General features: G+C 41.5%; 5 protein-coding genes across 12 annotated transcripts; all 5 read left to right on the top strand.

Moving 5' to 3' along the window:
• The first annotated feature begins 13,702 nt into the window (after positions 1–13,702).
• Positions 13,703–21,858, top strand: LOC102299238 (ras association domain-containing protein 8). Of its 4 annotated transcripts, none has more exons than XM_005944096.2 (5): positions 13,703–14,171; positions 18,453–18,581; positions 18,832–19,473; positions 19,566–19,822; positions 20,936–21,858. In XM_005944096.2, the coding sequence occupies exons 2-5, from the start codon at positions 18,479–18,481 to the stop codon at positions 21,086–21,088; spliced, it is 1,155 nt and encodes a 384-aa protein (XP_005944158.1). In that variant the 5' UTR covers positions 13,703–14,171; positions 18,453–18,478; the 3' UTR covers positions 21,089–21,858. The 4 variants fall into 4 exon arrangements, with proteins under 4 accessions (XP_005944158.1, XP_005944159.1, XP_005944160.1 ...); XM_005944097.3 differs by having other exon boundaries at positions 13,704–14,171; positions 19,566–19,828; positions 20,941–21,090; XM_005944098.3 differs by having other exon boundaries at positions 13,704–14,171; positions 20,941–21,090.
• A 1,681-nt stretch (positions 21,859–23,539) lies between these two features.
• On the top strand, positions 23,540–25,567 carry rdh14a (retinol dehydrogenase 14a). Its single transcript, XM_005944094.3, has 2 exons — positions 23,540–23,906; positions 24,817–25,567. Exons 1-2 carry the CDS (start codon positions 23,664–23,666, stop codon positions 25,432–25,434), a joined length of 861 nt encoding a protein of 286 aa, XP_005944156.1. The 5' UTR covers positions 23,540–23,663; the 3' UTR covers positions 25,435–25,567.
• Positions 25,568–28,709: 3,142 nt separating this feature from the next.
• Positions 28,710–30,817, top strand: LOC102300172 (retinal cone rhodopsin-sensitive cGMP 3',5'-cyclic phosphodiesterase subunit gamma). The gene is made up of 4 exons (XM_005944099.2): positions 28,710–28,843; positions 29,614–29,726; positions 29,805–29,842; positions 29,924–30,817. The coding sequence occupies exons 2-4, from the start codon at positions 29,614–29,616 to the stop codon at positions 29,998–30,000; spliced, it is 228 nt and encodes a 75-aa protein (XP_005944161.1). The 5' UTR covers positions 28,710–28,843; the 3' UTR covers positions 30,001–30,817.
• A 2,640-nt stretch (positions 30,818–33,457) lies between these two features.
• On the top strand, positions 33,458–37,192 carry guca1g (guanylate cyclase activator 1g). Its single transcript, XM_005944100.2, has 4 exons — positions 33,458–33,738; positions 33,821–33,970; positions 34,724–34,820; positions 36,059–37,192. The coding sequence occupies exons 1-4, from the start codon at positions 33,544–33,546 to the stop codon at positions 36,187–36,189; spliced, it is 573 nt and encodes a 190-aa protein (XP_005944162.1). The 5' UTR covers positions 33,458–33,543; the 3' UTR covers positions 36,190–37,192.
• Positions 37,193–40,574: 3,382 nt separating this feature from the next.
• si:ch211-220f16.2 (golgin subfamily B member 1) lies at positions 40,575–80,756 on the top strand. 5 transcript variants are annotated; one of them, XM_042212606.1, is made up of 30 exons: positions 40,575–40,725; positions 42,797–42,855; positions 43,545–43,700; positions 46,681–46,815; positions 47,007–47,120; positions 48,325–48,480; positions 48,682–48,858; positions 48,943–49,065; positions 49,172–49,285; positions 49,627–49,930; positions 50,100–50,215; positions 51,537–51,654; positions 51,742–51,833; positions 51,931–52,081; positions 56,552–56,703; positions 57,602–57,725; positions 59,654–59,787; positions 60,321–60,430; positions 62,673–62,841; positions 62,922–63,026; positions 63,129–74,531; positions 74,790–74,872; positions 75,087–75,120; positions 75,770–75,898; positions 76,192–76,308; positions 76,429–76,526; positions 76,654–76,746; positions 76,834–76,948; positions 77,923–78,120; positions 78,336–80,755. In XM_042212606.1, the coding sequence occupies exons 2-29, from the start codon at positions 42,811–42,813 to the stop codon at positions 78,079–78,081; spliced, it is 14,826 nt and encodes a 4,941-aa protein (XP_042068540.1). In that variant the 5' UTR covers positions 40,575–40,725; positions 42,797–42,810; the 3' UTR covers positions 78,082–78,120; positions 78,336–80,755. The 5 variants fall into 5 exon arrangements, with proteins under 5 accessions (XP_042068540.1, XP_042068541.1, XP_042068539.1 ...); XM_042212607.1 differs by having other exon boundaries at positions 75,773–75,898; positions 77,923–80,756; XM_042212605.1 differs by having other exon boundaries at positions 77,923–80,755.
• The last annotated feature ends 22,138 nt before the right edge of the window (positions 80,757–102,894 follow it).

The following is a 102,894-nucleotide window of genomic DNA, read 5'->3' on the forward strand; positions in this document are numbered from 1 at the left end:
CACACACACACACACACACACACACACACACACACACACACACACACACACACACACACACACTTAAAGAAAGAAGCCAAATGAGAGAACATCTCCTCTGACAGCAGACTGATAGAGTGGATTGCGAGGCTGAGAGGAGGACAGAAACTTCATCAGTTTTTGTTTTTAGTCAGGAACATCACCATGGTGATCCAGCTGTTTATGACATATTCATCAGGGGAATACAGTGAGCCCTATTAAGATTTCCTGAGCGTTAAAGTAATCCAGTGACAGTTTCTACATAGCAAACAACAGCTGATATTGTTTAAAACAGCGTATATGTTGCTGCTACAAAACACAGTAACCTGAGCCTGTCCAATGCCATGACTCCGAACTCCATCCTCCAAACTCAGCTGATTGGAGCCAGCAGAATTAAGCTGCGGGGAATAATTGCATGGAATGGTTTATTTGAAGAGTTTTCCTCAAGATTTAGAGTGCATCATACCTCAGAAACAGCACTAGTGAAGGTTACTAATGGTCTTCTTATGGCCGTTGACATTGGTCTCATTTCTGTGCTTGTCCTGCTGGACCTCAGTGGATCATTTGATACCGATGACCACAATGTTTTACTGCAGATATTAAAACACACTGCTGATATTAAAAGAATTGTACTGCGGTGAGTCTGAATCATATTTATCTGATAGATTCCAGCTTACAGGGTCTTTGTCACACACAAAAGTTAGACATGGAGTTCCACGGAGTTCTGTGCCGAGACCAATGCTTCCCTTCGACCAGGGATGTCCAACTCCAGGCCTCGAGTGCCGGCGTCCTGCAGGTTTTAGATCTCACCCTGGGTCAGCACACCTGAATCAAATGATTAGTTCATTACCAGGCCTCTGGAGAACTTCAAGACATGTTGAGGAGGTCATTTAGCCATTTAAATCAGCTGTGATGGATCAAGGACACATCTAAAATCTGCAGGACACCGGCCCTCGAGGCCTGGAGTTCAACACCCCTGCCTTAGACGGTATTATTAGAAAACAGAGCAGACATTTTCATTGCTATGCAGATGATACCCGGCTTTATTTATCTATTTATGAAGCCAGATCATACAAACCAAAATCCATGCATGTCTTAAAGGCATAAAAGCCTGGATGGTCTCGAATTTCCAACTTCTAAATTCAGGCAAAATTGAGGTTACTGTACTTGGTCCTAAAAATCTTAGCAATATGGTATCTAACCAGATACTTACTTTAGATGGCATTGCCTTGTCCTCCAGTAACACTGTGAAGAGTCTCAGAGTCGCCGTTGATCAGGACATGTCCTTCAAATATGCAGAGTGGCTTCATTCATTTGCATAATATTGTTAAAATGAGAAACAGTCTATTTTTAGATCGATGCTGAAAAGCTAATTCAAGCAATTATTGCCTCTAGACGGTACTGTTGTATTCATTATTGTCAGGTCACTCTAAAAGCTGTGTGACAAGCATCCAGAATGCTTTCTCCCATATCGGCTTCTTAATTGGCTCCTCGTTTAATTCTGAATTTAAAATCATTCTCCTCACATACAAAATCCTGAATCAGGCCTCATCGTATCTTAAAGATGTGATAGTGCCTCATTATTATCCTAACAGCTATCAGGCTCCTCTGATGTGGAACCAACTCCTGGTTGATAATCATGAGAGCAACACGGTCTCAGCTTTTAGGTTTCAAACTTTCCTTTTTTGGTGAAGCTCAGTGTTAGGCCTGATCAGGTGACCCGAACCCTCCTGTAATTACGCTGTAATAGGCCCAGACTACTGGGAGCTTCTCGTGAGTGCTTCTGCTCTTTTCACACTCGGTGTTTATTCACCACTACTGCATTTCATTCTTCTTATTGTTGTTATTACTAGTAATAATAGTAATGAAGTTGATACGTATTACAAAAAGGGAAACAACTATTAGTGTAATGGGTCAGTGCAATATCAGGACAATGAGGGCATGTGTAATATTTGTTCAATATAATTGAATATTGTCCTGTGTTGTCCACTCTTCTTGTCATTGTTTGTTCTAATATGATGTGATCACTGTTTTTGTCTCTATCTACATGGGCTGTAAATAGTGTCTCTGTATGTTTTTACTAACATACGCTGCATGTTAGTAAAAACATACAGCAACCTGCCAGAGGGTGTACAGATGGAAATTAGCCTAATGGCATATTTACATTTGTTACAAATATTCATTAATATGAATTGTCCCTCTTTCTAAATAAAAAAAAAAAACAAATTAAATTGAATTCATAGTTTTATTACTCGGTGTTATCACTCCAATTCTCTTGTTTTCCAGTTATTCCTGTGTTGAATGCTCCCTGCAGGACCCACGTCTGGCACAATACTCACCTCTCTGACTTACCTGCTTGTCCGTGGTGCTGACTTGCCAAAGAAACCTTAACCAGAGGCTCTCGCTGTTGTGTTCCTCTTGCGACCTCCTTACCAGTTTCCCAGTGGCTGCCCAGTTGACAGTTTTCCCTTGCCATTATCAAATCTGTGTCAATAAAACCTTTGAACTATAACCAGTTAAGTCTTGGCTCGTGCTTTTGCAGTCCTAAAACTGGTATTGTCTTTGCCAGTCCATGCATACAAACACTGTTAATCGCGATTTTGCACATTTGCATATTTGGAAGATAGACAAGCCGTTCCTGTCAGTTTAAACTGACTCGTTTGTAGTTCAGTGCAAATCAGCTTGTTTTTCTGAAGCATTTTTGATACCACCAAATTGGAAAACACATTTCCCCAGAAATCATAAAACAAAACTTCACAGAGAAAATTAGCAGGGAGTTACAGTTTATTGCTGTTGTCAGCACATTAAATATTCAGGCAGAAATCTCAGCCATTGTGTTGATTACAAGTGTAGACTGTGCTCCCCTCCATACATTTAAATGAGCTGTTTTATGTATTTAGTGTTCAGCTCTATAATAAACGAGTAATAAAAGTGCAGGAAGTGAAGGAAAACATGGCAATAATCAAAGAAAAAGTTCTGCTTCGTGCCTTCACCATGACTTCCTCCTTCATGGGTCCTCTGTAAGTGTGTGTGCTCTTCTGCATTTGCAGCATGTTGCATAGATTTGGGCACTCTTCCTTTTGTTAATGTCCTAATCTTAATTTCATTAGCAATGCCCCGTGATCCACCCCACACGCCAACACACTGCTTCCTCTACTGTTCCACTCTTTAACGGTGGTGCATATGCACAGTTTGCAGCACTGTTGTGTTTCATAGAGAAAGAAACAGGACGTCTCAGTGAGCACTCAGAGAGAATGAAAGCCAACTGAGAGCAGGCCAAACCAGTTCCTGGGTCTTCTGAGTCAGTGTATGGTCAGCTGGGTCAAACACTGCAGTCAGTCAGGAAAATGAAAACAGCGTTAAATTGAAATTGGATTAAAAAGGAGCAGTTGAACAGATTCCTATTTAAAATACTTAAAATAGTCTGAACAAGGCCAGATTTAAGAAACTCAAAAGGACTCTGAAAACAGCAAACTGAATGCAGGACATCTACAGAACATTTTATAACTTTGGATGGACCATAAAGTCTAGAACACATCCAGATCCCTGGGGATGATATAGGTAATGGATCTAACAATGTGATGGAGAGTAATTTATAACATATTTTCCATCTTTTCAACAAAATATTTCAGGAACTTCAAACATTCTTCAGGACAGGACGCAAAAACAGGTGCTGGCACATGGTTTGCTGTTGATGTTTTGAGCTCAGAAAGTGAGAGAGTCTCTCAGTTAAATAAAGACTCTTTAATATGGAGGCGACGAACTGTTCAGACTTTTTCAGCTCCTTTACATCCTGTTTTAAGCTGTTCGTGAACATCAGTGGTTTTAAGTTGCTAATTGCCAGCCTCAGCTTAGTTGCTTTGTTAGTTTTGCATGTTGCAGTTCATCAAGGACAGCTCCCACCCTGGGTTTGACCTGTTCAACCTGCTTCCCTCAGGGCAGCACTACAGGTGCATCAGCACAAAGACCAAGAGGCTCAAGAACAGTTTCTTCCCCAAAGCCAAGACCACCCTGAACTCACACATGCACTGATAACACAGTTCCTTCATCCCTCCAATCCAAGGATTTCCCTCTATAAACCACCACTGTGCAATACTTAATTCCATATGCAATGACCCAAACTGTAAATACATAACACTATTTATTTAAGTATTTATTTCCTTTTTTGACATTTGTACATTTTATATAAATATATTTTTTCTTGTTTTTCTAAATAGTGTTCATGTGTATATATTGTTGCAGAAACTGTGCAGTCCCCCCTTTCTTCTCCCACATGTTTGCACTGAGTTGGCAATGCTCTGCATCTCATTGTGCATCTGTATAGTGACAATGAAGGTATTCTATTCTATTCTATTCTATTCTATTCTATTCTATTCTATTCTATTCTATTTAGTTTCTTGTGTCTGTGTTTGGCTTGTCTTTGAATGGCACTTGATTCATGTAAAGTCATTTAATTAAGTTCCTCATTGAGGTAAAAACTTAGTGAATAGTGTAAACTCTGTTCATGTATCGATGATGATAATCCTCTTTCAGTTCACATTTAGCCTGATCAGCACAAGTGTTATTAATATCACCAAATGAATAAAATTATATAAATTAAAAAATGCAATGAAAACAGTGAAGTTTGAGATTAAATTAAAAAAAAATGTCTTTCTTTTTTTTTAAACCCCAATATTTCTAATTCATGTTTAAAAGTCCCATCTGTTGATTCAGAAACTTTAAAACCATTCAGGAGTGCACAAATACTCAGAGGTGATAACAACATGTTGCAGGTTAGCAGCAAAAATGCAACCAACTAGAAGATTCAAGTATGTTAAAAAAGAAACGAGGGAGATCTTAAGACCTTTTAATCATCCGGTGCTGACTCCACAGGTGACATGAACGGTAGCTTCCTGACAAACAGAACAGCTGGCAGTCTTTTCTTGGTGTCTCAGCTGAAAAATGAACCGACTTTAATTTTGTTGTTTTGTTTCCAAAACTATCTTTATGACCACACAGAAAACACTTCCACTGCCACTTCCCTCACAGTCTGCCGAGTGCCTTACAACCTCAGTGCCTGCTGTGATCACCAGTGACCACATGGAAAGAAGCTTCACAATGACGAAATCTTGACTCACCAATCTCTTGCTATGCTGCTGCAAGCCTCTGTCGTTTGGCTGCATTGTTTGGTGGAACGATAAGAAAGGCCATCTGAAACGCATGGAAAACAAAGGCTGTTGTTCTAATTACTTCTTGCTTAACAATAGCTTTTCCAGAGACAAATTGTTAGTAATTAAGTGGGGGATAGAGAGACATGCTCAGTAGTAATTATAAAACTGCTAATTTAGACCATTGCTCTGTAAACCCATTTAGATTACAGTGCTGCAATTAAATTGGCAAAAGACTATAATTACCAACAGCACTTACAATATGCAGGCTTACATATTATTTAGTTTTTCTGTTTATTTGTCAGGGCCAGTTTGTTCTACTCACAGATCTTTCAGATACTAAAAAGCTGTATATGTGCCATTGATTGACAGCTAACAGACTGACACGGGGCCAAATCTTCACTCACTAACACCTCTGAGCCTGTATAAGTCTATGTGTCTGTGTGTTCCTTCATCCGTGAGGCGGAACAAGTGTAATGCAGTATAAATACACTCTCAATAAACCTCGAACGCACAAACCAGTCTGGCTCGTTGCATGCTTGATCACAGCTTTAAGACTGGTTTTTATGTTACAGCTGCTAAGCTGAGATATGAGCACAGATAAATCTCCCCCCCGTAGAGGTATTGTTTTAGTGTCAAACAATACATAGTAATATAAAAAAAGGTACACCTCATGAAAATCATGAGATGTAGTAGACTGAACGAGCAAACATCTGATCCTTTTCTGTTCATGTTTCCTTTCACCGGCTTCTTATCCAAAACTCACTCGGGCGCTCATACACATCTCAACATCAGCTCCACTGTTCAAAAACAAATAGACAGAAAACCAAAACCATACAAGAGTTATTAAAAGTTCCTTTTCAGACTGAAATGAAATGTAGATTTAATAGTATCACTAAGTGGGATGAGAATTTTATGATTTATTTTCTGCATCTACAATGTTTTTTGCAGTAAATAGTTTTTACTGACAGCTGTTTTTGGCACAACTTAAGATGACATTTCAAAAATGAATAAAATATAATAGCCAAGATAAATGTTTCCTCTGTGTGAATCAGCTTGTTAGAGAGAAACACTGATGCACACTCTGTGTGCAGACACTGCCATCCAGTGGTGACTGGCTGACAGAGACCTCTTGTGGACATTTTGGAATTCCACTTTGTGGCGGGGCGTGGTTTGCGATGCCTGCAGGGGAGATGGACACACCTGCACGGCATCAGCAATTACACCTCGCCGACATAAGGCGCGGTGCTGTCTGGTTGTTGTTGGTGGAGTGAGTGGCTGTGGGCTGAAAAGCTGCAGCCAGTGTGTAAACAAGCAACTGTGAGAGAGTTGGAAAGCATGAACGTGGACGGGTCTGCCGTGCCCCACCCTGGGTTTCGGCGCCACTGTAATAACTCCACGGCAGACCCGTCCACGTTCATGCTTTCCAGCACTTTATTCAGCCCACAGCTACACACTCCAACAACAACAACAATAACCAGAGAGCACAGAGGTGTGTCCATCTCCCCTGCAGCTGCATCGCAAACCACTTAGACCTAAATAACTTCTAAGAGCCTGCGACATTCCTATGTCACACCATGAAGCAGACGCAGGACTCACTGCAGAGATTATATCTCTTGGCTGGTTTGGTAACACGTTGGTGTGCCTGTGGATAAGGTGACCATAGAGAGCGAGGTACCGTAGCGAGGCCTGGGCGGAGGCTTCACTGCTTAGACTGCCGGCACCACTGTGAGATCTGGGAGTGAAAATGGATGGATGGGTATAACTAAAGCTTTACATTTTATGACAGGAGGCAGTATATGTTCCTTTATTCCTGTGTGAATTGTGAATTAAACTGTTACATCACTGCAGTTATTTCAATTCAATTCAGTTCAATTTTATTTATATAGCGCCAAATCACAACAAAAGTCGCCTCAAGGCGCTTCATAGATACAGAGAAAAACCCAACAATCATATGACCCCCTATGAGCAAGCACTTTGGCGACAGTGGGAAGGAAAAACTCCCTTTTAACAGGAAGAAACCTCCGGCAGAACCAGGCTCAGGGAGGGGCGGGGCCATCTGCTGCGATTGGTTGGGGTGAGAGAAGGAAGACAGGATAAAGACATGCTGTGGAAGAGAGACAGAGGTTAATAACAGATATGATTCAATGCAGAGAGGTCTGTTAACACATAGTGAGTGAGAAAGGTGACTGGAAAGGAAAAACTCAATGCATCATGGGAATCCCCCGGCAGCCTACGTCTATTGCAGCATAACTAAGGGAGGATTCAGGGTCACCTGGTCCAGCCCTAACTATATGCTTTAGCAAAAAGGAAAGTTTGAAGCCTAATCTTAAAAGTAGAGATAGTGTCTGTCTCCTGAATCCAAACTGGAAGCTGGTTCCACAGAAGAGGGGCCTGAAAACTGAAGGCTCTGCCTCCCATTCTACTTTTAAATACTCTAGGAACAACAAGTAGGTCATGTCAACATCAGCATCACACCATAAAAAGTCAGTTAAATTTGATGATTTTGATCCATCACAGGAAAATACTGTGCTTCATTTTTAATGTTGAAGGCCAGCATATGAATTGAACTCAGGACCTTCTTGCTGTGCGGCAACAGTGCTAACCACCGTGCCACCGTGCTGACCATTTTTTCTTTGTTTTTTTGGTCTTTCCCGATACAATAAACATTAAAGAGTGACAGTTTAAGTTTAGCAGTTATGTATTTATTTTCAGTTGTTACACAAAGCTCTTGTTCATGATGCCACATTACTCAGTGTGTTTGCTTTAATCTTGTCACTTTGCCAACGTCAGCTACTGTGTTAAACACAGTGACTGTACATGTATGACCTGTAGTCCCTTCAACCCACGTGAACCATAATTTCCTGTTTGTGGGAGATGCTATCCTGCATTTTAGGCAGAGTCTGCACAATAATGGTTCGGGGTAAAGTTGCTGGATCAAACTCCTGACCACACACCCACTCAGAGTATCCTGCCTCCACCATGGCACGCACAAGCGCTGGACGCAGTACTAAATGTTTCAGGTTTCAGAGTGCAGATGGGATCTGATCAATTATAATCACGAATGCCATCATAAGACGGTTTTTATTCTTTCAGCTGCAGGTCCAATGATGTTTGATGGTCTGAGAACAAGTAAAGAATGAAAACAAAACCAGTTTAAATGACTTAGTCTGTGGGTAACTGAAATAAAGCCACAAATACTGATTTTGATGTATTTATTATTTAATGCTTATAGAAAAGGTTGTACAATAGTTTGAAGATTAAAAACAAAACAAAACATCTAATCATTCAACACAAAGACTTCCGACCCTCCTGCTATCAGGACACGGAGATCTGAGGAGTCTTCCAGGAATGGTGATATTCTGGAGACTTGTTTGGTCAGTGACTTCATGCTTGCTGATCTCTAAAATTGAACATAATCTCCTTCAGAACAGCTTAAATTCACAGCACAATTTATTGTGGCACTCTAACCAAGTAAGAAGTGACCCACCTTCACCTTCTTAATGACTAGTACTGTTTGTGTTGTTACTGGAAGTCAGTAACCTGCTGGCCTGGCCGTGCTGAACACCTGTTGGGACTACTTTAACTGGTTTCTGTCTAAAAAGCCCAGTGCCCTCAATGGGACATAAGCAAGGGCAAACATAGATGCATAAAAATGTTTTTTTAAAGAAAAAATAAAACACAAAGCAGGCGCTGCAGCGCTGTAGAAGGTGTTAATATGATTTACTGCTGTAAAGCTTTATTTCATATCAGTAACAACAGTAGTAAATATAATGTAATTGTTAACATCACTGAGTTACAAAGAAATTCTGATTCTTACTGTTTCAGAATTTGTGTTTTAATAATATTTTAATAATATTCTAATATTAAGTAATGATAGTAATGATCTAACAATATACCCAGTGTTTCTAAATCCAAATCCAAATTTTATTTGTCACACACACACAACCATACACAGTATGACATGGGGGTGAAATGCTTGTAGCTGTACAATGCCCGACCATTAAATGACAGAAAAAAGTTTTACAGTATTTACAATTTACAGGTTACTACAAAATTTACAAATTAACTTAGAAATTTACAGTAAAAAATGTACAAATAGCAGAAAGAAATTATAAGGATTATAAATTATAGGAAATGTGTGGTGGTGCGTGTGGTGATGTGTGTGAGTCCAGTGATGTGTGTGGGAGAGTCCAGTCCTACACCTAGTTCAGGCCCCGAATAGCCTGGGGGAAGAAGCTCCTCCTCATTCTCTCTGTTTTGGCCTTAAGGGAGCGGAAGCGCTTCCCAGACCTCAACAGTGAGAAGAGTCCATTGTTGGGATGGGAGAGGTCCATCATAATCTTCCTAGCTTTGGACTTGCACCGCTTGGTGTAGATGGACAGCAGGTCAGGGAGCTCTGATTGAATGATGCGTTCTGCCGAGCGCACCACCCTTTGCAGATCTCGTCTGTCCTGCTTGGTGCTGTTCCCAAACCAGGTGCAGATGTTTGCCGTCAGGACGCTCTCGATGGTGCAGGAGTAGAAGTTCTTGAGCACCTTCAGTGGCAGATGGAAGTCTCTAAGTCTTCTGAGGAAGAAGAGACGCTGACGGGCTTTCTTAACCAGGGTGTTCTATGGTCACGTATGCAATTATTAAATATTTGTTTGTCCATACATACACACATTATTATAAATCTGAACAAATACAGACAGACACATTCATATAGTATTAGTCTCATAGAATAAACGTGTAAATTTCTCTCTTGTCATTAGATAATCAAATTTAATGTTTTAAGTTTGTTTGAGCCAGTCTGACTTGTGGCCTTCTGCCATGCCCTCGCTCTCAGCCCACTTTCCTGTCTGTCCTCCAATAAAACAAAAAGGAATACTCTTTTAAAAAAAACTGCTGAAAGTTCATGAAAGTATTATCTTAATAGATGAAGTCGACAGTAATTCCTTTGTCTTTCCATTTTGTCAAACTGAATGTGCTCTTATTGATTATAAGGTTTGGCTTGTTCCAGAATGGAACAATGGGATGGTGAAACCGGAGCTGGTGGTTGGAAGTGTCTTTATTCAAGCTGTCAGAATCCCAGCTATTGATATGATTTTGAAATATTGAGAATATCTGATAAACTAGCAGGTAAAATTAGATTGAGAGCAGCTGAGCTAGAAACAGAATGAATAGTTTGGAGCTTTTAATCGTGTCATGTAGAACGCTGTGGCAGGCAGGATGAGCACCCAAACGCACGACTCGAAACAAAAGGGTAAACCGAAGGAGGCAGCTTTATCATGCTGTGACGCAACTCAAACACCAGAAATAAGAAAGCAGGGGCTGGGTCTGTGACCGTTTTAAGTTTATTACGTTACGTTTGTGATAGTAAGTTCTTGTGTTTTTGTTTCATCTCTCCTTGGTTATGTGTCATGTTTCCTGTCCAGCCCGTCATGTGCGTCATGTCTGCGTCTCTCCACGTTTCCTGTTTTACTTTGAAGACTCTGGTGTTTCCATGTTGTGTGTGTTTAGTTTTACTTCTCCTTATGGTGTCATGTTCATTGGTGTCAGCTGTGTCTCCCCGGGTGCTTACCCTCAATGCCCTCCTGTGGATTTAAGTCCTCTGTCAGGTCGTCTTTTGTCGTCATGTCGAGTCTCGTCAGGTTCATGCTCATGTTTCCCCTCATTGTTTCGCATGCTCCAGTCCAGGTTCTTGTTCATGTTTTTGTCACACTTTTCATATTTGATCTTAGTTTTTTATGATATTCAGCCACAATAAAAGCTCGCCTAGTGTTAAACCTTAGTTTTGTTCTCCCGTGTCGGCTTTTGGGTCCGTTCCATAAATACACTGGCGTTTCCCGCAGTGACAATGTAGCCTAAAACTGAAAACCAGGAAACTAGAAACCTGGAATCTAGAAGCTAGGAACTGGTGACCGCAAATGAAACCAAAGAATACACAACATATGGGACAACGCGACAACGAGCAGAGGAAAACACAGGGCTTAAATACACAAAGAAATAACGAGGGAATGAGAAACAAGAAGGAAACACAGCTGGGACTAATCTGACAAAATGAGACGGGGAGGAAACAAAACTGAAATCACGGCACGCGAGACTGTCAAAGTAAAACAGGAACCATGAGCTATTATCACTGAGACACGGGGATATGACTGACTGGGGAGGCAGAGGAGATGAACATAGAGACAAGGGTGACTCGACGTGAAACGAGGAACACTGAGTAACACGGGGCTGAGACTAAACACAGGCTAAGATAAACACTAAGATCAAGAACCAGAGAACCAAGAACCACAAATAACAATAATCAAAGAATATTAAATCAAAAACACAAACACCAGGACACCTGCTTGAGATTTAGGTTTTTCTACTGTGGATACATGATGGACTTTAGGTAAGCGTGACATTTTTATTACTGCAGTTTGTTTATAAAGGGAGGCAGGAAGGTTGGAGCAGTGACTGAAATCATCTTGTACTATTCGGCATGATGGAGTGAGATTGTAAGCTTGTAGGAAATGTTCATCCTGATATATTTAATATTAACCTCGTGAGAGAAACTAGAGCTGCAAAATCATGTTTGTCTAAATGGAGTCATAAAACAAATATGTGTTGTGTAATGATTGTTTGAACACGTTTGATATTTCCATCTTATCTCACTCCTGCTGCTGCTGCTAGTGAAAAAGGTCCCACTGTGAAGAATGAGATTGTATGAATGTTATCAACTAACTGATGGTGACAGTGGTCACTGAGGAAATACAAAGAGCCCTGATTCAGCTAATAAATGTTTCCCCAAATGTTTGTAGTGTTGCAAAAGGACATTTCCAGTGAACCCTGTTGAATGCTTTTTCTACATGATAACGTTACTGTGATTTACTAATGTGGGACAGCTGCATTAAAGTGTTGGGTTTGCAAGCACTGATAGATAGTCAGCCTTTAATAAAACCTGTCTGGTCAGGGTGAATGAGAGGGCAAATTTAATCACTTTATCTAATCTGGATGCTGAGCCCTTACTTGGAATTTTAATGTCTGTATTTATAGGAGACGGTGTCTAGTAATCAGCTGAGTGGAGCTACATTCTGAAGTTGTTCTTATAAATAGAAGGGAAAAGGTTATTAGAAATGTTTGCAGAGCTCAGCAGGGAAACCATCAGGTCCACGTGATTTCAAACTGACAAAATCATTCGTCTTGAGATGAAGTTTTTCAAAGATATTAAATTGATCATAAGAAAAATGGGGGAGGGTTATGGATTTAAGGAACTCATAGGTGTAGAATTATGAAAAGGCAGATGAATGATACTGGTGTATGATACAGTATCATGCACCAGTATCATAGAAGATCAAGTATCATTGATATTCTATGATACTGGTGTTTGATGAGTTCTGGACTTGGCAGGTTACTAAGGCATTTCTCAGTAACACAAACATCAAAAATGGGATTGGCCAAGAGATCTCGAGGCACAAAAAATGTAATTTGGGGAAATAAATAAATGGTTCATCAATTTCACACAACATTAGCAAGATTTCATTGTCCCGTATTTTTCTGCAACTGTGGATTAACCGGACCTTGAGTAAAATGAGCCACTGAACATCGACTGATTAACAAGGCTGTTTGTGGTACAGTGCTGCTTCACTGCTGAAGAGCAGCTCTGTCCATCCATAAAAAGGAATATTTCCAGTTCATCTTTCTACCAGTCGAGGGAGATGTCAAGATGTTAATTCACATGAATAACTGGCCTCTGTGTTTGAGCACAGTCTTCAATGGGACCTGACTACAAACCAGTTTGTGTTTGTCCTGATGAGAGATTGAAAGACTTTTACTTGGTTTCCTCCCATTGTCAACATTTCCAGTCTAACTGAATGAGATCTTTAGGCTTAATTCATAAAGTCAGTGTATAAATGGTATACAGTAGAGCCACACAAAATAATAACTTCAGTAAAAGAAACGCTACATGGAAACACGACTTCAGCTTCATTTATCTTCATCCTGATGCTGATGTTTGCTGTTGGTTTGGTGCTGTAACCAGCTGCATTGAAAGGACGCATACAAAACCATTTCAACCTGTAAATACTCCTGTACAAACTTGTAAATACCAACTGGTCTTAAATTCTCTAATATTTATTACTTTTTTTCTCTCCTTTTCTCATTTTCATTGTTATTATTATCATTATTATTACAACTGCTAAATTCTGTTATTTTCTTCGTAATATAACTGCACTCTCTATATGCTCATGTAAGGCTGAGGAGCACGAGAAAATGCATTATGGATGAATGTGGCTACACTGTTTATCTGTACATGACAATAAAACTTGAAACACACTGAAACACAGAGTAGGAAACAGAGCAAAGGAGAAAAGGAGAGACTAATACCTCGAAGTTGAATGTTGGAAATGTGCAGAAAGAACAAGTTGGTGGGAGGAGCCACTCCTCTCTGTTTTTATCTCCTATTTAGTTTGGGAGGAGCCCAGTTTCAGCGTCACAGTGACATCACTGCTTGGAGCCACAGGCTGGAGTAAAAGCACTGAAACTTTTTCTCTGCAACAGAGGATCACACCAGTGCAACTCAAAGCTGTGGGTTTAACATGACTTTGTTAAAATCAGGCAGATGCAGGCTGTAGAATTTAGGGAAAAAGTGAATAATGAGTAAGCACAGGTGGACCTGTCTGGTGGGAACTTGTAGTGGTGGTTTGAGGCATTTTCACGAAGGACTGAAAAGAAAAAGATAACAAGCTCAGAACAAAAGCCGGTGATTTCCTACAGGATGATTGTGGCACAAAAAAATCCGCTACAGTAAATGCACTTTACTTCTTCCGAGTACTTTCACAGTGACATCACATTACACGCAGCACACCCAGAAGAGCTGCATTCCACAGCTGCACTCCTCTTTCTCCTCCTCCTCCTCCTCCTCAGCTGAGTCCGTAGGTGTGTTTGAGTCACAGCCGTTCAGCTGCTCAGCAGGCCGACCACGAAACAGACTGACAGCCGCGGGACCTTCAGTGAAACAGAGAGAAACTGAAATAGAAGGTAAGTGTACAACATTTGTCTCTGCTTATCTCTCAGTTTTGAGTTATTAAAAAAAATTACACATAAAGTGTTTTAGATTACCCTTACAGAAATGACTAACAATGAAGTGAAACACAGATGAGAGACAAACTAACAGAAAAGCTCACTGAGCGGTTTGATGAGGAGAAAACTGCTGGGAATCATTTGGCATGTCCTTTATAGTGTGTAGCTCTCGACCCAAATTGAACACCTGTGGGAGATTTATAGTTAGACAGTGCTGTCCAGCACCACCATCAAAACAGCTAATGGGGTAATATCTGTGAAAGGACGATGTTCCATCATTTCAGCAGGATTACAGACTCGAGGAGAGTGCCAACAGGCTCTGAAATCATCACCTCACTCAGCTACTAAATGTTTTTCCTTTATTTAACTGTATCCGTGCATTAGAAATTGTTTTGCATAAAATGTCCTGTCATGTTTATCAAATCAAAGACAAAGCTGTGATTTGGTTAACTTAAGTAAAATAGCTTTGAAAAGACCCCCAAAATAATCCTATATCAAGAACAAAATCTTCGGATGTGGACTAAAATTTAATGTCAATCATTACACAAAAAGGTAAAAAGGTAACACAGAGGCTGATACTTTAGGCAAAAATTTATTTGTGACCCATCAAGAACCAACAGGTCTTATAAAAGTGAAAATCAGCATTTTCCACATAAAGAAAATCAGTTTCATGGTACTTTTAAGGGTGTTATAGCACCTACTGTTTTCTTAATGATGGTGACACTGAAACTGATGCTGGGCAGTGGAATTTAGTAAACAGAGACTGGAGTATGTGTGGGAGGAGTCTGACTCTTTCAGGAATGTCAACATGTTCTGCTTCATTCCTGCTCAGTGAGGCCGCGCGTCTTTCCCAGCAAACACATGACACAAACACAAACCTGCCCACACTTCAAACACCTGTTTGAAATGTAAGTACGCACATATGTTAAACTGCTCACTCTGAGGGTTCCCCTAAAATATGACAAGAATAGACTCGTTTAAAAAAAATCTCTCTCTGGCTCCAGTATGGATTACACTTTAGTTTATCACACTTGTCTTAAGTAAGGAACTCAATTTTGTATCAATCACCAGTCATGTATATTTGCAACGTTGCAGGAATCTTAGCCAGGAAAAACCCTCTAATGTTCACTGAATGTGCCGGGTAGCACCACTGTTGGCTGCAAGGCTGGTCTTTGTCTAATTAACTGACCTGTGACAGAATATCGGTGATGATGATGGATTAACAATCCTAAATCAGCCCATTTTCACAAAAAATATTTGTTGACACTCCAGAAACCCCCTGAAGATTTTTCGGTCTCATTACAATCCCAACACAAAAGGCTTTACTGACATTAACTTTTTATGGATTTCCTGGCTGAACTGACACTATTGGCATGTAATGTTACAGTAATATGCAGTTCGTCAAGAACTGATGGAAACTAGATATTCCCACATCAGTCAAACAACAGCTTCTGTTGAGGTACAGCAACACACTACTTTGACAAACCACCCGAAAACCACCCAGTACATCTTTTTACTCGGACCAGGAATGTCTAAGGAGCTTGGAAAGAAAAGCATCTGGACTTCTTTAAGTTTCCTTGAAGACGTTTCACCTCTCATCCAAGAAGCTTCTTCAGTTCTAAGAACAATTGGTGGAGAGTCCCAAAACCTTCGCTGATTGTGACCTACACCCGTTTTTTTTTTTCATATCTTGGCTCGTGTGATTGGGTAGAGGTTCAATAGGGGGTCCATGTCCCCCTTGGGGACACCCCAATAGGGCTTAAAATCTGGGACTCCTCACCAGTTGCTCTTAGACCTGAAGAAGCTTCTCGGATGAGAGGTGAAACGTCTTCAAAAAAGTCCAGACGTTTTTCTTTCTAAGCTTCTTAGACTTCTTAGACCTGGATGACTGAGAACCTTCACAGACATAGGAGCAGGAATACAGTATTAATCATTTGGTAGTTTGCCTGGATAGATCTCCAGTCCACTGCTGGGCTAACGCACAGAGACAGATGACCAGTCATAATTTAGATGTTTTTTTCTATACATAATTAAGAAACCATTGCACCTGTTTATACAAGGTCCCAGAATTTACATTGTGCATCAGATCAAAGACTGAGCTCTGAGTGTTTGCAGAGCAGTGTGGTAAACAAGTCTGGAACAGGCAGTCTTAAAAACATTGGCCGCCTAGACCAACTGGATAACCAAGCAAGAAGAATGGAGAGGTGAAAGAAAGGTTACAGAACAGTACGTCTTTGAGCAACCTGCATGGAGGAGGACTGACGCAAAAAGCTACGAGGCAAAAGATTCCCTGATCTGATTAGATAAAAACAAACAGTTGGAGTAGAATTCCATCAACTGTAACTGGGAGTAAGTTTACATACACACATCGTGGAGATAAATGTCATGGTAACTTTGGGCTTTTAATGATGTCTTTGAATTGTTCTCCAGGATTGTACAGCAAACAGAAAGCGCTGAGTGCACAAGTTTGATGTTTTTTTCTCCGATCTACAGAAGATTAGAGAAAATACAGTGTATACACTCAGCAGTGGGACAGCGTTGATCACCACTTGTATAATATCAACATGAAAGAGTGCATTTTTAACAATTACATTTCAAACGAGTTGCTTTCAGGAAAGAATCTGGGTGAGCTTACAGTGTCTGTGTAGATCTTATTGACGACGGCTTTTTAAATGAATGATTTAAAATGTTAATATTCAGGTGGGTTCGGGGGTGGCTAGAGCACAGAGCTGGTCATCTGCTAATCGAAAGGTGGTTGGTTGTTGGCTCCTGCATGGGTTAGGGCAAGATACTCAGGTCGAGTAGAAAAAGTGCTATATACGAACACATCCATTTACCAGGTGATAGGAAGTGAAAGCAACATGTGTTCTAATGGTCTGTATTTCCTACATTTGTCTTAGAGCATAAGAGGAATGTCTCATTAGGGTGTAAACTGGCCTTTTCAGTGTCAGTGGAAATACAGAGAATTATTTGCTATATAAGTCAGATACCTTTAAACAGGCTACTCTTCTTCTGGCTGCTCTTCTACAAAGCCTTTGTTGTTGTTATTGTTCTTGCAAAAAAATGGCAGAGTGTGTGAGAAAACCCGAGTGCTGGTATCAGTTTGTCCATGTGAAATTGGTTCCAGCTCCCAGCCAAGATTTCAGGAGGAACAGTCGTCCTGTTTCTCCTCCTGCAGCCCGCTGACACAAACCTGCCTGCCCACTCTCCACAGACTCCTGCACTCCAGAGTCTCAGACCCCTCTAGTTACCTCCAGTGCTGGCTTATAAAATTCAACATCATTTTTCTGAGAATTGTTGTTTGTGACTTGGGACTACCTAAAACTTCCAAACAGGACAAAATTGGTATCATTTCCAACAGTTTTGTAAGACTGGCAGCAAAGTTTTGCAATAGGAAAAGTCCATCAAGTTCAACTATTCATAGTGAAACGTACTGGTAATAATAAGTAATTTTACAACTTTAAATAAAACCATAAGAAAATAAATATGTAACAATGAATATTAATCTGTCTTAAGCCACTTGTATGTTATTTCATATACTTCAAAAAGTAGTGTTTTAATTGTCCATCAGAGAGAAAAATAGATCTTGCCTACAATTATTTTATTAAATCCCAACATTTCAGACAAACAGACCTTCAGCAGGTACAAAAACAAAGCACCAAACACATACAACATGTTGTATACATGAATAGATACATACAAATAAATTTGTGCTCTACAGATTATAGGAGAAGGCAGATTTGCTATTTTTATTGGTTACATATGTTCCTTATAAAATATAAATAGAACTACAATTAGATTAGTGTAACTGCAATTTAACAAATATATAGTGCAAAAATATATTTATACATAAAAATATAGAAAAATATTACAATATTTTGAATAGGCAGTTAAGCAGGTGGATGGATGGGAGCATGCCTGATGGATTAATCATTCTGCTGGAAGTATCTTTATGAACAGTTTTGAATGTAGAACACAATGTAGAAAATTGTTCTGTTGATATTTGTACTTATTAGACTCTAAGCACAATAAAAAACAAACTCAGTGTTTGCAACTTTGCCTTATGAGCAGATGTAGCAAATAAAGGTCAAAGCTACCGTATGTATTTCTGACAGCAGACTTATACATTTAATCTTTGTGGAAGCCTAACATTACTGCCAAACTGCAACTGTTTATTTTTATAGTGTATTGACTGTTTATTGGTGTAGTTTACAGATGTGTTTATGTGTCACCCTGTAGGTAAAAGTTGGTGTTGCGTGTGAACAATGGAGCTGAAGGTGTGGGTGGAGGGTGTGGTCAGAGTTGTTAGTGGCCTATCACTAAACACTTCCTGTCAGGATGTCGTCATAGCTCTCGCACAAGCAATCGGTAAGTCTCTCAGTCTGACTAACAATGAAAATTCTCATTTTACGCTCACTGAATTACTTTGTTATCAGAATGGTGTTAGTTTGGTGTTTGCAGTTGTGAACACCAAACTACAAACATTACATACAGACATTTTAGGAGGACTAAAAAATGTCAATTACACTCTGCACCACATTCAGCTGATATTTGCATTTCATGTTATTAGCAATATGTTGATCAGTTAAAAACTAAGCCTTTATGTATCCCTGCTCAGGTCAGACAGGTCGTTACATTCTCATTTTGAAGTTACGAGGGAATGAGAGACACTTGGTTGCTGATGATTGTCCACTGCAGCACCTGGCTCAGCTGGGACAGTTGGCCACAGAGGTCCAGTTCGTTCTGCGGAGGACCGGCCCGAGCCTCAGCGAGGGTCCAGACACCTCCGCCAACGAGAGACGTCTTCCACTTTCCAGACCCTCAGAACCAGAGCCCCTCAAACGCAGAGAGCCACAAAAGGCTCTGACATTTAGTCTGGGTCCCTCAACACTTCCCAAAAGGAATAAACCAAAGAAGGACTGGTCTCGATCTCCCAGATCCTCACCAGAACTGAGGGCCTCACCGGTATCTTTCCTAGACCCTGTGAACTCCATGAAGACAAATCCTTCTTACCCCAAAGACGAGGTGTTTAGGGATATTCTGCAGCAACAGAGAAGACTACAGGATCTGGAGATTCAGCTTCAAGATCTGGAAAGAGAGACTGAGTTATGGGAGCAGAAGTGGTCATCTCCTGAAGTAACTCTGGCTTTTGCTGAAGAACTGGAGGAACTGCAGTGGAGAGTGAGACAGAATGAGGTAGAGCTGATGCAGACGGAAGACTGGGAGAAAGCATTACAGGCAGAGATGGAAAGAGAACAAGGTATGTGCTCATATCTGTTTACATTCCCAACATTTTTGGTGCATTCCAGATTGCATTTCTAAAACAAAAACCATTAACACTGTTATCAACAGGTATGCACAGGCGCCTGGATCAGATTCATTCATCCATAAACGATCAAAGTTACGAAATCACTACACTCCAAACCCGTTCTGCACATCTAGAAGAGGACCTGCAAGTCAGAGTCCAAACGCAGAGTTCTCTGACAGCACAGCAAGATGAGTCCCTGAAGTCCCTGAAGCAGGAGCTCCACAACCGCCTGCAGCTAGGAGAAGAACTCGATGTAAGACTGGCTGAGTTACAGCAGGAGATGGAAACGGCTCAGGAAAGGGTAAAGGTATAATTCTTCAATCATTTCTACCTAAACTGAAGGGTTGATCTCACAAAAACTACTGTAAGACTTGTTTCAGCAGCACATCAGGGTTCATATTAGCTAGATCCATTATAGAGCTAATATGAGATGATGAAATGAAAGAAAAGTCTGATACATAATGCTGCGTAATATTATAGCTGACATGAGAAAAATTTGCCACTGCACACTTGAAACTTTCCAGACACGCCCAACTGGCAAAAGATGCTGTAAATGGGAAAGTGCAGGCTAAAGCTGACAGACAGGTTTTTGTTGGTCTTTGCATTAATCCTCCGTCCTCCTGCTTTTTTCTGAATGCATGAATAATAGCCTGAAAAGGATCACACTTTTCCAATAATCCTCACCACACCCGGTAACAAGGTGAGATCAGACACACACAGAAACTGAAACAGTGGAAATGAGAGCACTGAAATAATACTTTTAAGCAGTAATTAACACATTTGCAAAGTAGTTGGTGCTAACCAAAAAACAAAAGGGTTAATCTGCAAATTCAATGTGGGCATGTGTTTTTACACCACATTCCCTCTCTGACACAACTCTCCCAGGAATTTGTTTGTATGTTGGTCGAATGTATTAAGAAGTACTCTGTGGAGCCACTGATAACAAAAACTAAGGACTTTAATTAACTCAAATGAAGGAAAAGTCTTAATTGATCAGTATAATGTTAAGAAACTGACTGTTGAGCTGAAAGTTTTAGTTATTAAACCAGTGATGTTACTGCAGACTGTAAAAGTTGCATAAGAGCCATGTGGATTTTGGATGTTTGAGTTGATTCCAAACAGCGTTTTAGGAAAGAAGCTGGTGACGACTGTAGTGCCTGCTGAGGGCAGCAGGTCAAACAGGTCTTGGATAATACTTCTGGCTCTGGGATGGTACTGAGCATTTGCAATGCCTTCCAGGGAGGGAGGAGGACAGGTCATCACTCCATTCTTTTGAAATGTGTCTCATTTGGTGCAAAGGTGTGACTAAAGATGCACTGCTGTATTTTTAGTATGCAGCCCTGAAGAACAGTAAGATATATCAGCTCGTGGATACAATGTTCTCCGGTAATATAATACCTGTTGTGTCTTCTAGGACAGACTGGAGATTATTGAGGAGCTGAACAAAGAGCTGAGGCAATGTAACTTGCAGCAGTTCATCCAGCAGACCGGTGTGACCTCACAGACGGAGCAGACAAACCTACCAGTCAACGATGTTTACCTTAATAACGCTGGCATTAGGGAGTAGAAACAGAGGGGGAGCTGTTCGCTCCAGCGACTGCAACAAAATGAAGAAGAAGACGAGACATTACATCTTTTGTCTACAATACCATTTTATGTTTGTGCCATATTTAATGTAAATTTATTGCCACGATGTTGGATTTTATTAGGACTTTTATATGTTATTTATTTCCTGTTTTATTTTAAAAGTATTTCCTTCCACACCTGGTACCTCATCTCACTCCTTTCGATCTGCAGCTCGTTCCCACCCTGAGTGTATTTTCAGTCAGTCTGTCACACATCATCACATTTCTCCCTTTGACTGTGTTCATCACATCTCTCCAGCCAGGCCTTTGTTCCTGTCTTTGAGATTTGACTTTTATTAAAGCTCATTCTAATCAAAAATGTAACACTTAAGCTGTCACATGACTGCTGGAGTCAAATGTACCACATTTCCTCTAAAATGTGGTAGAAAAACACCTTATATATCCACCAATATAGCTGATATCTGACCCTGGTATTTCACTTTCGTCTGCAGGACATAGACTGTAAGAAATACATGACCTCAAAAATGTCACTCGTATGCCTCTGTATGTGTAACTGCCAATATTTACACTCGTGGCTCCACAGTGTAAATATGTGGAGGAGACACAAATCCCTCGGGCGTCCTGTCAGAAAGGCATAAAAGTCTGCCAAGTCAAATATGTGGCGTGATTACTTGTGTATAAGGAAGGAGACACAAGTAGCTTTCTTTCTGACTGCCAGTGTCTGAAATAAAGCTGATGCCACTGACTATAACTACTGTTTGTATTCAATCAAATGACTCTAATTATGTTATTAATACGTGTTTCTTCATCATCTCGTGTCACTGTTTGCCTTTGCTCCACCAGAGGGCCCCAAAGGCTCATCCATGAACAGATCTTCAACCCCAACAGCCAAGGCTGCGCTCACTCGGAAAGCAAAGCACATGCATTTGTAATTAGTGTTCATACAGGAATGGATCATCACAGACTGTAGGAACTGCCACAGGCTATTACACAACTGTGCTCAGCCGAGCCTATAAATAAAAAGTATCCCCTTTCTTAAAGATTGCAGGGGTAGACCCTGAACAGGCCGTCAGTTAGATATAATATGGGCAGTGATGAACTGAATGGCTCTTGCTGAGTATATAGTAGTTTACAAAATACTGGAAAGCACAAAAAATGTAACATTGACATCATTAGAAATATAAGATATTGCAACACTGATAACGACCCTTACCTTATATTAAGGTTAAATTAATGTAGGTATAGAAATTCAGGAAGAAATGTTGCACAGAGCACAAATTGAATTTTGGTGGAGCAGTTTAAGCAAGACTTGGTGTGAAGAACTTCTTAGGGAGAATATAAGTGTGGAGGTTTTTAACATAAAGCTTGAAAAGGATACAGGCTGCAGAAAAAACAATTACAAGGAGGGGGGCAGGGTTCAAAGGAGTGCTTGGTGGAATGAGCAGTGTAGCAAGGTAAGAGCAGACATAGTAAAAGCACCGCTGAATAGAAACAATTATTAATTACAAAAGAGCACAAGCTAGGCTTAAGAGGTATACTGTTCAAGTGGGGTTAGATTTTCTGCTTGGAGAACAATAGGAATCATCAGCCAAATAGTACACAGACAGGGGAGCACTTGGGATCTCCATAAGACCAATTTTATAAAAAAGAAAATGCAGACAACAAAAAACCCATTAAGCAAAGGAGGAAGTTTGCAACGCTCACGTTCAAAGAATTATAAGCAGCCAGATCCAACAAATGTGGCAGAAGAAGGGACGTCAACAACACAAGAAGGGATCTATACAATATTCAAAAGCATGTTTGTGATGGAACGCACAAATACAAGAAATAACATCTTTCATCTCAGAAAAAGCACACAAACAAACGGCTGTCCAACATGTAGTGTTGGGCCTGTGATCAGGAAAGAAGGCATTAATAGGAACTTTACAATAATAATAATAATAATAATAATAATAATAATAATATTGGATTGTATTTATATAGCGGTTTTCTAGACACTCAAAGCGCTTTACAATTCCACTATTCATTCACACACTGGTGCTGGTGGAGGCAAACCACAGTTGCAGCCACAGCTGCCCTGGGGCAGACTGAGAGAAGCGAGGCAGTCATATTGCACCATCGGCCCCTCTGGCCAACACCAGTAAGCGGTGGGGTGAAATGTCTTGCCCAAGGACACAACGACCAGGACAGACAGAGCTGGGGATTGAACCGGCGACCTTCCTTGTTACTAGATAAATTAGCTTAAGACTCCTTTTACTTTCGTAGCCTTTCTTAGAAAGCTAATGTCACAGGATTATGAACAACTGATGATATCTGTGAGCACGACAGGTTTAATAAAGAAAGAATTAAAATGCTTGTTTTTCTTTCCTTCCTGTAGGCGCACGCCACACTCCGGTCCAGTAGGTGGTGCTGATGCACCTTTTAGCTGGTTTGCCAACCGCAACCCCCCCCCCAAAAGAAGCCGTCATGTTGTTAGTTTGAGGCTTCTGCTGGTTTGGGGGATGCATTGGTTGGTTAGTTGAACTCTGGAGTCCTGTACCAACGTAAATCCGCAGAATGATGAAGGGAAAGACGGTTATTGTGACCGGTGCTAACAGCGGGATAGGAAAGGCCACAGCAGCCGGCATTGTGAAGCTCCAGGGTCGTGTAATAATGGCCTGCCGAGACTTGGACAAGGCTGAGGAGGCAGCTCGGGACATCCAGCAAGGCACCGGTGCAGAAAGTACACAGCTGGTGGTCAAACAGCTCGACCTCGCTTCACTGACATCTGTACGCGCATTCTGTGAAGACATAATCAAGGTAGCGATAAAGTTGTTTTTGTTACTTGTGTCATCGCCAGAGCCCCAAACCTGGGATTACACGCCACCCGCGTTTTATTTGACATGTACTAAATGGACAAAAGTGTTGGGCCATGTACACATAACACATAAACGAGCCTTTCTGACTTTCCATATAAAATCCCAAGACGTTAATATGGAGCTGCTCTACCCTTTGCAGCTCAAACAGCTTCCACTCTTCTGGAAAAGGCTTTCTTTAGGCTTTATCAAGGTTCTGTGTGGACCAGTCACGTTCATCCACACCAGTCATGCCTTTATAGACCTTGGGCGCTGGTGCAGACTCATGCTGGAACAGAAAGAGGCTACCAGCCAGTGGCCCTGAGAGGTCAAACCCACTGCAACTCAAGAAAACTCAACAGCAAAAACCCACAAAACACAACAGAAGTTGAATTAAAGAAATCTTATGGAACACAGTGGACCAGCTGTGGAAGCGAAAGAGTCCAAAACATGCAAAGGACTGAACTGAGACACGCTGAAAAGACTCAGATGGAGAAAACCTTTTAGCATTGCTGAATATCCATACAGTGTGTCACGCGACTGGCTGGACTCCACAGTACTGGGTTACATACCACTGAATGCTTGTAGTTAATTAACAATATTTATATTTCTTCCTGGTGGAAAAATATTTGGCAGGTGGCGGCATCCTAAAATTGGGAGCAGCTCTGCAGTGTGGGAATAAGTCACTGGTTTTCTAAGTATGTAGCGGCTGTCGTCTGAGCTGGTCCTGAATGAGCTCACCCACTCTTTGGAGGAAGCTCATTTATGCTGCAGTGTGGACATGCACCACAGACCTGTTTTATATCTAGTGTGTTTCTAGTAGTAAAAGTAAACCGTGTACAAAATAATCTGTTCTCCTCTTTGCTGTTAAACAGGAGGAACCTCGGCTAGATGTGCTGATCAACAATGCCGGTATCTACCAGTGTCCTTACACCAGGACAGAGGATGGCTTTGAGATGCAGTTTGGAGTCAACCATCTGGGACATTTCCTGCTCACCCATTTGTTGCTGGACCTTCTGAAACAATCAGCTCCTAGCCGCATAGTGGTGGTCTCTTCCAAGCTCTATAAACACGGTTACATAAATTTCGAGGACCTAAGCAGCGAGAAGTCGTATGACAAAGCTTTTGCCTACAGTCGCAGCAAACTAGCCAACCTTTTGTTCACCTGTGAGCTTGCCCGTCGCCTGGAGGGCAGCGGAGTGACAGCGAATGCTGTAACTCCGGGCATAGTGAGGACTAATCTGGGAAGGCACGTTCACATCGCTGTGTTTGTTAGGCCGCTTTTTGACCTGCTGTCCCAAAGCTTGTTTAGGAGCCCCGAAGAAGGAGCTCAGACATCCGTCTATGTAGCTTCTAGCCCGGATGTTGACAATGTGCAAGGAAAGTGCTTTGCAGATTGTCAGCCTCAGGTTCTTTTGGACAAAGCCACAGATCAGGAACTGGCCACTAAATTGTGGGACATTAGTGAAGTCATGGTGGGGATAATCACATGAGATCAGCGTGAATTTTGAGACTTAAAAATCAATTATCTAATAACCATTTATTAACCAAAGTCTTTCTAGAGAGCACAAAGTTAAACAGGGCAGAGCAAATCCAAAGCCATGTTTTTCCAGAATTAAGACTTTTGTTTTTTATTTGTCATGCTTTTTATTTGTTCTTGTTTCTAATGTCTCTGTAAAGCACTTTGAATCACCTTGTTGTTGAATTGTGCTATACAAATAAACTTGCCTTGCCTTGCCTAAGTGTCATATGTTCAAGTCTCATGGTACCATACTTTGCCAGTAGAGCACGTTGCTCTCAGACTGCTTTACTTGTGTTTCTTAGAAATGTCAAAAGTAGAACGGGAGCAGAGCATTCGTGTCTGTGGAACCTGCTCCCAGTCTCGGAGCGGTTAAATTCAAATGTTCCTTTTAGTTAATGCTTGTAATGAGGGCTGCGGCAGAACCGTCCCTCAGTTTTGCTGATGTAAAGCTGAAAGTGAAACTGTGGGTTCAGGCTTCTTTGGAACTTCCCATGAACTCAACATTTCTCATTTACGCTCCTCATTTTGCTCCTGATGTAAATGAATGTGGAACACATGCAGTAAACGTGCAGTAAAAATGTCATTAACCTGTTCAGGGATGTAAAGTCATTGTCATAATGTGATGCGGTTGTCTTCTCTCATAAAATTGAAGTGAATCGATATTGTTTCCTCTTGAAAATCATACTCTGGCACATGAAGTGGAGTATTACAGTAAGTTTTGTATTTAACTAGGAGTGAAAGTCTTGGGCTGTTTTGCGACAGTCGGCCCTGCTGTAGCGTGTTTTTGATGGCAGGAGAAATGGGATTGGCTGGAGAAACCTGAGAAAGCACGAGGAGAACATCTAAACCACACACAGAGGAGCCCTGCTGCTTAAACCCAGGATGCTTTTGCTGTGAGGCAGTGCTGACTACTGAGGCACAAGTCTTTTTGAACTGAATGCACTAATACTTGTTGCAGTGGAATTATACCACAGACAGTCGTCCAAAATAAGAGAGTTTGTTATACTTACACTATAATTTATAGCTGGTTCTTTAGCTGAGGCCTGTGTGTTTGTGTAAGTCGGCTCAAGCATGCACAGTGTGTTGCATTGTGGCCCTTTTCAACGTCAGTGTTTTATGGACTCAAACTTGAATAATATTGAGTCGTCCATGTGTATAAATGCAGTACAAAATGAAAATGATCTAGATTCTCCTTGTTTTATTCAAACAAATCTCTGAAAAGTTTTCCTTGTAACTCTTGTCAATAAACATCCACAAAACCTCTCAAGAAATGGTCCCAGTTTCTGCTGTCAGCAGGAAAGCCTGCCACTCGTATCCTCCTGAACACAGACTCTCCTTACAGCTTTTATACGTTTCCATCCACGGTCCGCTGTGGAATGATCGTTTCAGAGTCCAGCTCAGCTCAGTTCATGAATTCATTTTCCATTTGACCTGAATTTCACTCAATGTTGGATGCAGTGGTGCAGAGCATGTCACCACTGGACTGTAGAGCAGTGGAGGCGTGTTCTCTGGAGTGACGAATCACGCGTCTCTATCTGGCAGTCCATTGGAGGAGTTTGAAGGTTTCCAGGAGAGCGGTACTAGTCTGACCGAGTGTAAAGGTTGGTGGAGGGGGGATTATGGTGTGCGGGTGTTTTTCAGGACTCGGTTCCTTGGTTCTACTGAAAGGAACTCAATGCTTCTGCATACTGAGACATTTTGGACAATTTCAGCTCCCAGCTTTGTGGGAGTAGTTTGGGGATGGCCCCTTCCTGTACCGACATGACTGCACGAGGCAACGTCCATAAAGACATCATATTAAACCCTGCAGACTGTGAAAGCAATGTCAAGTTCATATCCGTGTGAAGGCAGATGAGTGAATACATTTGGCAGTGTAGGTATGATCCTTCATATCACGAGTCTAAAGGTAAAAATAGGTAAGAGTCCAGCTTCAAAAATTCATTTTATTCTGTCTACAATCTTTAAACTGACTGACACACGTTTATTTTCTCAGCCTCCTGGATTAAAATGGAGCTTCTGCTCTTTATTTACCTGTTGCTGAGGTGAATGTAGTTGATGGCTGAGAGCTTGGTGACAGTATAATGTATAATCAACATGTATAATGATTACTCAGACTTTTGGTGTAACAACCTGCTGTCAGGCCTGTAAATGCAGCTATTTTACTTCACTTCCTAATTAGACCTCATTACATGGATCATAGCGTTGTGTTATTTCTCCGGCCTGTTTTTAAGCTCATTATGTAAAGAAAGGAAACAAATAATGCTTTGTTGCTGTGGATAATTTTAAAAATTCTATTCAAATTATTTATAAAGCACCAAATCACAACAAAACAAATCAATCAAAGCAACGAGAGTCATCTCCATCAATTCAATTATTATGCAAATTATTTGACCACAGCATCCATTTGTATTTATTAAAAAACTACAAACTACATTTGTTTAGTGTTCAGCTCTTAACCAGCGGATTGATCTGGTTCGCATTTCTGGCTGATTTCAGATTTGACTGAATTTGTAAATTAATTTCTTTTTGATCATGAAGTATTTGTTGCTGGCTAGTTAACATGTTGTGTAAGTGTACAGTATGTGGATTTAGTTCAGGGGATTAAGAGTAATCCACTTTAACACTTACCAGCTCCCTCCATATGCTGCGAGTGTCCCTGCAGTCCTCACATGGCCCTGCTGCCTGAGGACCCTCGATGGGCTTCTGAAAAAACAAACAACACAAAAGAAATTGGAGGTTTTTGGTTGAAAATAACGAGTGAGCTAAACGGCTCTGAAATATCTCATTTGTGTTACGTAATGTTCAAGTATTTAGGGTTATGATGATGCATCCTAGTGTGATTTCAGTTTTCAATGAGGTTTGCAGAACAGAGTCGGACTCGCTTCATTAACAGAATAATTGATCGTCACAGACCCTCTGGGAATGGAGGCTAACCTGATTTTGTTTTCAGGTGTTAGCTCAGTGTATTCTCACATTTTTGCTTTCTCTGAGCATTTCAGTCTAATGATGATAAGCAGCACACTGATTAAGAGTGAATGTTTTGCCCTGTGGCCCCATGCCTTAAACAGATGTGTTGTTCTTTGGGTTTATTTATCCAGCATCCTGTGCAGATTTGTCCTCCTTCCACAAACACAACTGATGAGCCCTTAGTTCATGATGACCCGAAATGCTTCCTGTTTAGTGAACACCCACAGAAGGTTTTGGCATGGACAGTGGGCATTGCAGCACAGGTACACACGGCTCAGGATTATGAGATTATCCTTCAAAAAAACCATCGCAGCTCTATTTACAGCTTTGTTATGACCACAGCCAGTATATAAATGCTGTGAGGAGAGTGGCTGCATGACTGAGACCGCACTTCTTTCTTCTTCTGAAACAGGGTAAGAGCTGGCAGCAAACATGAGCACGCACTGTAGCAAAAACCTTTCTGTGAAAGTACTTTTTAACATCTTGAAAGCTTTTCCTGGTTTAACTGTGTGTAGAAGAGTGGGCGTTTATTCTTTTAGATGTGTTAAAATGTAACTTCAGATTACACTCATAAATCCTCACGTTGATGTCAAATAACTCTTGAAAGTGTTAAAAATTCAGAACAAGACTTCATGCAACGACTTAAAGAACAGTGAATGATAGTCCAGTTATACTCTACACATCGTTGCCTCAGGGAGGCAGTGCAGCAGCATTGCTGATACTGACATGCTGTGGCTGGAGCAGTGTCGGTGACTGAAGAATAATACAAGTCACAGATTTACTGAACGGTGGAGGGACCTGCTATGGTGTTTGATTTGGAGATATCATTAGGCTGGAAAGTGCTCTGTCGTCCAAGCTGGTCACTGCCAGTAGGTACAGAAGGTTCCTCGTGAATTAAATGACTGATGTGAGGGTGGAAAACAATCCTCTGTATTTATTGTGCCATTTACGTAAGTATGAGGGAGCGATGAGGCCTGATCAGGAGCTAAATGTGCTCAGTCTCACCTTTGAAAATTGAAACAGGTTTTACTTGATGGCACGTTTTGATCCCTGGGTGCTGCATGCTGATTCACGATCATGTGTCATAGCTGACCTTTGACTTTAGTTTTGGAATAGAGACTATTAGCATACAGAAGTCGTAAAAAAAGAGATAAAACTATTTTTGTGTTTGAACTTTTTAAAGATGAATGCAACAGCAGCCGAGCCAGCGGAGGGCTCCAAGCCTGCTCCTCCGAAGTTCAAGCAGAAGGGATCTCGGCAGTTTAAGAGCAAAGCTCCCAAACCTGGACAGAAGGGGTGAGTTGAGTAATTATTCCACTTATACATCAGTTTCTTGTACTTTCTTTGAATACTTTCCATCTGCTTTTCCAATAGCTTTGACAATGATGTCCCAGGGATGGAGGAGCCTGGAGGTGAGTGTGATTATTATGTTTATTATGAAGCTGTTTTATGTTTAAATCTTATGCTTGGCTTTTATTTTTCTTACCTTGCAGACTCTGCAGTGGTCTGTCCCTGGGAGGCCTTTGGTGACATGGAGCTGAGCGACCTGGCTCAGTTTGGCGTCGTCTAAACCCACCAGCAGACATGTGTGAATGTTTGGAACATCTCTGTGGTTCCTAATGTAGAGGATGAGGAGCATCCTCTGAGCTTGGCAGTCTCAGGGTCATATGGAGCCTCTGTAACTCTGCTGTAAATGGAGAAAGGAAACAGTGGAACCTTAGATCTGTAAACTATCAAAACAAAATCAAGCAAACTTGCACTGAATTTAAAGGACCCTATTTAACATTTAACAGCCTACTGCTAATAAATCCACAGATTTGTCTTTGCTGAGGACTTTGTGTAGATTAATGTGAAGAAGAACAACTGAATCCATGTTAAGATTTGTGAAATAAGACATGTTAGGCTTAAGTGTCTAACAGCCGATAACTAATCCCTGCTACACATGGGTCGCAAACATTTTGCCACTAAACCTGTGGCCCATGGCAACGAACCCGAGCATCCTACCAGTGGCGAACCAATCTGTTCTCAGCTTCATAGAGGCAGTGAGAGATCACACGAAGAGACCGAAGAGGCTGACAAGAAGAAAAGTTCTTCAAGATGTTGAACAGCCTAACTGCCACTCATCAAAAAACATTTGCAAGTGTGCTGAGGAGACCTGGTATTTGAGTTTATTTCATAAAATGTTTGAGAATTAAAAACTATTTATGGCATTTTTTTGATATGTTTTTATGACCAGATCTAGATCTATCTATGCTGTTCATACATGCAAGTAAAAAATGTTTATAAAGAGAATTTATGACAGCAGAATAATTATCACAGCTTGCTGAAGGTTTAACTGAATGTTGAAAGTTAATGTAAATGTCTTCATAATAAATGGATTGGACTAATTTTTACGCAGTGCTTTTTTATTCTACTGGAGCACTCAAACTGCTTTAAAGCACATATTAGCCAGTCCCAGAAGAACACTGGCATATGTAATAATCCAGTTATGATTACATGTTCTTATATGTTTTTTTCAGGCATGTTTATTTTGTCAGTAGAGAGCGAAAGCTTTTAGTCTGTGTAGACGAGCACTCCTCTGGGAAATCAAAACTGAACTGAGAGGTCTGTGACTGTAGTTTGTATTTTTCCACAATGTCAGGTAAGCCTTGGCACTGGCCTGTGAGTTGAGATATCCAGTTTTTTTGTATTAAACACGCATTGGTTGTAAATAATAAATTAACATAAATGTGTAGAAGTGAGAAAAAAGAGGTCATCTTTTCATAAATATTTCAGGGTAGCCTCATCATGTTCCACCATCTTTAGTCCGTTTGACTACATGGTAGCGTCAAAGCCCTTCAAGAAGTAAGTCTTGCTGAGATGTAGCCGTGAGAAGAGAACAGTAACTTTTGTTTGAGTGGTCAAAAGGACATTATTGTCACATTATTGTGTTGGTGGAGTGAGGAGCAAACAACACTATTTCTAGAAATGGTAAATGGACTCGTTCTTATATAACGCTGCTCTACTTCAGTGTCCTCTATACAACATGTCTCATTCACACACAGTCATGCAAACACTTTTTTCTAAGCTTTCTAACTGACATTCACACTCTGACAAACACATCAGCAGCAGGTCGGTGTTCAGTATCTTGCCCAAGGATACTGTCAGAGGACATTATAACCTTTTACTCACTACTTGATTAGTCTTTTCACCAAGTACTTTTTTACTCTTATTTGAGTAACTTTTTTGAAGACTAATATTTTAATGTAATGCTACTCTTACTTGAGTACAATTTTTGGATACTCGACTCACCTCTGGATACTGTGGCATACAGACTGGAGCAGCCAGCGATCGAACCATCATCATTGTTATTAGTAGGTGACCTCCTGCCACAACCACCGCAAAGAAACCCATCATCTATTGGTCTTATAGCATCAGCTGGACTTGAGACATGACGTATCAGGGAAACTGGATATGTGAAATCATTGAAAGTGCCTTAAACGTATTATTTATAATGTGCAGCGGGGACATAGATGTACATGTAGATGTCACAGTCAAGGTAACAGCCTTCATGTAACATTACAAAAACGGATGACATGTCACATACCTTTCTGGCACGTTCTGGCTTCAGGATGCCTTAAGCACATTATTTTTGAATTCCAGTTGCCTAGATGATCAGCATCGCCACAGAAAACAATTCACTTGTTTGTTTTTAATTTATTTCGATTGTGTGAACAATATACAGAAGTTCATTTAGCAACGAAAAGAAGAAAACAATGCAATATAAAATAAAGTTAATACATTTCAACATTTCCCAATTGCTAGCCTCGGTAGCCGGGAATCAGTCCTCCAGGGCCTCCGCTCCACACACAATGCACCTGACCCCTATGGCGCCTCCTGCGGGTGGTGGGCCTACAGGAGGATGGGCCCATGTACCTTTTTTGGGCTCCGCCCAGTCGGGCCCCATGGACTAAGGCCCGGCCACCAGACTGTTGCCCTCGGGCACCCTCCCTGGGCCTGGCTCCAGGCTGGCGCTCCGGTAACCATATCCCAGGCAGGGTGAACTGTTCCCTTAGCCTTTCACTCATAGGGGTCTTCTGAATTCCTCTTTGTCATGAGCAATGTCTTTGCCATGGGAGAACCTACCAAGGGGCAAAAGCCCCCGGACAACATAGCCCCTGGGATCCCTGGGACACACAAAACCCTCCACCACAATAAGGTAAGGTAAGAGATAGGGATAGGGTGAGGAGTTCAGCAATCCAGGAGGGGCTCAGAGTAGAGCCGCTGCTCCTCCACATCAAAAGGAGCCAGTTGAGGTGGTTAGGGCATGTGATAAGGATGCCTCCTGGGTGAGCTATTCCAGGCATGTCCCACCAGGAGGAGGCACAGGACATGCTTGAAAGATTATATCTCTTGGCTGGCCTAGGAACGCCTTGGTGTTCCCCCTGGACAAGCTGGACAAAGTGGCTGGGGAGAGGGAGGTCTGGGCTTCTCTGCGTAGGCTGCTGCCCCCGCGACCCGGCCCCAGAGAAGTGGTCACTTAGAAGATGGATGGATGGATGGATGGATGGATGGATGGATGGATGGATGGATGGATGGATGGATGGATGGATGGGCATTCGAACATTGCTTCACCTGTTCTGATTCAGTTACATATGGAAAAGGAGTGGGAAGAAGTGACACTTATTTAACCCCACCCCTTCACCATGAGTTATCTCCCTGCTGTTACAGAATTTCTATTTACAGTTCTTTGAGTGCCATGTTTCTTTCTGCTGCAGCACATATCTAATGACAGACAGGCTGCTAATATCAAAGAGAGCTGGTTTAATTAACCGCCTAAGTTACCATTAAGTAGACACCACAGTATTCACTGCTGTTGGCACATTGATGACATGCAATGCCAAACTTTCAGACGTGTTATAACAAGATGTTGCTGATTAAAAGTCAAGAGATTAGCAAATTAAAAGATTAACGTGTCACTAACCTGCCACGCCCTGTCAGGTTAGTGAGAGCGAGGCTAAGCAGCAGTCCAAAGCTCTTCAGTTTGACTGTGCAAGCAGACGCCTTGCAGTCATTTCTGCAGAACTTCCATACAAACACACTTGGGGTTTTTTCCTTCAAGCTGGCAGAGGCCATGGGACAAGAAGAAAGTCACAATGAGGAGATGGACTTGGCAAGGATTCATGAGCTGTGTGTCATTTTCATGAAGGAGTGTCCGAGCGGTGCCCTGCACCTGCATGAGTTCAAGAAGATCTTTGGAGTTCCAAGCAGCTCTGTAGAGGAGTCCCTTTTCATAGAAACAATATTCAACTCGTTCGACACAAACAAGGTAAAAAGACGGAACAATTTGTCTTTGTAAAAATAAATGTACAACTTCACTGTAAATGTACCTTTTTGTTATTTTTAAACAGGATAACACACTGGATTTCCTCGAGTATGTGGCAGCACTTCACTTGATCTTACGAGGTAATCTTGAAGATCGGCTCAAGTGGTCCTTCAAGATGTATGACAGTGATGGAAACGGCAGGCTGGACAGGACGGAGGTGAAACGGCTTGTCAGGGTAAGATAAACTGTGTGATTCAAAGTTTTCCTGCACGGCTTTTCTTTTCATTTTGAACAGTATGTTAAGAGTGAAGATTTGTAGAAAAGGAGGATCATCTGTGTGTAATCTGTCTTAACTGTGAGAAGTTACCTGGTTTCATAACACAGATCTTTTCAAGACAGCTTAAAGTACTACTCCTGTGCACCAGATTAGGCCCAGGGGTCATGTAATGCAGCCTCACGGGACATTAGATGAACACATAATGAGGCCATTCTGGGAGGCTGCTGTTGTAATTTACTTGAAGCTTCTAAATTTGGAGACATAAATGCTGGTCATTTATGGTAAAAGAAAACTTTAAACACTTTTTATTGTTTTCTTCTTGAAATAACAAATCTTAGTAATTCTAAGTCATTAGTTTGTTAACTGATGTTAAAACAATCTTATCTGTGAGCAAACAGACCAAGTGTGTATACAGCTAGCCTTTTTTTGGTGTGTGTGTGTGTGTGTGTGTGTGTGTGTGTGTATGTGGTGTGTGTGTGTGTGTGTCTGTTGTGTGTATGTGTGTGTGTGCTGTCTGCACCTGGATCTTTTTTCAGCTATGCATCATATTTAGCAAATCACAAAGAAACAAAACTTTGGCAGAGTCGACCCTGTCAGATCAGAATAAACTTTCCTGTCAGCATATTGGAGGACAACACACTGTATATTTAGGAGATTAGATCTAAATTGAATGTGAGTGTGCTTGATCATCATTTCATGTGTCTCATGCAGATTCTTTACAAAATCAAACTCCACAAGACTCACATAAGCATGACTCCATCCCAAATCTGTGACCGAATCTTCCAGCTGGTTGACCAGAATAATGATGGTGAGTGTAAACCACTGCACTATGTTGTGAATATGCTGTGATTGTTCTGAATATCTTAGACATGAGACGTAACATGTGTCATGGTCTCATCTCACTGTAGTTTGTTCCTACACTGACTTCATATATGTTCTGTTTTCATTTCAATGCATCCAAAATAGTAAATCACCACAACCTAATACGAGTTTATCGTTAACTACCCACTTTTAGTTTTAAGTATTTAGATGTTCCAGTTGTCTCTTCTAAGGAGGAAGCAGGTAAAATATGAATCTAATCATAAACTCTGAGGTGATGAAGTCTTGGAGCTTCTTCTGAGAGCCTCTTTAATCATCTCTGAGTATATCGTCATCACTGGAGCTCTGATACTTGGATTCACTGTGGCAAAAAGAGCAGAGCTTCAATCTTCATGCAGTGGACTGTGTAATATGAATGCATCATTGTGGGCCATATAAAGAAAGGATTTTTAAATGAGCTTTGTTCACTCTGTCACTGTCATAGACAGAATAAAGATCTGATTAAAAAATATGTACATTTCTTTATACTGCCATAATTTATATTAGATATTGAAATCTGAGTATTCAGCTCTAACCTGACAGGACAAACTGTAGGTGACAGACACTGAACATTAGCAACGAGAGAACATGGCTCGCTGATGGATCTGTGGTGGTGACTCAGACAGTAACAGAGTCTGACGTGGATCCAGCCTTAATAAGCTTGTTTTTAGTAACTAAAATCTGTTTTTATGTAAGAACATTTTATTTCAGCAGTTGTTGTGAAGTTGTTCTTCTTAACTAGAAATAATTCTGCCATCGTGCACTCTCCTTGCCCTCTTTCAGTTTTTATTCCTGAGCTGTGCACTCATTCTTATAAATTCAAATAAAATACAGATTTTACTTTTTGATTCAACTTCAGATATCATGTCTGCTTCATTTGTCATTAAATAGCAAGGAGGCAGACCTTACCTGGCCATGAAAGTGGTTGTCGGTCAATTGTCCCATTCATTTTGAGCCTTTAAACTGGGGCACTGTTTCTAGAAAAAGCTGTAATTCTTAAACATTTAATGCAAAAAACTAAATAAAATAAGACCCCTTGAATTAAAGCTGCAACTCAGTTACATTTTGATTATTTAATGTACAATTGCCTGTAATGGTGTAACACTGCAAAAATGTGACTTTTCCCCAAACATCATAGAAGCCGTGGTATAAAGTCAACAGTGTGGATCGTGTTTTTGTGCCCAACAGGTGAGATAACCTTGTTGGAGTTCATGGAGGGAGCTCAGAAGGATGAATGGGTCATGGACCTACTGAAGCTTGATGTCAACGCCACCGGCTGGGTCATTCAGAACTGCGGCAGACTGGAATCAGCTACATGATGTATTTGGAGGCCGACAGAGTGGTGCTATCTACATACCTGAGGTTTAAAAGTTTGCCTTTGTCTCCACGTTCATCTCCCTGCAACTTGGAGCTGGAGCACAGTGAACTGTTTCATAGCTGCAGTTCAGCGGGGGTGGTTGGTCCAACAGTCCAACAGGCATTGCTTTGTGTCTGTGGTCCAAGCTTCTTATCAGACTTATTTTTCAAAATGTCAAAACTGGAAAAAAATAGCACTTAGCTTCAGGCAGACTCCATGTCATTTCACTGGACAATATCCAAAAACAGGTGAAAAGAAAAAGAAGAGAAAAAATAGAACAAAAAGAAAAGAAACGTGTGCAATGACTTTAGTTAATCACACACTGTTTCAGGATATCAAGCAACATTTGTCCAGCTAAAGAAATCGAAACTCACAAAACGTCTTGTTAAATGCAGCTGATGTAAATTCATATTCATGTGTTATTATTATATTCTTAGATCCATAATGGTTACCCATACAGGATCATATCTATAAATATATTAATACAGAGAGACAGAGTTAATTTACACTGTCAACAAAAAACTGAAGCACACCTTATTTAAGCATATTTATATATAATAAGTTATTATGATGAGGCTGTATACTCTTGATTTGGACATTATGAACCTCTTCTGTTGGTAGTGTTCAATCATCAGAGTAATGTAATGAACGATACTTACAGTCATGTGAAAAAGACATTTCTGATAGGACTCTGTAGAGTTATGGAGTCATTGTTAGCCTGCGGGTCTTCTTTTCTTTTTTTTCCCGCCCGCTCATATGTAGTGTTGCTGTGTGCTGTTCTAAAGTGCATTTAAAACACAGGAGAGCATGGTTCCTGCTTCCTATCAGAGAGCAGCACGGCTCCTCCCGAAAACCCTCAGTGTCTATATGCATTTAAAATTGAGGGTAGGGCACCAGCGCCAGAGGTGGGTTGGAATACACCGACCATCCTCTGGATGCTGTAAAACGTGCCCACCCCCAAGGCCCTATATGTATGTGTTATGTGAGAGTGTGAGTGAGAGTGTGAGTAATGTGGATGTCTAGGTTGCAAAATAAAATTGAGGCACAGGCGGGTCTTCTTTTCACAGCAATAACTTCAAGGAATTATTCACTGTGTGAATTTATCAATCTATCCATTCTCTGTTGAGGGATTTTGACCAACACTTCTTTACAATAGTGTTGATTGAGTTTTGCAAGTAAATAATTTCTGCACAGCAGTTCACTCAGACTGAGGTCTGAATTTTAACTGTGCTGAGTCAAAACTTTGACACCTTCTTTTTAGCCTTTATGTGCTGGTGTGCTTGGATCCGTGTTCTGTTGTATGACCCAGTTTTAGCCAAGCTTTAGCTCTTGGATAGATGGCCTCACATTTGACACTAGAACACTTTGGAACACAGAGTTTTCCATGACTGCAAGTGATCCAAGCCCAAATCATCACCCTCCACCACTGTGTGCTTAACAGTTGGTATAGACTGTTTCTGCTGTGCTGTTTCTTCTTCGGTGAGGTATGTTATGGTTAAACTTGTCCACTTCAGTGTCATATATGTAAAGGACATTCTGGAAGTCTTCTAGTTTGTTCAGATGCAACTTTTCCCACCTAAGAGTGCTGCCAGAAAGTCTAAGAACATTATTAAAGAAAAGACAATAACAGATAACAATAACACTGTATTATGTCATGCAGGAGTGTGCCAAAGGAGGCAGCGCAACACTGAATGTGAGCATGACTTTTGTTTCTTTGTTGCACTTGGAATCTTTGTCACATGTAATAATGTATCCATTTAAACTTATTACAACAACTTCTTTTGCCCTTTTACAGCAAAATAAAACATATTTTGTTCACAGCAAGTTGTATTTCTGCCATTTTATCATTCAGCAAGAGAGACTAAAAGAAACTTTCTGATGAAACCAGGCAATACGGTAAAAAACAAACCAAAACAAGGAGCTGAGAGATACTAAAACTGCTATAATTATCTGTGGATTTGTCACTTTATGTACAAATTACACTACATACCGTACATGTGGGATGACTTAGGACAGGACAGGAGATTATTTTGCACTTGGTGCCATCAAACTATCATCTGATTTCAGGAGAATACTCAAAAATATATGTGGTTTCAACATATATAGAGTTAAGTTCATCAGCACAGATATTTCTGTAGTGTTTCACTTCCTGTTTGGACATCAAAAGATTTCCTGGTGAACTTGAAAGATCATTTATATGAAATGTGCAATTATTTTATTAATAAAAAATATATATATATTTATATATTTTTTTACATCATGTTGCATTTTCTTCGTTTTTCATACTGTACTAGTTACTCACTCGGGTCAGCAGTTTGTACACATCTAAGCTGAAGCCCAGTTACGTCTTTTAAAGCTGTGAAAGTCAAACAAAACTCCCTGTAATTTTTGATATTTAAACATTTTCTTCTTTAATATCAGAGATGAAAGCTTTACTAACTTTCATTTAAACTTGACAACATTTCTGTTTTCATAAGTGAATTGTAGTGTCTTGTTATTGTGTTTTCTCAATGTGCAGGAGTTCAGGTGGTAGATGTCTGTCTGTACAAAAGACATGAAGCTATGAATGCACTGAAGGTCTAACAGTTAATTCCAAAAAACTCTCAAGTTCATTAAACCTGATTTCTCAAATCCAGGGAACTTGGAACACTGAGATTTCCTTCACTGTATGTCAAATAACTAATTGGTCAAGTTTACTTTATTTCATGAGCAGGTTTCATGCTGCAGATTTGACGAACCTGCATTCCAAAAGTGCATAATTTAGGTATCTATGATATGTTCATGGCAGACACTTGTAATTATAGTGATAAATCATCCAATTCTAAATAATTTTAAAGTTTACAGTTGCAGAGGACCAGACAAGCCCAACGTGATCTCATGGAATTTGGTATAAATGGCATTTCAAGCACATTTAGCATGTAATATCTATAAATTTTAAGCCAATTCTAAGGTTGACATCAACTTTATTTCCTTGTGTGATATAATTAAAAGCGTGTAACTTTTGCATATGGCTTTAAAAAGTAAGCTGTTAGCTATACTCTTTATTTGTGTTGTAAAACTGGGCATTAACATGGAAGTCTATGTGGATTTGGAGGCAGTCTCAATTTTTGTCATTTTACTTTGGCCATATTTTTCAGCCCTGAGGGTTGTTCCTTGTGTCTCACTAGTGTTTAGCATGTCTAAACTCACAGCGCTGTGTTTTTTGCTGCATTAGATGCTTGATTTCAGCTAATAGCAGGGACAGACATGGGCAGCAACCAGCTGGTTAAAAGTGTGGAACATGCAGCTGCCAAAAGACGTGAACAACTTCTCTCAAGAGTTTAAATAAAACATAAAATAAAGATGGAGTTTGGCGCCTTGCACTTACCACTTTTGAATAAGTAAATGTGTGTGTTTGTACTCAATTTGTAACCAATGGTTAATAGCCAAAAGAGTTTTACTGATAAATGCAGAGTTAAGCAGATTAAAAAGGTTGCACACCTCTGTGGTCATTTTTAAAATAGCCAGTTGTATGTAGCATTGGATACGTTACAGCATACTGCCTACATTATATGTATGTTTATATGTAATGTAAACGTATTGTTCTTACTGTTAGTCGCAAAAAACCAAAAAACGATTATTAACAACACGCTCCCTTTAAGGGTTGCCATAGTGGATATCCTGCCAACATATCCTGTCCCTCCTCTTTTGTCATACCAAACCTCTGCATGTCCTTCTTTGCTATATCCATGAATCTTCTCTTTGGTCTTCCTTATTTCTTCTTAACTAGTTGCGCCATCCTTTGTCCAGTATGTCCACTATTACTCCTCTGCACATATCCAAACCACCCTAACCTTACCTCTCTTGCTTTTTCTCCAAACTACGTGAATACCAAGGTTGAGTGGTTGGGGGGGAGAAAGGCAAGGTGATGACAATTTGAATTTTGTTGTTTTGATTTCTTGAAATACAGAAAAAAATCTGTTGAAATACTTAGAGAAAGCAAAGAGTCGTTTTAGTTTTTATCGTTTAAAAAAGGAGAAAAAAAGAAATATCAGATTGAAAGTGGTGCTTGATAAAACTATTGTGGTGACACACTGTTTGCCAACAAAATTAGGGTTCAGCAAAGGGCCGTTTAAACGAAAGCGGAAATGGTATGACGATTATTCTCTTGGTCGCTGGTTTCTCTTTGATGAGGATTGGAGAGTACAGCATGCCTATTCCAGTGTTTAAATTTAAATGTTTAGCTAATGGAAGACTTAACTCCTTTATTGTGGACAAATACATTATTTTTATATGCAATGTGTAACTCGTTAATAATTATACACAGATGGGTACCCTCCGGACTCCCGCAAAGATAACAGAAATGCGCATGCGCATTGTCATCCCAATTGTCTATTGACAAACGTGAGCAATCTGTCCCGTTTCACTTTAGTCGTCAAGAAGAATAAAAATGTAATATTGCAGGATTTGTTTAACGTGGCGATCTTTGAAGTGGATTCTTCATGACTTTGTGAACCCGGTGAGCTGTTGAAAGTAATGTTTTACCGGGTATAAGACGCATGACATAGCGAATTTCTCGTGCGGCCAAGATGAAATTCAGAGCTAACTATGTTAGCATGTAGCTGCATAGCTGACAAGATTAAGTTAGCTGGTTGGATTAGCGTTAGCTATAACTGGTCATTTAAAAAAAAACCCGACCGACGTGCACGGGGCAGCCCCTAAAGACCTGCTGCTGAACGAAGTGCGAAGCGTTATGAGGTCGGATGACTTGTGGTACGGGACGGTCAGTTGTAAGAATTGCTGATCCCGGCTGCTAACTCAAGATCGGCTAATGTCGAGCAAACGTTAGAGACGCTACATTTCTTATTTTTCCTCCTATAACATGGCGACTCTATTACGAATTTAGTGTGTGTATAATCACCATATAAACGCGAGCTTGTGTTTCAACAATGTTTGCCTGCAGTAGCTTAAACCGTGCTCCTAATTTCCATATATTAGGCACACTAGGAGGATTTAAGCATAAAATACCACACATTCCCAGTCTGATCGGGAATGATTCTGCGTTATAGACTTCATGCAGACTTCAGTTGTTCTTCTTGCTTGTGGCTCATTGTTGCTTGAAACTTGTGTTTGTAGGCATAATTCGCAGAAACCTAAAAAAGTCCTGAAATTCATGAAAAGCTACACTGTGGCATGAATCGGAAAACCAGTTTGACCTGATATTTCCACCTTGCGTCACGTGGGTTGGACGGTTCAGCGAGCTGAATGAATTTGGCTGATCATGCACCCTGTTGGTGCCCTATGTGAAGCACAGGGCCTCGAGTCGTGGTCAGTTTAAGCCTACATTTAGTCTTGCAGTGGTTTGAGTGGAAGATCAACACCTGTCGGTCTGGGTTTAAGGAAGGACATGCCTTTTGTTGCTCCAAATCAGCTGATGGCCTTTTAGAAAGTTAGAAAGTCTTTACAGTTATATTTAAATCTATCCTTGGTCACCATCCAAACAGCCCCTTGTCTGACTTGGCATAGCTTTATCCTGTTAGCTCAGGTGACCTGAAAACCTTCCTGCACTCCTCAGTCAATCTGATATTCTAGAGTGCTAGTAAATATTTTAAGAGCGGACATTGCGAGCACAGTCTTGTGTTGCCTGTAATGCTGTGACCGCTGACCTTCTAATTCATTTACATTATTATAGGCTTTTGTTGTCAATTATAAACATTTTTTTAGAGAACTTTAGGCTCAGATTAAATAGCGTTTCTGACATAAAGCCCGTTTCATAAGGGCAACCATCTCCACACCCTAGGCAGCAGCTGACTCACTTGCATCACCACAAGGCTTTAATAGTTCTTCTAAAGGTTTACTTAGTGAAATCTTATGACTTGTACTTCTTCCACGTAGTCCTTCCTGAACAAAGGCTGACTTTGAGTCACCCTGGCTCATCCTGAACTAAACAAAAGTGAGTCTGAAGAGGCAAAAGTGCACCACTGTAAGAGAGGTGACGAGTGAATGCAAAGAAATGGTTTTATCCTCATTAGACTGTTTTGTTTTGAGAGTTGTTGGATGCCAAAATCCTTGCTGATATGAAAGAAATGAGATAATTAGCCCAGCATATTGCTTTGGATGATTCACAGTTCCATCTAAGCATCATTTAGCTTCTGCTGAGCCTTAATGCAGGCCCTCATTTTATCCTATCTGAAACAAGATATACTGCTCCTTCCCGTTCACCCCTTCTTCTTCTACTCTTTGTAAACAGAAGTTTGAACAGCAGGTGGGTGGGGCTTTTAGGCTCACCATCAGAGCGGTGTGCCCGAGGTGACCATGGTACAAATATCTGTTCATTGCCGTTATACAGAACCAAGATAAAAAACCAAAACAAAACTGCCTCTTGGGAGTATTTGTACTTACACTGAGCAAATTGTTGAATATGAATATTCACCATAGCAGTGAAAAAAGATGGGATGGGATGTAGAGGTGTGTGCCGTAAGATGTGATGAATAATACATGCAGATTTTCTTCTTGTAACACACTGAAGAGAACTGAAAGAGGACACATTGTTACTCTGTGAATATTTACTTTTTGTGTTGATGTTTCAGGTCCAAGAGTAACCATGCTTAAATGGTTTTCTGGTGAAGAGGGAGAGCCCGGCTCTGGAGTAAGTACACATGTGCTCGTTTCCCATTCCTCGAAGGCTCAGTAATCACTGATTATCACCGATAACAAACTATATTCTGAAAGATTACACAAGCATTAAGCCCTTAAAGTGCTAGACTTTGGCACACTGGAACACTGGACTGTTTCCAGATTTTGCCTCCATCACCTTTTCAAAACCACAGCTGCTACAAATGCTACAGAGTAACCTTTCTATGTACCTGACAGCATTTTTCACACTGTGATGAATCATTTCATGTCATCTCACGTGGTGTCATTATTATATAAAAGGCATTAAATTAGCTGAAAGGAAACCTGGTGTAAGCTATGCAGTGGGACTGCTGGCTTTGACTTGGCTGCCTGTGAGGGCGCGGAGTCACTGTTAAAGCTTAAAGCTCCTCACATCCGGATCCTCTTTGCTTTATAGCTCATATGTTGACATTCGGATTAGTTCTGACTAACTGATGTAATCAGTGTCAATTTGTAAATCATATTGTTCATTTTCTGCACTCTATTATAATATTACAGTACTATTACTGCATTATCATTCTAATATATATGTTCAGTCTCTGCATACTCTACACAGTTTCTAAACAAAGCAGCATTTTGTGTTGCAAATAAACATGAGGGCACTCACTGCAACATTATCAGTGTTCCTTTCACTGACTCACCACCTCGTCCGTCTCTTCTCAGGGCTCGGGCTCTCCACCCAGCCATGCTGGTGGCGGAGAGATTCCTGTGGAAGAAATGGCAGAGAGGCTGACCCAGACTGAGCAGCTTGTCACTCAGCTGAAGGAGATGATTCGTGAAAAAGATGCGGCTCTTTGCTCCAAAGATGACCAGCTGAAGGTGGGGACAATTTCTTCTACAATATTAGTCCAATAAAGAGCTGCGCATCTGGTAGGACAGTGTTGTCCAGTTGTGCCAAACTGGGATCATATTTCTCTGATTAAACCATGAAAATCATGTGCTAGCTTTTGTTATCATACAGTCAGGTCCATTAGTATTTTGATAATTATATATTTCTTGAAATTTTGCCTAACGTCATCAGAGTGGAATTTAAATTAAACCATCAATATATGATTGGAGTGCAAACTTTCAGCTTTATTCAAGGGTTTAACAGAAGTATTGCATTACTGTAGCAATTATAGCTATTTAGTTATTTTTATACACAGATACACAGATACATACATCCTCCATTTCACAGGTTTAAAAGTAATTGGACAATCTTATAAAATTTTTAATGCAAGGATTGCTTTTAATAGTTGGATTCACTCTGCCCAAGACCGAGTTACTGGGTTCCCAACCTGTTAGGCAGGCCTCAGTCTGTGGTGCCTGGATGAATATAGCCTAACCCCCTTGAACTTGTGCGTGAGGTTTAGCAATACCAGCTAGATATAGTTGGGGTCTCCCCAGCACATGGCTTAGAAACAGTCTTTCGGACGAGAGAGTCATTTCCTTACGTATTCAGGTCAGAGAACGGATCCTGACTGTTCTTTCTGCTTATGCACCGAATTACACTGTTAGACAGTTGGGTGAAGAGAGGAGCTGAACTGTCGCCTGTTCACCACCTGGGGGTGATTTGGCAGAAGGTGCTGAAAAGGCTAGACACACCCAAACACATAGTGAGGGTGTACTGGGAGTAGAGCAGGGCGATATGACCAAAAATATTTATCACGATATACATTTGAAAACGATATAATTGACACTAGACAAAATACTTTACAACTCCACAACTTTATTAGTGCAAAAAAAAATCAGTGTATTTTCACTTAAACAAGCAGCTGTTTTTATGTGCATTAAAGTTATATAAAAATTTAACAGTGCAAATTCCTCGCTGACAGTTTAACCAAAAGGCATTTCCAGTGGAAACTGGCCGACATATCCTCAGCATAACCATGTATAATATCCACAAAACTTAAAAAGAGGTTATACACACACAATACGGTAACATCATGTTGAGGTGCAGTACGTATCACTCCGCGAGGCTCCGCCTACGATAGCCGTAATGCTCCGACAATCCATCGAGCGGTGCGGCTTCGCAGCTTAGCAAAGTCGCCGTGTACATAAAACCGTTTCGAGGTCAGCAAACACAACCAGAGTTCATACATAAGGCACACGGGATTATAAGGGGCTCTGTCGACTTTCAGAAAAATCAAAGGATTGATTTTAAGTGCGCCGTATTTTCCAAACAACACGGTAATAACGACGGCCCGCTAGCATGCGCTACCAAAAATAGTGCTTTGTTGTGTATCTGACGGACGAAAGCTAAACCAGTTCCACTTTCACCCTTCTCATTCTCCGTCGCCGCCATGCTCTTTCCGCCATGTGTAAACAAAGGCATGGTGCATGTGCGTTTTACCCATATTCTATCGCGGTATTTCATTTTCTTATCGTTGCCCAACGTTATACCGGTATTACTGTGAACGGTATGATATGGCCCAGCCCTAGCTGGGAGCATGTTGCAGTGGCCTGGGTCCACATGAAGTTTAATTCCCACCTCCAGCAGAACTTTGACATCATTCTGAAGAAGGCTGGGCAGACAGGTGCCTGCTCAGATCTGCTGCTGCAAGGTAAGTGTGAAGCGTAGAGCTGCTATTCCTCTATATTGAGAGGTGGTTTGGGCATCTGACCTGATGCTTTCTGGGTGAGGTGTTTTGTACATGTTCTACTTGGAGGAGGCCCTCAGGTCAACCCCGTACACAGTGGAGAGATTCTCAGCCAGCCTGAAAAAGTCTGTGTTCCTCTGGATAGGCTAGTGGACATGTCTGGGCTTTGATGGATTGGCTGAATGTACCAGTTTATCGATTTAGTTTTTGCTTTCTCTTATTGAATCTTTACAATACAAGTTCAACCTTAGTGCTCAGTTCACTCAATTTCATATCTTTTATCTACTTACTTTCTCGTGGAATGATGAGGGAACAGATGTCTGTAAATCCTAAACTGTTGATACAAGACTTTGGTTAAACACCTCGAGTTGAAGCTGAAAATCTTGAGTTTCATCTTGGTTGTTTGATTAAAAATCCCCTGTGCACACAGAGGCAAATTTGCCATTGTCCAAACACTCAACTGTAACTGTATTAGAATCAGATTAGAAGCAAATTCTGAATGAATGTTTGCAAATTCCACCTCTAAAGGTACAATTGTTAGTTTTAAATAGAGACTGACACGTGCTATTTATAAATGGTGGCCTCAGCTGGGCTGTCAGTGCGTTCTTGAGTAGCGTGCAGATATAGCTAAAAATGTAAACATTGTTCAGTTTTTGATAGAAAATCAAGCAAAAAAAGGGGATGTGGGTGCACAGATGGATACATTTTTCAAAGATTAAGTCTATGAGTAAGTTTTTCCAGTGTGCAGGACTCTGCATGGTGTTCCTTGATTTATGAGGACTGTGCTTAAATTATTCAATCCTATGAGTCATCACATAGATTGGGAAATGGAATATTGAGGCAGGCACAATTGGTCAAAACTGTTTTTAAAGCTGCTCTCTGACTTGGATCTTTCAGTGAGAAACATCAACTGTGTTAAATATTAAACAGTCAAGCCTTTCAATCCACAGTAAAGACAGGAATGTGTTTGATTTAGCAACCGCGCTACAGGAGAGTGCAAGCATTTCCTGCATTGTAAACCTTTGCTGTGCTTCCACACACACACACACACACACACACACACACACACACACACACACACACACACACACACACACACATCTAAAGCTGCCAAAGTTCACTTTTTATTAACGTGTCCTAAAATATTACAGTTAAACCATCTGGTCTGATGACGTAACGAAGCACTAAACTGGAGTTAAAGTTCTTCTTTGTGTTTTCAGGCTGAGAAGGAGGCCTGTGAAGCCAAACTGTCCAAACTGCGTCTGCAGAACAAGGCCAAGGTGACGTCTCTGACGGCACAGCTCGAGGAGCTGAAGAAGCAGCAGGGGCCGAGCACACCAACACACGGCAAAAAGGTGGAGATGTGCACGCACATCCAGAACTGAAAGGCTAAACGTAGAAATGAATAAATACTAAACGTTTTCCAGCGATTCAGTGCACCATTGGCTTTATAAGCTCAGACACAGTCATGCCATGTGGATCCCATTTGAATCATGTTTCTGCTCTGTTTCCATTGGGGTTGTTAAAGTGCTGTCTTCATGTTTAGGGTTCATCGGAAGGAGGAGAGCAAGCCAGTCGAGGCAAGATTGTCCTGCTGAAGAAGAAGGTTGATGAACTAGAACAGCAGCTTGGACAAAGAGATGTGGAACTGGAAACAAAAGTAAAGCATACTTTGATTCTGATGCCTACCAGATAAAGGGAAATGAGATATTTCCCACTGATGTTACTTGGAGTATTGTTGGAACGCACATATGTGCTAGTCTTGGCCTAACTAGCCTTACCCTGTGTCCCCACCACGTCCACTTAATTATTTGAAGTTATTTTTTTATAATTACATTTATCTTTCTTAATTTGAATTATAATCACAACAGAAGAACAGCAACGGCAGCTAATTTCAGCAGAGAACAAAGAAATGGCCGCAGGAAACGCAGCTCGTATCGACAGAGATGAATCCAGTACATTTATGGAAAAATGTCACCAGTTTACTCTACTTTTCCTGGCTCCATATTTTTTTCTTCATTTCTTCTTGTAGTTACAGAATAATCATCCTCTTCATGAATATGCGCAGACAGCACCCACAATGGTGCCACTGAGCAAACGGATGTATTCATTTCTTTTTCTGTTGTGACATATCCTGAGGTGGACTAGGGCTGTGCGATATGACCAAAACCTCATATCCCGATATAAGAATTCTATCGTCCGATAACGATATAAATCACAAAAATGTAACATTTTCTGTCAATTCTGTGAATCTCGACTTGCATGAAGTGTTTCCAGCTGCGCGTCATGAAGCTGGAGTCGAGTGTTTTAACCGATGCATGAAACGACACATTTTTAGACATAAGTTGTAACGGCGCCGTTTTCTTTGTGAGTATTTATTACACGGCGTGCTGCGGGGAAAAGCCTGTTCTAACGTTTGAGTCTAAGGTTTATTTTTTAGCACCTGGCGGCTCTTTTTTACTTCATCCGTAAATAATCTGCTCTTTCACGTGATTCAGTTTATTTTGAAAAGTCTCAACAGGATCTTGAGTTTTATTGCGAAAGGTTTATGTGGAACAAGCGGACACGCGGTGATTTTACCGTTGTTGTTGCTAACGACAACGCATAAAAACAGGCGCTTGTCCGTCCGTAGTGTGGTTATATTAAATATAAGAGAAAGAGAGAACTTTACTACAGTGACATCAAAACCATGAAGAAATATTACCGTAAACAGTTTATTTTGCGACACCACGAAACAAACGATAGCGTAAAATGAAACGATAGACGTTTCATATCGTCATCCGATATATATCGTTATATCGAACAGCCCTAGGTGTACGCTTACACTTTGAAATCTAATTTTTCCTGACCAATACTTTGTGTAGATGAAGGAGTTGGAGTCTCAGCGGCAGCGTGGTGAAGAAATGGACGCTATGCTGACAGAGAAGGACAAGAAACTGGCAGAAAAAGAGGCCTACATTGTCCACCTGCAAACAGCGCTGGCTGGAGATCAGCCCATCACACCTGCACCACCACAGAAGGTCATAAATGCTTTGAGCATGTAGAATCATCTCACTGCGTTTTTCTTTGTAGTTTTCTAATCTAAATATTGCACGTGTTAATAATAGGCAGACATAGTTAGAAAAGTAGAAGAAAATGGATTAAAGCTGAGTCACAACAGGCGATGTCTTGCATTTTCTCAGAGATGCGGTCACTGTCACTCATGTGTTCTGTCCCCCCAGGCTGAGGACGGCGGGGCGATGCAGGAGCTGCAGTTGCTGGTACAGAGCTTGACTAAGAAAGTGGGGGAAGCAGAGGAGCGCTACAGTTTGCTGCAGGAGCAGACAGACAGCCTCAAAGACCTGCTGGCTACAGAGAAGGAGCAGTACAGCCAAAAGGAGAGCATGTACAAGCAGAATGTAGGTTTTCAAAGAGGACAATACAGCTTCTTTTGTAGAATTTAGCTGTCTCGGGTTCACAATGAGTCGTGTGCTTGTTTATAGATCCAGACCTTCAAAGACATCATCATTCAGAAGGACAGCCAGCTGATGGAGATCAACCAGATGCATGAACAGGAGCTCTTCAAGCTAGCAGCCAAGTCAGATGCCAGTGCAGACTTGGAGCAGGTAACACGGACATTTAAGATGACATCCCACAGACAGTCAGGAGTTCATGCAACTAAAAGAAGTTGGAATTTTTGTGTTGTTTGTGAATCTGTGCTTTTCTTTTCAGCTTCTGAAGGCTCTAAAACAGAAGCTTCATGAGAAAGAGGAAGTGCTGCTGGGTAAAACTCAGGTCATTGATGTTCTCCAGGGAGAGGTGGACGGGAGAGATCAGCAGATAAAGGTTAGCAGACTCGCCGCTCCTGTTTGCGTCTCAATAAAGACGTTGGCGTTTTCCTTGTTTTCTGTCAAAAAGATCAATTTCCATATTTAATAAATGTCTTTGAGCTTAAACGCAGCTTCAGACTGTTGTAAACACTCGTTTTCAGACCAGAGAAGAAATATCCCTAATGTTGCTTACATGTAGCGAGCTCAGGGGGAGGGGCTAAAACAGCTTGTTTCAGACAGACACTTTTCATTCAGCCTATAGAACATTCTCCATTGTTGTTTCGTAGACATTCTTCAACCTCTCTTGAAATAATGACACCTTGAAACTTATGTGGAACAAATACTTTGTCCACGCAGGAACTCTCAGAGCGGCTGCAGAGGCTACAAGTTGAGCGAGAGAGCCTTGAATCCAAAATGGAGGCAGAGAAGCATGTGATGCGAGCACAACTCCGTGACCTGATGGAGAAGCAGCAGGCAGAGGTGCAGCGAATGACCGAGCAGCATCAAGCACAGCTGGATCAAACCCAACAGGATCTCATGAGGCAGCTGGAGGACCTGAGGAGAGCCCAGGCAGCAGCACCACCTGCCAGTCAGGAGGCATCAGGAAGTGGAAATGTGCTCACAGATTCAGCTTCCATCCAGAGGATAGCTGAGCTGGAAGGTTGGTTCTTCATTTTGATGATTTATCTGAACTCCTTCAGAGTTCAGTTTGTGTCATTTTCCCATGTACATCCTGGGAATGTTTAGTTTGTTCACAAAATGCAGCAGAACATGAGGACATTTTCAAATTCTTTCAGTGCTTCAAACCTTTTCTTTTGTTATTTTTGCAGCACAAGCAAAGCAGAAAACAGATGAAGCCAGCAGATCAGAGGCCAAGTTCCTAAAAATGAAAGCTTGGTCTAAAAGTCGAATCAGACAGCTGGAGGAGGAACTGAAGAGAAGCCAGGTGAGGGTTTCAAGTTGTCCAAGTTGGATGAACAAAGCATTTTGTGCTTTTGTGCTGTGCTTATGGCAAAGATCCCAAATTCACTGCCAGTGCAGTAAAAGGGGAAAAAACCCAGTGGAAGACCGTCATGGCGTGACCTTCACAGAACAAGAAAAGTGAGGTCAGGCTGTATTGAATAAAGATGTCCAGATATCAGGTTTCAGGCTTGTACAACTCTGTTTTGGTCAAACATACATGAAACATAAAGAAATAAGGGCTGTTTGCACAGCACTGCTGCAGTCAAGAGAAGCCACTGATTGTTGAGCTATGAATGATAAAACCAGCAGTTATTCAAGTATAAATGTTACAATTGTATGCAATCTTTATCAATAAAACATAGAAATGTAGATGTTTATGGTGTACTATACTACAGCGCTCCCTCGTTTATCACAGGAGTTACGTTCTAAAAATAACCCGCGACAGGTGAAATCCAGTAGCCAACTTTATGTTTTTTACAGTTATTATAGATGTTTTAAACCCCTCACTACACACTTTATACGCTTTTCTCAGACAGGCATGAACATTTTCACACTTTTCTCTCTTGTTTAAACACAAACTTCAAACCTTCATAGAAAAATAAGTCCAGTGTTATAGAACGAAACCAACAGCAGCTGCCTTTGACGGTCCAAAGCGTTTCGTCGAGATCGTTTTTGTTGGGGAGAAAACTTACAAACAAAAAGTCCAACACTTCAGAGCCACACTGCTGGCGATCAGAGATTTATGTAGATTTGACAAACTGAACGCGTTCTGTAAAGTACAGGAGACACAGCACGGAGGAGAGTGATTGACAGTGGTCTACAGCCAATCAGGACGCAGAACATAAAGCGCTATAAAAAATAAATAAATAAATAAATAAATTAAAAACCATGGAAAATTGCACAAAAAAATCCGGGAAACAGCGAGGCTGCGACAGGAGAACCAGCGAGGGACCGCTGTTTGTAGATTTAGAGTTCATTTCACAGTGTTACATCATGTAACACTGTGTCTTACAGGATATGACACTGTTCTGAGTTGTAGGGAGAGAGATCGCTTTCTCTTTGGCGTTGTTAAAACGATGCCTGTTTTTAGATTTGAGCTCGTTACTGCTCGCGCTGCTCGTCATGACCATAAAGCTGATGCAGCATCCGTCACGTTATCCGTTTTCCTTTTATATCAGCCAATCGTCTGCAGGACGCCGTTTTCAGTTTGTTATCCAGAGTGAAAATCGAAAACGCGTCAAAATGCTGAAAGTCATTTGGTAAGCAAAGCTGCCAAGTAAACAGACACGTTTGACTCTATTTAGGCTGGAGTTGCTCCCCCAGACCTGACTGCCCTGCGGAGTCGCATCACTGCACTCGAGGAGGAGAGAGAAGAAAACCTCTGGAAGGTGGAGCAATACGAGGAGGTTAAAGCAAAAAACGGTAATAAAATGTAACTTTCTGGAAAACGCTTCAGGGAAATCCTCAGTTCAAAAATGAACATTATTTTTTGTTCGATGTTATCGTTAGAAATGCTGGAGGCAAAGTTGGTGGTGTATGAGGAGCAGCAGAGGACACTACAGGCAGACTTGGAGCAGTTCACCAAGAGGGCTGCCTCTCAGGTCCAGCACCCAAACGCTTTCTTAAACCTGCTGCTTTTGTTTTACATTTAACACTCACGGATGGTCTCTTATCCCTTTTTGCACCTGCTGAACGTAGGCAAGTGAATCAGGCAGCGCTGATGACACTCAGAGCCAGGTGCTGGAGTGGCAGGAGATGGTAGCTGAGGTGGTCAGTGCCAGAGACCGGGCCAGGGAGGAGAAGGCTGCCTTGTCCCTCCGTATCAGCCACATGGAGGAGGAAAGAGAGGGTAAGACTTTTACTGGAGGATGAGTCAAACTCGTTTAGATCAAATTAGCTAATGATGGTGGGATCAGTTATAGCTAGGAGGTAGAAGCAGGGTGAACATCAGTCACAGTTAATCTGCTCAGAAATCCTCAGCCAGTGTGAAATAACGACACACGTCTGCTGACATTCATATATGTGAGGAACCTAAAAACAAAACTTTTTCATAAATGCAAGAAAAGACTCGCAGTACTTCATACGACAGTTGTAAAACCTGTTCTTTAATACTTTAAAGTTGTTCTGTATTTCTGTTCCTCAAAATTCGACTTTAATTATTTAGTCATTCTTAAACCCGTTAGTATATCAGAGTACACATCCTGTTAGCATCTAAAAAGGAACTTAGTGTTACTATAAAACACAAACTCTGATGTCTACATCTTTGGCATTTTGTTTGTTAACACAAATGTGGATCACGGGGTTCTGTCAGAGTCAAGTTACCTTAGTGGTAGCTGTGGTTTTGGGGAAACTTTAGTTCAGTTCTGGCATTACTGTGCCTCCGATCTCCATTAACACTCTGGGGTCGACGGATGTGCCGGCGCGTCAAAATCACATGACCAATTTAAGACGACACAGCAACAAGATGCAGCGACCCACAGTCTCCATTTCCACTTGGGTCGAAAGTGCAGACTTAGAACTAGACACCAGTTTTTAAATTGTGGTGATAGGGCACGTAAAACCAGAGTTAAGATAAAAAATACACGCAATGTTTTTTCTGAATAAAACAGTGGTGTTAACTGCGGAAAGAACGGTAAAAATGTCATTTTCTAAGGAGAGCGCTAGCAAACACTCTCTGCTTGCGAGCAAAATTTAAAAAAAAAAGTAAAAACACCCCTTTTCTATTGGTGTTAAAGTGTACCATGTTGACCAATCAAAAAAACTTATATGGCAACATGTGGCACTTGGTTGTTTAGGAAGAGGGGGAAGTTTTAGGAGAGAGAGCGAGTTTTCACATGTGAGAGTTTTGTGATGTTTAGCGTGTTCGGAGGCTATAGTTAGTGTGTAGTGTAGTCGTTGTTTTGTTTTGTGTGTCAGTTGTACTAGTGAATGTCACAGTTGCTCCAAAAAAGCCTCCAAAGGTAGATTGCTGAAAAGAATGATGCCAAACAGGCAAGATAAACCGTGTTTAAAGGTGAAATATAGACGTAAAATCAAAAGTAGTCAGAAACAGCCAGTTATACCCTGGACCCCAGAGGGTTAATGTTTGATCAACTCTGAGTCAACTTCAGTCTGGAGAGGACTGGACTAAATGGAATCATTTCAAATATATTTCACACACTTTGCTTTTCTCATAGAGCTAGCTTGTTTTACCATTTTCGTCATGTTCCTGTGTTGTTTGACTGAACAGTACTTTGTTTTCTTCATTTTTCCCCATCCTCACTTGTCATTGGCGAGATTTGGTTTACTCTGTGCTGCCTCCCATCTCATGGACCTCCACCCCCTCCCCACTCTCCCTGTCCAGCCCCTGCTCCAGGGATGGGAGCAGCCACCCAGAACAGTTTCCCATCAGTTTTGTGCATGCAGGCTCCTCCAAACCTCCAGTGCAGCTCGTGCACACTGTACTGCCTGGAGTTTCCCTGAATTTTGCATTTGCTGGTGGAAACGACAGGCAGTACAGTGTCATGCTGCACGTTCGAGTCTGCTGTTTAGTTTAGTCTCTTCCTTTCTCTGTCCCGTGTTGTTCTTTTCCATTCTTTACCCTTTTGTTTTCTTCTGTCTTTCTGTTTCTTCTTCTCAACTTTTGATTTCTGGTGTGCTAAGATATCTGAAATCACCAACAATAATGAACTGGTCTCAAATATAATTAAAGAAAATTGCTGCTCTATTGTGGTGGGATGGTAGGTTTGCACTAACCCTATTAAAAAGACTAATGCATATAACCTCATCAGAGCTACAAGGCTGACACCAGAGCCCATCCTCCATACAGACAGACACACCTGGCTTAGTAGAGCTATGCACAAGTGCCCTCAGATACTCGGTCATTGTGTAGGTATTTGTGCTTTTCAATTTGGGGATTTGGATATTTGTTTTGTTTTTGTTTTCTGTTTGTTTGTTGTTGTTTTTAAATGTGAAAATATGCATGTCACCTCTGCTTCAGATGGCACATTTCATACTCAGAAATGTGAAACATCTGTGAAACATCTGTATTACTGCTCAGCAACATAGTCCCACTCAGCTTGTCAGAGACAGACATAGCAGGTATCATCTTTAAGTGAGTGATCCTAAAATGTTAGTTAGCTTTTAAAATATGCACAAGCCTCATCATTACAGGCTGGATTTTTGTCAGCAATAAGAATCAAGCTTCAGTTAAGCTCATTATTGTAAATCTGGAAACGTTTATTACAAAATGTATCAGGTTTTTTTTTTGGTTTTAACACGGGAGTATATATTTTTAATGCAGTTTTATCACATGATACTGCTGTTATAAAATCCAAAGCGCTGCTTGAATAATCTAGGATGTTATCACAGTGGTAAACATGCAAATGAGAGTCTTCTTTAATCCTAGTTAGATGAAGCCAACATCATACTCAAAGAAAAATGGCTGATGGTCTCTTACGTACTAATTGTTCCTCCTGATTTTGATTAGTGGTGTCACAGCGTATTAGTTTCATGAATCAATCAAGTGTAGTTGACAATAATGACGTGATCTCAAATAATAAGGGTCAACCTCATAAATCAATAAAAACCCTGCAAAAAAGGTAATTTGAGTTTTGTCCACTTCACTGACATTTCATCCATGTGTGACAGAAAACCAAAATCAATTTTAGGAAAACAATTTGTGCTTTTTCATACTGAGTTTAAAGAGAGTTCATCTGAGTCTTGCTCACTGGTGTAATGTTGGTCATTTTATTCAGATAAAGTTACTATTGAAGCATGCGCTCTAACTCATGATGAGCTGCAAATACTCCTTTGTCAGTGGGTCTTCTGTGATTTGCTGTAATGTTGGTTTCATATTCATGTATTTGAATTAAGAAGTATCAAACTTGATGCTTATTAGCAGCTACAGGGTGAGATTGTTAAGTTCCATGAATTAACTCATTAATGTAAAAAAGTCTTACCAGATTTCAAATTGGCCAATCTCACATTAAAGACCATCTTCAAATTGATTTTCTATATACTTGCACATATCAGCTCACCAGTGCAGATTAAAGTCTGCTGCAGACGTTAGTCAGTACTGTGTGGGTCAATGATGCTGTTAAAACGTTGGATTATGATGCACAATGATTTTGGCAGCAAAGAGGTCTTTGCTGTGAAATATTAGGGAGTTAAGTTCACTTTTTAAAAAATCCTACCTAGCATATTCACATCGATAGCTCTCTGTGTAGATGACTACTTAACATTATGGATTAAATGATGAATTTGATGTTTTTCACAGCTTTTCACTAGAAACAAAGCCGACCTGAGACCAGCTGATTTTTAGTAATAAGACTTCACAGCACTTTTTTGACTTGATGCATAATCATGCATAATGCTCACGTTTCTGCTGAACTTGCATGTGCTTTACTGTAATCTGCTCTGCTGTAGTCAGTGTGGGTGAAATGCCCAGCATGTGGCAGACTGGCTCTATTCTGCTGCTGAGGGTCATGATTGTTTCGGCTACGCTGTTAAAATTAGGTTGATACATTTTAGTTTAAATCCGCTTGTGCACTGAACCCACACTGACCGCGGTTAACACACAGAACTCCTTTCCTTTTCCTGCCCCACCCTTTGCTACGAGCTGCCCCCCTTTTTCCTCCCAACGTGTCAAAAATTGACCTGTCGTCACAAAACAGATGGGAACATGTTTAGTTGTAATCATTTTGACGTTGGCCTTCTTGAATCCTTTGCTGCTAAATGAAAATACAAGTCAAAGCACCATCAGAGTCCCCTCAGATATGCACCTGCCTGGTGTTTCTGTCTGCTCTTCATTTCGAAGACACAGTGATGAAGCACTCGCTTTGAATGTGACTCATAAAGATGGGTTTTCTCCTTCCTCCCTGTTTCCCACTTGTTTAAATGCTGTGTTTCTTTGCTATGCAAATTAGGTGTGCATGGCTCTGACCAGAATGCTGCTTTTGAAGTGTTTCTCAGGTTCACTACCTTATGCAAATACACAAGTGCATAAATACCTGGAGTAACTTTCCATTTCTCCATCCTCAGTTCTTGTCATTGCTGTACTTCTCTTGCAGTCTTACTGTCGCTCTCGTTGCCTATACTATTGGATTAAACTGTTTTTTTGTCACAGAGTATGTTTGTGGTGTTGAAAGTGTCTCACCAAACCACCAGCATCATTCATGCCATCATACTTCTTGTCAACTCTCCATCTCTGTCATCCTGTCTTCAAAAACATTATCCTGTTCCACACTATGATAATTCTGTCTAGTCCACTTTAAACTCACTTCCCATCCGTAAATACACCCTCAATCCAACCCATCATTCCCCTTTCCCTGTGGCACAAAACTGATTGAGGATGACTGGTTCTTTCCTGGCTGCTCCGATCCAGCACTGGTCACTCGGCAGCAGGAGTTGGAGGAGGAGTTGGCTCAAGCTCAGGGGCTCGACCAGCACAGGGCCAAGAAGCTGGCGCTTCCATCCCAGCGAAGTCTGCAGGTAGGCGGCTCTTATTATAAACGTTTCTGTGGCTGTATCATGGTTATACCAGCACAGCCTCAGACATTTGCTGAAGAATGAGCGGGGCTAACTGTACAGCTTAATATCAACCAGTCTGCAGTCATTTTCAGAAGCTGAGTCTTGCAACATTTTCTTTATGAAATAAATCCTGTTCAGATCAAATCCTGCAGCTCAGGGCAGACCTTCTAGAAAAAACGGTTTCACAACAGCCTTTTTAAAATCCTTTTTGCGATTGTTATTTTGAAGTGTTTTTCATGTTAACACTAATACAAGGTTTTACAGGGAGCTGAACACTACATGCATGGAATCATCAGCAAAATGAGCGTTATCCTTTAGAAAGGCAAACAAAAATAATAGTTTTAGTTTATTTAACTGCAATTAAACACCAAAAGATATTCACTGGTCTGAGTTTCATTGAAAATAGCATAATCTCCCCTTTTCACCCAGTTTCTTCACATTTTGCTCTTGATGTCAGTGAGAGCAGGTATCCCTAATGTGAGCAGCACACAGAGCTCAGCAATAAGCCGGCTTCAAAGGAGAGGAAAAGGAGCTAAAATAAATAATTGAGGGTAACAAGGTCTGCTGTAAATACGGATCAGTTTTTCCACTATGGATTGTGCTTGACTACTCTAGTCTCTACTAGTGTCTAAAAATGTATATATAGTTAAAAAAATGGATGGATGGATACCAGTTTTCTATTTTTGGTTAATAACAGAGAACAGGAAGCTTACTTTATTCAAAGAGGAAGAATAATCTCGCTACCTGCCTGCTTGAGCTTGTTTGCCTTGTACACAGTAGACTTGCAAAAACAGTTTGCCTTTTTTTCCTAAATGCTTAAAATCTAATCCCCTGCTACAACAAACTTTTGCACTGGCAGGAGGACTTTGAGCTCCACGGGCAGGCCCCGTTTCAGGATCCTCGAAGTATCTCAGAGAGTACCACTCCAATGGAAGGGGAGAACATGGGAGGTTGGTGGCCCGAGTACAGTACTCCTGACACAGGTGTGAGACCCGCTGGACAGTTTCCACTGGCATGCACACAGTCACCTGCACATTACTTTGGGAGGCCTGAGCTGTCTTTGTGTTTTCACCATGACTTAGTTTATTAAGCACTGGATTGTTGGTGCTGGTTGGTTTATTCTGTTTGTCGTCTAACCTCCGACTGCTGTGACTGTAGGAACAGGGATTAGCTTGCTTTTATTTCTGCTTACACAGAAAGCTACAGTTAAGTTCATTCCCGCCTTATGAAGAAAAACCTGACATTGAGCACCTTCACTTTTATATTTTGCTTCTCATTCATGTGACTCAGTTTCCAGTGTTTTGGGGACATGTGCATGCTGGTTGAGCTGGCTAGTGTTTGTGTCTTAATGAACTGATTGTGACATGATATAAATGTAGGTGGCAAGATGCTTTCCATCTGTGGTAAGTTTTATTTTTATATTTTGGTCGTGTGCATGATCACCTCCTTTTCTTTAATTCTTCTCCATCCTGTCTTCTGCACTGTTGCTGTCATAAAACCAAAAAATACACCAGCATCTGGGGGAAAAAAAGATCACCCAAAAGTAAAAGCACTATGATGAAGATTAGAATTAATGACTGAGGACTTTTGGAAAACTGACTGGTGTCTTTTTTGGTTGTTTGTGGATAAGCACTGAAATTCTATTTGAAATTCTATTTCACACCCTGCAGTAAATGAGGTTGTCAGTGAATTATTCTATACTCTTAAGAGATGCAGTTTTCTTAAATTTTAAATTTTGGATTTCTGGATTCTTCTTTTTTATAAGAAGAAAATCCTCCTTTTTCCAAGGGATGCACCAATCTAACTGTTTCCAGTTCTCACATGGTACGGACCCCTGGGCTGATAGTACTGATCTGATGCCAGTATTTAATGAAGCTGTACTCGTTACTGTTTGTGTAGACCCGTTTAGAGGGTAAGACCGCTGTATTCTGTTGGTCTGAATTACCAAACAAAAGTCGAGTTCTTGGTTTTATTTCTGTTGTCAAAGCCAAACTAAAACCATTTTAGCTAACTTTTAAATACCTTGTTGCCATACATTGCAATCAATCTAAGTCAGTCTGTGCTGATGAGCACAACTCGTTGGCGACTCATCTCTTTGTCATAAGAGATTCAATCTGCTGTTTTTCAGCTGGTTGTATATAAAAGCGAGGTCAGTGCGCGCCTGTGCTCTTTTGCAGGAACTTTTTCACTATTTGGAATTTCTCAGCAACAGATTTGTTAACCTTGCATAGACTGGCAACTTGGGGCGACCGTGGCTCAGGGGGTTGGGAAGCGTATCTGTAACTGGAAGGTTGCCGGTTCGATCCCCGGGCTCTCTGTCCTGGTCGTTGTGTCCTCGGGCAAGACACTTTACCCTGCCGCCTACTGGTGTTGGCCAGAGGGGCCGATGGTGCGATATGGCAGCCTCGCTTCTGTCAGTCTGCCCCACGGCAGCTGTGGCTACAACTGTAGCTGCCTCCACCAGTGTGTGAATGAATAGTGGCATTGTATTATTATTATTATTAACCTGTCAGGGATGCTTCCTGCCTCTGCAATCAGCCCTTTGCTAGAGAGACTCAGTTGAGGTTGATGTTTGGTCAAGATCAGATATATTGGTCTGGGGCATCCCTTCTTTTTCCCAGCTTTCCCACTAAAGCAGAGTTTTTAAATTTAGTTAGCAACGATGGGTTAGGCTTTGAATTGTTTCAAATATTTGATCAGAAATTTAAAAAAGGAAAAAATAAGTGAATGAAAACAGTATTTCTATAAATGTCAAAAATGCATTGATTAAAATATTGCATTTCCTTTTAGAGTTTGCTCTGCTGCTAAAATTAGAGCGGTGGAATTTACCCTGTGAATCATTACAGCTAACTGTACCTTACCAGCCTGTTTTTGTATACCTAGTGTTTATTCTCTCTCCTATTGATTCCAGATGGCCTGCGGTCTGTTGTGGAGGAGCTGGAGCTGGAAAGAAACCAACTACAGGAGCAGATACTGAGCCTGGAGGAGCGCTGCCAGGACCTGGAGGATCGACTGCAGCTGCAGGCCCGTATAGAGGCATTACAGGTAGCTCCATCCAACAACACACCATATGTGCTATCCCAGGGTTAACTGACAGCAGCATTTGTATAACATACCAACTGTTGAGTAAACGATGAGTGAACTGCATGGAATGGGATTTTGTAACAAAACCTTCTAACACAGGTGACGTTTGATGTAGATGAAGATGAGCAGCCAAATTGGGTCTCTCAGGTGTGTTGGGTCACTCATGTCTGTGTGCGTTAGAGAGCACCTCTGGCGGTGATGGCTAATGGTGTGGTGTGCTTATTTAACCTTGGATACGTTTGTCAAGTAACGTTCAAAGCACAAAGCTCACAGATTGTCTGTATTCACACTGCTGATCTTTTGACATTTACAAAGTTCCTTTGCATCACGTGCGTGGTCCACACAAATAGATGACTGATGATAGCAGTAACAGATTTCATGTTCTGTTGTTTTCAGCAGGTCTGCTGTCATCCACGTTTGTGTGCAGTGCAGATGTCTTCATCCAGTGACGATCTTTGTGTTATTTATTGATGTTTGGTTTTCTGCCGCTGCAGAACGAGTCAGACAAACTGCAGAGCCAACTTGCAAGTGTCAGAAGTCAACAAAGCAGAGAGGCAGAGAAGCATCAGCTGCTGGTTAACAGTCTCAATGAACAGCTCAAAGGGTAAGTTAACTATTCAAACTATAACCCTTCACTGTGATTGCAGTGCTACATCGAAATTCTTCATCTGTTCATTGACCAAGAAATGTTTACTTGTGTTTATTTGACATGCAAAAGGAACTGAAGTGTTCATCTGACTGTATGTGATATGTGCTGTAATTGTTAGAAGTAAAGTGTCATATAAATTATTTGAGGTCAATGCACGGTAAATTAGGTAGCTGCAGGGTTGCATAACCAATAATTCAAAAATGTAATATCACCAACAAAGTGTATAAACGACATTAAAGCATCCAGAATAACTAAAGCACTTAGTTTTGGCTGCAATGAGTCGGATAGTAAAACAAGGACTGTTAAACCAACAGGTTCAGTACTCAGTGGGTCATTCAGGCTGCCTACAAACTGAACGCAAATGTGAGTCGAGGCTCACTCGCCCATTTTAACCGTTCTCTGTAAAGACTAAAGATGGTCGTGTGGGTAAAATCTGTAAATAAAGGCTGTCTGTCGCTTAAATCTCCTTTCTTTCCCATTCCGATGCTCAGGTTGAACTTCAGCAGGTTGTCTTGACCACGCCTACGAAATGTGAAATGTGACTGGCTGATTAGATATTTGCATTATGAGCAGCTGAACAGATAGAACTAATAAAGTAGTAAACAACCGTACATATTTTTGATGTTCATCAAATGATTCAGTAATATTGGTAATTTGCAGTACCCTTAAACTTAGGATTAAATTAATGTAGTGTATTAATTACAAACGCCAGTTGCTTTGTGAGCTCGAGAACTGGGCGAAACAAGTTGTTTTTTGTTTTTTTCTTTCTTCAAGACTGCTTTGCCTTGATATTTCCTGCCTTAGTAATTCCACAAAGGCTACGTTCACACCGCAGGTCTTAATGCTCAGTTCCGATTTTTTGATCAAATCCGATTTTTTTTGTCTGCTCGTTCACACTACAACTAAAATGCGACAGCAAACGCGCTCTAGTGTGAGCGCTCAAAGCGGCCGCATGCGCAAAAGAAGACGTCACACACAACGCGCTCTGTTTAGACCCAAAGCAAACAATATTGTTTGACTGATGGCCCTTAATATAAAGACTTCGGACTTTACGTTTCCCAATTTTTGCTTTAAGTTATTTTGTTATTTACATAATAATGTAAATAACCTAATAATGATCCTTACTGCTGTTTTAGAGGAGCGGTGCTTCAAAGGATAGCTGCAGATTTCTGTCAGAATCTGCAGATTATACAGTACAAATAAAATGTTCACGTTGTCTTCCCAGCAGTTTCACCGGATGGCCAGGAAGCGTTCGCGATGTCTTCTCCGGTGCTGATAATTAGTGTGTCTTCTGTCGGTGACGTAAATGACGGATTTAATGCGACATGACCGTTCAAACAGCAGTCGCTTTCTAAAACATCGGATATGTATCGGATTCAGGACCACATACGAAAGTGACCCAGGTCGGATTTGAAAATATCGGATTTGTGCCGTTCACACTGTCACACCATGATCGGATATGGGTCGCATAGGGTCAAAAAAATCGGATTTGATGCGCTTTCGCCTGCAGTGTGAACGTAGCCTTAGTGCTTTGACAAATACTTTTAGTACCACCGTTACAGATGGTGTCCACAGTCAGTTTTAGCCGATAAAGCTCAACCACCAACAAGTGTTTTTAACAAAAGCTAGTAAATGTAAAAGGAGGTGTTTCTGGGTTATGTTCAACATTGTTATTCGAGAGGATTTTATTACACCAAACCATTAAGTGGCTACTTGATTAAATTGGGGTCAGATGGTTCAGACAAATTTTGGTCAACAAGCTAGCTCTTACTTCACATCATCTAATTTAGTCTAATTTATGGCTATTAATGAGAGGATTTCACTTTTTAACAATAAGCTAGTGCACTGAATGTTCAAATAGAGTGTAATCCATTTTTGTAGTACATGTTTTGCCATGTCGGCAATCATAAAGTTATTAGTTTGGAAAAGGACTGCTGTGAACATGCACTCACTAAATGATTGTGGAAAACATGGTTGTTTAGACTGGGCGGGTTGTGGGTTGCAGACATCTAAAGAGTCAAGATGAGTGAATGAGTTTTTCATTGGGGTTAAAGACTTGATTTTTATGGTTACGTTTTGGCTAGAGTATGGCTTTGGTCCTTTGTGATGGTTTAGATCACAAGACATTAATATATGAACCGTAAGATTTTAATTATTTTCAAGACTTCCTTCAATCGATTGTCACTTTTTTCTTTAGGCTGACTGACACACAGGAGTGCCTGCAAAGTTCCCTGATTGAGAAGGAGAATACTTTGGCCAAGACATCTGAGAAACTTGAGCTCATCAGCAGCCTTCGACAATCACTGAGTGAAAAAGACATTCAGTGCAAAGAGCTGTCTGACAAGCTCCTTCAGACTGAGCACACTGTAAGAGCTGGGCTCCTTTTTTCGTTGTGTTATGATTTGCCATTTTTCAGTCTTTAAATGTGTTGTTTTGTTTTTTTCAGTTTGAGAACATTTCCATGAAATACGCTACATCAGAGAAACAATGCTCTGAGTTGAAAGCAGAAGTTATGGATCTCAGACAAAAGCTGAGTGTGCTGAAAGAGAAGGTATGCTTGAAAAGATAAAGATTTTTTAAGATTTTCATTGTTTTGCCTGTAAAGATTAAGAAAAAGGTGCCAATGGTGTTTTTCCTCCCTAATTTTCTTTAGACGCAAAAACAAGATGTCACCATTGAAACATTACAAACTGACCTTGATCAGACAAACGAGGAGCTGGACAAACTGAACACCTCGCATTTGGAGGAACGAGCCCAGCTCATTTATGACCTTCAAAGCTGTGAGCGGGAAATCGATAACCTTAAAGATGCTCTGCTGGAAAAGGATAAAGAGATATCAACTCTTGTTGGGAACATGGCTGAGTATGCAGAGCAGGTCACAGCACTGAAACAAGAGATCAAACTCAAAGAGGAGAGCCTGGTACAAGTAGAAAATGCACTGAGTAAGGCAGAGAGGGAGGCTAATATAATGAAAGAATCACAGAGTTCAGACCAGCAGGCCCTTAATAATAAGATCACAGAGCTGGTGGAGAAACTTAAGGAAGCTGAGATGGAGATGGTCAAGGCCGGAGATGAACGAGAGTCTAAAGGAGTTGAGGTGGAACACTTAATCAAGCAGGCTGAAAAGGATAAGACGACCATTCAGGACCTTCGAGGAGAAATCCAGAAGCAGAATGTGAGCCATCATAATCATCTTTCTGAATGTGAAACGCACATCACTTCACTAAAGGAACAGCTGGCAATATCTGCACAGAAACTACAGGAGTCAGAAGGACTTGTTTTGCAGCTTAAGGATAGAAATGCAAGTAATGAGAAACTACAGCAAGAGCTTAATGACAAAGAGCAGACGTATGAAAAGGAGCTCAAGTCTTTCAAGGAAGAACAGAATAAGCTTTTGGCACAGGTGGAGAAGTATAACAATGACTTTCAGACCTTATCAAAGCAATTAGACGAGCAAGTTCTGAGTGAAGAGAATGTCAAGCAAGTAATGCAAGAGAAAATGGAAAAGATGGCATCACTCGAAAACCAGCTAAAGGACGAGAGGCAGAAATTCAACACTGAAAATGAGAAACTGTGCAATGAACTTCAAAGCAGATCTGAAAATATCTCCAAGCTTGAAAATCTCTTAAAAAGCATGACGACTGAAAAAGAGCAGCTCCAAGAAAACCTGAAGGGGCTGAATGAGGAGCTTGAACTCGAACGTAGGAATTTAAAAGAGCTAAATGAAAAGGTTACATCTGCTCTTGAATTCAACAGCAGTCTGGAGAATCAAGTGCAAGTCCTTACAAAAGAGAGAGACGGGCTTGAATTGGAAGTAACTGAGCATGTCAAAAATATTTCACAGGCTACAGCCGAGATGGATTCCTTGCATGTCAAAATATCTGAATTGGAAATGCAACACTCACAAAGTAACACAATTATTCAAGGGCTACAAAAAGATAAAGAGGAGCTAACTACTCGAACTCTTGAGCTAAATAGAGTTCTTGAGCAAAGCACACATTCAACCTCTGAGATCATGTTGGCAAAAACAAATGAATGTAGTTCGCTCCAGCAGCTACTCAGGGAAAGAGAGGAGACAGTGACCCAGCAGCAGGAAGAGGTGCAAAGCTTGACGTCTAAGATAGACAAAATGCAGCGCGACCTCGCCGAAAAAGAGCAGACTGTCACTGAACTTCAAGCACGAATAGAGGCCCAACAAAATGAGCAAGCACAGCTTATGGAAACTCTGTCTCTGCTTCAGGAACAACAAAGTAGTCTGAAGTCTGGGTTATTGGAGAAGGATGCAATGTATAAACAGAAGCAGGAGGAGTTCCAGAGTTTGCAGAAGGAAACTGAAAACCAGAGAAATATTGCGTCAAGGCTACAAGCTGAGGCGGAATCGCTCATTGAGGAACGCTCACAACTCAGAGAGCAACTGGGAGAGAGAGACGAAATGTTGAAAAAGTCAACTCAGGAATGTCAGAAACACAAAGATGAACTGAATAACAAAAACACAACTATCAGGTCTCTAAGTGACCGAGTCAGTGTCATGGAGGAAAATGCTAGAAAGCTTGAGTGTGAAGCTGAGCAGAGCAAAACAGAATTGGCTAGTTTAAAAAGCCACACCCAAGCTTTGTCCGAGGAGAACCGCCAGCTTCGTGCTGCATGCGAATCCAAAGAAAAGGAGCTTGCACAACGAAGGCAGCTTCTGTCTGACCTTGATGGGCAGCTTAAAGCGACCCTTGACCAGAACTCCAGCTTTAGCATGAAGATTAGCAGTCTAACAGAAAATAATCAAAGACTACAGGAAGAGTTGGCACAGAACATGAAATCAGTTTCCGAACTTACTGCTGAGAGACTTGTTCTCCAAGAAAAAACTTCGGACCTTGAAATTCAGATCTCAGATAGTCAAAAAACAGTTGCTAGCCTGTTGAAGGAGAAAGAGGAGCTCGCTGCAGCAACAGATGAATTAAAAAAGGTCCTCAAGGAAAGCAAACAGGCAATCTCTGTAGGTCTACTCGAGAAAACAAACGAATGTGCTAATCTGTTGAAAAATCGGAGGGAGAAAGAGCAACAGCTTCAGAGTTTACAAGAGCAGATCGATAGTTTAAAAATGCAGGTCGATCAGCTGAGCATGTCCTTGGTTGAAAAAGACCAAACTGTGTCAGAGCAGACTTCACAGATACTGGCCCAGCAGGACCAGCTGCTGCAGCTTCAGGATACTGTATCTATGCTTCAGGAGCAGGGATCAGTTTTAAAGTCAGGACTAATGGAAAAAGATGTCATGCTGCAGCAGAAAGTTGAGGAATGTAGTGTATCTCTGAATGAAGTCAAGCTACAGAAAGAGCTCGCATCACAGATGCAGGTTGAGGTAGAGTTGCTCAGGAAAGAATGCGTGGAGGCCAAACAACAACTACAGCAGAAAGAACAAACACTGAAAGAAGCAACACACGAATTTCAGAACCACAAAGATGAGCTGAATAAACGAAATGAATCTGTCATTTCACTCAGTGCTCAGCTTGGGGCCATGAATGAGAACGCTTCAGAGATGGAGGTGGAAATTACTAACCTGAAGGCATCTGTGCAGAAACTCACTGCAGAAAATTGTCAGCTGATCCAGGACGAGGGCCAGAGGAAAGCAGAGGTAACTGATTTTTATGACAACATTCAAGCCCTCAGTGAACAGAATGTTCGATTGAAATCTGAACTTCAGAAAGCAGTGGCAGAGCTGGCCAAAGCAAACAAAGAAGCTGCAAATCTCAACTTGGAAATCCAAGGAATAAATGACGCCCTGAAACAGCAGGAGAATTCGATCCAGCAGCTCAACAGTGAGATTGCTGAGCGGGGGGAGCTGCTGAAAGAGAAAGAAGGCACAATTTTGGAGCTTGAAGATTCTGTGTGTACACTCAGAGGCCAAGTTGACAGTCTGACATCAGAGTCTTCCATACTAAAGAATACTTTGGAGAAAAAGGAGGAGTCAAGTCTTGAATATCAAAGTACTTCTTCCGCTGCCTTTGATAGTCTGACTTCACATCTACAAGCCAAAGAGGCAGAATGTGAGAGCTTGAAAGAAAAGATATCACACCTTGAGGAATCTGTCTCAAAGCTCAACAGCAACCTGGAAGTACAGACATCTGAAGTGACAAACCTCAAAATGGCCTTGGAAGAAAAAGAAGCAGCTCTTTTGGAACAAGCGAAAGCTCTCCAGGACTTCCAGAAAAGAGGAGACGAAGCATTGCTGTTCAAAACTCAGTTCATGGAAAGTACAGAGTTGGCATCACAGCTGCAAAGTCAAATGCAGTTACTGTCCACTGAGTCTGAAAAATGTAGAAAGACAGCAGAAGAAACCCAAAGTGCCTTCAATAACCTGCAGGAGAAATATGCTGCCACCTTAGAAGAGTTACAAGACTCGAGGAAGCAACTCTCTCAAAGGACAGATGAGGTGTCTGAGCTCCGGATGTCATTGCATGATTCTAATAACGAATATCAGACTGCAAAGACCACCGTAGAGACACTGAAAAGTAACTTGCATGTGATCCAGGAGAAACTGGGGAAAGCTGAGGATTTGAACTCCAGTCTTTCAAAGGAAAAAGATGACGCATTTGCTTCGCATCAAGCGAGCGTGTCATTGTTGACTGTCGAAATAGAAAGACTCAAATCACAGCATCTTCAGGTCGTGGCACAGATGAATGCACTGACAGAAAACCTCGAGCAGAGAGAAATGGCTCTCCACGCAATCAATAGTCAGTACAGCGCCCAGGCCAAACATGCATCTCAGCTGGTTTCAGAAATGCAGAAGTTGGAAGAGCAGAATAAGAGCCTGAATGAGGAGATAGGATTGTCAAAGGAAGAGAATCAGAAACTTCACATTGCTCTCAGTAATGAAAACACACATTTGAAAGAGGAATTTAGGAAACTTTTTGCAGAGAAAGAAGAGCTAGAAAGAAGACGTCAACAAACGCTGGCGGAGCTGCAGGTTCAAATGGAGCAGAAATCCAGCAGCGTGAATGAACTCGTGGAGAGAATGACGTCCGAGAAGCAGAGCCTTCAAGCAAAGGTTAGTGCCAAAGATGAAGAAATTTCTCAGTTGAACGAAAACATTCAAAAAATAGAACAAATTCTGCAGGATTCAGAGAAAGAGTGGCTTTTAGTTCTGGATAGAGAAAAGCAGGAAAAGAACCTTCTTGCAGAACAATTGAAAAGTGTTGAAAATGAGATGAAATCTAAAGATGTTAAAGTAAATGCTTTGAAACAGGACATGGACAGCTTGCAGGAGAAACTAGCAGAGGCTTCCTCTGCCATTAGGGAGGGCTCTAATCAACTGAGCACGAAAGAGCTGGAGGCATCCGCATCCAGAATTCAGCTTGAGAATGTGTTAGCATCTATCCAGGAAAAGGAGAACGAGAACCATATTTTGCAGCAGGCTCTCAAAGCTGTGGAAGACGAGTTACAAAGACTGGTAGTGAGAAAAACGGACAAAGTTTCCTCTCTATTGAAATCTTCTGCTTTGAATGACGAAAAAGCCTCTTTGGAGGACATGATAAAATGGTTACAAGAAAGTCATCAAAGTGAGGTAGATGCTTTGCAAACCGAGTTGGCTAAAACTGCTGCAGAATTGGAAAAAACACAGACTGTACTTAATCAGAGAGAGCAGAATAGTTGCGAGAAAGGTCAACAAATAGCTCTTTTGCAAGAGGCTGTGGAGCATTTACAGACTCAGCTTAATGCCGAGTTAGTAAGAGTGAAAGAAGCTACTGTTAAACACTCTTCTTTATATGATGAATTGCAAACAAAAGATGAGCAAATAAGCTGCATGAGCATTCAGATCAGTCAACAGAAGGAATTGCTTGCTGGCCTTACTCAGCAGATAAAGGAAAAAGATGCATCCATTGCCCAGGTCATGGAGTCCGCCTCAAATGAGAGAATGAAACTTGGTGAGGAAAATGACTCGCTCTCGGCACAATTAAAGAGCATGGAGAGAGCACATGAAGAGATTTTGCAACAGTTAGAAGAACAGATTTCGCACAGTTCAAGTGAAACTGAGAAAAATAATTTAGAGAAGCTCATGCTAATTAAGGAAAAGGATGAGCTACAAAGTGAACTCACAAAAGTATCGAAAGAAAAAGATGCAGTGAAGAAGAAGCTGCAAGCTGCGCTTATTCTGAGAAAAGATCTGTTAAGGAGGATTGAAGAATATGAAAACCAAAAAGAAGAGAGCGTAAGCAGTAAAACTGAGGTTTCACTGTTGCATGAACAATTGCAGGAAGCCAAAAGTCAAGCTCAAGCTACAGCAGAATTGCATAAAGAAAATATTTCCCAACTTGAAAAGAAAATTCTCGAGAAAGAGGGAGAATTTCTTAAGTATAACACCGAAAGCAAAACACTTTTGGAACAGCTAGAGTCAGAAAAACAGAGTTTGCAAACCATCTTAAATGATAAAGAAGCTCATTTGTCAAAAACATTACAAATGCTCATTGAGAAAGACTCACTAGTCGAGCAGCTGCAGTCCAGTGCTGTCGAGAAGGAAGAGATATTTGAGCAGAACAGGAAGGGCTTGATGCAGAAATTAGAAGAGCTTCAAAATGAAATCAAGACATGCAAAGATGAGTTAAAGGACAAGTCTTCCTCTGCTGCTAGTGCTGTTGACTTAGAAAATGAGCTTGCACAGGTAAAGTCAGAAAAGGTGACCTTACAGAAGAAAGCCCAGGCCGCCTTGCTGGCACGCAAAGAATCAATGAAGAAAGCTCAAGAAAATGAAAAGAAATTAAGTCAAGAGCTCGCTGAACTAAAAGATGACTACAAGGCGCTCTTGGAGCAACACTGCCAGCAGACGAACGAGCTAAACGCAGTGCAGTTAAGCTTGGATGAGAAGACCAGAGAAACGGAAGAACTCAACAAAACCTCCTTTTGTTATCTGGATGAATTGCAAACTTTGAGACAGCTCATCGAGGAGAGAGACAAAACTCTTCAAGATTTAAAGATGTCTTTGGCTGAGAAAGAGAGCCAATGCCATTCTCTCTCAAGCCTGCAAACAGAACTTGAAGCTACTAAATCCGGATTAGAGGCTATTTCTCTTGAGATGGCCAATAAAGAAGAGTCTCTCATAGCCATGGAGCAAAGAGCAGATTCTTTGAAATCAAGACTGCACATCGTAGAGAACGAATTAAGAGAGAAAATTGAAGAGGTTGACAAATATCGGGATGCAGTCAGAGTTGCTGAGGTTAAGACCCAACAGGAGAATCAGTCTTTATTTGATAAAAACAAGGCTTTAGAGACTCAACTGTGCATCCTAAAATCGTCACTAGAGGAACATATGCATGCAAATGAAGAGAAGCATCAAACCTTATTGAAAGAAAAGGAGGCTGTTTTGGAGCAAAGTAATCAGATGAAAGCAGAACTTGAAACAAAAGCTGATTTAGTTTCGCAGAAATCCTTTGAAGTTTTGACCCTTCAGAAGACATTAGAACAAACAGAGCAGCAGCTCACTGAGGACAACCGATCTTTGGCTAAGGAGCTTAAACATCTGCAGCAGCAGTTTACTGAAACACAGAGGAATATGGATTCGCTGAAGCAGGAAAAAGAACATTTTGTCCAATTATTTAATGAACTGAGGGATGAGGTGACCTCCCTGAGAAAGCAATCGAAGGAGTCAGAGAAGGTAAAAGAGCAGCTGCTGAAGAAGCACGATGCACCCGTTGAACAAGAGGGTCATAACAAAGAAGGGGTCTGTTTTTCTTGCAAATGTGCAGAAATCTTTGAAGCAAAACTAAAGGAGCGAGATGATGCCTTGTTAGTTTCTCAAGCTCAAGTTTCAGAAAAGGAGGAACTAATTGCTGCCCTTGAAATTCAGCTACAACAGCAAAGCAAAATGCTTGAAACCACTACTGAAAAGATGAGAAGAGAGGGTGGTGAGCTTCAGAAATCTCCTGATGAGGGTGCCAGGATGAATGATCCAGATAACCAAAACAAAGTTACCCTTCTAACAAGGAAACTTCAAGCAGCTTTGGTTTCTAGGAAAGAACTCATGAAGGAAAATGCAGCGCTCAAGGAAGAAGTAGAAAATCTGTCAGCCAAACACGAAGCAAAAGAAACAGAGTACTTTGCTCTGCAATCATCTCTTTTAAAGTTCAAACAAGAAAATACGGACCTGGAAAGTTCTGTGTCACGTTTCTCCGAAGAGAAGGACAAAATGAGCACTGAAGTCGACCGCATCCTTAACGAGAATCGCAACCTATCTGCAGCCTGCGAAAGTTTGAAACTAACTATAGAAAGCATCACTCAGCAGAAACAAGCCTTCTCGTGCCAGCTCGAATCGCTCAAAGATTCTCAAACAGAGGAGCTGACCAAGTGGAAGTCGAAACACGCAGAGCTCAAGCAAGAGTACGAGTCGCTTTTGCAAGCGTATGAAAATGTCAGCAGTGAAATGGACAAGATGAGACAGCTTTTGGAGGGAGCTAAAAGAGACAGGCAGGAAGCCCTCCGAAAAGTACACAAGCACGAAAGTGAGATGGAGATCCTGGGGAAGCAAGTCCGAGAGATGGAGGAAGAAAATAAAAGAATGAAAGAAAAAGTGGAGGAAGTTTCCAAAGAGAAAAGGCAGAGAATCGAGGAGCTGGAGGAGCAGAATGAGAAAATCAAGAAACAGGTGATGGAGATGATGTGTGATCTAAATGATAAAAACCAACAACTGGAGGCAGAGACTGCCCCATTTCAGGACTCATTCGAGGCTCTGAGAGTGAAACTTACTGAGATGGAAGCTGAAAATATCCAGCTAGCAGAAAGGCTGGAAGAAGCTACCTGTTTGCTAGAAAAGAAGAACCTGGAATCCAATACATACACAAGCAACATGCAGAACAAACTTGACGAAGCACTCAGTTTGAATAGTTCACTGACTGCTCAGATTGAAGCTCAGAAAACTGAACTTGCTGCTCAAATGGAAATCAACAACTTGGTGCAGAGGGAGAAGCAGACTCTTTCAGAGAGAATTGAGAACATACAGAATGACTATGAGTCGCAGTTGGGAATAAAAGATGACGCAGTTAAGGACCTCAAAGACATTATCACCAGGCACCGCCAAGAGACTATTAACCTGAATGAGAAGGTGAGAATTTTGGAGGATGACAAGTCACTTCTGCAAGAGGAACTTGAGAACGCTCAAGAGATCTCAGACAAGGTGAAGAGTGAAAACGAATATTTGGAGACTGTAATCCTCAAGAACTCGGAAAGGATTGACGAACTGACAGAGTCCGTCGGTGCCCTGCAGTCCCAAACTGCGCAGCTTTCCACTCAACTTGCAGCTAGCAAGGAGATGAACGATCAGATTCGTCACGAAAAAGAACAGGAGCAGCTCAAGTTGGTCAAAGAGTTTGAGGAGAAACTCAAGACAGTTCAGAGAGGCAACGAGGGTTCGAAGAACGTGAAGAAAGAGCTGCAAGAGCTGCTCAAAGAAAAGCATCAGGAGATAAATCAGCTGCAGCAAAACTGCATCAAATACCAGGAACTGATTTTAGATTTGGAGAGCTCTTTGAAGAGCTCACAATCAACGTGTGAGCACTTGGAGAAAGAACTGAAGAAAAACTTAGAGAAGATTGCAGATTTAGAGGAGAGAGGTAAACAAGCTGAAGCTGAGCTAATTATGCACAAGAGTCATCTCCGGGAAGCCAAAGAAAAGATTGAGAGTGCCGAGTCTGAAAGAGACCAGCTGGCTCTTCAAGTGTCACAGCAAAATAAACAGTCTGAAAATCAGAAATCACATCTGACACCTCAAAATGTAGAAGAAGCAAAAATCAACTCTTACATAGAGAATCAGTTTTTGTTACAGCGGCAGATAGATGATCTCAAGGATTTGAAAGAGAAAGAAAGTCAAACAGTTGATGAGCTGAGGCAGCAGCTAGACTCTCGAGATCTGCAGATAAATACTCTAAAGAGAGCGGCTGAGACTCAAGAAGCAAAGCTGTCTGCGTTAGCTTCCACACCACACGGGGCTAATGCTACCAAACTTTGGAATGATTTGTACCAAAAAACCTTACATGAGAAGGACAATCAGCTCCTTGAGCAAGGTTTCATCATTAAAAGATTCCTGGAAGATATGAGAATGAAAGACAAAGAGGTGAATGAGTTACGGGTGACCAAGTCGAGACTGGAGAGGACGCTGAATGAATACTCTGTAGCTGCCGCTGCGCATCAGAGGCAGCTGTTTGTTATGAGCGCAAACAATGCTGAACTCAGTGAGAGCGCAGAGCTCATGACTGTGCAGGTGAAGGAGCTCAGCGCTCAGGTGGAAAGAACAGAGCAAGAGAAAAACGCAGTGAAACGACAGCTGGCTGACAAAGAAGACGTGATCTCCCAAATGCAGCTCAGTCTACAGCAAGTGGAGAAGATAAACGCTGACATGGAAGCTCAGATATTCCTTTTGCAGTCTCAAAATGACAAAACTCAAGCTGACTTTGAGAAGCAGGAGGGAATTTGTCTGCAGCTCAAAACGCTCCTTCAGAGCAAAGATGCTGAGATCTCCTCTCTACTGTCCTGCAAAGATGGACAAATGTCAGGCTATCTGGAGCAACTGCAGGCTAACTATCGTAACCAGGTGTCCGTTTATGAGGACAGGCTGACGTCTTCACGATACCAAAAGGAAAAGACAGACAAAGAGTTGAGAGCGCTTGAGGCCAAGGTCCGAAGTCTGCAAATTAAAGTAAACAGATCTATCCAGGAAAAGGAGCAGATGGAAGCAAAGATGGAGTCGTTCAAGAACTCAATGGTGTCTTTGCAGAGCGAACGGGAACGGCTGATGTCAGAATACAGAATACTGGAAGCAAAGAGTCAGTTAGGGTTAAAGGGCAAAGAGGGCTCTCCCGATGGGGAAGGTGGGGCAGCCAAAGGCCTTAAACACGAAATTAGAAAACTGTTACATCAGATGGATGATCTCAATTCTGAGAACGCGATGCTCAGGGCTCAACTGGTCCGATACAGGGAGGATTTAAATCAGGTTTTGTCCCTTAAGGACAACCAGTTGAAAGTATTGCTAAAGAAGCAACAGGAGGTGATCAAAAACCTCGAAACCCAAAAAGCTGCGGCTGAAAAGCAACACAGAGAGGCTCAGCTGGACGTCCAGAAGGAAGAAGAAGCAAGCAATGCATTAAAGGAAGAGAATTCTAAACTTAAAGCTCGTGCGTCCAAGCTGGAGGAGGAACTGTTAACTCTGAGAAAAGACAGTGAGTCAACAAACTGGGGCAAGGTGATTGCTGACTTGCAGGAAGCTGTTACAGCCAAAGCATCTGAATGTAATGACCTTCAACAAAAACTTCTTTCTCAGAAGCTCTCAACTGATGAGCTCAAGGGGAAAATGCAGCAGCTGGAAGATGAAACGGACAAAAAATTATCAGAAGCTGAGGAAAAGTACAACAGTGAGCTGGATGCCTTTGAGCGCGAGGTGGAGCTGATGAGGAATGAGCGAGAAACTGCCGATCAGAGGGTGGCACAGCTCGCAAAAGACCTACTAGAAATAGAGCAGCAGTTATCAGAGGCTAAATCGCAAAGCAAAGATACCAAGGCTCAGAATGAATCCCTGTGCAAGGCAATGGCTGCTTTGCAGAATGACAGAGACCAGCTCATCGAGGACTTCAAGGTCCTCAGGCAGAGATACGATGAAGAACTCCGAGAGACTCGGGCAGCCTTAAACAAGGTGGAGCGCAGTTTGCAGGACACCACGTCAGATTTGGCCATGTTTGCCAAAGAGAGGGACATCCTTACTCGCAAATTAAAAGCCTTTGAGAGTAAAGACGCACACGCAGAGCTGAACAAGCTGCTGGGCGAGCTGACGGAGGTCTTGCCAGAAAAGGAAAGAGAACTAAAAAAAGTCATTTTGGAAAACAACACTTACAGCAGGCAACTGTCAGCATTCTCCAGATCCATGGCCAGTCTCCAAAACGATCGTGAACGACTGATGGACGAATTGGCCGGGGCTAAAAGAGTGGTTGAGTCCAGGCAAGGGTCGAGCCCAGAGACTGTCGGTACGGCGAGCGTGGAAAAGTCAAAGGGAAGTGGTGTCAGTGCCTTGGAGACTGAGTCAGATGGGCTGGTAAGTCAAGTTTGGCTGTTGCTTGCACTTCCTTTTCTCTGCTGTGGTTCTGTGGTTCAAACAGCATGCAGGGTCAGCTTAGATGTGTTTTTGGTTTCACATCCCATCGGTATGACTTGCATACTTCTTGTTTCTGTTTTTTTGTTAAATACCCACGCTGTGGTGTCTGTTTAAAACTTCACTTCAATAACATAAATGTTAAATGCATTGTTTGTCTTTGTGAATGATGCATTTTCTTTCTGTTTACTGTCATCGCAGGGGATGCATCAGAAGATGGACGAACTGCAACAAACGGCACACAAAGAAGTGAGAAGCCAGCAGGAAGCAACAGCAGATCAGAGGTAAAGGAAGGAAAACGATTTCCTATTCCCAAAGCTGCCCGGCTCAAAGGTTTTTCCATACAGCAGAAACAGGAAATGTGTGTTACTGTATTTGCTAGTAAGCTAAGTAAGTTCCTCCATCTATGTGAAGGCTTGAAAGCTTGACTGCAGCACTGTTATGCACACAGCTTAAATTCATTTTACTTCAATTTTTAACACATTTTTTGTTATGTAGATCTGATGCTGAGCCGAAGGACCTGCCAGTTAAAGTAAGTTACACTTCTCAGTCGTCCTCCTTTGTTGGGAGGCTGTGACTCACGGATGCACTTGTGCAGCTTTTGACCTTCACGGTCACAGTGAATTTAATCATAATAATAATAATAATGGATTGCATTGATATAGCGCTTTTCGAGACCCTCAAAGCGCTTTACAATTGCACTATTCATTCACTCTCACATTCACACACTGGTGGAGGCAGCTACAGTTGTAGCCACAGCTGCCCTGGGGCAGACTGACAGAGGTGAGGCTGCCATATCGCGCCATCGGCCCCTCTGGCCAACACCAGTAGGCGGTAGGTGAAGTGTCTTGCCCAAGGACACAACGACCGAGACTAATCATAAACAGATATCTGCATATGAATATGTAGAATCTGTAGACATTGCTCTTTATTCACGAGTCATATTTAAGCTTTAGTAGAGAGGAGAGCAAAGCAGGGAAAACTCTTGGCTAATGTCTGACTGTGATTTGACTTTGTATGTTTTGAAAAATGTATCTGCATATGTAAACAAACAATAACCAGCACACAGAACAGGAAATCCTACCTAAGTTAAACTGTTTAGATATCCTGGTTGATAAACCAGTTTTTCTCTCTTTGGTAGTTGTGACACCAAACGATCCCATTTCTTCCTTCCGACACAGCAGGAAAGCGGTCTGGAGGAGGTGGTGAGTCGATTGGATGCAGAGAGGAGGCAGCTTCACAGAGATCTGCAGCGCTGTATGTATGAGATTCAGCAGCGAGACCAGTACTTCCAGCAGCTCAACACAAAGGTATGAAAACGCTTCAGGTGACTGTCCTTTAAAGCCAAACCCATCAGAGTTCAGCTAGCCCTTTGTAAGCAGGCAAAAACGTCCTGAGGATACACACAGTGTAGGCAAGCTGTCTAATTAAACCACACTACAATAAACTTCAAATGTTCAAGGTTTGATTTCATGATTTTTGTTTCCCATTTCCTACAAAATAATATACAAATATAAAAGCAACTGAATGCTGAATAACTCTAAATGTACAAAACAGTCAAACAGCCATCTGCCCCTCCTCTTTGGGTTATCAATACTCACAGTTGCAGGAGGCAGTGGAGGAGAAAGCTGCTGTTACAGCTCAGCTAAGGGCTGTTTCCCAGACTCTGAGGGACACCCAGAATCGATGTCATTGGCTGGAAAGCCAAGGCCGGGTGCAGGTAAAGCTCTATATACATGTGCTTTAAAAACTCAAATCCGAGCTGCCACTGAATCCAGTTGCGTTGTCTCTGTATGCTCTTGTGTGTTTATACCTGTAATCCTGCACTCGTTCCTACCAGGGTTTACTTCACACTGAAGTTGCACCAGGGGCTCCACAGGAGAAGAGCAACGACTCCATGTTAAGTGAAAGTGCTGAAGCCAGTCAGCTGAGAGAAAGGTGAAAAAAACAAACAGCCTTCAGTTTGGATCTCTGCAAAAATCTCCACATTGTCCTGGAGAGATCCGTACGGTCGGTTGAAGTCGTAGACATGCTAACATTATCCCTGGGTGTGGTTGTGTTTAAGGCTGCTGGAGGTGGAGCTGAGTCTGGCAGATGAGAGAGCCAGGAGAGAGACGGCCGAGGAGGCTCTGCGTCTTGCTGAGGACAGAGTAAAGAGGTTGGAGCCAGATGCAGTCACTCAGCCGTACACCTGACTCTTATTCGTCAACACAGCAGATCTTTAATGAGTTTTTTTGTTGTGCAGTGCTGCCTCCAGTCTGTCCAGGGACAGTCACAGAGACTTCAGCATCGAGATGGAAGCTGAAGAGGAGTGGGAAGCTCTAACTCTCAACCCAAACCAGCCTCTCATAACTCGAAAGGTACTCGGTACACTTTATTTTCCTTTGATTTGCTTACTGTACGTGCATCTATGACACAGCTTTTTCGAGTTGGCTTTTGCAGAACGGTGTGTTTGACAGCGTAACCTTACTGCTGTCGTGGAGTAGTCATATAAATTGATGACGTGAGAAAACAAGTTCATAGTGGCTGTTTAGGTCTGTGCAGCGATAATGAAACACAAAGATCAGTGAAAAGTGATGCTGAGAGCTTAGGGAGCCTGACAGAGCCTGACAGGTGTGAGTGTGACAGACTTTTTATTATGAAAGAAAAGTATGGAAACTTATTTGGGCCATTAGACATGCAAATGTTATGTAGCTATGTAATGTATGGATGTGCTGTGGAAAATATGAATCCCATTCCCGGTTGCTTAGTTTTAATGTTAAACAAAGATAACCTGAGTAAATACAAAATGCAGTTTTTAAAAGGTGATTACATTTATTATCCCACCCGACCCTGTGAACTCGTACCCACCATAAAACTAATTAAAAAAGTAACCAGAGGTATAGTTTTGAAGTGGCCTGCTTAAAGTCCGGACTCAAATTCAGTTGGGATGTTTTGCCGTGACCATAAACCGGCCATTATGCTCCGAACTCTCCAGTGTGGTTTGAGGATGAGTACAAATTCCTCCACAGCGATGTGAAAACTGTCACTTATTGCACATGCAAAACAAATAAGAAAATGGAGTACATATGGATCAAACTGTCTGAGACTGAGAATTTTTAGAACGTCATTGAGATCAAATAAAGAGTTTTAGATACATTTTTCTTTGCTCTACTTTGCCTACAGTGGCCCATTACAGAAAAGGCTTAATGACGAGGACTCTTGCCCCCAATAAGTCTTGTTAGTCTTTTAATTAGGGTCACCATATATACGGGCCAGTGCACTAAAGCCGTGTTTGGAGCTTCTCCAGTGCAAATGTAAGCATTTCTTTGATTGCTTCTGTTTCTCCCTGCAGATGAAAGGAGGGATGGTGGCGTGTCGACGGTGGCTCCGAGGCCGGAGCCTTTACTTCTCCAGGCTGCTGACGAGTCGCACTCGCTCTCGATATTTCTTTCTGGCTTACTTGTTCACCGTACATGTGCTCGTTCTCATGTGCCTCACTGGAACCCTGTAGGCAAAGTCGTTCCTGGACAAAACACAAACTGGCTGAAGGGTACATATGAAAGCTAACAGAGATTTCAGTGAATAACTTTGTGCATGCACAGTAAAACCTGAAACTGACACGTTGTTCTCTTTTAAATGTAATGGTAATGGGGGGGCGGGGACGACAGTTTGTTTGCATCTGATTTATATTATGTTTGTAAGTAGACCAAGCCTTAAAGCCATTGGCTTTGCTTGCCTTCAATTTCTTTTCTTTCATTTTTTAAGAGCCACACTGGACAGGAGACGAGAAAAGAGTTTGTTTGATGTGACCCTCGTGGAAAAGCTGCACAGTTTGCAGAAAGCCATATACACCCGTACTTAACACTAAGAAATCTCCTGCACACACCAGCTGCTGCTTTTCTTGTTTGCCTGAGTTCGTGTGTTGCACACGATCACATAATCAAAATGCTGAGTTTAAACTATGCACTGAAACTCCAAATGTGTATGTAATCATTTTGTGGAAGCTCCGAAGCACTACACCTCTCCCACTCTGCTCCCTTTAAACTGTAAAGCCAAAGGTGTCTGTATTGTTACTTTGGCGAGCACCCTCATGCCTGTAAAAGCTAGTGGGAGACATAATATTCTCGAGTTAACGCCAGTATCATGGTGTGCCATTGAAATTGTACTGCAACGCAGTAGCAGGTACGAGTTGTTTGTATTTAAGTGTATTTATGTCTGCATCCACACATGCACGCTGTACAGTATGTCACATTTCTGTACATATGATTTTTATCCTGTCTGCTTGATGTTTATTGACTGTAAATTTCTTCTTGATTGTTCAGAGGTTAAAAACAGGTTGGTAAGAATTTTTTTTTTCTAAAATAACTTCGACTAACAAGCCAGAATTCTCTTTGTGTAGGTTCAACTAAAAAAACACAAACAGTGCAAATGAGCGTCAGGATCTGTTTTCTGGCTTGTTAGTTGATGCATTTTTGTTGAAAAATGCACAGTTCTGCACATGTTTGTGTTATAAGTATCTGTATATAAAGGGTTCAATCAACGAACAGTGACCGAAATCTATTTATAAAAAGGTAAACTACTGAAAAATGGTCAGAAGGCATATTTTCTCTACTGCCTCTATTTTTAAACGTTAGCAAAGCAGTTGGCCTTGAGGCTCACGAGGCTTGACGTCGTGCAATACTGTGTCTTTCACCATCTAGAACGGACTTTAATAAAGCTCATTGAAGTTTTCTGCCCACATGAATTGTTTTTTACTAAATCTGTGGTGATTTGTCCACTGCAATAACAAAAGGTGGAGTTAACAAGCAAGACCGAGTAATAAACGCCAAAGCCCTCACTGCATGCGTCCTCTTAACAATAGCAGAAGTATCAATTCTAACATTTCCAGTCAGTGCTGTTGTTTGAGGGTTGAGTACTGTACATGGAAAAGTCCACTTTGTAGCCTGTATATCTTCTGGTTTCACATTAGAGGCTCTCCTGCGTCTTTAAGGACTCACTAAATCAGCCCAAAGACTGTATATGAAAGATGGACATGGCCACTGACACCATCCAAATTAAGGATAGTCGAACGTCAAAGAGCAAAACAATCAAATTGTAGCAGTCTTGAGAACAGAGCCCACTTTGCTTTGAAGTAGCAAGATGCAGTCTGTGCACTGCCTCTGGTCTTTGGTGTTGTTTTGGACCCTAATGTGACATTTCAACATTTTATTGAAATAAACAGAGTAAAGGCACGCTGTCTTCTAACAGGTAAGGAGTAAAATATCTAATAATATTTATGATGGGCAGTCTTTACCATTTCCTTTACAAAGAAACATGACAGTACTAGTCTTACAGATCCTATACTCAGTTACTGTATAGGCTGGTAATGTATGCTAGGTGCAAGCCTCTGCTGGCCAACCAGGAACAATGCTTCACTGAAACTTAATTCACTGCTGATAAGGAGCAGATCCACAGTCTGAGAGTAGGAATAATTTAAAGGCAGCATCTTACTGCACAGAGCAGGCTGTCGGTCTACTACTGCTACTAAAACAACTAAGTGACACTGTTTAGAATTACTTGCCATACTTAATCTAATCCATGCTTTTTACATGCTAGAGGATCAAAATCGGCCATAATAGCTCATAATGTGTCCTGATATATTGTAGAATGAATGCTTCTAAATCCACAAACAGTAACACACCCCAGAGTAGCACAGGCCAACTGCTTGCTTCCACTAAGAGTAATTCCTGGAGCTCACAATGTCATGTTGTTTCATCGCACTCCACCGCTATCTTTCCTCACTACCCCCATCCCAGTTTAACCCCTGCTTTGGACTGCTCATGTGATCTGGTTTACCTGGGATTGGCCAAAATGTCTTATCACATGCTAGATTTTCTAAAGCCTGGGAACAAAGTCGAGAAGAAGTGGAGGGGGTCAGTATATTTAAAGGTTAAAATCTTTTAACTATCAGGCTTCTCTCATCTGGAACCACCACCTGTTTTGGGTTCAGGAGGCAGAGTCCCTCTCTTCTAATGAGGGTTGGCTCATGGACCCTGAACCAGACTCCAATGAGGAATTGAGCACATCTCCACTCTCGTCTTTTCAGTCCTTGTGTTCTATCGGGTGCTTTCTCTCCACTGCCACCCATAAACTCTACATAAGGGAAAGACGACTGCTGTGAAGCCCACCGACTGGTTTTTGAATGCACATTTTGAAACCTTATTTGCTCCCCATGTTAGGTTTTCAGTCAGATGTGACAATGTTTGGCTAAGAGTGGAGTGCCGCGTTATCATCCACCACTAGCTAACTTGATTAACCAGCTGCACTGATAAAATGTGCACGCAGTTGAAGCACAGGCTTCTTGAGGCTGCTGAGGTTTAGCACAACAGCTGGCTACAGCTGCCTGTGTTAGGATTCCTGTAACGGGCCACACTGGGTTTGTTCATGTAGACATTTAACATGGAGTCCATGAGGACTTTTGGAGCCAGCTCGAAGGGGCCAAACTGCAAGTTTTGGCCCTTCAGTGTTGAATTTGTTTTTCAACTCTGGAGGTTGGTATTGCTCACTGTTGCTAAATGCTTGCTCACAGTATCACCTGATTGCTGTGGTTATGTCTCTAACATTGTACTGTGTGCATTGAAATGACTGTGGCTGTGGGGCTATAAAAAAAGTCATTTGAAATGATCTCAAAGTAAACTGATTACTATAGTTATTAATTAGTTCATTTAACCAAAACACATAAAATAAAATAACTGAAAATATGTCTAAAAGAATTGAAAACTATTCAGACTCTTTATATAACCTGTTCAACTGCTTGTGAAAACAAATCAGCCAATCACACAGCAGTAACTCAGTGCATCCTGACAAGTAGACATGGTTAAAATGACCCGTTGAAGTTCAGACTGAGCATCAGTGTGAGGAAGAAATGGTATTTAAGTGGTTGTTCAGACATGGTTTGGTCCCACGTGTTGGTCTGAGTACTTGAAACTGCTCATCTGTTGGGATTTTCCCACACGACTATCTGTAGGGTTTACAGAGAATGGGCTGAAAACCAGACAGTAACTCAAACAGCCACTCATTATTCCCAAGGTACCATGCTGATGAGCTACAGCAGCAGCAGCAGAGCTCTCTGTGCGGCTCTCCTGCAGGACGCTGAGGTACAGTTCACGTAGACCCAGCAAAACTGGACAGCAGAAGTTTGGGAAAATATTACCTGGTCTGAGTCTTGATTTCTGCAGTGACAGAGAGATGGCTGGATCAGAACTTGGTGTGAACGTGAAAGCAAATATTCATTCTATCTCACACTGCATTAGCAGTCAGGCTGCTGACAATAAAGAATTCAAGCAGTTCTTAAAGAAAAAGACTTAACAGTAGTACTAGCAAGATGTACCTGATAAGGTGGATGGTGAATGTAACATTTAACAGCAATGGCTTGCAGGCTTCTTCATTTACGTTTTTGATGTTTGATGTAATGTGAACATAAGGCCACTAGATGGCAAAGTCTGTTAAGGTGCGGAACAACCCTTTTATGTAACTGCGCTGTACTTTGGTATTATCTGAGATAACCACGAAGGGACGGATGAGAGAGGTGGTTCTGTATCTTGTCCTTATATGTGCCATTGTTCATGAATTTGGCCCATTTTCCTCATTCTATTGGAGTTATTTCAGCTGTGGAATACAATACTGTGGCTAATTTATTGCCTGGAAGGCCTGTCCTCAGTCTCATAAATATTCATGGAGAATTCTCCCTTTCTTCCCTTTTGTGACAGCATCTCATCTTTTAAACTGCGGTGTCCTGTTTAAGTCACGGGGCCAGATATGTGATTGGGTGGACCACACTGAGAACCAAGTTTTCTCAGTGCGACATCAATCTACGACCGCTATTGTGCTCTTCTATACAACACTGATCACAGAGGGATTACATTTCTTTGCCTTCCTGCAGATTTTTCATTACTGAAGAGACACATTTCTTAGTAATACTACGTTTGTGTTTTTATGTGAAATGTGGCCCGTCTGAGGTAGACGTTTCATTTTGATACTGATGACAATGACTCATTCATTTCCACATTTAAAGACTGGACGGTGAAATTTCACAGTCAGACTGACACAAAGTCAGCTCGGTTTGAATCTCGTGGCTTCTGGAGGAAACCGCTCCGACCATGTTCTAATAAAAGAAGGAAATCTGCATCTCGGTTTTGCTCCTGCAGCCTTCTCCTCCCTATCTCTGTCTTTCTCAGCCAGAGTGAAAACAGTCCTCCAGTTGCCGGTGACCCACTTGCCTACAGCACCAGAGGAAGAGAACCGGAGGAGTAGGAGAAAAGGGGCGGGGAGGAGGTAGAGGTGAAAACATGTGGGAGACTGCTATGATTAATGTGCTTTCAGAGCTGGAGTGAGTGAGAGAGTGAGAAAGCGCAAGAGAAAGAGTGAGAGAGAGAGAGCAGAACAAGGGCACCTGTGATACGTGGTGATGGTGGAGAGAGAACAAGTAGGCTTTGGTGAGGTACGCTCAACAAATAAATGATCCTATCTTCATTTTAATGCATCCATGTGAAACTGTGAAGCATAAAAGTAATTCAAGGTTCTTTATTCGTAACATGCATAGTTATACAGGTATAACACACAGTGAAATGTAACCTGACACCATTATATATAATATATAGATTAGGTGAATGTGCAGTAGTGGCATGTATGCAGCAAGCAGGTGAATTCTGTACATGAAGTGAATTAAATAACAATAAGCAATCTGACCATTTCACAGAATAGACAATATCACAACCAAATTTCCCCTTGTGGGACAATTAAAGGATTATTCTATTCTATTCTATTCTATTCTATTCTATTCTATTCTATTCTATATGAACATATTTATAATTAAAGGAATTTGAAATGTACATTGTGCCTCTGAGTTTAGAGTGGGATAAGCTCCTCTTGAGTCTCTCTGCCCGGATGGCGGAACCTTCTACCAGATTGCAGAAGTTGGAACAGTTTGTTGCCAGGATGGGACGGGTCCTTCAGTATCTGCGCTGCTCTAGTCCGGCATCTCCTGGTGTAGGTGTCCTGAAGCGGGGGGAGAGCAATCCTGCAGCAGCGTTCTGCTGTACGGATCACTCTCTGGAGAGCTTTTTGGTCCTTCATACAGCTGTTCCCAAACCACGATGTCATGTTCTGTATGAGGATGCTCTCCACAGCGCCTGTATAGAAAGTCCTGAGGATCACTGGAGAGACTCTGAACTTCCTCAGTTGTCGTAGGTGATACAGGCGCTGCCTAGCCTTTTTGGTCTGGACCTGAATGTGGGCAGCCCATGTCAGGTCTGAGGAGATGTGGACACTGAGATACTTGAAGGCCTGCACCCTCTCCACTGGAGCTCCATTGATGATAATGGGCTTGTAGTCTCTGTGCTGACCCCTTCTGAAGTCCACCAACGTTCAGCTGGAGGTGGTTGTCCCGGCACCATGATGCCAGATTCTTCACTTCATCCATGTAGGCCGCCTCATCGTTGTTGGAGATGGCGCCCAACACCACTGTGTCGTCAGCGAACTTCACAATGGTGTTGGAGCCGTGAGTGGCCACACAGTCTGAAGTGTAGAGGGAGTAGAGCAGTGGTGAGAGGACACACCCCTGTGGTGCTCCTGTGTTGATGGTGATGCTGTTAGAGACGCATCTACCCACCCTCACCAATTCAGCAGGAATTATACCTGCAAAGTCAGAGTGATAGCTTAACATCAGGTGATTTTCTTTCTTGGATAAGAACTCCACTTTGCCTGTTTTCCCTGTGTGTTTTCTGATGACCATTAAGGCAGAAATGTGAATGCCCCAATGACTCTACAGGTACGACAGTGATTTATAATATACCCTGGTTTTATCCTCTTGATACCAGAAGATCAATGGCACCACAAAGAAAGGGGTCGATTCAATTCTGATTCTTCCAAATGTTAATAAAACCTTTGACGAACAGTACGCTAACTTGGAGCATCACTTCTTCAGAGACTTCAAATTTAAAGCTTCGCAGTGGTTCCATATTCAATTCACTTCATTTTGTATATATATATAATTACAACAACAGTTGCCTCAAAGCACTTTAGTAATGTAGACCCTACAGTAATTCAGAGAGAACAGAGAAAACTGCAACAATCATTTGACCCCCGATGAGCAAGTGATTTGGCGACAGTGGGAAGGAAAAACTCCTTTTTAACAGGAAGAAACGTCTTCTAGAACCAGGCTCAGGGAGGGGCGGCCAAAGATACGCGGCGTAAGAAAGCCAAAAATGAACATTAACTAATGATTAATCACCATGATTAATCACTTAGGGTGTGAATGTGTATAAACACATTCTACTTTTAAATAGGAACAACAAGTAAGCCTGCAGTGCGAGAGCGAAGTGCTCTGATAGATGGGCCGGATTATTTAAGACCTTGTATGTGAGGAGCAGGATTTAAAATACAATTCAATAAACTGTGCTCTCTGTTTCTAGTCACCATCAGTATTCTTGCTGCAGAATTTTGGATCAACTGATCAATTGCTGTTTGGATTTAGAGGCCATGCAAATAACTGTGACATGGTGAATGGCTTTGGATAATTACTGGATCCTGACCCTACTACTGTCTGTCTGAGCTGTTAGACTCCTCATTGGACCACATTTGGGTTTGGGCTATTAAGCTTTTCACTTTTTTGTATTTCTGTTTAACTGAGCTCCTTCTTTTGTCTAACTGAATTTTTAAAAATAAATTCTTAAAGTTTAAATTAAATTAAATCAAAGATTTAAAAATCATGTTTATTCTATTGTACAAGTAAGTTGTGTTTTTCTGTACTGTTGAGTGTGCTACAGCAACACGATATGAGGAATTTGAAGAGTTTCCAGAGAAGGAAAGTGTCCCGTGTAGATGTGTGGACATACGTTTTCTGGATGTCTTTTGTGTCACCTGAGATGACTTTTCATCTTTGCCTTTTTAACCAAATCTCAATGATGTTAAGATGTCTAGGGAAATCTTTTTCAGTATGTTTCTGCTGTGAGTCATCATCGTCCACTACTTTTATTTCCTGGCTAAATAAACAGTTGCTGTAGCCTTTATGTTTTGAGGATTGAGTGATCTTTGAAGCTCACAACAAAGAAAAAGCTTGTGCCTCAGAATCCTCGGTTCATGGTGACAATTCAACCAGGATAAGCTTATGGAACAGTTTTAATGATTTTATTACCTATTAAGTTGTTTCCGTTCTAAATTGTTTACTTTCATTGACCTTTAGTGTGGTGTTGTCAGGTTGGTTGAGTTTAAAAAGTCAAGGACGTCTATCCATTATGTGATACCATTTTATCCCAGCCTCTAGCTGCTGCGCTGGTGCAGTGATGTACAAAACTGTATAATATATTTATAATTGTTGCTAACGTTACAGCTACACTGAAGATGGTTGAATGATGGTTTTCTACATGATTGCATAGCTCATCGTGATAAACATCTCAGATTTTTAACAGAAACAACAATGTGCTGTCAGTAAGTTCAAAGCGGAAATGGTTGATGCTGTTTATTATCACTATTATCTATTACAACATACATCATTATTCATTTCAATTGATTTTTGTAAATGAAATAAATATAAATGATCAAAAAGTATCAGGATAGAAAACCATCGGATAAAAAATCCAGCATAAAAAGTTCAGTTTCACTGCAGCAGTTCAGACACTGCTGGGTGGTTTGGTAACTTAGATGTAGCAAATCTTAAGGTTCAAACCACCCAAGGAGAAGATTAAAGCTTGGAGACTCCTCACCAGTCAGAACTGAAGGAGCCTATTGGAGAAAAGGTAAGGTGAAGCATCTCAAACAACCTCGAGCGAGTCCAGTTTCTTTTATTTAGGATTTGGACACGCTGTGACGTGGAAGACCACCAGACTCCAAAGTCATGTTTTGTCTTCAAACTATGAGCACTATAAGTGTTTGTAATGTTTTCCTTTTTCCTTTTCCTCATTAGTGTCTTGGTGACTGGAGGGGTCTTTCAAAAAATCTACTCTCTCTCTACATAATGCATCATCGTTTTATGAGTACGATTACACCGTTATAATCGTTGTCATGTTTTGTCAGTTATTACAAGCTAAATTTGAAAGCCAAGCTTTTAAACATCAACTAACCTTTTTTAAATAGATTTTTAAAAAACTATAATTTATGCTCCTAGAGAAGAATCCCACACACGACTCCTGTGATGTAAGCAAATCAGTCATCAGTGTAATTCAGACAATAACGTCCCTGCGGGGGAAACTTAATTCGCAGGCAGTCAATCAAAGCAATCAACCACATATCAAGCTGGAAAAAACAACAACAGGAGTAATAGGACATCCTCTGTCTAATGAACAAATGAGACCTGCATATTAACTAATAATGAAATGATAATGCAGAAATACCAGGCTGATTTTTACTAGTTTTGAAGTAACACATTAATGCAATTTATGAACCAATCAGTCAGGATAAAGGGAGTTTTAAATGTGCATCTGATAGGTTTGCTGGCACAGACCTATTGCTGGAACGAGCAAGACAATTCTACTACAACAGCAAAAGCATTAGACACCAGGCTGAACTCTTTGGGTAATCTCGTGCACGAGGGAGAGAACTGACGAGCGCTGTTCCTGACGCTTGAACCCCAGTCACTCTCAGTCTGCTCCCCCATAGCACTGCTCTTTATTGTAGTTGCATGAATATGCATAAGTTCATTAACATATGACATCTTATACAGGCATGCATATAAAGTACCAGTCTGTATGTACGCGTAGGTGTGCGTGTGTGTGTGTGTGTGTGTGTGTGTGTGTGTGTGTGTGTGTGTCACAGATGTGACCCTGTGAAGACTCCCCAGACCTGCTGGCTCCAGGGAGTCCAGCAGTTCACTTACACTCAAACAGATATAGGCGTGTTTGCTATACCACATATCAAAAGAGAAGATACAACCTCTCTCATGACCCTAGGAAGCGTGTGATCCTCTGAAGAGGAGTGAACGTACTCCCCTCTTCACAGGGTTGTTGCAGACCTCCTAGGATGAGACATTCTTTCCATCTACAAACGATTATATACTTCAAAGCATAAATGACAATCCAACAATATAACCCTAACAGCATCATATTTGATGATAATGGTAATGACAGTGATGCAGACACCATGGAGCACCTTTGGGCCCACGCTGTAAATGTCAGGGGTGAGTGAGAGTGCTTGTGTTGTTTGGACTCTGTAGGACTGTACCGCACCGCTCCCGCTTGCCTCCTATTCTCTATTTAGCCCAACATTTTTTCCAGTGTGCCCTATATAATGTCCCACTTTGCAATTAGGTCTGCTTCTGCTGTACAGAGAGGAACAGCTAGATGGAGATTTCGTCTGTGCTGCAGATTGTCGTGCGTGTGTGTGTCTGTCAGGTCATCTGTGATCCAGCCTCGCGCTGTTCTAAACTTTCAGACTGCCTTTAGTTGCATGTGAAATTGGGTTCGCTTGCAGACATGTCCTGACAGACACCCTGCCTGTCATTCTCTCGAGAGCTGGTCATGCCTCTCTCAACTCTTCCTCTTTCTCTTCTGCTTCCCTTTGTGTACCTCCTCTACTACAAGTCACCAGTCCCATTATACACAGAAACCTGCGATCCAGTCATCTAAATAACTCTCCATTCTGACCTTGGTTTTCTATTACGTCCTGTATAAGAAGCTGTGCCCATCTAACAGTTGGTTTATTACAAATACTGAAATGGCCCACTAAAGCATCTTAGCAGAGATCTAATGCTACATGCATGACCTCCCTCTCAGTGTGGTTAATTAGTTACCATAGCAACATGGTCTTCTCTGGCTATGAGCTCAAGACCCCCAACTCATCCAACCGTACATCATATAGCATGTCCAGATGTCTGCTCTTTGTCCTCGGTGCTTGAAGAAATTTATACACAGATGAAAACGTAAACGTGCTGACAGCAGTGATTTTAGAGATAAGATCTGAGAAAAGCAGGGCTATTATACACTGCTTTATATCTTTGCAGCACAGTTGCTTGCTCCCAAGGTATTTCAAACATACAGTGATTAATCTTATGCCAGAAAAAAGCAGAGATTTTTGCATATTTTCTCAAAGAAATTGTTTTTTACATAAATCCTAGGCTGGGTAGTAGGTTAGAGCAATAACACAAGGGGACGCAAATACAATCTAGGTTCAGCTGGGGCAAACTGGGGACGACACTTTGTAGAATAATTACACACAGGCACTGTGACATTCCTATGATTTTGTCAACTGGTTTGAAGCCTCAAATTTGCTAATTTGTCCATCCACACAACAACACTCACCAGTCACTCAATGCAACACTTATAATAATGCAAAATGTTTTGCATTAATACAGTTTAAATGAGTAAATGATAAACAAATGCATCCCTGTGCAGTTAGCAGTTATACAAATTAGAAATCAGCCATACACATGAAAAAGGTTTTGATGCATTGGACATTTAAACATGAAAGTCTAACTATATTTCCTAAATAATAATAATAATAATTTTAATAACAATAACAAAAGAGTCAGTTCTTTGGCTGTTGCAATGAAAAACATGTCTTAGGACATTGGGTAGACTGTTCTACTTGAAGAGGTGAGGTGAAGTACTTTACACATGGTATGATTATTAATCCAGGTAAAGAACTCCAACAGTGGCCTCTGTGAAAATCGCTTTTATTAAATACCAAAGTTGTAAGGCGTTAGAGAGCACAGTCAAGCTTAAAACTCACTGAGCTCTGCAACAGTTTTTTAAAAATGTGTGTGTGAGAGAGAGCTAGTGTGAGACGCTGGGGCAAACAAAAGCTTACTTGACCTAGGAAATGAAGCACAATGTAAATGCATGGGCAATTTCCATTGTGCAAAGAGAAGGCAAGGAGAAGGAAAAGGTGCAGCCGATAAGAGACTAATGAGAAAAAGGAAACAATGAATAGAAAGGACAGAAGCAAAAATGTTGAAAGGCACATGAAGAACGAAGCTTCAAAATAAAGTACGAAGAAAAAGGAAAGAGGAACAAAGAAGAAACTCAAACAAACAGCCGGGGGTGTTACAAGAAGCCAATGAAAAGGGAAAACGCTCGTTAAACAACAAGAAGGAAATACGACGAAATCCAAGAATGAATATTCAAAATCACAGAGACTAGAAAACAGATTTATAACTGAAACAATGGATTACAAAGACCATATCAGAACGTGGCATCAGCCATCTTACCTACAGTACCTTCTTCCATCTTTCATCAGCAGAAAAGTTGTTTGAAAGAGAATTTAAGCATCCCTACATTTTTTTAATTCATAGTTTTATTCTCATCTCGTGGTTATAGTACAAAGAGTTGTTGTACAACATTCTGCAAACACTACAATACATGTACTTTAACTGCACTCATATAAAATGAGTGCGTCTGATGACTAAACCCAACTGTAGTGACACATAAGCACTTTTACTTAAGTACTTGGCAGTTAATTATACAGCATATTTAAAACGTTGCTTTCAGTTGTATATCAGAGTCATCTGAAGAGTGAGCTGCCTGCATGCACCACACAGAGCTGGTGGTGACCCTGTAGAGCCTGCACTGGTGTGAAAACACACAGAACACGAAGCAAACGAAGGCCACAGGCTGGAAACTGAGATATAAAGTTGATCTTTATGTCACAAGTGTTGCTGGAGCTTCCACACCTGTGCACTGTTCTGACATCAGCTGCTGTAAACTGGACCGACTGGATGAATTTCAAAAGTATCCACAGCTGGAGAGCCAGTCAGAGGCAATTCCTGCAATAATTTTTTCCTTCACTGTTTATGTGCACAAAGGAAATTTGAAAAGGCTGAACCTGTAATGAAATATTGCTTCCTGAAATTGTAATTCTGCTTTTGGCTTGTGTTCAGTAAAGCAATGCAAATGTAAAAAGAAGGAAATCTGAACTCGGCAGTTATCAGCTGGTGTTCAGTAGCAATCAGACAATGCATGAGATCGGCTGATCTGCTGCATTTCTGGCAGTGCTTTATTCAGGTGTCTGAAAGAACTAATAATTTGCTCAATTATGTCTTTATGTGTCACAAAAATATCTGCTATTGTCAGAAAAGGTCATTTTAGTCTATGTTGTGAACATTTTACTGACATGCAGTGTCTTCAAAGTGACTTGTTAGATGCCATAATTAACTTTGGATTTGCTTCCTTTGAAGTGGAATCACTTTTCCAAATGACCTGTTATTACCACAATTTCTCAGACTCATCGCTGCCATGTGCACTGTAATGTCCTCTACTTAGAATAACAGCTATAAAGTGGCATAATGGGCAGCACTGCTGGCTCACAGCAAGACGATCCCTAATTTCTGGCAAGGAGCCTGCTGTGTGAAGTTTGCATGTGCCTGTCTGAGCTTCCTCACACAATTCAACAACACGCACGTTGGATTAATGCGTGGTTCTAAATTAGCCGCAGGTCCGGTTGTTGTGCAATTATAGGAGATCAAAGCAAAAGAAAATACCATTTTACCAACCTGGAAAATTTAACAGAGCTGGACAGTCAGCACATGCACACAGACTGCCTGACAAACAAAAAGAAGCTGTCAGCTAGGAAATCAAATCACTGTTCTGACCTGCACATCATTTGTTTAATCTATGTAAGAAACACCAAGCAAGGTAAAGAAAGACAGAACAGAATAGCAAACATCAGATCAGCAGGAGTTATCCAATTAGACCATTGGTAAACAGCAACATAACTACTGACGTTTTTGGAGAGGATTGTCCTCTCTGTATTGATCAGTGTTGGAGGCGTCACTGCTGAGCAGCTGATTGGCTATGGCACAAACAGCAAATTTGATGGCAATGTTCTCTGTAAGTGTAGATGGACATCTACTACATATGTATTTTATTAATTAAAAAAAAAACTTTATGCTTGATTCTGACAAGGCAAAACATCGTAAGGGATAACATCAATTAAATTCAATTTTATTTATATAGTGCCAAATCACAGCAACAGTCACCTCAAGGCGACTGTGAGTTGTCTAACAAGATCCTTACTCTGGTAGGCATTTCCTTGAGCCGCTGTTGTAGTGGTTTGGCCCATTATCATTAAATTGAAGCACACAATGCGTGTGTACAGAAAACCGATTAGGTGGGTACATAGGGTAAGTCCTCATCTTCAACCCATAGTGGTTCGGGTAATTTCTCAGGGACTTGGAAGGGTGTCCATGCCCAGTCTACCTCATCAATGTTGGGGGAGTCGTCGAAATACAGAAAATCTTCCTCATCGTCGGTGTCTGTAGTCCAGAGTTGTGGTGGTGAGGGGCCTGTGCTCCACTCTGACGCTAGCGAATATGGTGCGTCTTCAACCCATTCTTCAAATGTAGGGTTCGTGGATGGACCTTCAGAGACTGGTGTTTGGTCAGCGTCCATGATACAGTCGTTTCTGTTACTGATGGCGGTGCGGCTTTTGCCAAGTTCTGGCACTTTGATTTGTTTGAGCAGTAGGGCCGTAAGATGTCGTCGTTTGCTGGCCTGTTCTCCCCAACTCCTAAAAATCAACCTTTTGTTTCAGAAAAAAAGAAAATAGTTTGAATATCCTATAATATCCAATGATACACTTTTTAAAAATACAATAATAGCCTTGTTTTACTTACCGTTTACGATGTCCATGTTATAAAGAACGATGTTAGCGTTGATGATTGGTAGAAAACAGTGTGCTCCGCTGTGGGATCCTGGTGCAAAAATGGCTAAGAGAATCGGGCTCTGAGGGCGTTTTATATAGGCTGGGTGTTTCCTAAAGAAGGTCTGTCTCCAACCAATATAAATGAGGCCCTTCGGGGTTTTGCCTTCTCAAGGAATTTCAAAAGAGTCGATACCGGCTATCTCAGACATTAGGCTGGGACCCTGCCTGACTGGTACATCTGCGGGGCTTTTGCCCTTTCCTATGGCATTTCAAAAGAAATGATACCGGCTACTTCAGACAATAGGTTGGGCCCTTGTTCGCCTGGTACTCTTAACAATTAAGTGATACGCCTATCTTTTGTCTTCCTAAGGAATCAAAACAATTAAATGATACCTGCGGTGGGCTTTTGCATTCCTGAACAATTTCAAACAATTAACCGGCTGTTGAAAAGACTGGTTTTAGAGGTTTCACAGCAGCGTTTATTTCTAATGGGCGAATGTTATTTGTGACCACCTGTTGTGTTAAAAACTAGTAGACTCTGAAACCTATACAGAAGAAATTCCCATTTGAGCCGTTTTTAAATAAAATGCTTGCATCACTGCATGCTGAGACATTGTCAGAATCACAAAATTAGTGTGATTAAATAGGGATGGGTATCGTTTAGGTTTTATCCGATACCGGTGCCAAACCGGTACTTTTGAAAGGTGCCGGTGCTTAAACGGTGCTCAACCGGTGCTTAAAGAATGGAGAACACAAAATTGGTCCAAAAACCTCTCATGTTCAGCTGTTTTTTGTAAAAAGATAACAATGTTAGCCTTTTCTGCAGCTATGGGGCATTTATGGCATCACTCTTGGCTGGAAGCAGTGCTTAAACAATGGAAAAAACACAAACTTTGTCCAAAAACCTCTCATGTTTAGCTGTTTCCACTTTTTCTTTGGTCATTTTAGCCTTTTTGGCCAGGGTGAAGGGAGTATCTGCCATCAAACAAGAAGACAGCCGCATGTAGCTATGATGATGTTTGCTAGTTCACCTTACATGCATTAATGTAATAACGTGGTTAGCCTACTCAACGTAAATTACACACGAACAACATTAAGCTACTCACGCAGAGAAGAACGGCTGCTGCTGCCATCATCATCCTCATCATTTCTGCTACACTGGCAGGGCTAGGGGCCAGGACTCTCCTCTTCGGGTTTTTGGGGGATGTTGCTAACTCCGGGTCCGATAACAGGCACCACACCCGCAGTAGATGTGCTCGGTGTGAGGTCTCGCAGCAAGCTATCAAATACGGCGCATTTCTCGGCTTTTAAAAAAAACGCTATGCGTCGCCAGGTGTTTCATCAGATTCGAGGTGTTACCTCCTTTGCACAGTATCAGCTTAAAGCACTTGTTGCAGGCTGCTGAGTTTGCATCTTTTGCTGTGAAGTACAGCCAGACTTTTGACCGCTTCGCCTTGGGCATTTTTAATCTGTAGCTCTGCTCTAAAAGAACGTACGTACCTGGCCCGCCTACTATCCTGCAAAGGTAAAATGATTGGCTGGAATCAAAGTGTATACATCTCAGGAAAAAAAAAGCACCGAAATAAAGCACCGAAATGTGCGCTGTCAGATACTGGTACCCATCCCTAATTAAAACAAAATTAGTTTGAAAGAGCGATACTGGCTGCTTCGGCAAAAGCCGAGATCCTGTGCAACGTGTTTTAGAAGTACCACAACAGCGTTTATTTTCTAAAGGGGCTGAATGTTATTTGCGACCATCCACTGTGTTAAAAAACTAGCTGGCTTCTGTCTCCCTCTTAGTTCAACATTACAAAATCCCGATTTTTAAATAAAATGATCGCATCACCCCGTGAAAGAAACCCCAGTAGATGCGTAAAAACTAGTTAAATTAAAACTAGTGGTTTGATTAAATGAAACGCTTGTGAACAGTCCTGAAGGCTGAAATTACCCGTACAGAAGAAATTCCCATTTGTGCCGTTTTTAAAATAAAATGCATGCATCACTGCATGCTGAGACATCAGAGGAAGGAATATAATCCACCCACTGTTATCATCTTCAATGCCCTGTACCAACATAGAGCAGAGCAGCTATCTGAACGCTACCCCAACAGAGGTCGATTATCTTGTTAATAATTTACCTCCTCACTACGTACGACTCTGGATACTGTAGCTCCTGTGAAAACTAAGGTCTCTAATCAGAAGTACCTGACTCCGTGGTATAATTCTCAAACACGTACCCTAAAGCAGATGACTCGTAAGCTGGAGAGGAAATGGCGTGTCACAAATTTAGAGGATCATCATTTAGCCTGGAGAAATAGTTTGCTGCTTTATAAGAAAGCCCTCCGCAAAGCCAGAACATCTTACTATTCATCACTGATTGAAGAAAATAAGAACAACCCCAGGTTTCTCTTCAGCCTGTAGCCAGGCTGACAAACAGTCAGAGCTCTGTTGAGCCAACCATCCCTTTAACGTTAACTAGTAATGACTTCATGAACTTCTTCACAAATAAAATTTTTATCATTAGAGAAAAAATTACCAGTAATCATCCCACAGATGTAATATTATCTACAGCTACTCTTAGTACCATTGATGTTAAGTTAGACTCTTTTTCTCCAATTGATCTTTCTGAGTTAACTTCAATAATTACTTCCTCCAAACCATCAACGTGTCTTTTAGACCCCATTCCTACAAAACTGCTCAAAGAAGTCCTGCCATTAATTAATTCTTCGATCTTAAATATGATCAACCTATCTCTAATGATCGGCTATGTACCACAGGCCTTCAAGCTGGCTGTAGTTAAACCTTTACTCAAAAAGCATCTCTAGACCCAGCAGTCTTAGCTAATTATAGGCCAATCTCCAACCTTCCTTTCATATCAAACATCCTTGAAAGAGTAGTTGTCAAACAGCTAACAGATCATCTGCAGAGGAATGGTTTATTTGAAGAGTTTCAGTCAGGTTTCAGAGCTCACACAGCACAGAAACAGCTTTAGTGAAGGTTACAAATGATCTTCTTATGGCCTCTGACAGTGGACTCATCTCTGTGCTTGTCCTGCTAGACCTCAGTGCAGCGTTCGATACTGTCGACCATAATATCCTATTAGAGGATTAGAACATGCTGTAGGTATTACAGGTACTGCGCTGCAGTGGTTTGTATCATATCTATCTAATAGACTCCAGTTTGTGCATGTAAATGGAGAGTCCTCTTCACACACTGAGGTTAATTATGGAGTTCCACAGGGTTCAGTGCTAGGACCAATTCTGTTTACATTATACATGCTTCCCTTAGGCAGTATCATTAGAAGACATAGCATACATTTTCACTGCTATGCAGATGACACCCAGCTCTATCTGTCCATGAAGCCAGATAACACACACCAATGAGTTAAACTGCAGGAATGTCTTAAAGACATAAAGACCTGGATGGCCGCTAACTTTCTGCTTCTTAATTCAGATCAAACTGAGGTTATTGTACTCGGCCCTGAAAAGCTCTAGAAATATGGTATCTAAGCAGATTCTTACTCTGGATGGCATTACCTTGGCCTCCAGTAACCTGTGAGGAACCTTGGAGTCATTTTTGACCAGGACATGTCCTTCAACGCACATATTAAACAAATATGTAAGACTGCTTTCTTCCATTTGCGCAACATCTCTAAATTAGAAATATCCTGTCTCAGAGTGACGCTGAAAAACTAGTTCATGCATTTATTACTTCCAGGCTGGACGACTGTAATTCATTATTATCAGGATGTCCAAAAAACTCCCTGAAAAGCCTTCAGTTAATCCAAAATGCTGCAGCAAGAGTCCTGACAGGGACTAGAAAGAGAGAGCAGATTTCTCCTGTTTTGGCTTCCTGTTAAATCCAGAATTGAATTCAAAATCCTGCTCCTCACATACAAGGTCTTAAATAATCAGGCCCCATCTTATCTTAATGACCTTGTAGTACCATATCACCCTATTAGAGCACTTCGCTCTCGCTCTGCAGGCCTACTTGTTGTTCCTAGAGTATTTAAAAGTAGAATGGGAGGCAGAGCCTTCAGTTTTCAGGCCCCTCTTCTGTGGAACCAGCTTCCAGTTTGGATTCAGGAGACAGACACTATCTCTACTTTTAAGATTAGGCTTAAAACTTTCCTTTTTGCTAAAGCATATAGTTAGGGCTGGACCAGGTGACCCTGAATCCTCCCTTAGTTATGCTGCAATAGACGTAGGCTGCTGGGGGATTCCCATGATGCATTGAGTTTTTCCTTTCCAGTCACCTTTCTCACTCACTATGTTTAACAGACCTCTCTGCATTGAATCATATCTGTTATTAACCTCTGTCTCTCTTCCACAGCATGTCTTTATCCTGTCTTCCTTCTCTCACCCCAACCATCGCAGCAGATGGCCCCGCCCCTCCCTGAGCCTGGTTCTGCCGGAGGTTTCTTCCTGTTAAAAGGGAGTTTTTCCTTCCCACTGTGCCAAAGTGCTTGCTCATAGGGGGTCATATGATTGTTGGGTTTTTCTCTGTATCTATGAAGCGCCTTGAGGCGACTTTTGTTGTGATTTGGCGCTATATAAATAAAATTGAATTGAATTGAATAGAATTGCCAAAATTAGTCTTATCTTAAGTAAAACTTTACTCAATTTTTTTGAGGCAACGAGTTTGCATAGTTTTTTTGAGTTCTTTGAACTAATTAGATTACAGTGTTGGACTGCCGCATCCGTATTACTACTTACATTTATTAGACCCACTGTCATGAAAACACAAAAATTTTAGAAATTTGACAGAAAGTTTTTTAAAACTAAAAGTTCTATTATTTATTATGTCATGTTTTCCATTTGCTAAATAACAAACTGACTTCATATTTTAATACCTGAATTTGAGCTGGAACAGTGGACATCTCTGAGAAGCATAATGTTCAACCACTAGAAATATTTTTTCTATTCAGGAATGCAAGTAAATGTGATTTCACTACAATAATCAGATAATACACTTTTTTTTCACCAAAACAGTCTTTGAAAATTTACGGACAACAACAATAATCATATTTCAGCATTAAAAAAAGAGCTTATGCGCACTGTGGATTAAGCATTAATGGAACTTGAAAAATGATTGTGGTAATTATCAATACTGCTAATTTAGAGCAGCTGTGTGTAAACCTTAGATTGAGGGGTGGTCCAACGATCAGTTGTTAAGAACTATATTTTTACACCAATAACCTTTCATCATTCTTAAGGTCAATCATGGATATCATCCTCTTCTTTCTCATTTATATGGTAAATGGCCTGCATTTGTATAGCGCTTTACTCAGTCCCTAAGGACCCCAAAGCGCTTTACACTACATTCAGTCATTCACCCATTCACACACACATTCACACACTGGCAATGGCAAGCTACATTGTAGCCACAGCTGCCCTGGGGCGCACTGACAGAGGCGAGGCTGCCGGACACTGGCGCCACCGGGCCCTCTGACCACCACCAGTAGGCAAACATGGGGTTAGTATCTTGCCCAAGGATATTTGCATGCAGCCAGGAGGCAGCCTGGGATCGAACCACCGACCTTCTGATTAGTGGCTGACCTGCTCTGCCACCTGAGCTACAGCCAATATCATTTTGGTAATGAGGGCAGTAAATAGTGACTTACTTAATCTGATGGTGAAATGCAGCCATTAACAGTGAGTCTCTGCCCTGCATTCTCTCTTTGAACCAGCTGATGATCATGTTTTTGTGGATGGCTTCACAGCGATGTAAATAAGCCATTGAGTTCTGGAATGTGAAACGAGGGAACCTTGCATGAACTGATGGTAGATGGTAACTATTGGTAGAGTTACTGGTTTTTCATTCATCAGCATTTCTCTGGCTTGACATTTCACTGCACCCAGAAACACTGTAATCAAGTTCATCAGTGGACAGTAGCACGTGTAGTGTGTGTACACCCATTCCCACTGTAGCAATCAGATTTACCGTCTGAAGGCCAAGAAAAATGCCCAACGGATTTATTTTTCCAAGTGGATCATTATTGGTCCACTTGATTGATCTTTATAGACATGACTGGGACAGGGGGAAAGACAAAAGACAACAGAAGTTCAAGAAAAACAGAGGGGAAAAAAAAGGAGAGCAGTGAGAAAAGACATTAAAAAGTCCACTGGATCACCTGCTGGGAAAAAAGAGAACCCACAGTAGGGAGACCACAGCAACAACCTAGATAACGTATAAGTAACAGTAAATAATAATATTGAATGTTACTGAGCAGCACGCAAGACCAACCATGCACGGTATGCTTTAGAGGCAGCAGCTATAAGGAAGATATAGTTTGTGTCCGTGCACACCTATGTGAACACCTGTGTACATGAACACGCATGTATTCAAAAGGTTTCTCCGTATAACTATCTGATAGAGGGTGTGGGGAGCCATAGCCCTGCCCCCCAGGACATGAAGCAGGCATGGAGGAGATGCTGGCCCCAGACATCTAGAAGCCCCTCAAGCCCCCCAAAGCAAAAAGACATTTTTGAAAAATTATTGCCCCTGAAATCTAAAAACTGTTTGTGTCAGCTTTAGCAGCAAGCACTACAATCGAGTGTTTGAGTCCTTCACAGGACTTCTTTACATAATTGTTTTAATTCAGCCACATTGGAGGGTTTTCCTGTATGAGTGGCTCATGCAAAAGCATCAAAATCTAATTTAAGCCTGGACTTTGATTAGGCCACTCCAAAACCTTTGGGGGTTTTTGGTTTTGGCTTTTTAAACCATTCAGAGGTGGACTTGAGATGTCATCATTGTGCACAGTTTGTTTTCCAAGTTTTGTGCAATAACCATCCCAGATAATCAGTAAAAAGGGGATAGATGGATCGGAAAGTTCCCTTTTACTGTTACCTGCAAGAAGCACTAAAAACTCCTTGATTAGGCTGAAAACTCTTGGGTTAGGCTTAGAAAAAAAGATGCAGTTTTGGTTAAAATGCACCCTTAGTGCTGCACTTTGAAAAAAGATGCTGAACCAGTACATTTAAATGTGACGCAAAGGGTCTTTTCTAAGCATTTTTTATGACATGTTGAAAATAACAGACGCACTGAAGCAGAAAGCTGGTGTTTAGATGCTAACATGAAATGACACAGGCAGGGTGTTGTGTTAAGGATGATTATTACCATCTGGGCAATGAATCTGCACATTTACAAAGCATATGGATATCCATAAATACAGCAGACAAAGCTGAAGGCAGTGAAAGGGATACATAAGTATGAGACGATACTGAAGCTGAAGCGGTGTCCTTCTCTTTATTGTTATTTTTCCTCTTCTGAGTCTGTGAAATGTAATGTATGTCATGAAGTGGGTGAAGCCGTTTGCTTAGAACATTGCTGAGGCACTGCCATCATGAAAACTGCATCAGTAGAAAACTTTGCTTGTCCATGTCAATCAATCTGGTTGGATATTAGGAATTTTGATCCCTGATAAAATATGAGGGAAGAGGAGGGGACGAAAACTCCACCCTGTCGTAGAAAATCTGAAACATTCTGACCATTTACAGGGAAATAACTACTCAAACTGTGTTTTAAAAGCATATGTCAGAAACATTAATCTACATTGTATGTTTGTGGCTTTTTCTGTCATGGAGAAGAGCAGCGGTACCCATATTGAAATTCACAGCAGTCACAACGGCTGCAGAAAACCAAGCACAGCAAGACATCAAGTCCAAACATGCAAAATAATGTTTCACACCATTTCTGTACAGTAATCTACCTCTCACCAAGCAACTGCCTCGGGCCACAGAGCTGTAGGTCCATTGGGTGTTAATGGATCTGTGCTAACTTAATTTAGCAATGAATTTCAATCAAAATACCTCACAGCAAACCTGAGTGTAGCTGGTATTTTACCACAGCTGCAGACACACATTGAACACTGTTCGAGTACCAGAAGCTGGGGGCTAAAGGGAACACAACAAATTCTACTGGAGGCTGTAGCAGCTTAATATGGATTATGTTCACTTGTAATTTTATACACACACACACACACACACACACACATATATATATATACACATACTGTATCGAACGGTTCAATATATTATATATGTATATATATATATATATATATATATATATATATATATATATATATAAACAACACCCAGCACGCCCCTGCGGGCGGTTTATCCTTCAAGCTCGGGTCCTCTACCAGAGGCCTGGGAGCTTGAGGGTTCTGCGCAGTATCTTAGCTGTTCCCAGGACTGCGCTCTTCTGGACAGAGATCTCCGATGTTATTCCCGGGATCTGCTGGAGCCACTCGCCTAGCTTGGGAGTCACCGCACCTAGTGCTCCGATTACCACGGGGACCACCGTTACCTTCACCCTCCACATCCTCTCGAGCTCTTCTCTGAGCCCTTGGTATTTCTCCAGCTTCTCGTGTTCCTTCTTCCTGATATTGCTGTCATTCGGAACCGCTACATCGATCACTACGGCCGTCTTCTTCTGTTTGTCTACCACCACTATGTCCGGTTGGTTAGCCACCACCATTTTGTCCGTCTGTATCTGGAAGTCCCACAGGATCTTAGCTCGGTCATTCTCCACCACCCTTGGGGGCATCTCCCATTTTGACCTCGGGACTTCCAGGTTATACTCGGCACAGATGTTCCTGTACACTATGCCGGCCACTTGGTTATGGCGTTCCATGTATGCCTTGCCTGCTAGCATCTTGCACCCTGCTGTTATGTGCTGGATTGTCTCTGGGGCATCTTTACACAGCCTGCACCTGGGGTCTTGCCTGGTGTGATAGACCCCAGCCTCTATGGATCTTGTACTCAGAGCTTGTTCTTGTGCTGCCATGATTAGTGCCTCTGTGCTGTCTTTCAGTCCAGCTTTGTCCAGCCACTGGTAGGATTTCTGGATATCAGCCACCTCCTCTATCTGCCGGTGGTACATACCGTGCAGGGGCCTGTCCTTCCATGATGGTTCCTCGTCTCCCTCCTCTTTCTTGGGTTTCTGCTGCCTGAGGTATTCACTGAGCACTCGGTCAGTTGGGGCCATCTTCCCAATGTATTCTTGGATGTTCGTTGTCTCATCCTGGACTGTGGTGCTGACACTCACCAGTCCCCGGCCCCCTTCCTTCCGCTTAGCGTACAGCCTCAGGGTGCTGGACTTGGGGTGAAACCCTCCATGCATGGTAAGGAGTTTTCTTGTCTTTATGTCAGTGGCTTCTATCTCCTCCTTTGGCCAGCCTATTACCCCAGCAGGGTACCTGATCACGGGCAGGGCGTACGTGTTGATGGCCCGGATCTTGTTCTTACCATTCAGCTGACTCCTCAGGACTTGCCTGACCCTCTGCAGGTACTTGGTGGTTGCAGCTTTTCTAGCGGCCTCTTCATGGTTCCCATTTGCCTGCGGGATCCCCAGGTACTTGTAACTGTCCTCTATGTCTGCAATGTTGCCTTCTGGTAGTTCAATCCCCTCAGTTCTGACTACCTTCCCTCTCTTTGTTACCATCCGACTACACTTCTCCAGTCCGAACGACATTCCAATGTCATTGCTGTATAGCCTGGTAGTGTGGATCAGTGAATCGATGTCTCGTTCACTCTTGGCATACAGCTTGATGTCATCCATGTACAGGAGGTGGCTGACAACTGCTCCGTTCCGTAGTCGGTATCCGTAGCCAGTCTTGTTAATGATCTCACTGAGGGGGTTCAGGCCTATGCAGAACAGCAGTGGGGACAGAGCATCTCCTTGGTAGATCCCGCACTTGATGGTGACTTGTGCTATGGGCTTGGAGTTGGCCTCTAGTGTTGTACGCCACATCCCCATTGAGTTCCTGATGAAGGCTCTTAGGGTCCCATTGATCTTGTACAATTCTAGGCATTCCAGTATCCAGCTGTGGGGCATTGAGTCATAGGCCTTCTTGTAATCAATCCAGGCAGTGCACAGGTTGGTCAGTCTGGTCTTGCAGTCTCGGCTGACTGTTCTGTCTACCAGTAGCTGGTGTTTTGCGCCTCTGGTATTCTTGCCAATTCCTTTCTGTGTCCCACTCATGTATTGACCCATGTGCCTGTTCATCTTAGCCGATATGATGCCTGACAGGAGCTTCCATGTTCTAAACTCTAAAATAAGCTAAACATTCCTACACTACACAGCTATGTTAGCATAACATAAACACAGTGAAGCTGGAGGATGAACGCTAACTTTTTTCCACTCAATAAAAGTTAACGTAACTCCATGAGTTCAAGATGCCGAGGTGTCACCCCTTGTTCACCATGCTTGAAATTTGGTAGTGGACAGTTGTGCTGACATGACACTGTGTATTATAGCCCAAACTCTCCACTTTGGGGTGGTCGTGGCTCAAGTGTTGGCAGTTTGTCTTGTAATCGGAAGGTTGCCGGTTCGAGTCCCAGCTCGGACAGTCTCAGTCGTTGTGTCCTTGGGCAAGACACTTCACCTACTGGTGATGGCCAGAAGGGCTGATGGCGCAATATGTCAATCTGCCCCCAGGGCAGCTGTGGTTACAACTGTAGCTTGTTTCCACCAGTGTGTGAATGAATAGTGGAATTGTAAAGTGCTTTGAGGGTTTCGAAAAGTGCTATATAAATGCAATCCATTATTATTATTTGATCTCAGTGTTTCAAAAATCTTGTTGTTTGTTAAGATGCAACTCTAACATGGCAACTGAAGCCGTTAGAGTCTCAGATAAGGTTATTACTAACAATTGATTTATAGATCACAATACATATATATCTATATATATCTACAGTGGGGAA

This window comes from Haplochromis burtoni, unplaced genomic scaffold (assembly GCF_018398535.1).
Source record: "Haplochromis burtoni strain Fernald_Lab_line unplaced genomic scaffold, NCSU_Asbu1 Contig_381, whole genome shotgun sequence".
In the NCBI taxonomy this organism is placed as follows: Eukaryota; Metazoa; Chordata; class Actinopteri; order Cichliformes; family Cichlidae; genus Haplochromis; species Haplochromis burtoni.

Coding starts and splice junctions, on each gene's coding strand:
- LOC102300172 (XM_005944099.2), top strand. CDS start 29,614: ATGAATGCAACAGCAGCCGAGCCAGCGGAGGGCTCCAAGCCTGCTCCT. Junction 29,727..29,804: donor CCCAAACCTGGACAGAAGGG/GTGAGTTGAGTA, acceptor CTTTTCCAATAG/CTTTGACAATGATGTCCCAG. Junction 29,843..29,923: donor AGGGATGGAGGAGCCTGGAG/GTGAGTGTGATT, acceptor CTTACCTTGCAG/ACTCTGCAGTGGTCTGTCCC.
- guca1g (XM_005944100.2), top strand. CDS start 33,544: ATGGGACAAGAAGAAAGTCACAATGAGGAGATGGACTTGGCAAGGATT. Junction 33,739..33,820: donor ACTCGTTCGACACAAACAAG/GTAAAAAGACGG, acceptor ATTTTTAAACAG/GATAACACACTGGATTTCCT. Junction 34,821..36,058: donor GGTTGACCAGAATAATGATG/GTGAGTGTAAAC, acceptor TGTGCCCAACAG/GTGAGATAACCTTGTTGGAG.
- LOC102299238 (XM_005944095.2), top strand. CDS start 18,479: ATGGAGCTGAAGGTGTGGGTGGAGGGTGTGGTCAGAGTTGTTAGTGGC. Junction 18,582..18,831: donor AGCTCTCGCACAAGCAATCG/GTAAGTCTCTCA, acceptor ATCCCTGCTCAG/GTCAGACAGGTCGTTACATT. Junction 19,474..19,565: donor AGAGATGGAAAGAGAACAAG/GTATGTGCTCAT, acceptor TGTTATCAACAG/GTATGCACAGGCGCCTGGAT.
- si:ch211-220f16.2 (XM_042212605.1), top strand. CDS start 42,811: ATGCTTAAATGGTTTTCTGGTGAAGAGGGAGAGCCCGGCTCTGGA. Junction 42,856..43,544: donor AGGGAGAGCCCGGCTCTGGA/GTAAGTACACAT, acceptor GTCTCTTCTCAG/GGCTCGGGCTCTCCACCCAG. Junction 75,121..75,769: donor CGAAGGACCTGCCAGTTAAA/GTAAGTTACACT, acceptor CTTCCGACACAG/CAGGAAAGCGGTCTGGAGGA.
- rdh14a (XM_005944094.3), top strand. CDS start 23,664: ATGATGAAGGGAAAGACGGTTATTGTGACCGGTGCTAACAGCGGGATA. Junction 23,907..24,816: donor TCTGTGAAGACATAATCAAG/GTAGCGATAAAG, acceptor GCTGTTAAACAG/GAGGAACCTCGGCTAGATGT.